The sequence below is a fragment of the Hippoglossus stenolepis genome, chromosome 9 (genome assembly GCF_022539355.2).
Source record: "Hippoglossus stenolepis isolate QCI-W04-F060 chromosome 9, HSTE1.2, whole genome shotgun sequence".
NCBI classification, from domain to species: domain Eukaryota; kingdom Metazoa; phylum Chordata; class Actinopteri; order Pleuronectiformes; family Pleuronectidae; genus Hippoglossus; species Hippoglossus stenolepis.
This window is the reverse complement of record NC_061491.1, coordinates 1,457,827-1,602,005: the sequence shown is the minus strand read 5'-3', so window position 1 is coordinate 1,602,005 and position 144,179 is coordinate 1,457,827. Positions and strand designations below refer to the sequence as shown.

At 40.1% G+C, this 144,179-nt stretch overlaps 3 protein-coding genes across 3 annotated transcripts in view; 1 reads left to right on the top strand and 2 right to left on the bottom strand.

Moving 5' to 3' along the window:
- The first annotated feature begins 58,337 nt into the window (after positions 1 to 58,337).
- On the top strand, positions 58,338 to 98,595 carry adgrd2 (adhesion G protein-coupled receptor D2). The gene is made up of 25 exons (XM_035166931.2): positions 58,338 to 58,815; positions 59,136 to 59,193; positions 59,335 to 59,574; positions 59,675 to 60,304; positions 62,237 to 62,359; positions 64,696 to 64,781; positions 64,928 to 65,218; positions 66,722 to 66,833; positions 69,402 to 69,536; positions 69,909 to 70,017; positions 71,239 to 71,344; positions 71,657 to 71,712; positions 71,866 to 71,992; positions 72,095 to 72,198; positions 72,703 to 72,805; positions 74,037 to 74,190; positions 75,693 to 75,826; positions 77,402 to 77,517; positions 80,585 to 80,705; positions 88,518 to 88,559; positions 88,699 to 88,752; positions 88,974 to 89,121; positions 93,647 to 93,705; positions 93,797 to 93,827; positions 96,991 to 98,595. The coding sequence occupies exons 1-25, from the start codon at positions 58,771 to 58,773 to the stop codon at positions 96,996 to 96,998; spliced, it is 3,192 nt and encodes a 1,063-aa protein (XP_035022822.2). The 5' UTR covers positions 58,338 to 58,770; the 3' UTR covers positions 96,999 to 98,595.
- A 2,967-nt stretch (positions 98,596 to 101,562) lies between these two features.
- LOC118115636 (nuclear receptor subfamily 5 group A member 2) lies at positions 101,563 to 115,746 on the bottom strand. The gene is made up of 7 exons (XM_035166934.1): positions 115,552 to 115,746; positions 113,547 to 113,665; positions 113,160 to 113,301; positions 111,861 to 112,516; positions 105,092 to 105,211; positions 103,734 to 103,881; positions 101,563 to 102,062 (listed from the first exon to the last, which is right to left on the bottom strand). Exons 1-7 carry the CDS (start codon positions 115,571 to 115,573, stop codon positions 101,815 to 101,817), a joined length of 1,455 nt encoding a protein of 484 aa, XP_035022825.1. The 5' UTR covers positions 115,574 to 115,746; the 3' UTR covers positions 101,563 to 101,814.
- Positions 115,747 to 137,928: 22,182 nt separating this feature from the next.
- nr6a1a (nuclear receptor subfamily 6, group A, member 1a) overlaps positions 137,929 to 144,179 on the bottom strand; it is a 14,473-nt gene continuing 8,222 nt past the window's right edge. Inside the window, exon 9 of the mRNA XM_047341238.1 lies at positions 137,929 to 143,182. Coding sequence (XP_047197194.1) covers positions 143,052 to 143,182 — 131 coding nt within the window. The 3' untranslated portion in view covers positions 137,929 to 143,051. The remainder of the gene's footprint in view (positions 143,183 to 144,179) is intronic.

Sequence of the window (144,179 nt, the reverse complement as noted above, 5' to 3'; positions counted from 1 at the left end):
CGACATTGCCCTTGCTTCCAATGAAACAGTCAGGAACTTGGGAGTGATCTTTGATCCCAATTTGTCCTTTAATTCTCACTTAAAACAAATTTCTAGGACCGCCTTCTTTCACTTATGTAACATCTCAAAAGTCAGACATGTCCTGTCTTAAAAAGATGCAGAAAAACTAGTCCACGCCTTTGTTACATCCAGACTTGATTATTGTAATTCCTTATTATCAGGCTCCAGCAGTAAGTCGTTAAAGACTCTGCAGCTTGTCCAAAATGCTGCAGCACGTGTCCTGACAAGAACCAAGAAAAGAGAGCACATTTCTCCAGTATTAGCTTCGCTACGCTGGCTTCCGGTTAAATCTAGAATAGAATTTAAAATTCTCCTCCTCACCTTCAAGGCCCTTAATAATATGACACCATCATACCTCAAAGAGCTGATAGTACCTTATCAACCCACTAGAGCACTGTGCTCCCAGAATTCAGGCTTACTTGTCATCCCTAAAGTCTCTAAAAGTAGAGTAGGAGCCAGAGCTTTCAGCTATCAAGCACCTCTCCTGTGGAATCAGCCCTCTGTACGTTTAAGAGTCAGCTTAAAACCGTCCTTTAGAGTTAGAGCCAGTCCAGGCTTGTCTTAGACCTGCTCTTAGTTATGCTGCTATAGGTCTAGAATGTCGGGGGACACATGACACATGGAGCTTCTCTTTCCAGCTTCTCCTTCCTCTTCTCCCTCTTTAGAATGTATGTTACTGACTCAACTTCTTCCCCGGAGTCCTTGTGTGTTATCGTTTGCATATACAGGACCGCTGCTCCGGCCACATTGTGGACCATGATGGTGGATCGCGAATCAGAGATCGTGATCGTATTGGCAGATCCTGAACGTGGTGGCAGCTGATCGTGGACAAATATTCTCAACAAGACTGCTTAATATACAATATGTCTACTCAAATACTCTACCATTACTGACAATAACTTATCAATTAATTTACTTTACATAATGTTAGAAACTGTTTATTCTAATCAATGTTTTAAATACTCAAGTTTTGCTGATGTTCTCAGTTACATGTGGCATCTATTGCACTTCTGTCCGTCCTGGGAGAGGGATCCTCACATGTGGCTCTCTCTGAGGTTTCTACGTTCTTTTTCCCCTTTTTGGTTATTCTTTTGGTCATTTTTCCTTACCCTTTTTGAGGGTTAAAAGCCCTATGAGACCAACTGTGAAAAATTTGTTTGATTGATTTGATTGATTTTTGGGGAGGTGCAAGGTACAGCATGGGGCTTTGCATTGGGTACACATCTATGCGAAGGTTATAGCTTCGACACAGAAGCCTGAATTGGGCTTTACTCTGGTCTTCTTATCCTAACTAACCAATCACCACTCCTCATACTCAAACCAACCAACCCAACCAACAGGGGCAACAAGTACTAACCAATCAGAGGCAGAGTAAGGTGATGCTTTCACTTTCCTAGGAAAATAAATGGCTTGCACATTACTGAATGATGTGCACCAGAGGTGATTTGGAAGTAGGTATACGCTACACTGATTAAAAACTAAGTGGGTATCCACCATATACCTGTGTATAGCCTGCACAACACTACTCACTACACCACTTGTCAAAGCATGTCCTGTATCACTTCCTGTAAATAAATTACTTTTTTTACAATGTCATTATTAGTAGATTGTTTATAGAAAGTAACCTGGAATAGACTTACTTTTGTTGTTTTGCATTTATTACCCGTTCTTTTACTGCAGATAAGTGTGAGATTTAACCCAGATAATGGTCAAGTGTTGATGGAAGTGGGACTGAGTAAGAGTTTAATTCTGTTAACAGACGGCTCTCTGTACACTGGGCAAGCTGGGCTCAGTAGGGCCTGATTTATGTGCTGACAAGCTGTGGAGGCTTGGTGTGTTCTCTGTGCATTGGAAGACATATCACTGCTGGAAGCTAAATAAAAAATCAATGCGAGTGAGGCTGGTTGGTTAGGGAGAGCGTCCGCTCGGCTGGAGTTTAACAGCGTTTTAACTCTCCGCTGACTGAGGCTAGGGGAACAGCCATCGATTTCACAACCCGCCCACACCCCAGCCCCATCACCCCCTGCTCTCTTTTAATAAATCTGTTTGATGTGTGTGCAAGTGTGTGTGGTATACTTCCATTTCCTTCTGTGTCAAACACACAGGATGTAACTGAGGGTAAAAACACCTGAAACTGAGTTTAGCCACCTTCACTATCATGCAAAGCTTCAATGGGACATCGCACAATCAATATTAACCGTTGAATGAAACTGAAGTAAATAAGGATGTCCATTCCGATTGTGATTAGTTCAAAAGGTTTGTGTTTTGGATTGTTTATTTATTAAATTATTTATCTAATTTACAACATTCCGAATCAACAAAATGTTAATTACACATGTGTTATAGTGTTTAATGTTTACACAAATGTTTTTATACCAAAATAACATTCATTACACTGAATAATTTAAGTGATCTGTCTGCACACATACTGTATCAATCATACATCCTAACATTTTTGAATTTGGGTGGATTATAAATTAGTACATGAAGAGCTGTATGGGACCCAAAATAGCCGACTCTTATTGAGCTGGGCCGAATGATCTGGCTTTTGTAAGGTTTGAGAACATTTTGGTAAATCTCTATGCGTATTATTTCTGAAAAATTCTGAAAATTTAAAAGCCAACAGCTGATGCCTTTAACCAAAGCCTGCTCAAACATAATTGAAACAGAAACTAAGGCTTCTGGCCCCAGAATGTTGTCCCTCGCAGAGAGATTTTGCATTTTGACATACATATCCTGTTTATAGAGATTAGAGATGAAAAGGTCACAAGGTGAAGGCAGACAAAATGGAAGACAGTAGGAACTTCAGCAACAGTGTGGGGATGAACTTCATTAACAATCTTATTTCACAACATTCACTTGTGCTATACCATACCTAGCAAATAACGTTGATTCTGTTGTGATGTGAACACACATCACACATTTGTCACCACACTAAAAGATCTAAAAGTCAAAACCTTCACATATTACACAGCGTTACTTCTCAGGTTTAAAAGTGAAATACAACTGCAGTCCAAATGTAGATTCTAAAGTAATTGAGGAGCCTTCCCGGCAAGCTTGAGTGGAAGGATTCCTCAGAAGCTTCATCTGCTGCCGCCGTAAGTCAGACATGACCTCCAGGTAAAATCTGAAGAATTGGCTACGGAGTTTATCCACAGTTTGCCTTTCACACATGCAGCGGGATGTTCTCTGCACAAACACGTTCACAACAGCAACAAATCCTCCGCATTAATCTGGCGAGAAGCCAGGGGCAGCAGTCAGAGGCAGGAAGTGGCGTATTAACTCTGCTGCGGGGGTTTAGTGATCATGTTTTTACACCAGCCCGAACACCGTCATCAGCTCTGATCACCACATGTATGATGACACTTTTTCACAGGGAGATATTTGTGTTAGAATCAACCCCCCCACTCGCTCATGGTGAATCACACTGGTCTGAAAGCAGCTTATGATTGAGCACAACACTATGCATGTGTGTGCATGTGTGTGTTTGTATGTGTCCGTCTATGTCCCTAATTGTCCTGATGACATTGCACAGAATGACATTCCTCTTTTCAACGTTCACTGTAGTGTTAGCAGATGGACGTCAGACACATGGTTGCTTCAACTAAATATATGTTAGCTGACGGCTGACACCAACTACTTTTAGACATGGTTAGCCATATACAGTTTTATTAAAATGTGGTGTAATAGCTGTACATTAAAATCACATATAAATACCCCCAGAGGCAGTGCTGTTGTTAAACTGTCCAGCAAACCATGTATGAATCGTAGCAGTAATACATTTTTAAGGACTGAGACATTTTTATTTCCGTCTTCTTAAATGAATTTGATCATATATGAAAATACTGCTGACAATAGAGTCAGTGATGAACTGCCAGAGGGTTTGCTGAGCTTGTAAGACCAGGACAATGGTGCACATCGGACCAGCCAGTCGGCCCAGGAGCTGGGAAGTGAGCTGCTGAGAGGTACGCCATGTTTCACCAAGCAGGTGGGTCCTTACATATCCAAGCAAATTTCCAACAGGCACCATTGGGATAAACTGACCACATGTCTGGTTACATTCTCCTCTTTAAAAAAAATATAAAGTGATAAAATAACAGAAAAACTGAAAAACAGATGAAAATAGCTACAGCTTTTTGGTGTGCAATACATTCTGGGACTTTGAGCATCCCAGTCCACATGCGAGTCAGCTGCATGGGTCAGCTCCTGATGCATCTCTGATTAAACATGTATGTATATGATCTGTACTTATATCTAGATACAAACTTGGAATTGGAACAGAGAGGAATGCAGAAAAAAAAGGAAAACATGGCTGAAGCTGATGGGGTTTTAATTTGTTTTGCAACTTGACAGCTCCCCAAAAGTGAAGCCAAATCATCGTCTCACCCTCTTGTTGCTGGCTACAGTATAGGTCAAAAACCCACTCCTCCATGTTAGTGGATGGACCAAACTAAAGTAGCCAAAGTGTGTCGTTTTACTCACAGTTCTAATCACACTGATGTATTTCCAAATGTTTTTTCCCAAGTAAGTTTGGTTTTATTTGGTTATTTGATGCTATACAAATGGTGCAAACCGTCATGACTGACAGCTGATACAGGTTTACAAGATTGGTCGAGCGTGTGCATCCGCGGGACCTTTTTTCTTTTCTTTTTTTGTCAATCCATAAAATAGATTTTGAGAAATTTTAACAAGAAACACGAAAACTGGACTAATTGTACATAGAGAGATAAAATGTCGGATTATTTAAACGATTATCAAACTGAGAGGAACCATCTAAGTAAAACTGATCCTTGTACTAAATTGCATGGAAATACATGCAATGTCGACATTAAGTCAAGCAACTCATCAAACTAAATTGTCTTCATTTACTATTGACAATGTTAGAATGTACAGTGGGACTGGAAGATATTTCTACACCAAAGTGGTGGGACAATCGATGAGCTACAGCCATGACGATAGCATGGCTACAAATATCTCTATAAAACACTATTAACTAGAGTGGCAGTCCCCTAAGAAACAGATTTTTGTCAGTGTGTTTCCCTTTACTGGGGGCATGGAGCTGCAACCAATCAGATCAAAAACCTGTTGCATATTATTAAGTGCTGTTGAGTCAAAAGTGCAGTTGTTGTAGCATCCAGCTGTTGCAATAGTGGATTTAATAGACCTTACTAACTGAATTAATAATATTATTATTATTATTATTATTATTATTATTATTATTATTATTATTATTATTATTATTATTAATAATAATAATAATTCAGGTAGAAAGGTCTATTAAATCCATAACTTTATTTGTATAGCACTTATCTAAACAAGGTAACAAAGTGCTTCACACAAAATCCCAAGCAAAATGAGGAATGAATTATAATAAAAGGCATTCAGTTCACTTCAATTTTAAGAGCCAGATCATAACATAAAAAGGTCAAAACCTTAAATTAGCTTAAATTGCCAATGTAGTTTTATTCTTACCAACCAAACTAACAGTAGATCAGCTCAGGTTCCTGCTGATATTTATTTTCAGTTTATCAGTTCATATTTTATGAAATGATAGAGTGAATGAGAGGCATGAGTATATGCTGTATAAATACGGGAAAATAAGTCTTTGTTAATGAGGTGACTAATGCAGAACATGCAGGGAATCATCCAATGTCTATTTTCAGTTTGAGCAAATCCTGTTTAACATCATTACTGTTGAAAATAAAGTTTTGTAGGAAATATTTCCATGACACACATCTTTAGATAAATAAGTGTGCTGTGTTGTGCACTCTTACCCCAGCTTTAGCCCTCTCTGACTGGCACTCCCTGATCACCCTAATGAGGCGTGGGCACAAACCAGGGCGAGAGGGCACCGCCATTAACTGGTGTCTCCCCCATTAAAATCACCTCCAACAGCCATGACCGTCCAGAACACAGTCATCCTCCACTACAATTAGTGGGTAAAAATTATGCTAATACAAACTAGAGAAGCTGCTGTGAGGATGCAGAACTCACAAGCTTTTACAGGCAGGGAGGTGATATGAAGGGGAAGCACGGAGGCATGTTGTCCAGAGGGCAGCCAGTGATTAGTAGCATCAACTGATCCATCGTCACGGTGATGATGTTGTTTGGGTGGGGACAGAGTGGAGTGACAGAGTGACAGGGATAATTACTTAGGAGAGGTCACCCTGGGGTGGCGGGGGCGGGGGGAGACAGCACTGCTGGGGACCCGACGCCCCCCCATGTAACTGACAGCAACCTACTGAACTCTACATCGCCCTGCTACACAGAGGTCACTGCATGTACACTTTACTACACAACACTGAGTACAGAGGCATAGCTGTATATCACATGTAAATCTGACATTACACACAAACGTCCTTTATTTTTTTTAAAGAACGAAACCGTGAGCCTGTGTGAATGTGTGCTATTCTGTTGTTTTGTCATGGTTATTTTTTCTGTTTTTTTATCTTAAAATATATTGATAATATACTTTGCGGAAAACTTTGGGGGTAGTTTTGATCATTATTAACATACAAATGATCAACTTCAATAATTTGTGTTATACTTAAGATGTTTTCAAAATACGGTGTTGTACGAGATGCACATCTCGTGTGAAGGTATCAGCTTCTGAAGAATGTGGATACCACCTATTAACTGCTACGCATGTGAAAAACTCCAAAGAGAGTAAGTGAGTGGGTGAGCTTAAGAGGCCCACAGAAAGAGTAAGTAATGATCGAATAAAGGATGCACAGCCCATGAGGAAGTTCATTCTGCTACCTTGGACCAGCTCTATGTTATTTTACCTTTAACTCACAGTGAAACCTACATTACAACCGAGTTAGATTTCTCACATCTTCTACTTGGTTTGTAAAATAAATGTTTTTGACCAATCCAGGAAGTGTGACCTTCAGTAGGGGTGTATAGAGGATAGGTGGGTGATTGGGCATAAAGCACAACCTTTTGAAACCGGGAATCGAGTCCTGCTGGCCACCTGTTCCTGGGATTAGGCTACCAGAACTTCATTAATGGTTCTATGCCCTGCAGATTATTACGCTAAACCTAATTAGCTGTATCCACCTCAGAGGGAATTCCTGTCAATTGGGGGAAGGTGCTTCCATCTTCTTACCTTTTTCAAATTCTTAACTTTACATTTCGAGCTATTAACATTCTGGGTGCAATCCCAGTTAGATCATGCAAAGCATTGGCTCATTAGTGAAATTTGAAATCAACAAATATTAACTGGCAACTTTTTGTCCTTTCTTTCTTGTCACTCACACAATGATTAGGATACTGATAATGAGAACACCTTCAAATACACCGGTGTCCTCTGCATTCAGGAAGATGTGGCCTTGGCTTTTCCTCATCTACTGTCAACAGTGGTGCCTGGGATGTACTTAGGGCAATGTGCCTTATATCTGGCTCATGGACTGCACCTGGAGAACAGGAGGTACATCAAAAGAATTTTAACTTTTTCTATTTTATTCACTTTCTATTCAGGATGTGATGCTGAAGGGGGAGGAGACACGCAAAACCCCAAATCTTCAAAATCAGCTTTCAAGTATAGGACCAGCCTGCTCTGACATACAGTGTAAACATATTTTCATGGAGGAAATTATTTCAAATTTTTTGCTTGAAGTTGCTCCATTTAAATTTTTTTTAATTTTGTCTGGGTTAACATTGCATGGGGACTTGACATAAGCATACATTTTTTTTATTTTTGTGTATATTTAATCAAGGTAATTGTCGGTTTCATTTGGTCACCCGTTATTGACATCGTATCCCCTTTTTGCACTTGACACACATAAGGACCAGGAGAAATTAGGAGAAACTGACTGAAATATTGTCAATTGTGGTGAAGACAACTCGTGATCCCATGCCTTGTGGCAGAGGATTACATATTGCATGTTTCTGCAATATGACACTGGAATGGAAATGGGTCAGTGAGGTAAACTTGTCAACTGGGTGAATATGGGAATTTTTGCCCCTTTTGATGGCACAAACACTGTAAACACACCTATCACCTGCCCACCACGGTCCTATTGAACAACAAACAACAACTTCAGCTCATTTTAATGGCCTACACACTTGAATGGTTATTTGCACAATGCTAGCCAAGCTAACTAGCTTCTAGCCATCATGCAGGTTGAGTAAGAGTATGCTGTACTTACTTACTGACTGACTGAATCTCTCTAACATGGAGACTCGGGCACTCACAGCAACGACAAGGGGATGAGAAATGAAAACAGGTTTGGCATATGTTAAGTGCTAATATCTATGGACAGATGAAATTTGATGCTGATTGAGATAATGATCCAGATCAATTTCATTTAAAATATGGTGATAAGGTGGCGATAAGGTGCTCTCCAAGTGCTCTTCTAGTTTAAAAAAATATGCTACCCATTACATTAAACTGTCTTCTCACAATAATTAATAGCTTATTGGTTCACAAATAACATTGATCCGTCATTAATTTCCCAGCCTGTTTGAAAACAGGCTGTTAAGCATGACCACTATCAGTATACTCTCAAACACAGTAATTACTGAAACTATGATGTCAAATATATCACTAATTAATTTTTGTACCTAAGCCTCACTAAACTTCCAACACACAGATCAGTGTTTTGTCCTTAAAGGGCTCATATTTTACACCTTTCTGGGATTTAATGTGAGGTATTGGTCCCCCTAAGATGATATATCAGGGGTTTAAAGTCGAAATAACTGCTGCAATGTGTATTTCCATGTCCTCTCTTCTGCCTCTCTCTGGAGCTGCAGACAGAACGGGCTGTTTTCACCTGCCTCCTGAGCCCCTCCTTTGATTGGCTGACTGCACTTTGAGTGACACACGACCAGGCCTATCACCGGTCTCATTCTGGCGCATTTGACGATCTCTCTGTACAACCATTCAGTCCATCGTTCACACCTATGGTCGATTTAGAGTCTCCAATTCACCTAACCCTTATCTGCACGTCTTTGGACTGCGGGAGGAAGTCAGTTAAACATTATTGAAAATGTTGCCATTGAATTTGGAGGAACTATTTATTATTTTGATGATACCAAGTGTTGATTACCTCTGTTCTCACCACTCAACAGATCACTAATGCAGGCTTGCAAAGTTATTGTTGATGGGAAACCTTTATCCTGCTCCTATCCCTTGAATCCTTGAAACATTGCAGACATGTTACATATCCTCCCTCTAAAATTGCTTCTCACATGGTTATAAGCACAGGAACACACACACAGACAAAGCCTGAGGGGAAGTGACAGAGCCACCAGGAAGAGCTGCAGAGCCTGCTGTGAGTAGAAGAGAGGAGCTCCAGCTCTCTCCGTAGATCAGCTCCACAAAGGACTCCTTCTGTCAGTGGTTTACCTCTCTTCATACGACTTGTCACCACGCTCTTCCTCTTTAGTGCTTCTCTCACTTAGATGAAGCCATGTTAGAGAGAGGGTGGAAGCGAGGCGCTCTAATGCATTCAGAGGAGATTGGTTGTGAAGTCTGGCTCCCCCCATGCTCTTCCTCCGAGGCTGGCCTATTGATTGTTGTGTGTGTTGCTGCTTCCTGAGATCCCCGTCAAGCCTTGTTATGGCGGGAGCATTTGTCTGCCTGGCTTTGGCAGGTAACTACAGAGGTGCAGTTTGGGATATAAACAGCTCTCAAGCTTCATCAGACACATTTGGGCTTATTTAGCTGATTTATATTCCATTGATTCCATCTTTGGCTCGCAATGGTTACTGCTTGTGAGATTTGCCAAAGCACTTGTCAGAGATGCCTTGTCAATGGCGTTATTTTAAATAGTTTTATTAAAATCTTGAGGTTTTGTAGGTGGTGCTCTTTGCTATGTTTGCTCAACCAATCCACTGTAGTCATTGTTATATTTTCCATTAGGAATGTAAACACTGCAGCACTCTTGACAGTGCTGTGTTAAAATGATTTGTGGTCCAGGTGATGATAGCAATAAATATGTGATCTCGGTGTCAAAGAACTGGCTTGTTCGAGGATGAGTCCAGCCAGCACAGAATCGAACACACTTGGTGAATCTGTGTTTTCTGTCTGACTTGATCCCGACTTGGTCCGATGTTATACAAACAGAAGCAGTGATAACTTTGCAAGATCACAGCCGCTGCAATTTGGAGAAAGGCTCTCCACCCACTGCAAGGCCTTTGGGCATGATGGGAAATGTATGCTTGTCATCTGATCTAACAGCTGATTGGTTTGAATGTTGGTTGTAGTGAGTTGGAGATTCTATTACAGTGATTGAACAATATGAAGTCTTATTTTCTGAATACATTTTGTGTAATCTGTGGTGTGTTTATCAGTCAGAGTGGCTGCATATGTTCAGTTCATATTACAGTTATCTGGTCCATCAATGGAAATCTTTTTGTCTTCTGTTTCTTAACTCTCCCTGTGCATTTTCACCATCAAAGTTTTGAATTTGTTTTGTTTTAGAGGGACAAGTCCACCAATGAAGTCTGGGCAGCTGTTTTATACCCACCAGACTGTACACTAGCACATCAAAAATTAATAATAGGTCAAATAATTGTGTAATATGAAAGATAAGTCATAAACAATAACATAGTAATCACAGCTCATCTATGAAGCATTGTAATAGTCTCATATAGGAGAAGACAACCAAAACAGCCACTGGAGACAAACAGAACAGATGGGTTTGATGACATTTTATTAAATCAGGATCAGGTATTATGGTATGCAAGTGTCTGTGTGACTTCCTGGCAAGATGTATTTCATCTTAAATTAGCGCTATGTCTTTCTAACAAACAAAGCATGTCAGAGATGCATAAATCAATCACAGCTACAGTCACGTGTACACTTCCTGGGATTTAGGAGCTGTGCTCTTAAAGGTTATGGTAGGTTCAAATGTCTACAAATTAATTTATAAATTCTTTTGAATGCAGTTTCATTAATCTAGACTAATGTGCAGGCTAAAATAATCCTGTGAAGCTTTAGCTAATTTTATTATATTCTGTTTTGAGTCAAAAGGAGGTAGATGAGATGGTTTGGTGTCATGGCTCCTGGGCACCTTCCATTGGACCTTCCACAGGGTAGACCCAGAACTGGAGAGACTATATACTGTATCTAATCTGGTCTAGGTTCCCTCAATCCCAATCATATACTCAGGTCATTGTAAACCTAAGAGAGACGTCTGCAATGGATAGTAAATGGTAAATGGTCTGTATTTATATAGCTTTTTTCTAGTCTTGCTAACCACTCAAAGCTCTTTACAGTACAATTTTTCCATTCACACACACATTCATACAGTGCATATATGTGCAGCGCTTTCAGTATTTTACCCAAGGACAAATAAGGCATGCAGAAAAGGAATAGTGGGATTGAACCACCGACCTTCTAGAGGACGGCCGCTCTCACCCCTGAGCCACACACGCCCCAATAGTGAATTATGAATTCATTTTTTGTAGTTCACCCTCACTAGTCTTAGTCGTAATTATCCAGCTAACTGTCAAAACATCTGTAGATTGCCGGGTGTAGACTTGTTAACAAGTTGTTGACTCTGACAGTAGTTGCGATGGATTCTAAACCAACTTAGAGGGACCAAAATATCAAATTGACAGTCTAACCTAATCAAGAAACTGGTCAGCACATAGAAACACATAGAAGTCTGTCTCACAAGATAATATGAACTTCATCTGCTCATGTGTACTGCTAGGCTGGGCAAAGTCATTTTCTCCCCATTAAAATTCACATCATGCTGTTGCATTTTAAAGGCAAAAATAAATGAAATTGTATAAAATAATGAATCTGACTGAAATGTTCATTTTTTTCTACACTGGATAAAGATGATTTAAGATTGACTTTTATAAAACCAATATTTGAAAACTTGTTTTTGTTGTGTCTAGTACAAAACTATATTTTTAGGCTCTGAATCACTGGATGGGATTTTAGGAATCTTGTGATGGATATTAACTAATTAGAAAAATATTACACTAAAATAAAATTCTGTCATACTGCACACTAGTATAAAGTTGTTGTAAAATCGCCACTTCACAAGGAATTGGATTAACCAATAAGATTATCAATCCATAACAACATAGACATTTCGTGGACCTTCACACAGATGTAGTTTGGGGCTCACTTGGATTTTCTAATGAAATTCTTAAAATTTTCACTGTAGATCTAGAGATGTAGATATATCAGAAATGTAAGGTTTCTAATGAAAATATATCATTAAAAGATGATATATTGTCTCTGCTAAAGAGAGACCAAATGTTCAAACCACAATTTTGATAAAGCTGGCAGATTTGTGTCTATAATTTAATAATTCTTATATTAAGGTGTACGTAACTCAAGACTTAGTTAAGCTCAGCTTGCACTATGCACTGTTTTTAATGTATGTAATTAGCTCGAACTAACCCAGTGAAAAATGATCATACAGTTGAATTATCACTTCTTTGAAACAGTGTCAGTTAAAAGTCAACATCATAACCTGCATCCGGGCAGAATGAACTGCAGAACTGTTGGATTACACTGCAGTAGATATATAGTAGATGTACCTAATAAACTGCCAACTGAGAGTATAGTGCTTTAACAATACTCCCACAGTAGAACATCAAAAAATTGTGTTAATTGCATGTACTAGATTCACAAAATTCTTCACATTTTATAGATATAAAACTATTCATGTGAAAAAATTATGATTTTTGTGTAAAACCCTATTAGTTCACTGCACAGTGTCTACAAGTGTTGGAGATTTTTGAACACAGCCAGTGTTTCCTTCAGGTATTTTGCAGAACATAAGTAGATTTTAATATTTTCATGGCAGCCACATAGACTGGGAGAATGCTGCGAGTTATTGTTCCATTGACTGCTGCAAATGAGTGTTTTGAGCTCATCATTAGAGCTCTGACTGAATGCACTATTCCCACAGCACACTGGACAAGCCTTGATACTTTGCAGGGAGCTTGTGAGGAGTTAGTCTCAGTAAATATTTTATGCAGGGAGTTTTTGTGTTTGATTATCCAGCTTGCGCCTGTTCACATACAAGCCCTCCCGTCCTGGCCTGGAAGAACAAGGAGGACAAACTCAGCCCTCCCTTTGCCATGCGATGCACTCATCCATGCGGCCTCCGTCCTTCACTCTCTCTCTTGTGCCGTCGCTCTCTGCTCTGCCCATTAGCTTCAATTAATGTGATGGTTCATCAGTGGTGCAGGACTCTGTCACAGGGCCGTACCCCACTACTTATCTGATTACTCTTAATGGGAGAAAATACGATAAACAAATTCAATTATCCCTGACCTATTTCCAATGGTGGGGACACAGGATTATTATTCATGTCATCTCTGAAGTATGAATATGAAGAGATCTAATTACCCTGGTGTCACGTTATGGATGGACAGGGTATGTAAATATATTCCATATTCATAGTGATGAACTGCTCTGCATTGTAAAGGCCAGAGAGGGAATGACTGATACTGAAGATGAACACCCCCTGTTGTGTTCTCCGTGGCCATCAATTCTTCAATGAGAGTGGCCTTCTTCCGCCTGTATTGATGACAGGAGCGCTGGCACCGTGGATTCCTCCAGCTCTTCAAGCAACCACACAAATAAAGAAGACAGATGGATATAGATTTAATTAAATCCAGACCTGACTATATGAAGATTGAAGAAGGTAATTGGAGATGAATGCATGCTATTACTGCTAATCCAACCCCTACTTTGGAACTTCATTCTAAGCATTCCACAGACATGCTTTGAAAACAAATAAAGAGCTGGATGCACATAATACTGGCTTTCAAAAATATTGTCATTTTTTAATTATGTGATGATTGCACATAGTTCTTGCTCAAATATAAACAAAAAAGTACAAAAGAATAAAAGCCATGCATTTATCACTGTATTAGCTGTTTTTGAGGATGCATTGTTCAATATTTTTTCACAGGGATTGTTGATCAAATGGCAATGCACACTGTGAGAGGAGTCACTCAATACAAAGCCATAGAATCAGAAAACATTGGAGTTCCCCTCATCTCTGTACTGTAACCTATTTCTGCTCATTGTTTTGGTTTGCAAATATTTCCATGTGTGGGATCTGTAAAATGTATTATATCTCTTCTTATCTGAAATTAATTTCAGCCACTTTACGAGCCAGCTGATTTCGAACCTCATATAAACCTACTGCATCCCACCTGCCCAGCACCAAACAGCAGACAAAGTCAGCATCTAGCTGGTGTTGTTGAGCCATATATTTCTCTCAGGACGCGGTGAAGACCAAACATGAACTTAAAAGGAGACTGAATATTTAACTTACTTTCAACCAGTGCTCTGATACAGGTGCATTGCACAGCCACAAAACACAATTAATAATTTGTACATAATCATGCAAGCTGCACTGGTGTCTATTCTGCATGTGTGGCTCTCTGAAACTGCTGACACATCTACAGTAAACACACTGGCAGCCTGCTGTAGAAGAAGAAACAGTAAAGGCCAAGCCTGGTGGGTATTTCTTACCACTTTTACAGTGTTACTCGCGACCTTCTGTTTGCTTTTATGATATTCTGGTTTTCATAAAAGTTTTGTTCATCTGATTTTACTGGTGGTTGATTGGTGGTTTTGGGAGGAAGTGGGAAAGGAACTGCTTGGGTTGGGGCGCAGCCACCAAGCCTTGCTGCCATTTTATCTGTCTCCACACATGATATGGCCATGAAAATAATTACCTAGAGCAGGAGGACATTTTCCCTATAGACCCGTCATTATTTAAGAGATGTCTGTAAAATTCTTGTTAGGATTCAAACTGCAAAAAATGTAAGTTATTACTGAATTCATTCATTCATTAAGTTTTTATGATTGAAAAAAAATCCGTAAGCCTAGAAAAGTTATTTTTGAATTTGTTAAGTCCTCATGGTCGAGGGGATGAGCAGGAAAAATGTGTGGATGTTGTTTCTGCAGTATGCAATTTGTTTATGATTACGTTTTCAACAAATGAATGTGTGTAATGTGAAAGGTGTCATAGTGACAAACTTACTTAATTATCACCCTGCATTATTCTAGCTTCTTTTAGCTCACTGTGGTGTTTGTTTGGTTTTCAGCTCAAAGCAGCTCTGATGAATCTACTGTACACTCCCTGCTCAGCACCAAGCAGCAGACAGAGAACGTTATGGACGAGTGAAGAAATTCAAACAGACGCCCCGTGCAACTGTAAAAGGGATGCATTGTAAAACTAAAATGTTTAAGTGTCCCTGGATGAGTTGATAGGTAATTGTTTACTAACACATTTGACATACTGTATATTCTACAAGGTGATAATGTGCCAGTCTTGTTTTTTCCAGCTTTTGCACATCTGGTAAAAAGTCAATGAAAGTGGCTTTGAGTAACATTGTTATAAGTATCTTTCATTATGTTCCTATGAAAAAATCAAGTGATACTGTTCTGAAGATAAAACAAGTAAAATAATAGAACATGAGTAATTATTTTTATTTTTATTTATTTTTATTATTACAAATATTATTAAGACAATGTTCAGACTTTTTGCAGTGTTACGTGACTTGTTCAGACGGGCACTGTATGTGGCTCCCTTCATCATGGCTCCATGTCTGTGGAATAACATGGGCTCCCTCTGTTGGCCGCCGGCCGGCCTGTGCTCGGCTGGTAATGGAAGAGATGTGGGGGCAGCGTGACTGTCACTGGAGATAAATGGGGGTCCAGAAGTGTTAGTGCCACTGTTCCTGCTTCGTTCCAAAAAAAAAAAACATCTTCAGAGATGAAGAAATTCACTTGATTTAACCTCCACTGAGAACCAGGGACTGCTATTCTAGGGCCATGTGCTTCCTTATATTGAGCTGCTGACTGCTGGTGTTTAAACCCTCTTGTGCCTGCCTTTCTCCTTCCCTTTTCTCTTACACACCCTTCCCTCTCCGGCTCTCTGTTTGTGTGTATCTGTGTGTGAGAGAGTGTGTGTGTGTACATTTCTTTCTCTGTCTCTGAATACGCTGGTGTCTCAGAGAGTTCACTGACTCTAAAGGATCGATGAAGGGAGGAGATTCAGAGCCAATTATTTTCAGCTTAATGGTCCCCAGGGTGCAGGGGTGAGCAACAACAAAACGCCTTCAAGAGACATCAATTCTGGACAAGCCAGCTCCTCCATCTCTGTACTGCCACAGTGTGGGCATCAGCTCTCCACTCTCTGGAGGAGAATGAACCACACTCAGCAACACACACTCAGACACACATGCAGTTATGGACAAACACACACACACACACACACACACACACACACACACACACACACACACACACACACACACACACACACACACACACACACACAGCAGTAACAGCAGCTGGAAAATGTAAACTTGGACCATCACCATTGTACAGTAACCAAAGATGCTTCATATAACTATCAGCACTGAACCGGGAAAGCTTCATGATGGCAAACACGTGAAGGAAAGAACAAGAATACAGCCAATGGACCATTGTCAGTGTCTTCTATGTGTATGGCACCACATTCTTTTTGTTGTTTTTTCAAACTGTCCTCTCACATCGGCTTCTTCTGACATTCTAACAACTTTTTACTAGGGGGCTGGCCGGAGAAAGTCCAGAGGCTCTCACTAAGACATTTACGTCCTCAAAAGCAGTCCCTCGGGAGAATGACCGGAGGTTCTCAGTCTTGTTTGTGCCAAGTAGTTATTGGCTGGTACTGGTCTACAGTAATTTCAGCATAGCATGAAAATCCACTTGTCACCTGCCTAAATTTTTATTTTATTTTTATTTGTATAGCGCCAAATCATAATACACATTTTCTCAAGGCACTTTACATAGTGAGGACAAGACCACAAAAATTGTAGAGGAACCAGGATCTGGTTGTTAAAGTACGTAATTCATCACAGTGAACATTTGTTCCACTTTATTTTTTTTTATACAGTATTATCACTGCATTACTTGCAGTTATTTGCAGCTGGGAACAGTTTTGAAAACTTTTGTTGTGTTCATGTACTTGTGGGATACCCTGAAACCTGAGTCTTTTCCACTGTAACTGCAGCCTTCTTAATACAAAGATAACAACATTAATTGTATCTTTTGGAGAAAAGCCATCTGGGGATTTTCCCTTTGCATTTGATAGTGAAAACAATCAAATGCTTAATTGAAATAATACTCGAATGAATAATGAGTTGTTCGTTGCAGCCCTACTTCTATTCAGTAAGAAAGTGTTAACACGATCCCATTCTGCAGCCACATTTTACAATTCAAATTAGTTTAAATGCATCCGAATCCATTGATGTGGAAAACTCATCTAAACAGTTGTAGCTCTCAAGTGTAATGTTACATAGGGATAAAAACGTTGTAACTGCTTGTGGTTACAACAAAGGTAGCCTTGTGATTGGCTTTGGTGGTTGTGAGATAGTGTTCACTAGAGTGAAGACTCCTTAAAGGCAGAGCGTCAGTGGTGGGCAGCAGTCAGGTTGACACCTATGCCCTTGCCAACTCCCTATGAAGTTTTGAAGCACTGAAACAATGACAAGCTACTTCAATTTCACAGAAAAAAACTCATAGGTTTGTTTTGTTCTCACCGCCAAAAGAAACAGATGCTGTTACCTTGTCAAGAATATTGTAACCATTTTCACATATTAGGACTTGATTTGACCAACAACAAAAAACAAACTCATACATATAGAAAATGAGCGAAATACTTTCACCTATTCCTTTGTGGGTTGTCAAAGGTCATTCTGGTGGAAATCACTGACAGCAACGGTCCAGGCAGGTTGAAGGGAAATGTGAACACCAACAAGTAAGTTAAAACCTGTCAATATACTAACACACATGAACACACTGAAATGACAGAGTCAGAAGAATCCCCTCTTGTAAAGCTCTACACAGAATGTCTGTGCATACATCCCCTTCATGTGTACTTCATCTCCATCGTTTGAATGGAATAAAACACGCTTGTCTCTTCTGATAATTACCTTAAAAGATTGGGGAGGTGAAGAACCTGCTGGGCTCAGAAACATCTCCTTTCCCAGGTTGCCGAGCAGCGGGATGCCAGGTTGTTTAAAGCAGTCCCACTGGGCGTCTCTGAGGCGCCGTTCAATGAGGTGCCGCCGGCGACACTTTCCCCCAACAGCTTAGTGCTCATCAACTATTTAGATATGCACTTAACGCTCCTGGGGAAGCTAACGTCTAGCTGCTGGCGGGTGAAGGGAGAGGAAACCCTTGTCAACATAATGGCCAGGAAATACAAGAGGTATGATTCTTTGCAGGTCTTTGCATCACCAAAATTAAGCTTAAATAAAACCTAAATAAAACCTTTGTGGTTGTAGCCAGGGTAGTTTCCTCTGCAGGAGTGTGGGGAGGAGAAGGTGGGGTGGTTTTGGGTGTGTATTCCCAAGGGTCCCCCCCCTACCCACCCTTCCATTCTGCCTGTAAGTCATTCCCCAGGCACAAAGCTATGAGTTTCTTCCTCTTCTATGACGGTGTCCCTTGCCTGTACAGACACATCCCTCTCTGTATGTCTGCTCACATCGCTCTCTCTCTCTCACCCAGGCTCTCAGACACCCCCTCACCCCATCCTCCAACATCCTTACACCCCCACCACACACCTCCTCCACCTCCACACCTCCTCCTCCCCAGTCCTTCCATCTCCATCGTATCCCCAGACTCCCACAAGCAACTCCATGAGGGGTCGCATGATGAATGAGCAGACAGTCAGCAGGACCTCTGTGTGTATGTGTCTGTGTAGGGGGAGAATGCACATTGTGTGTGTGTGTGTGTGTGTGTGTGTGTGTGTGTGTGTGTGTGTGTGTGTGTGTGTGTGTGTGTGTGTGTGTGTGTGTGTGTGTGGTGTGTGTGTGTGTGGCGCGCTGGTCAGAGAGTGATGACCACAACTGCCAGAGTGATCACAGTGGGATTCATTACGGCGACAGACAGGGCCGCCTCTAAAACACTGACCGTGTTAGTGTGTGTGTGTGTTTGTGTGTGTGTGCACATGTCTTGACAGGCCCTCCACTAAAATGGTGCCTGAGGATTACACACTGACTAGGATGGAATAAACATTGCTGTGTGTGTGTGTGTGTGTGTGTGTGTGTGTGTGTGTGTGTGTGTGTGTGTGTGTGTGTGTGTGTTTGTGTGCGTGTAGTTTTGATAAATTATTTACATCATTGAGAAAGCAGCGTCGACACTGTTTATGCCCGCACCTGCTCTTCTCAGTGCTTAAAAGATGATTTATGTGTTATGGTCACATCAGATTTCCACAACTATTGGTCCGGCGTCTTTTGGGACATAAAGTGGTGGTTACAAAGTGCCGCAGGCTCGTTTGGGAGGCTGCACAGCGAGAGTAGAGCAGCATCATATAACTGGACCAAGCAAACTCCTGTCCAGAGAGCTGTTACAGCAGTTTGTTTGCTCTTACACTCAAATGAGTTATGGACACTCTAAGGGAGGGAAGGCTGGCAATGCTCTCCATGAATCTTGCTGTGTAAGAAGCTGTCATCAGGATAGGTTGACACTATTGGAAGTTAAAGCTCTCACAAATGCTCAACTTAGCAAAAGAGAAAAATTAGGTGTGTAGCATAAAAAAAAATCCAACTACACAGGGAGAGAAAGAAGCCACACATGGATATGCTTTTGTCCAGTTATTCCAGTGTGTGTGTGTGTGTGTGTGTGTGTGTGTGTGTGTGTGTGTGTGTGTGTGAGATTATAAGAAGGTATGCCATTCCAGCTTCTAATGTGCAGATTGTTTTTCCTGTTTTTTTGTTTTATGGTAGGTAACTGATGTCTGATATGATCTCAACATTTATAATGCAAGAGCAACATAAAACCTTTTTGCTGAATATTAACGTGCATTAATATATACACTGCTGGTGGTAATGATGGACTTCTCCAGGACGGAATATTCTCGTTTTTTTTAGAAAAGATCAATTAGATAACCTTTTTTCCGACTTTCTTTTTCCTTCTCAAAACCTTGCAGCAATAGTGGCTAACACACCCTAAAGCCTGAAGCGTGCAGCAGAGATGAGGTCTGGTCAGTTCACCCCTCACTAACCCTAACCCTTTTTAACTTTTCACACTTATAGTCGTCAGTCCCAGCCAATGCTGACTCAGGTGATAACAGTTAAGGATATTTATGAGATCTCACACAGCTCCCTCTGAAGTCACTTAAGACGTTACACTAGTGTAAGACCTGTAAAGAGACCTGTTCAAAAATAACAACCTGTAAAAAGACTGTGATGTGTGAAATCAGCTGGGCTTCCCTTAAGGCCAATTTCAATTTTTGTATCAATTAAAAAGATCATATTTTCATAACTTACCTCATGTAGTACATACAGTACCTGGCCATGCACACTATCTTTGTTTGATCTGTACAGGTTTTGAGATCAATCAATCAATCAATCACATTTTTTTGGTATAGCCCATATTCACAAATCACAATTTGTCTCATAGGGCTTTAACAAGGTGTGACATCCTCTGCCTTTAACCCTCAACAAGAGTAAGGAAAAACTACAAAGGAAATTTTTTTAACAGGGTAAAAAGAAGGTAGAAACCTCAGAGAGCCACATGTGAGGATCCCTCTCCCAGGACGGACAGAAGTGCAATAGATGCCACATGTAATGGAGAACATCAGAAAGATAAGAGTATTTACAGCATTGATTACAATAAACACTTTGTAACTTAATGGAATTGATGGATTATTGTCAGTAATGAATGAGTATCTGAGTAGACATATTGTATATCAAGCAGTCTTGTAGTAATCATAGTCCATGGTCAGCAGCCACCACGATCAGGATCCACCATCACGATCAGATGCCACTATAGTCCACAGTCATTATCCACTGCCACCATTAGGATCCACCATCAGCTGCCCCTCGATAGTGGTCCACCACCACTATCAGATGCCAACACGATACAGGATCCGCCATTACGATCACGATCTGCCAGCTAGATACAGGATATTATCACGATCTCTGATACGCGGTCCACAGATCATAATCCACGATGTGGCCGCAGCCGCGGCCCTGGATCTGCAGGCGATAAGGCAAAGGGACTCTGGGGAAGAATTCAAGTCAGTAACATGTATTGATGAGATATTAATTTCTTTGATGTGATAAAGAGGGAGAAGAGGAAGGAGAAGCTGTGAAGAGAAGCTCCATGTGTCATGTGTCCCCCGACATTCTAGACCTATAGCAGCATAACTAAGAGCAGGTCCAAGACAAGCCTGGACCAGCTCTAACTATAAGCTTTATCGTAAAGGTACTTTTAGAGACATTAGGGACGACAAGTAAGCCTGAATTCTGGGAGCGCAGTGCTCTAGTGGGTTGATAAGGTACTATCAGCTCTTTAAGGTATAATGGTGCCATATTATTAAAGGCCTTGAAGGTGAGGAGGAGAATTTTAAATTCTATTCTAGATTTAACCGGAAGCCAGTGTAGCGAAGCTAATACTGGAGAAATGTGGTCTCTTTTCTTGGTTCTTGTCAGGACACGTTCTGCTGCATTTTGGACAAGCTGCAGAGTCTTTAACGACTTACTGCTGGAGCCTGATAATAAGGAATTACAATAATCCAGTCTGGATGTAACAAAGGCGTGGACTAGTTTTTCTGCATCTTTTTAAGAAAGGACATGTCTGATTTTGAGATGTTACATAAGTGAAAGAAGGCGGTCCTAGAAATTAGTTTTAAGTGTGAATTAAAGGATAAATCAGGATCGAACATCACTCCCAAGTTCCTGACTGTTTCATTGGAAGCAAGGGCAATGTCGTCTAGCGCAGCTATATCGTTAGATAATGTATCTCTAAGGTGTTTAGGGCCAAGTATTAGAACCTCTGTTTTATCTGAGTTTAATAAGAGAAAATTGCGGGTCATCCAGGTTTTTATGTCCTTGAGACATGCTTGGAGTTTAGTTAATTGATTACATTGTTCAGGTTTTATTGACAAGTATAACTGGGTGTCATCAGCATAGCAGTGGAAATTTACAGAGAGTGTCCTGATAATGTTTCCTAGTGGAAGCATATATAATGAGAATAAAATTGGGCCGAGCACAGAGCCCTGTGGACCACCGTGGTTAACTTTGTTGCGCACAGATGACTCATCATTCATTTGCACGAATTGGAATCGATCTGAAAAATAGGATTTAAACCAGTTTAGGGCGGTTCCTTTAATGCTAATTAACTGTTCTTGTCTCTGTATTAAAATTTGATGGTCAATTGTGTCGAATGGTGCACTAAGATATATATTCTTAGATATATTTTATTAAAATGTTTTGGATTAAGGGAAATTTAATTTAATTTGTGATACCAACAGCATTAACCACAGACAAAATTGCTTTAATAAGTACAATTTAAGACAAGTGAGGTGTCTTTGTCTTTGTTGTGAAGCTTATTTAAGTGTTCTTGATGCTACAGATGGATTTGCTAGGCACTAACTACGAAAAACACAAAAAACAACAACAACAAAAACAAATCCAAGGGTTAGTCTCTGAAACCACATAATCAGGAATTAAATACCATGGTTTGCTTTTTTTTTTTAAAGACTCAATAATTCCATAGGTTTTTAGCTAACAGGATGAAGTACATTTGTTAGGGACTGTTTTCAACAGTGGATTAATCCATATTTGGTGCTCTTGAGCTAATTCATGGCAGTCGGATAATGTGTGTGACTGTGTCAAAATTAACAAGTGCACCAGTGTGGCTCACTGGCATGTTTGTGAAGGAAAACAATGCAGCTCTATGACAAGATATTTAAGAAATTAGATACACACTCAGTACTGGAGAATTGATACATGCATGGATTTGGTCTTTATGAAATTTGTTATCAGTAAGAAAAATATAGAGTACCCTCCTGGCACATGTATGTTGCAGTTGGCTCAAAGAAAAATAATTTTCTTCCAGTAATATCATATAATATATGATATTTAGTGTTTAAATATAATGTGTGTTATGTAAACCGGATGCTTTCATCAAAGATCCAAATTCAAGTGTAACAACATTTTTTTTTCTACGTGGTCAATTACCTGAACTTTAACAAACATCAATGCATAGCCCATCACAATGCTTTTATTCACGATAATTTGTCTCCAAAGTTGCACTAGCATTGCTCTGCTGTAGAAAGAAGAATGTGAGAAGCAACTTGTCTGGAGCCTCTTAGCTTCAGATTGCATCATTTTCCCCGTAGTATGTCCCAGATATCAGTCTCCTGCTGCAGACAGAGGTGTCACAGCCGGATTTACATACAGCTCCAACAACACAGACACTCAGTAGTACCACAGTGCCACACACCAGCTCAATATTTCATAGCCGTATGAAATATGCCTGAATGTGTGCACAGCATCTGCCATCTTTGGGGCTTTGCAGCCCCCAGGAGGCCCGTTTGATCTGTAATTGGGAAGTGTGCTGAATTAATCAGCAGTTTATCTGCTTTTTAATTGAAATAACACTTTCAAAAAACACAGATAACACAGAGAACAGCACCACTGATCCTTCCCGTGTAGTCTTTCGCCTATTGTCAATTTTTGTCTGTGTACTCACTAATGGCCCACTGAGATTCGGGAAAAAATTACAATGTGACAAAACCAGAAAAAGCTTTAAAAGAACAGAATTATCTGCAGTGTGTAGACAAAACATTGTCTGACTGTTCCATGGAGAATTCATCTGATGTTACTGTTTTTTTCTTTTTCCATTTTATATTTTCAGTGTTCTGGGGGGTGTTGATTTCCCATAATACCCACCTAAAAAGGTTAAAGATTCCATAATAATTAAAATGATACTACTGGATTATATAATCCACAAAGTCTATTTAACATTTTTGCTTAGTGATGCCTGGGGCAGTGAGCTTCTGGCAGCGCTTCCAGCCACAGATTTGACTTGTAACCTCACCACCAGATCTAAGAGCTGACACTTCCTGCCCTAAACCTAACCGACAGCTGTATGTTCTGTAGTTAAGATGCAGTAAGATTTATCCTATGGCCATAAGTGGTTCATGTAAATATACTCAGTTTTACTAAGATATCACTGCTGTAGTGAAATTAATGTTCTACTTGTCAATATGTTTATTAATAATGATCAAATGACAATGAAATGGGTCAAACACTGTGTCAAACTCACAACAATTGTCACTAACTCTGCAGTTCCTCTTGGCTCTAGAAAGCGTTTTAGGCTCTTTTGCATCATTGTTTCCATCTTACACCGAGCTTACATTTAGCTGCAAAACTGAAAATGTCTCCAAAATAGCTTGTCAAGGGCCTTAAAATTATAAAAGTGACCAATGGTCTAATTGGGTATGGAGAAAATTGATTTTCTGTTAAGTGTTAAAAAAATAATAAAATAAATGTTATTTTCTCATACTCACAGGCAGAGATCTGCTCTTCAGTAACATACATACATTTCAGTTTTATTGTTGTATATATTCTCAGGGTTTACACAATGGGGGTTGTTCATTAATTGTCTTTTGTATTTTAGAAATATATAGAAATTACATGTAAAATAAGCAATACAATGCTTATTCCCAGATTCACATTACTCATTGTGTGGGTTCATTTGCTTGTCCTTCTCATTTTGTACAGAATAAAGATAACAAATGAGAAGTTGCATTTATATATGGATGAAAACTGGTGCAAAAATAATAATATATAAAAACGATTTAATATTTTTCAGACCAGAGTGACTATGATCTAGGTCAGTACTACAGTAAATATATTATCAATTAAACTCCCTTTATATCAGAGGCAGGAAACTCTAACTCTAACTTACTGGTGCTATAATATCCACCTGCTCAATAAAGCTGTGTCTATAAGTATAAACTGTATAACATTTATTGTATTGTATTGTATTTTTCACATGCGAATAATACAACACTTTTATAGCTTCACAAATAAATACTAAGATGTATATTATCAATGCAGCAAATTTCTTTCAAATCTGTGTTATTTCCATCTCCCCACTAAAGAGCTTTTTAGCTCATTGATTTGGTTTTCTCTCCCATAATTTCCACAATCAAAATATTTTTTAGTGGCAGAGAAAAGTACGTCCAACACACTGTTTTGTGACATGCTCAGCATTAAAAAAAGCTCATATTAGAAACTAGCTAGTGACGAAAGTGGAACCTGATTAAGAATTGAAGATAGCTATGCTGACATAAGGATGCAAGATTTGTATGATATATTTTACTCAAATTATCTTTCTTTACGATACTGCATATTAGCACTGCATGTCTGCTACTACAACAGCACGCGGTCTCATTGCTGCACAGAGGTCCTCAGTTGCATGTGATATAGCTATATTTAAAGTGATTGCACCATGCGTTAAACAAAAGCATGGAGGTGTCTCCCACCATCCTCCTAGACAGTAGCCATAGCAGAGGTAATATAATATATTGTTGCAGTGGAGATCAATGTCTGTGGGAAGAGGCGAGGGAGAAAAGGAGCGAGTCTCATTGTTCCTTCTCTCTTCGTTTTCGCTCTTTAAGGCAGATCCCCGGCCGCCCATATGACGGATGGCGACCATTCTAGAGTGGCCGTTTGGTACTTGGCATCAAGGTGGACTGGGAGCCTGGGGCCATCAGGTCTGAGACGGCAAATGTCCCCAGCGCTCTCTAGGCAGGGCCCCTAGGGGCTTCCACTCTGCCTAGATGGAAAGGAGGCACTATAAATCAGCCCATCTGGGCGGCTATGCTCTGCCTCGCCATCCATCTCAGCCCGCGGTCCCTGATGGAGAAGACATGGCAAGAGAGGTTGGAAGGATGAGAGTGGAAGAGGTTCACATACCTGGGGAACGGAAGGAGAGGCTGCAGGGAGGCAGGGCAGGGGTCTCTACCATCCCAATGATCCAGTAACCCAGGGGCCAGAAGATGCTGTGAAGAGAGGAACAACCACAGAGGCCACACCAAGAGTGTGCATATTACTGGACTGAAACAGGTCATGTATAGTGCAGAGCACGGCTAATATTTCCTGTTTTTACAAGCAGGTTGTATTTCCATAATTTGGCATAATTCAATCTGTGATTATGATTATTTTAATTGTTAATTGCTTAGATTTCAGTAAACAGTGACAATATTGCTAGTTACTCAACTGACATCTCCACACTGACGTTTATGTACAAAACACTTAAGGACACTAAAAGGGAAGCTCTAATGAGGGCTACATTTTCTTATTGCTTAAATAAATAAATAACCCACTATGCTTCCCAGCTCCACACTAACTTTGTCTATTACCTGTTGTGTGCTTGGCAGGTAAAGGTGCTGTACAGTTGATGCATCTGAGCTTTGTTGCTAACACAGCTGCCTCCTGGTGCAGTAAGTGACACAGATGAAAACGGAGATACTGGGTTAAAACCTGCATAGAAAGATGCACTTGACTGCTCCTCAAAAGTGAAGCCAAGGTGTTTTGATCGCCACCTGATGGATGGCTGCAGTAGATGTAATAAATCCTGCCTGTTCATGGATGGGAAATGGACCAAACTAAAAAGCCAAAGCACACGTCAAATAAAGTTTTCTAAAAAAGGTCTCTGTCATTTTAGGTAGTTCTTATCAAACTGTTATGTCCAAGGGCTTTTTTTCTGATAAGTTTGGTTTTAAGTATTTATTTGAAGCAATAAAAACAGGGGGAATCTCGGCAGTCAATTATGATGACTCACGATTGGTCGAGCAGTTTGATTGGTTGGACCCTTCTACCGTGGCTCCATCCCTCGAGCGCTACTGCCCCTAAATGCTCAAGTTGGTAATGTTTGAGTGAGGGATATTTTGACTTTAATTCTGGATAGTGGGAGCAACTTAATACGCATTGTCTATGGGGGGGTTAGGGTAACCGTAACCCTAACCCCCCCATAACGTATTTTAAGCAATTTGTAACTGGGATGTTCATCATTATCATTTAACCAACAATTAGAATTTTTAAATACTATTAGTTGAACTTCTTCTTCGTCTCAGATTGTTATAATGTATAGTACTGGTATTTAAAGGTATAAGTATGTAATAACTTATATTCAAGAAAATACAGTCATAACAGAAACCTCAGAACGGCTGTAGTTAAATTGCATGCTGGCAGTGTGAGCAACAGGGACACAGCAGAAACACGTTCTGAGGTGCAACTGCAGGAAGTGTGGCCCGGGCATTAGTACCATCTCAACAGGTTTCAAAGTTAACAGACTGCATACAAGGCTAGCCCCACAGCATGTGGACATTGCTATTTGAATAAAACCAGTTGACAAGCTTTCCACTATGCTTAGACGTTGGCCTGTTCTGTTTTAGACAGTTTATAATTTTGTGCCCACTGAACACAAGCACAAAGAAGCAGTGCAGGTGTGTGATGATGTGTGAATCCTCATGTCCTGCTGTTTATGCTGCTGTTTGAACCAGTCAAATTGAGCCACTTGCTGCCCTTCACTGGTTACCTGTAAGTTATAGAATTGATTTTAAGATTTAACTGCTTGTCTTTTAAGCCCTGAATGGCCAGGCTCCAGTCTATATACGTGACTTGCTAACCCCCCAATCAGTCTGAACGGTGCTATGATCCACCAACAGGGCTGTACTAACAGCTCCAAACTCTCAACTGGTCACCAAATGTGACTGGGCCTTCGCTATCCATTCCGCGAAACTTTGGAACTTCCTGCCTACATGGAGATCTCAGGCAGGTGACCTCAGTCTCTTCTTTTAAATCTCTTCTTCCTATCCTATCTTGCTTATTATGGTAACATTTTAATTTTGATTCTTGAAATTCTGTTTTTTAAATAATTTTGCTTTCTGAAAGGTGATATATAATAAAAGATATTATTAATGTTATTATTATTATTTAGTATTCTACAAACAGGCCAGACTGCAACTTAGAATTAAAAGCTCTAACTCAAGGGCAAGACAGCATTAGGTTGTGCCATGTATCCAGATGTCACTGCCATTCCTTAGCATGATTACAAAATGTAACTGTTAGTGATACTACTGTATAGGCAGCTTGTTACTGAGAGGGTGGGAGTCAGAGCATGAGTACATATCAAAGGGTAACAAGAAGAGACTGAGACTGATTTTGATTGTATGAGTGGGAGCTGGTGTGTGAGTATTCATGTATGTCTCTATGTATGTGTGTGTGCCTGTGGCAGTAGCTGGGGTCGAGCAGAGAAGGCTTTCTCTCCATATCTTCAAACAGCGGCATGGTTCTGTGCAGCAGGACCCTGCAGACGGTGGCAGTGCCTGGGGCTGCTGGGGTGGCTGAGAGGAGTCACACTGCTTCAAAGAAACAAGACACAACTGCAGGGCACAGCATCTGATTCAAGCACGTGCCTCCACCCTCAAACCACCACAGCAAGGAGGCGAGGGGGGGCAACTTCTCTATTCGCCGCTGTCTAACTCTCTCTCTACAGCGTGATCGAGAGAGGAGAAGTGAAGAAGCCACCATTACAGCCCGTCATGCAGCTTAAACACCCTGCTCCATCTCCCTCCATCTCGCCTCCTGGGAGTGGAGAACCAGAAAATGTACCAAAAGCTACAGTACTAAATGAGATAAATTTTCTTTTATAAAGTGCTGTTAAATTGAAGTATTTGAAGAAGTAGTATTATTATTTGAAGAAGCAGTAATGGTAATAGCAGAGTTGAAATGATAGCAAAGGTTGGAGTGATCGAAGTGTTGTATTAGGAGCAGAAACAGAAAAACTAGTAATGATGGCAACAGTAGTAAAATTAATACTAGAAGTTGTAATAGCAAAGGAGGCAGGAAAAGGAGCAGTATTATAAAGCCCTTTTTCCACAAGTTCAAAAACCCATGAACACCTAACATCTGGCCTTTGTGTGCAATAAGAATCCATATGATTTCCTATGGAGGTGGGCTTGGTTCGGACACTCGGAGAGAGAATGTGTGGAGCTCACTCAGCAGGAGTAGTAACAGGTGAGTTGAATGTCAAAGCTGCATTGAGTTGTCTAGCCATGTTCTCCTTTAATTGCAGTAGCAGCTGGACTGAGGCGAGGCTTCTGACCGACACACACACACACATTTGTACTAAATGCCTAACCCTTACCCGTAACCTAATCTAAACCTAATTCTAACCCTAACCCTAAAACCAAGTCTTAACCCCCAAACAGTCCATTAAAGGGGGATCACAAAGTGAGGACCGGCAAAAAGGTCCTCACTTTCCCAAAATGTCCTCACTCAGTTGGTTGTAGGCTAAAACTGGTCCTCACAAAGATAGCTGTACAAGAGCACACACACACACACAAACACGAGCACCAACGAATGGGAAAACGTAAATCCACGTTATAGCAGGTGCTTGTAAACATACCACAAGTTTGATTTGACAAGAGAAGCAAGAAACGTATCAAACTACTTCAAATCTTCACAAAGAGTCAGAGCAGAGACAATGTTTGATCCTGACTCAATCATTGCAGCTAAATGTTATTAATGGCTATGATAATTTTCTATTTTTCAAGTGAGAGACAGTTCAGCCTTGTCCTTCTCTGGCCCAACATCCACATCGGCCTCTGATTATCCCATCACAAGCTTACAGTTTGTCACTTCACACCTGACATTAGAATGTGTTTCCAGTGTCCACTTGTGATTGGATCTCTAAGACCAAATGCTGTTTTTAATCAGTCTGACTCTACAGATGGGTGCATAGAGGCGCTGAAGGATCAATTCACTGAGCACAGTTCTACAATGAATACGATTTGACTTAGTATTTATTAGCTTAAAAACTGAGTAGGCTGTTCTTCATTGTGGCCCTGGACAGATTCACATTGACGCATCTTTAAGGAAAGTCCAGACCAGACCATGTGGTCTGAGTGATCGGATCACCTGAGACATACGTTAATACAAGTTCTGAACTCTGTAGCCACACCAGTGGTAGTGGATAATACAGCAGGAGATATTTTAGAGGATTCACTGTGACTGATTGGGCGTATTGACGGTTCTAACATGTATATGGACAAAAAAAATGAAAAAAACTTTGAATGACAATGAGATTTGAGTGAGAATGAGATTGTGGGTGCTAAGAACTGATGGTGTTATCAATGTGAAAAAGCTTTACAAAAACATGTAAAGCTCTGCAGCGGAATTTATATACTATGACCTGTCTCCTTCATGCTGCACCACCGCTCGCCTGAGCGCTTTTGAGAATTTTCTGTTGTGAACGTAACTAACCGCAGAATCTCCTGCTGCGTTCGTAATATGTGAAAGGCAAACTCCAAAGAAAGTCCGGACCCAAATGGCACACCTGTATAGTCAGACTGGCTAAGAACAACATCTGATCTTTGTAATGAGAAATGATACATACTTATGTGCATATAGAGCAGGGAAGTAAGATTTGATTCACAAGGGGTCGCTGGACATGCATTCTAATGTCATGAGTGAACTAATGAATGGATGCAGGTCTGAACTGGGCCTGACAGACACTGTGAGTTCCACTGGAATTAGAGGACTCACGCGGCTTCAAAGAGAAGACAGACAACTGCAGGGCAGAGCATGTGATACAAGAAAGAGTCTCTACCCTTCAACCACCACAACAAGGAGGACACAGCGACTTCTGTGTTTGCTGCTGCGCTACTCTCACCAATGCAAACAAGAAAGAAGAAGTGCAAAAGTCCCGATTACAGCCCATCACACATCTTACCCTGCTCCATCTCCCGCCATCTCTCCTCCTGGGAGTGCAGAACCAGAAAATGTGCCAAAAGCTACAGAATAAATAACAAAGCTGGAGAAGGGGGGTTCTCTTCAAATGAATGCAAATTCACCACCACCACCAACAACTTTGTTCACATATTGATGAGTTCTGCAATCAGCTTCAATGGCACAAGCCATCTTGTGGGAAGAGAGAGGATGATCAAGCCAGGGAACTGGAGAGAGAGAGAGAGAGAGAGAGAAAGTCAGAAAAAGAGGGGGAAAGTGAAATGGGGGTCCCAGATTATTTCTTCACTCGAGCCCTACCACTACTTTCATTAGCCCCCCCATTAATTAGCCTTCTTGAGCTCATTTGCAAGTCAATTGCTGTGGCTGTAGGACCAGCTTCTTTGAGCCGCAGCGCCCCTGTGATCTCTGGGTCCTGCAGCCCCTCCACCCCTCACACACTGGATGCAAGCCTTCCTGACAATTAGTACAAAAGAGATTCATGCTCCGTATAGCCAATACATTATTCATATTTTCTCCTCACTTAAATAAATCATAATGTTCTTGAGGGTTTTACTTAAACAACATGCTGTCTCTCCCTCTCTCCCAGCTACAGCCAGCGTTCTAAGCTAACGCCCTTTTGAAATCGGTTTTCAGTGACCTTGCCCCATATTGAGATCACTTCCTCAACAGTGAGAGACAAGCAGATGCCATTCACCAGTTCAAGATCATCGTCATGGGCCTGAGAAATGAGTACAGTTTATTTACTATACCCTCTCATGTCTAAAAGGACAGATGTAACCCTGCACCTTTTAATCACTAGAGCTGCTTTCAGACATGCACTGAACTCCACAATTCTCCGCACCTTCTCCGGAGGCGGTGCCTGTTGGAAAGCAAATGTCTGACCGAGAGCCTCTGAATGATCTGCGGACATTCTTGGCCTGGTCACCTAGTACAAAGTATGAGTGTCAAGACATTGTGTGAACACAGAAGGGGATCCCTCGCTGGATTCACAGCAAGCGAGTGCTTGTGCATGTGTGTGTGTGAGGTGTATGTGGTGGTGGGGGTGATGACGCTTCTAACACGCAACAATGAAAAAAACAAATATCTCCCGGTGAAAAAGTGAAGTCACACATGACGAAGATGTCAAGAGAGTTTGTGATGATAGGAGCCAACCCCAGTGTCTGTGTGTTGTCAAGGAAATAACGTGATCTATGCATCACTTCCTGTCTCTGCCTGCTCGACCTCTTGCCTGAATGATGTGGAGGATTTGTTGCTGTTGTGAATGCGTCTGTGCAGAGAACCTCCTGCTGTGTTGTGCATGTGTGGAAAGCAAACTGAGGGTAGAGTCCGGAACCTATTCTCCGGACTTTATCCGCTGGTCATGTCTGAAACAGCTTAAGAATTTCACAGTTTCATTCTATGTTTGAAACACAATCAGACTTTCTTTTGCCACAGACGACGAAATAGAAAGTCCTCCTGAGTCTGACTGTTCTGTTAGAAAGCAAGCCGAAGCTTTGTCTGGAGGATCGCAGGCCATGGTGCCTCTTATGTCCTCTGCATTGATCTGTTAGCAGTGTTGTGCTCGACCAGCACGCTCTGGACAGAGCAGAGCAGCTGTCTCAATGATTTAGCAGCCCTTTGTACTATTATTCATCTGACTGGAGGGAGTCAGTGTCCAGCTGAGGGCCTGCATCTTTTATGACCACTTGCAGTCCATTCAGACAAAGGTACTTCCATGGAATACTTTCGGGACCTGCATCACATGTATACTGATGCACATGGCTGCATATTGATCTTGAACATCTTTATTTCATTGTGAAAAGGATAAGGGCTGCTATGCTCAGATATGAATTTCTGCACTTACTGTTTAAATTGTCTCTCTTTCTCTTTCCCTCATGTTGACGGTGATATCATTAGACAGATGCTGTCATATTTCCTGGTGCACCTGTCATGTAAGTTAATCCGTCAACGCCTGTTTGACAGCTGTCTCTTTTAGCCGCTGCTCATTTGGAAAGTTGCATGGAGCATTTCAAGGTACATAATCCTCCACTTTCCCCCTCAGAAGTTCTTCAGCCTCACTTTAGCTGTTGTATATTTGAGTGTTTTACTGCAGCATTGCGTGGTTCGGGAGATCTGAGGCTTCACGTAGACACAGCTAGCCTGTCACTTGAGACTGGGTAGAAACAGGTAGTGCAATTAGCCAGCAGAGAACATGTTTATCTGTCAGCCCAAAGACAGGATGGGATGGTTTTGAGGAGAAGGAGGGGGTGGGGGTCACACTGCCCCTTTTAACTGTGTACAGGCTATTAGACTATTTCACAGAACTCATTTTCAGATACAAAAATGGTGTTCCCCCCACAGCACCCCCCACTTTTGCCCAATTAGGAGAAGAATCCCCCTTCTTCAGCATTTATTACACCTATTCAGTATTCTGGATGCTGCTATCAGTTTGCCATAACTAGGCTGCACAAAGAGCAAACGCTCCATTTGGTGAGATTTGTTGCCCCGCTTGACCACTTCTTTGTCTCGGCCGAGCTGGCTAAGCACTGTGGAATGGGGCACCCCCGCTGTTTTATCAAGTCTGCTGAATCCGTAATGAAATAAGTGAGGGTGACAGTGACAGTGAAAGGGGGGAAGCAGAGGTAAGAGCAACAGACCGCCTTATTTGAATCATTTAAGCAAGATGCAATTACGGCTGCGCCCAGTGCGGGGGAAACAGCCCATTTTAAAGACAACACAAATCAATGAGCACAGCGATGGTGATGTGTTTGACAGAAGTGCCTGTTAGTGGTATACGGCTGCTCTCGAGGATCATTACACACTGTGTAGACAATACATTATCACCAAAAGAGAGGAATGAAAACAAAGAGCAGTGGGATGCGAGGAGGGGCCACTGGGCCATCTGTATTATTGGATTGGACGGCCATTTGGTGAAAAGAAAATGATTCCTTTCACATCTCAAAGAACTCTCATATTCTTCAGGCACTTTTAAAAACTGCAAGATTACCTTTCTTCAAAGTGCTCCATGCATAACAACTTTATGCCACCTTAAGGGTTAAGGACAGAGGATGAAAGTCTGATTTGTGAATGTGGGCAATACAAATAAAATTTGGTTGATTGATTGACCTTAGTGATACAGACTTAACAACAGCGAGGTGTAGGTACTTTTAGATTTCTTTACTGTCCAAACACATGAATAGTGTAAATTCCCCACTGGGACCAAGTTTTTTTTTTTATGAGCCCATTTAGTTAAAATATCAGTTCTAACCCTGATCAGGAATGAATGCACTTCCAGTTCAGTTCACTGGAAGACTGAACCTGGTCTCCCCCTTATTGAATAAGAACCGGATTAATTTCAAATGTGTTTAATATTGATATCGTCTTAAAGCGAATTGGAATATGTTGTATGATTAAGGATTTAAATAAGAGCATACTTTTTATTATCAGAAGTCTCCAGAGATATCAGTAGTGCCAGTGCTTTTCTGATTTCAGACCACATCTCCCATGTTACTTCCCACCCCCCACTCCTCTCGCATGTCTTTGAGGGTATTGAAAACACTCCTCCAGTCTAATGGCACAAAGTAAAATGCATGTCACTGCCAGTCTACAGACTTTTTTTTTTCTATATTCGTGGTAATTATACAAATGTTTCAGAGTCAGGGTGTTATTTCTTGATGTTGAAGGGTCACTTTCCGACCATTGTCCATGTCAAAGTCAATTTATAATAATATGGAGTACTACTTAGCCTCTGTCTTCTGTGGTTCTGGTGGTGCTTTTTAAAGTCTATTGATAAATAGACTGATAAATAACCCTTAATGATGTCATCAGGATAATTTAATCCTCAATGGAAAGCCTGTGTTTCAAAGCGGGGTTGTGGTGTCAGAACTATGTGTGTGTTTTTACCAGGTAAGGAGGGTATAAGGAAAGACAGTGTTATGCTTAATTATGTAAAATGTTTGAGCCATACAAGGAATTCAAATTCAGGGTATATCAGCGTCTTCTGTTTCAATTTATGATTTTTTTTATCTGCCCCACAGTTGCTGACAGTATGGAAGTGCAATATAAATTGTTGGATTAGCTGTTAAATAATGTTTTCAGCCTATTCTAAATCTCTCTGGTAAAATTTACCAAAAAAAAATTTAAGGGTCAGTTTTATTTGATTGATTTCTGACAAGAAGTCCTCATATGTAATGAGGTGAAAGAAGATGGAGAAAATGAAAAAAGGTCACAGAATATGTCAATTTTATGGGATTGAGGCTTTTCCAGTTAGTTAGGCTGAACATTAGATGAGCTCCAGTAGCATCCAGGCCCAGTGTTGGACATAACTTTGACTGAGCCGAGCACCTCTGGGACGTGTCATGCACCAGCGCTTTCTCTCTCTCTCATTCTCTCTTTGTGTGTCTCTCTCGCTCTCTCTGCCTAAGGATGAGGCCATCTGGTGTATGTTGGTGAAGCCAGCAATGCTGACTGGAGTCGGTGTGGGCCAGGCCAGTCTGCATACTGGAACACAACTCACTTTGTATATTGCCTTGTTTTGGCTGCAGAGCCTCATTGATCTCCCTCCACAGAACATTTTACATTTGGAACATTCCTCATTTACACTTGTACAGACGAGCTGCACAGCGGCCGAGCAGTGGCATCATGAATAAAATTATCATATCAAAATATCAGCGGTGAAATTATCCATTTCTGTGTGCGAGTCGGCCTTCTCCTCTCGTATAGGGGGAGGAGGAGGAAATAGACACTGGGGATTGAGAAGCAACTGTGAGAACTTGTCAGAGGAAATTAGAGGGGGTTTCTGGACCATGGACTCACTGACTGGAAAACAGGAATCAGAGGAGAGACCCCCAGACTTCTAGTCTAGTCGTGTGTAAAAGGAAAAGAATCTCTCCTACATCAGCTTTTTTTTTTGTTTGGAGGGGGGGGGCTTTCCCCCGGCTCCTGTGATCTCCAGTCCTGCTGCCCAGTCAGTAAAGCTTGAAACTGTCAAGTCAACACTGTCCTTACCAGCATGTGGCATGGCCTCCTTAAGGTCGAGTTCAATATATGTATGGATTGAAGTTAACCCCTCTAACTTCAGTGTTTCCTGGGCGAACCCTCTCTATACCTGACACCCCCGCCCCCGCGGCTCTCTTTGGAGGACCATGGCTGGCCACCGGAGCTCCATGTAGGCCCACCCCTCATCTATCAGTGACACTTCCAGCTGACAGAGCACTTATTCATACTCACTCATGAATATTCAATTTACTCTTACTTCAAGGGTACAAAAGACATATCTATACACATGAGAGAGAAGCAGCATCTCTCTCTGTTCGCTCTCCTCCTGTATCTTGCGTTATCCCTCTCTTCCCCCACCCTCCGCTTCTTGTTCGTACCGCGTCATATGAATAAAACCTAAACATCGGCAGTAATGTGCAGGACTTAATTTCATGTGCATGTTTCATTAGAGGTGTCGAGCATGAGACATTTTTTTCTCTGACACTTTGAGCAAGCCAACACAATCCTGCACCGTTTGCGCAAAGTAAAAATCCCATTTGTCCTTTGTCAGCACAAACACTTTAATTTGAGGCTTTCACTCCTGAGTAAGCAGCAGATCTCCTCAGAAGCCCGGAGAGACACAGGAAACGCATGTGGGTCCTTCAATCTCTCCCTCATCAGCAGAGGCACACCTCATTCCACATGGCCTCTGTGTTTCCAGGCAGTGGGGGCATGCATAAGTCAAAAGGAGAGGGGAAAGTGCAGGTGTGTCAGAGTATAAATAGCCTACAGGAACAGCGGTCACATGATTGTTGTGAAGACTTAAAATGCTCATTACCAGACGCATTTCTAGTCTGAAAAACAGCCACAAACATAAAAACAACATAACATTTACACCGCAGACCTTAAAATTAAAGACAGTTTTAGTCTGCGCCACCTTTTGTTTGAGTCATTTTGAGTCAAATCCACGTGATCCTCTGAGACATGTTAGGTCCTCAGACTTTGGACCTGGGGTGACAAGGCAAACTACCGGCTGTAAATCAAAGAGCAAACATTAAGACACTGCTACAGTACGGACCCTGAAAACAACGTTGTGACATGGTAAAGGCCAAGATATGCTTCACACAGTGCTTACTGTCACCCCTCTTTCTTACGGTACATTGAGAGGATGTTGTATCAAACCACTTTTGTAAAATTCTATGTCCTACAAGGGGGTTCGGACTTTAATTTCTACTCTTTTCACTTTAAAAGTACTTTGTGCTTAAGCTTGAAAAGTGCTACGTGTATATCCCTGTTTGTGGGATCACTTTCATAGGAACTGAAAAAGAGGTCATAGAAAGATAAGGGGGGGCACTGAGATTCCAACAAGGGGAGGGTATATTACGTTTGTATGACGTTTGTTTTTTCCTTCTGGGAGACAATATATATCAGGTTCAAATACTTTTGTTATTAGAAGAAATTGGATGAAATGTTATACAGCCTGGTCATTCATTCATATGAAGCATACTGAACAGTCTATGCCAGCTGGCAATGGGTTGAAAATACCCGGGAAGGTGATATAAGACTTTTATTTATACGTAATATACATAGTAATGCATACTAATAAACAAATATGTGTATTAAAAGTGTCTCATGGTGGCCTCCAGTATGCATTTCAAGACTCAGTACATGAGGCATTAACAAGGTTGTCAAAGATTTATACCAACACAGCGTAGATGTGATTGTGTATGCTTGCTGTCTTCAGAAATTAGATGTGGCATGTCTTTGGTCTCCTGTCCAAATGTGACCAGATCTCACTCATCTGCACCAAATAACTGTTTTGAAAACCCCTAAAGACAGCAGTTAATAACCACATCCCGACAGATACAGCAGGAACACATCTCTGAAATCCGAAATCTCATATCTACTGTAGACAGTTTTCTTATCATAGCCAACCCCTCTCTGACATCAGTTGACATGGTGTAAATTAACTTTTTCATACATCAGGTGCTGCATCGTCTAACGTGATTTCATACTAATTGACTTCTATTCTACAAAGATCCCTGTACTTTGCTGTCATGTCTTTGACTGATGTTCAATTCTGGTGTCGTCTTTGGACAGAAATAAATACTGAACTAAAATAAAAATGAATTAATCAACAAAAATACATTTTGAAATCAGAATTTGAAAAGTAGCTCTACCCTTTTCAGTGATGAGTAAAGTCCACACATAACATGTACATTGGTCTCCTACAAACTTCACGACGTGGTATAGCCTATATGTGACTAAGAGGCAAATCCCAGCCACGAAGCACTCGCTGCACTACTCACTGCTGTTTTAGGCACATGGCAGTAACTGACAGGGACTTTGGCACCTCATTTGTATAAACTGTCATCTTATCTGGACTGTGCTAGACAGTAAGAGCAATGTTCAGAGTAATTAGAAATTAGATCAATTAGAAAAAGTGATGGGGACAAAAATTTGAACTTGAAAAGAAAGGGCCATTTTAAATCCTTGAGGCAATGTCCACACTAATACATCTAATACCTTCATGAGCTCCCTTTGAAAAATAATCTCCATCCAAACTAACACTCCTGAAAATTCATATCATATCACGTACACTGGACATATGCATGCTGGTGTAAACAGGAAGCACATTGTCTACTCTGCAGGTTTTTTAGTTGCAGTAAAATAATCCAAACAAGAAACAGCAGCGGTGAAATATTACATTTCTTTACTTGGACTGATGACGAGGTGGAACTGTTATTGATACCAACACTTGTATTCATTATCAATGTTGCACTCACTGGTCATTGGAGCTGATGTTTCTTGTTTTCTTCAGGAAAAGAGTCACATGATCAGAACTTGGTGAACTAGAAAGGATAAATTGAAAACACCCAATCAGGAAGCAAGTGTGGGTTTCTGTGTCACTGTTTTCAAAAGTCTCCATCTAATGCAGCCAAAGGGATCTGTTTGAAACTAAAACATATTAGTGTGGATGTAGCCTGCGTATCAGTAGACGCATTAGCTACCCTTAAACTGGCAACCTCAGTTTTCCGACTGATTACAGTTCTACCTACCACAGCTTGGTAAAGCATATTTTAATATAAACTTTCCTTAAAAGTGATCACTGTAATAAAGTGAACTTGGCTTTGCTAAAGCATGTCATGATGAGCAGAGGATTTGACTCTGACACATGTTTATGACGATCAGTGCTTGTAGCTCTCTAGGTGTGATGAAGGCTTAATTAGCTGTTTGTGAATTCGGCTGCTCTGGATTGCATTATGGATTGCAGCGACAGCACTGGGGCAATGAGCGGGCTAAGTGCAAACCTCTGTTCTCGTAATTGCACATCTGTTTCCTGTTGCTTGCTCCTGTAATTGCCTCCTCCTCATCATCTCTACAGAGACCGGCTGCAGGTGACTGCAAGTAAAGCGGGACCAGGAAACCTGTCTGCTCTCTGGTCAGTGGAGACATGCAGGGACAACTGAGAATGATGTTTTGACAGCTTCTGTGGGGCATGCACACAAATATGCACACACAAAGTATGCAGTATGTACATATCTAGTACACTGGTATGTCTTACACCAGAGCACCACCCAGTGGTGGAAGAGGAACCTACAATATAAGTGGGAGTGGCACAGACAAAATAAATGACTATTTGTGCATTGTTGTGATCTCTCTGTGACACACACACCATGTTTTAGATTTAGCATCCATTTCTTTCTGATTATGTCTCTTAATTATTCCTAGACCAAATGTACTAAATTGAACAAATGTAATTAGGTGTGTTTGTGTGTGCATGTTTCACTCAGGCGCATTGATAAGCATTGTGGGGACAGTCTAGTATCAACACAAAAAGTTTTTAATTGCTGGATATCCAGACATCTGCCAGAACTGCTAAGTTGTCAAAAGATAAACAGCTCAAATCACACCAGGAAATTTTGGGGGCACAAGGATTGTTTTGCTGGATACTGCTTCCTTTAAGTGCTCATCATAAGTGATTTTTATGAGATCAAATAGAATAAACTGCAGAGACATGTGACATATCCATAAATACTCAAATTAATCTTGTGTTCCTCTCCACTCAGAAATGAATACATTCCTTATTCTTTGTTACTTTGCTTGAACGTTTGAGCTCCACTGTGCAGAATGACATATGTGCTGAGTCTGTCATTACAAGGCTGTCTTAACATTCACCTGCTGAAGGGTTTAACAAGTGGATGTATGATTGGGATTTTATGACAGTAACTGGTGTGATATGCAAACACTGGAACAAAATATGATCTAGGGAAAGAAGTTTCACAATACAGGCATAATCTACTAATACATAATCAATATGATCTGTTTTATTGTGCTCGTTACCCATCATGGGAAGTAAAAAAAAAACTGTTCCTGTAGGTTATCCACGGATGTACAAGAAAAGTTCATTGTGGTCCGCAGACTGACTGACACGCTGCTCTGCCCCACACTACTACCAGACCGCAAACACTATTTGTCTGTTTATTCAAATTGTATCAATATTGAACGTATCGTGTGTCCAAGTGTGGGAATGTGTGTAAAGCCAATAAGATGAATGGTTTTCAAGAAATGTGATCCACATACATACAGACAGAGGTAAGGAATATGTAGATAGAGAAAATTAAAGTAAAGAGGAAAAATAAATGGAAACATTTTAGAGGAAATTATACAGCAATGTTGACAGTTTTGAACCTAAAGAGGCAAAGGATGAAGGTACTATACATTAGTGCATTTGCCTATGTTAATACATGTGTATGGAATTAGGTTTATTAACAGAAGATTATCTGCTAAATTAAACTAAAATAGTTTAGACAGGTTTAGAAAAATTTGAATAAGTTATATAAGGAATAAGAGCAAAGGCCCTCTGGGAGTCTCTCTATGCAGTGGCCCACCACAACTGATGGTTTGATGTTGAGCTGGAGGAAAGGGTTAGCTGCAGGTGTCATGACTCCATGTAACTGAAGAGCTTCTGGATTTTTGTTGGAACCTTTTTGATTATGGACATTTTTCTTGTGTTTGGATTTGGTTCGATCTGTTTTCCTGTTTTATTTTAAGTTTGTGTGTCTCCAGCTTTATTTCCTGCCTTTGTCCTGTTACCTGCCCCTGTGATCGTCTTCACCTGTTCCTAATGTGTTCAATCGTCCCTGCCTCCCTTGTGTATATAGTCCCTGTGATCCCTTTGTCTTTGTCAGTTCGTCTTCAGGTTTTTGCGTTAAGTTCCTTTGTCTCTTGGTTGCCTACAATAAAGTACATTTTTGTTATTTTCACCAGAATCTGTCTCCTGCGTTTGTGTCCTCCTGCTCTCCATATTGTGACAACAGGTGAAGATGTCCCAGTGAACTGTGTCCTGTAGCTGCACTGAAATAGACGATCTGTTTGTATCTGCTGGACTGCTCAGACGTCACACTGCATTAGCTTTCTTGAGCAGAACAATTCAATTCAACTTTATTTGTATAGCGGCAAATCATAATATACATTAGGGGGAGAGGGGGGAGAGAGAACACAGTCCTCACAAGGCGTAGTTGGTTTTGGTTAGCTTACCACTAGGCTAGGTGGAAGTGATCCTAGTTGGAGCAGGTTAGATAAACTATCTATATTTTAGAAACGTTGCAATCAGTGAGCTCTTATATCCTTGGGATCTTGAGAGTTAAGCATCAAAATGTGGCCTCGAACTAGGTAAAACTGGAGAAAAGTCATGTATATTGGCAAAATCAGTGGAACCCATTCCATGCATGAACTGAGGTTGTTTCCAGAGCAAATGGAGGAATTACCTACTACTAGTTTAGATCTCTGAAAAATATGGATGTAGTTGGTGCCTTGAAATGTGAGGATCTACTCAGAGTTCAGGGAACAAAGAGTGAACTGAGGTATATGTGTTCCAATGGAAAAGCTGTGCAGCATTCTGCCACATGGTGTCAGTGTACCAAAGTGTAATGTTACCACACTGAAAGTCATCTGAGGCCCATGTTAAACTCTATTCAAAAACACTCATCTACAGTTTACCAGTAAATTAGCCCAGCTTTGTCGAATTTACTACCCAATAAGGTTGATTTTATATATGTACACAATGTAAAACATACTCTCATATTACAAATGTTGTTAAACTACAAACTAGTTATCTAATTACCCATCCATTTATCCATTTTCTATACTGCTTACTATTTCTGAGGGTCTCGGGGTCTGGAGTCAATCCCAGCCGACATTGAGGGAGAGGCAGAGTACAGTACACACTAGAAAGGTCACCAGTGTATCGCAGGGCTGACATACAGAAAAACAACCATTCCCTTACCACATAGTAGCTGACAAATAAATGCAGCAAGAAGTAGTCGTAGAAGTAGATCGTTTAAAGACATAATATATTCAAGTCAAGAACAAGTACCTGAGATTGTACATTACTTCTTTAAATATACCATTTTCCACCACCGCACAAAGGGCATTCTTAAGGTTTATTTCATGAAAACATAGAACTGTTAAATAAAAAGGTTGAGAGTTAAGGTAAAACACAGTCCCTGGAGAATATAAAAAACAAAAGAAAAACAAACTAATCGAGATGAGGAAATGTGCCATCAAATCCAGTATGGATAATGATAAGAGAAGTGAGTGCAAAATCCCTATCACATTCATTCACTGTAGTCTCACAGGGCCAATAACTTCATGGTTTACATCCTCCCATATTCCCTTTACAGCTGCCTTTGTCATGTTCAGGTTTCCCTTCGAGTAGGATTTCCTTTTGCTTGCCATTTCCTCTGAGGAAAGACTATAAAGAGACTTACACTGACTCATATCGTATATACAGCCATACAATAGGTCATCTATAAGCAGAGAGGTCACAAAAACAGAGGTACATGAGTAAATCTCAGTCATTTCTCACAGCTTATAGGTTATGTCAACAAACTTATTTTGCTCCAAATTTTTACCAATAAACACTTTAAAACATAGTGAAATCGTTTTTTGTTTTTTTTAAAGAAGTGAACAGATTCCCACTACAGTACATAACAAGAGGTTCTCTTAGCCTCAGTGTATTCAGTAGAACTTGGATAAGAACAAGCTGTTCAAGTAAAAACTAAAGATTCTACAATGTCGAATGGTAGGCAATGCAAAGACACTAATAGACACAAATTTTGCCTCACTCTCGCCGGCCAATGTGAAACCTGCTATTGACACGACGTGATAGATTGAAATATTGTCATAATGCATGAGCATTGGTGATGTGTGTGCCATTTGAGAAGCTCTGTCTTGACCCTCACCCAGTTTACATTTTGTTTCAATATTCAACCAGATAATATCCCAGCTCATAACCAAACATTTTTAGCAAGCTGCAAATCTCACCCCTCAGATCTAAGGATCATGAGTTACAGTTACACTGGCTACCTGCTCCTGCGAGGTTCACGTCTGCTTTCCTTAGCCTCATAGCTCATCTATGCCTTGTGAAGACGGTGCATATCTTAAAATACAATGATTGCTGACCTTAAGGAAGATATCTGCTTTCTGATGAACTGCAGAATAGAATCTCTTGAGCAGCAATATTGATGAGCACAACAAAATACTCAAAGCAGCCATCCCTGACAAAGTTCTCTGGGACACCATCACTTGTCCTCCGCTTTCATCCTGCTCAACTTGAAACCACTAGTTGTCTTGGGCTGTGGTCTCGGTCATAAGAAAGGCTTGGGCGGGGCTGCTTCACCAACTCACCTTAACCTCTCCAACCGTACTCCACCCTTTCTAATGACTCTCTTGTACATCCAGCAGATACTTCTGTGGCACATTGTGTTCAAACCATCGTAAGATGCTGAAAGTGGAAGGGAATCTCTGAGGTCGCTCCTTCATCACATTGCTCACCTTCTTGTTCACCATATCCTCAGTCAGTGGATTCCACACACTGCGTTGAAGCAGATCAGGCTTTTTACTATCATGAGAACTTTTTAGGTGTTTTTTCCTCACCCCTCTTCTACTCAAAAACACTTATAGTGGGTGAAGCCACAATTAGGAAAGTCTGCTTTTCAATGCGGTCACTCATTAATTCTTCAGAACCATGGTCCCTGTCATCCTTGGTAAGCTTCCGTGGCTGCTGCTCTCACTCCCAACCTCCATAAACAAAGTGATAGTTAACGTGGGAACTAATAACACGGCTTGTCCTCCTTTTGCCCACACTGGACCACAGAGTTGGCCAAAAATCTTCAGTCTCCACAGCTGCTGCTCCCACCCCTCCTCAGCTCACTGTCTTGGCTTTGTTGATAATATCTGTTCTGTCTCTTCCCTCTACATAAACGATGTCAACACACTGGGCAGCCGAATGCTGGCGACTAACTTGCAGCAAGTGTTACATTCTGCTGCATGAGACTGTTTACTTCCCACACATCCTCGCATATGGCACCTCAGGTGAAGGTGCTCTCCCAGGAACAGGGGCTGCAGGTGTCAGCCTCTCCGCCGACCTAGGAGTAGGAACCGGAGCAGGGGGCGTGGAAACAGGAGCAGGGGGCATGGAGACAGGTGTGGAGACCGGAGCATTCATCGATGTCACAGTGGAGCTGCGCCCTCCACCAGCCTCAGCGCTGTGGCAGGGTGCGGAATTGGCGACACGACAGCCACTGGATCAGCATCGTCTTCCTCTCCGCCTGCCTCTGGAGTGCCTCCAGCCCCCGTATGCTCTCCGCTATCTGCTCTGTGTAGGGGAAGAGCTCTGTGTGTGGCTGGCCTATCAAGGGATGATGCGGACACAGCTATCCAATGAGGATATTCATTCATCATCAGTACGAAACATTTTACTAGGATGGTACTGGTGCTCGTAAAAGTACATTATCCGTACCGGATGCTCGTTTCATCCGAGTATTTGGCTCAACCCTACTTTGGACTATGTTTTGGTGTTTTTGATGGCAAGGCATTGGTAGCAGTTCTCTTGGTTTCTACTGTTGCTGCAAGGTATTTGAGTACCTGGTTGTGTCTCAACGTATACCTACCTTGGGAGAGACTTATTTTACAACCAGTGAGGATATGCCTGAGGGTAGCTGGAGTTGAGCATAGTGGGCAGGACGGATCTGCGTTCAGCCACTGCTTTAGGTTTTTGGGTGAGGGAAGGACATCATATGTTGCTCTAAGCAGTATCCTGCTTGCTTCCATTCCCCACAGGTCTTTCCTGATGATCTTTCTTTTCTCTTTGCTCCCCATTTCATCCATTGCCCCTGTCTGGCTTGAGTGACAGCCTTCGCACATCTTGCTGCCTCTTCCTGATGCAGGATTTTCAGGACTACCAATTTTCACTGCTCTGAAGGAGTTGCTTTGTTCCCCAGGGCTCTACTCTGACCTAGGCCTAAACCTCCTCTTCCCTGTTGAACATGGCCCACAATGTCAGCGTGCTTGAGTGCTGCTTTTGCTTGTTGAGTTGCATCTTTTGGTGTCGATTTTCGTCCTGTTGTCCATGATGGTCCAAAAGCCCGTATAGATTTGTCTCGGGACTCTGACAGGGTCATCTCCAGTCTTATTTTGGTGCATTTAAACTCCTCTACGAGACTTGAGATAGGCAGCTCAAGAATGCCATGTCCATACAGGTTGATGTTGCTCAGACATCTTGGGACTCCTAACCACTTTCTCACATAGGAGTTCATCGTTCTCTCCAAGTTCTCAACTTTTGTGATAGGAAAGTCAACTACTGTAAGTGGCCACATCAATCGGGGTAATAGTCCAAACTGTAAGCACCAGAGCTTTAGCTTGCCAGGAATCAAGGACTGATCGATGCTCTTAAGAACTCCGTTGACATCCTCCTTCAGTTGCTGGACCTGCATCATATCATTGTCCAAGGATTTTTATTGGTTATTGTCAGACACTGTTGGAATGGGTTCTCCATTAATGTAGAACCTATGGTCTGACCTCTTACCTTTGCTTATTGAGATGATTCTTGATTTTGATGAATTGATTCTCATTCTGGCCGATGTGATATTATCTTCAAGTTTCCCTAGCAATCATCTGGTGCAAGGGGATGATTGTGGCTGAGGGGTAGAGTGGTTGTCCTCCAACCAGAAGGTCGGCGGTTTGATCCTCAGTCTTCCCCATCTGCATGCTGAAGATTCCTTGGGCAAGATACTGAACCCCTCGATTGCCCCTCATCGATCTTGAATGCACTAATTGTAAGTCGCTTTGGATAAAAAGCATCCGCCAACTGACGGGTTGTCATGTTGTCCATTGGTGGTAATCGGGCCCCCAATTTTTGTCGCTCGCCACCTACTACCCATTTTAAAGCTCTAATAATGACCTCCATCGCCATGGTAAACGCTAGTGGGGAGATAGTGCAGCCAGCCATAATGCCCACTTCGAGACGCTGCCATATGGTGCTAAATTCTGGTGTTGGGCAGCAGAATTGCAGATCTTCGAAGTAGGCTTTAATCAATTTGTGATGGGCTCTGGTACCTTGAAGAAGTCGAAAGCATCCCAGATGACACTATGTGGTACTGACCCGATTCCAGTAGCGAGATCAAGGAAGATGACATGTAGATATCTCTTCTCACTCTTGGCTGATTGGATTTGGTGCCAGATCATGCTAGTGTGTTCTAAACATCCAGAGAACCCTGGAGTTCCAGCTTTTTGGATCATTGTATCCACAATACATTGTATCTCCAGATAGTTTGTCAGCCCTTAGGCTATAATGCTAAAGAAGATCTCGCCTTCTATATTGAGGAGACTGGCTGATGTTTCAGGATTCCTCCTCTTTTGGTATCGAGCTCTGTGCCAAGCTTTGGGTATTGTTTGCTTAACCCATGCCACTCTCAATTAATTTCCACAAGAAGCGTAGAACATCAGGAGCATTTTTGTATACCCTGTACGTGACACCGTTCGGGCCTGGTGCTGATGATGCTCTTGCCAGCCATCAATTTTGTGTTCTGAGTAAGGACTTAAGGGCTTTGTAGGTGAGGAATATTCTATCTTAAATTCGATTCTACGCCAGTATAGTAAAGCTATTACAGGAGAAATATGAATACATTTTAAAATGTTAATGCTGAAATTGAAGGCGGACTAACACCTAAGTACATTTCAGACCTTTTGACACCATATGTGCCCGGGCGTAACCTGAGGACCTCAGCGAAGGCCCTACTCACCATTCCACAGTCTTGGCTGAGGACCAAAGGTGACAGAGTGTTTTCTGTCAGGGCTCCCACTCTTTGGAATAATCTTCCAGAGGGTTTCAGTCTAGTAAACTCTTCCTCTTTTAAATCTCTCTTAAAGGTCAAGTGTGTCAGCTTTATGTGAAAGGGATCTATTGGCAGAAATTGAATATAAAATAATCCGAGTGATGTTTTCACTAGTGTTTAATCATCTAAATTGTACAAATTGTTGTTTTTTTTACCCTAGAATGGGCCCTTTATATTGAAATAATTTATATTTACATTGGGAGTGCAGTGCCTCTCTATGGAGGTCGCCATGTTTTTTACAGTAGTCCAAACTGGACAAACTAAACACCTTTTGAGTTTTTATGACAACTGTAGGCTACCACAGGCTTTCTTTCATGTTTGGAAGGGGAGGGTGAGGTGAGGGGTGTTCAGCTGCAACCTGACACTTCACCACTAGATGTCCCTGATTTCTGCACACTGAACCTTTAAAGCTAGATTCCAAACAGCACAGAAATCTCCTAAGTGTTCAGGTGAGGGGTGGCACAGAATGCAGGACGAAGGGTGTGCCAAGACAGAGATCGACATCTGTGCTGTGTGTCTGTGTCTCAGTACGATATAGTAAAACAAAATAATTAAATTATCAAAACGATCCGGAGGGTATTTTTACCAGTGGTTTTACCCAGTTACCGACTGCTGATAGTTTATCCAAATACATTGAAGACAATGTTCAGCTTGGCCCATATTCACGAACTGACTGTTAAGGCATTCTGCTTCCTCCACCACTCAGACGCACACACTGATTGCATTTTTATTATATTTGTATTAATATTTAATGTATAGCATGTCCAAATTGCACTCCCCATGACCCCTAAGAATGCAAATGGAAAGTGTAAAGTTGATTAGATGGTTTGTGAACAGTGAACAGTTGTGAGATATGTTTTCCAAATACAGACAGACAGACGTTTATGGAATTAGTAGGTAGATACCATCTTTTTGCATGCTTGCAATGCAATACGATACAAGCAATTTCACCATATCAGTCTGTGATAAGATCTATAACTGGTGTCTTATGTACAACAAACTATTGTACTTTGTAACAGAAAGAGGCCTGCACATCCCCTTATATGAAAAGAAGAGAGTGGCATTTGCCCCTGTTTATTGAGGTATGAAGGTTACAAAGATTACCAATTTACATTTTTAAATACTGAAATTGTTAAATATGCTGTAAGATATGATGCGCCATCTTCACTGAATCATTTACTGGTTTTCTGTGGTGTCACTGAACTGTTTTAGAGACCAAATTTTAGAGACGGATAAGAGTAATCTTATGGGGGTATGTATTTTGCTGTTAAGTAGCACACTGATACTTGTATTCATATGTAACTATGGTAGGATAGTATTATTTTCCATTATCTTAATCCACAATGTTAATGGGAGGAATGGTTACAGAAAGTCCAAACTGTTTCAGTGATCACAAGGGCACTTGACTACTGTTTCACGACAGACTTGAAAAAAAGTTAACCTATTAAGATGTGTTGAAATAGACAATTAGAGAATGTGGTTTTATGAGCAGCCAGCCTACAGTTTAGAGGTATTTACTGACCATCTGTAAAGTGAGCTGAGCTACACGCAGCACTCCACAACCTATTAATTGCAGTTATTAAAAAGCAGTGGAATTGGGCTTATATTAACTATGTGTTACTAAGTAATGCATTGCAGCCAAAACTGATCACGTTCAACCTGGTCACTAATCAGAAGTGCTATGTGATGATTTATAGTATAGAGAGTCCCTTCATAATGATGCTACTGTTACTGATATGTTTGTACTGGTTAAATCTGACATTTTCTTGTCTTCATAGTCAGGGTTTCTCTCAGAGTTGCATTGTCAAGGGTGTAACAATATCTCAGCACAAATCTACTGAAAGTCAGAGGAAGAAACAAATGCTGATATTTGCAAATCATTCTGTCAGTGTGAACAGTGTTGTTCTGTACTGTATGAACTCTTTCTCCAGAGGGAGAGGCTGACTCAGATCTGTACTGCTTCACTCAAGCTGAAACCCAGTTTTGTCCAAAGAGGACACAGCTAACACTGGCCCATCCCTCCCCGCTGACTTTCTCTTTGTCTCATGCCAACACCCTATATCGTTTATATGGCCGCTTTTAAAAGCAGTCTCCGTGGTGACGGTGTGACCCCTGCTGTTGTCAGCCAAGTCCTCAGCAGCCTGATTGATAGCCAAGAGGTGGCCATAAAGACTATCTGCTGTTGCCAGATTAGGCCAGACAAACATGGCCCATGATTGCTGACCAGCCAGGAATGTTTGTTTACAAGGGAGCATTCCGCCATTTTCTGCCTAAAGATTTACACATATGTAAGCGATATACAATGTATATTTCATATGTATGTTGCAATTTGCTTTTGTACTGAAAATTTCAACTTACTGTACACAGTGGTGCAACCTGTGTATCATCCCTGTGAATTAACCAACTGCTTTTATTTATAAGTATTCAAACTTCAAGAAGCATATGCAGAATTCATCCCCCAAAGCATTTAATTTCTGCTCCATTCATAAATCATGTCACTGCCCTGTGAGATCAAGATGCGATATGTATTCCATGAAGCAGGTTTACATGAGGAGTCAGCGTCATTTCAGGTCTATTCTGCAACGGAGCAGCTGGGTGTGATTAAAATAAGAGTGGGGATTGTCACTGTGTTTCTGTCCCGTCCTCTAATGCTCTGCTGGGCTTGTTCTTCTGGGAAAAGCCTTCATCCTCACTCCACATGTAGGTCACTGGCCTTTTGTGTGCAATGATGCGAGCCCACCAAGTGTTTGACGTTTCCATACCGCTCTTACAATTCCTAGGTTGTCATGGAAATACACTGGGTGGCAGTGGCAGCAATGTTACAGTGGAGGGAAGAGCGAGCAAAGGGAGGAGGTCAATTAGCCCGGCCTCTTTTGTGAGCTTCTGCTGGTTGTGCCCAGTCTGTTGATTAAGAAAGCTCTGACCAAAGGCGTCTGTTGACTTCAGGCAGAAAGCAAGACAGATCACTCAAAAAACCGGGAAAAACCAGAGCTCTGTTTCTCACACAGGAGCCTCCTGCAATTCTTCAATGTGGTCAAAACACATGTGTTAGATTTATATGGCCTCGCTGACCGAGTTGAACCATTCTCCAAAAACCTGAATGTCCTCTCCTCAATGCTTAGTCTGAAGTGAAGTGTGCAGAGTGTCTTGTTGACTTGGAGACAGTAAAACAGCTCTGAACAACTGTTTGCGCACAGAGCTCAGGGCCAATAAAGCAAAGAAACATTCTGTATGCATGCTCACACACACAACTATCTTACTTTCACTCCAGCCTCCATATTTGTTGATATTATGTGATGAGAGAGTAAACATTTCTGCATTTAAGCATGTAAGTGAACACGTGGGTGTCGGAAGACCCAGGATACATTGGGTACATTTAGCCTTTTAATTAATATATAGTTCTCACAACAGAAATCTTCCTCATGTTGACTGTAGTAGGTCAGGGTTGTGTCACTTTGGTGAGGTGATTGTGTTGCTCTGGGATGCATAGGGAAATGCCTTAGCATCTCTTGCCCTGAATTTCCGTTGACTGCCACTGTTTTAATAACCCATTTCACTGGAATGAAGGTGAGTCACTCCAGCACCTGCCTGTTTTCACCAACTGTCCAGTTTACGAGGAGCTTGCTATGCCACAACTTGTTTTGGGTTTCAGGAACATGTTTACAACATGGTTTATTTAGCTCTTATCAAACATGGCATATCAAATTCATTCTTAAAAATGTAATAGCTTTCTGTTATTTGGGCATAGTCTAAATATCAGACTTGACGTTACCAAACCCAATAAATAAAGCAGGAGCTAAGTCCTTACTTCAAGAATGAAATCAGAAACCAACATTATTGAAATCACTAAAAAACATAACCAACAATCTCCATTAAAAAAAATTCCATTCGTTCATTAAAAAATGAAGAATCTTAAAGCTGAATAACCCTCTCAACCAACGAGTTTATTAGTCAAAATTCTAAAAAGTTATCACTGTCAGAAAATATATATAAGTCAGGTTGAATCACAGCAGACATGACAGTATCAGGTTGGTCTGTTGGACTATTGATGCCATATTTTAGTAATATCGAACCCTAAATGTAACCTATTTCAGCCGTCCAATGTGAGTATGTCTATGTTAAACTTTTATTTTATTAACTTGCCCTGCTGTGCTATACTTCAATAAACTGACAATAATAACTATGTCGACAAACCTATTATTAACCAGCAGTTCATGCACCATTATTAAGCTGACCTCCCCAAAAAGAGGGATTTCGATCCTGTTTATCTTATTAAATATGACTATTCCAAATCAACATGTCCTCCAAGATGCAGAACAACCATGCCAGCAGAAGACGCAAATGTCCAGAGAGCATTTCTATACGTACTAGATAACCCAACCCAATGCCTATATCGCCACCGGCATTCCGGACCATGGCGGCTCGCGATTGATGATTCCTTCGTAAAGTAATAATAATAATAATAAACTTTATTTGTTTAGCACCTTTCATACAAGAAATGCAGCTCAAAGTGATTTACATACAATACAGATACAAATAAATCATGTTAATAAAAATAAAAACGTGTTTATAAAATAAAAACATGTTAAAATGTAATTCATATAAGAAAACAGATTGCAAGTAACATAAGGACAGGTTAAAATGACTTAAACTAAAAATGCATAAAAACAGAAAAGAACTAAAGTGATACAAAAAAACAAGAGCGCAGGATTGCGGGCAAGTGCAAGATCTATTTAAAGGCTGAGGTAAAGAGAAGTGTTTTAAGTTTTCTTTTAAAGATGTTCACTGAACTAGCTAGCGGCAGTCTGTTCCACAACTTTGGAGCGTAATTAAAAAAGCTGCATCTTCGATTTTCTTTCGGCTGTTGTTGGGAACCTCGAATGAACTTGCTTCTAGAGGGGACATAGTTAACTAGAGAGTCAGCTATGTAACTCGGTCCTCGCCAATTCAGAGCCTTGTATGTGAGGAGGAGAACTTTAAAGTCAATCCTGTGTGTTACAGGTAACCAGTGGACTAACGTGTTCTCTCCTCTTGGTTCTGGTTAAAAGCTGAGCAGCAGAGTTCTGAATGACCTGGAGTCTCTCTATTGTTTTCTTTTGGAGGCCTGTAAAAAGTGTATTAACAGTCATCCAGTCGCCTAGAAATGAAGGCATGGTAACCAGCAACCAACAATCAAAACACTGCCTTCATGGTGTCCATGTTGTTAAATGGTAAGCGTGCTAACTTAAAAATAATTATCCCCCATCTAGAACAAAAAATGCCTCTGGTGCATGCATGAGCACGTACATGTGCTTGTACAAAAACGTGCAGAACACTTAAGGGTCTCAATTTGGGGACTTGTGGTCACTCTAGTTATGCAGCAACATGTTTTTGTCCACCTGATGAATCTACATCCAATAATCCATCTATATTGCTCAATGTTGGTCTCTTCATGAAATAACATTATAGATACTTTATTCTTCATTATACTCAGCAGCAAATCCGTAACTATATCCTACTGTTTGCTGCTGAGCAGATTGGACAGTGGACAGTGGCTTTTTAGACAAGCACTATGCGATAAGAGTAAATAAAGTGTTACCAGCTGGCTAATTATCAGCTGAAACTTATTTAAAAGCTCCATAAAGCTGAGGACAGTTGCAGATTCAAGTATAATTTACCAAAGGTTAATCTCTACATTGAATAAATTTTACATTTTTCACATTATGGCAACTAGTGTTGTGCCTTTTCTATAAATGCCTGTTTCATGCCCTTTGGTAATGCTCCTACATCAGAATTATTCCATGGCATGTAGTAGGCTACATAATGCTTAATATAATGAAGTTGATTCAGTGACAACCTGCACTGCTTAAACATGGCTGAAATCAGCCACTCGGTTTAACAGTATTTAAGAGAGTCTGAAATGGTTGAAGTGTTCATATTTATATAGCTGGCAGTTAATAATATATGATCACATTTACCATTTTCAGGCATAGACTTTTGGAGTATTCGCACTATGGTGTCAGAACTTTCTCTGGAGATGACCTTTCACATTTGATGTACACAGCAGGAGATTCTCCTGTCAACAACGCAGGAATCTCTTAAGCTTTCAGGTGAGGGATGGTGCAGCATGCTGGAGGCAGAACACAATGTATCTATTCCACTTTGAAAACCATGTGATTCTGTACACAGCACATTGACCCCGCGTAAGCCTGTATCACCAAAAGCTCTTAAATCTCCTTGTCTTTCCAAGTTGACATGTTGGGTGGTGTCTGCTACGTGTATAATTGTATTCTGGGATATCTGTATTCTTTTCAGTCTTTCTCATTTTTGCATTCGTTGGATGTTTGAAACATCATCAAAGCACCAACTAGCTTGCGGTGAATCTCCTGTTGTTTTCTCACATGGTCTGATTCAGACATTACCTGGAGTTTCTACTGAGGGGCTGGCTGGAACAACATTAATTATAAGGAGCGTAGGCAGGAGAAGGTAAAAGCTTTTGTCACTGTCTGACTTTAGATTACAGGCATAAATCCATTTCCTGGAGAACTATGTATTAGTGTAAACAGGATTTGTATAAAACTTGAAAAAATATCATTATAAACAACAAAGCCATTCATTATAGCCAACAATACAGTACGTCGTACATTGTGACTTCATTGAAATCATTAGTGTTTACTCTGTATAACTCAGCCACAATCAGTGAAAACAAGTGGGTGAGGGCCTTTTAAATCAAAATTTAAAATGTTACTAAAAGATTGTTGTTTATCTATTCAAACTATGCATACTATGAAGATATAACACTGATTAAATGTAGGTTTAAAAGTTGCGGCTGGTTGTTTAAACTTCTTTGTGACATAGAACAGACTGTGTGATTGTATTTATCACAAGTAGCATTAACTGCACATGCAAATCAGATCCACCTCTCTGGAACTGGTCATTATGGAACACTGTGATTTCCAACAATAGCGGTTGTATAATTGTGACTATACAGAGTTTACTCACATTTATATCCGTACCTGAGGCAATCAATATAAATAAAGGAGTATTCCAAGAATCCCCAAGCTCAACTGTCAAGCAACTGCCAACCTTTGATTTGCAGCACTGAACTGAAACCTAGAAAATTCCTTTCAATTGTGGTATGAAAAACTTAACTGTAGAATAGATTTGAATTGTAAACATGTCCGATGATTCCTCATCACTATCCATAAAGCACAAGCTGTGTAGGTAAGCTACAACTACAGTGGCTGATGTTGAATTCAGTTGTTTCCATGAAACAGACCTGCCTTTCAGCATACTGACTCAGAAAGCACCAACAGTCTCATGAGTAGTACATCTAGTGTTTCTGTGCAAAATGAGTTTTCAAACGCACACATGCCCTGCCAAATATACTTAAAGAAGTTCAGAGTAGAACAGATCTGGGTCACAAAATCCTGATCAATGCCCATGGTTTTGTAGAGAACTGTGGGTGGAATCAGCCTTTGAGATGTAGTTAGAAGGCAAACTGTTGCAAACTAAATTCCTGAACAATATGGAAATTACTGCAGTGTTAGCTATGACATGTATTTTTTAATCACATGTCAGAAGATATCCCATTCAGCAACTTAATTATTTTTTCTGCTTTGTGAGTCATTCATCATACCCACCAACATGTATCACATGTTGCAAACGAGAGGGACATTTTTAAAAAACTTTTCCGCACTTGAAACTCCAGGGCTTCTTGTACCAGCTACAGAATTGCCCCGGCTTTTCCACCTGCAGGGACCCTTCTTTGACCTTGGCATATTTAAAGGAAGTCAAGAAAAACAATTTATAATATGTTGACAAGTGACTTATCCTGTGAGTTACTAACACAGTTAGATAGTTGGGAATGTATCTTTCTTGATGGTTGAAAATAAGCAGACAAGGTGCCAAAGATGTCTGTGACAAAATCCAATCATCAATAGACCTTCAAAATAACTCAACAAATGATGAGAGTCTGAGACTTGGGTTTCAATTTATATTTGACATTGGCTTTGACATTGTTGTCTCTCTTAAAAGAACCTTTGAATTGTGCTCATGTGCTCCGGATTCAAACTGAGATGTATTTCTAAACTTTTACAATTACTGCAGTGTAACTCTTACCATCTTTAACAATAACTTTATTTGTCAAGTCATATAGCACCAGGAATTTGTGTATGGCATTAAATTATATCCACCCATGGAGCCACTAGACATTGTCCAGTGTAAAGGCCAGCTATCAATGTGGCAGTTAAGTTTTCTATATTAACCTTTATGGGCCTGATCTACGAAGATCCCAAATAAAGAGTGCTAAATTGCATGTGCATTAAAACAGATTGCACGTTTGGATTGGGGGCGTTTTGCGGCTGATCTACTAAAAATTATTGCGCAAATGATAACAGGTGCAAACACCGTAGAGGCAGTAGTATTTAAATGAGTGTTACTGGTTTCCGCCATGGAGCATTACGGAGAGTAGAATGACCGCAAGTGCAAAGTGAAATTTAATGCCATGGAATTGGAGGTGTTAGTGGAAGAGGCAAACAAACATGCTGTTGAGCTACAGCAAAGAAATATTAATATAACTCACAGAAACACGATATGGGAGAGTGTCTGCGAGAAAATGAATGCTGTGGGTAAAACAAAAAGAACAACCGATGAAATTAAGAGAAGATGGCAGGACGTAAGAAGAAGAACAAAAGAAAAAATAGCTGATAATAAAACCTCGGCAAATAAAACAGGTGGGGGGGCCGGTGGAAGAGATGCCTCTGACTAATATTACGCAGCAGCAACAGTTCACTTACTGTGGCACAAGCGTTCAGGCGCAACACTTTATTTCACCATACCAGACTGGTACATGGTGCTGATGGCATGGCAACAACCCTCATTGAATCACATCCTCTGAGCAATTTGTCTTTAAAGTAAAAGTGCAACATTCATTTTGTAAAAATAACTGGAAATCATTCAAAAGTATATACAAGGCACACACGTAAACAGTAATAAAGCAAATTCAGTTTTCATTTTATGAGGATGACTAATGTCAGGTAATAATTCTGAAGTAGCTCCAGAGCATTTACACAGGCCAAGCAAACAGTCCATTCCAAACAGGCAGGTTTAGAACAGTCCCTGTATTAGTTTAGTTATTGTGCAAATCCACTTTTGCAGGAAAAAGGTTGCTGTGATGCTGTGTTAGTTTTTGTCTCTTGATTAATTATGGATGTATTTTGGGCATATCATGGAATAAACCAATCTGAATGTCATCTCCCTTCCCCTTCTGAAGCCAGGAGAGATTGCACTTTGGTGAATTGACATTGTCATGGCCGATTTTCCAGGTAATGAGAATAGATCAAATTTCCTCAGAGAAAACAGTGTGTGTGTTTGTGTGTGTGTGTGTGTGTGTGTGTGTGTGTGTGTGTGTGTGTGTGTGTGTGTGTGTGTGTGTGTGTGTGAGATAAGGAGCATCTACGTGCGTTGTACACCCGCCAATGCAGGTGTATATTACTATTATAATCATGTGTCTTTACAACAATAATGAATTACTGCAGCATGTTTTTAGAGTTTGTGTCAGTCAGTCACACAGCTGCTTGTCAAGAAAGCAATACACCATATAGCACCTGACCAACAAACCCAAGACCAACAGTGCATTTGTTATTTTTAAAAACCACCACAACCAACTCTGACATGACAGAATCTCTCACCTTCTACCATCTCTTCAGCTTTTATTTTCTTTATATACCTGTCAGCCTTATAAATGGAAGCATAAACAACTTAAATGCATTGCAAACCCAATGAAGTACTGTGTGTAAACAGTCAATCACACCATTTTTCTGACTCTTAAAAAAGAGTTTAAACAGAAATGGTACTGTTTTGAAAAAACAGTACCTTCCTTTTATAAGGAAAACTTTGGTTGTGTTGCTGTTCATTGATGTTTTGTAATGCAAATGTTTCTGCCTCAGTACATAACTTAAAACAATTATTTGATAGAAAGAGTTCTAGTGTGGATATTTCAGAGACTCTTTGTAGAAAATAAAACTGATGTGAAATCATTTTAGCAACATTTCATTCAGCTCAATTCTGCCCTTTATTATTCTTTACCTGACTACCTTTATGAGCATGAATCCCTGATTTGTAATTTTCAAATGACATGCTTGTGTTTTCACAGCCCAGTCTAAGCCCTGGAATGAGAGAGTTGTTGAGTTCAGATGAATGGGTGATAAGAGTGGAGGGCACGAGGGTGAGCAATGTCCATGAGCCTCAGCCTGGAGGAGCCTTTGTAACTGCAGGCTCTTGTCCAGTTGTTCACACTGTGAGTGGAAACCTCAGTCTATGCTGAATATCTACGTGGAATACTAATGACCGACTTTGTCTTAATCAGGCTTTGTCTGGAGCCCTGAATTCTCAGGATGTTACTGAGGATGTCACAGTTTTACTCCAGCAGTCTTACCATCCAGTCTCCTGGTTTGTAAAGCCACTCTACATACAATGATGATGTTAAAGGATTATTCTGGCTGTAAAGTTTATTGCTGAGTTATACACAGCAACATCACAGAAAGGAAGTCAGAATTGGTAAGAAAGCAAGCAGCTAGAAGCTCATTTATCTAGTTATCTCAACTGTACTTCATACAATCCATAATATTCAAACAGGGGAACTCTGGAAGGACTGCTATAACCTGCAATTATTTTACAAGCACAACGTATGCATTCCATTTCATCCAAAGCCATTAGGCTGCTCCTCCATAGCTGTCACAGATTGAAACGAAAAAGTACATCCAACGCAAATGCTAGTAACACTCATTTAACAGCCTTAAATACAGAATAACCTTAAATACAGAGCTATTTTACCCCAAAACTGTTATTTTACTTTTGCAGTTTGTGTGTGAAACTGTCAAGCACCTTTATCAAATCCATGGCTCTGAGCAGATCACTAGAACAATGAGGACATTCATTTTGCTACATAAAAATTGTGCTTACAGTTAACTGATTAATTTGTTTTCTCCATTCAACAGAACAAAAACAACAAACCAATGTCAGATGCACGCCTGTCTACAAACCAATCAATGTCAAGTGCAGGGAAGTACGTATGTCATACAAAAGTCTTTTGTGCCCTTCTTAAATTGCGAAACCAAAACTAACAGGATCAAATGTTAAAAATGTAACGAAGACATGAACTTTGATTTGGACTTCCAGGAGTGAAAATAAGTTTTGTATCGCCAACTTTACACAAGAAGCATAACATGATACATTTAAGGTCAAAAGGCATACAGAAGCTTTTCAACCATGCTGCACATAACCAGTAAATGAAAGCCACCCAAACAGGCAGACTGTATTGACTCTATAGATTACTGTACACTGGTTACATTTGTAGAACTAACATTTTATTGACTATGAAGTACAGCAAGAAAACAGAAGTTCTAATTAACTTTAGAGAGTCCAGAGACATAAATAAGTGCTATGTGGTAAAAACGTCCACCACCCTGCTTATCTAGATGAACCCTGTGCCAAATGCTTGACACTGCTTGCGTAAGTGGGGTTCTTTTAAAAAATGACCCAATTTGCATGAGAAAAGCAAATGGCTTCAGGGTGCTAAGGAGGGAGGGGTCTGAAGGGTCTGAAAGGAGGCAGACTGGAACTGTTGGACAGATGCACTGGGATCGCTGGCTGTCTCCCACTCAGGAGACCAGAAAGTCTGCTGGATATGCTGGAAGCTGTGGTTGAAGTCCCGGATGAGGAGTCTGGATCTGTGTCTGATTATGCCACACATATGGAGTTTCTTCCTAGATTACCAGGAGACTTTCTGCTGCTTTGGGAGAAAAATCTACAACTGACTTAAATGCAACAATGAATCAGGACATACTCTGAAAATCTGTTGAAGAGTGAAATACTAAAAATGTATTGCTTTGTTAAGATATGCTCAAAGCTACATTTAGGAAATTATTGGCTTAAATACCCATAATTGAAAGGATTTTGCATTTACTTTTTTCCAACGAGAAGATTATCTGGATACAGAAGTATTGTTTTTTTTGTAAGCTGATTTATTTCAGCTGGAGACTACACTGGTGTAGAGATGACTGGAGCCCTGCATACTGGACTCATTCTCTTCTCCTTCATGGTAACAACCTGTTCATTCTATGCTTAATGACTGCCTTTTCTGAACAACCAACATTCCTTATCTATTTTCAAATGGCACGAATTCCAACTTGCTGGACACTTAGTACTGCATGTGCCCAATAACTTATTGTTCTTTCTACTTATATATATTGTTTTCTACTTATATATATATTGTTGTTTTTATGTCCGATGGACCAACCACACCAAGTCAATTTCCTGGATGTGAAAATATACTTGGCCAATAAAATCATTCTGATTCTGATTCTGCACAGCATTGGTTAAAATGAAAAAAATAAAGTAACTTGACTTTTTCTTCTTTAGGTTGTATGTGAGAGTGAGCCAACACATGCTGGACCAGACAGAGTGGGGGGTTCACATGGTGAGAAACTGTGACTGTTGTGTCAGCCAGTAGTGTCAGTTCATTCTACTGATTGATGCATCACTGGGTTTTTATTCATATTTTTCTTAAATTTTGTATGTCTTGCTTTGTTGTGACTGTTATCTGTGTCTTATTCCCCAGGACAGTCCGAACTGGTCCATCTGACGTCTCACTCAGCCTTCCAGCTGTTCAATGACTCGCTTGCCTTTTCCAGAGCAGAGAGTTTTTGCAGAGGCCAGTTCAGCTCCCTCGCCAACCTGGACCAGACAGAGGACCGGGAAGGGGCCTTAGAGCTGCTACAACAGACTGGACTTACTTTATCTATTTGGGTCAGGGACCCCAGCAAAGTAGCATCCAAGCCTGTGGCCCTAGCCAAGCAGTGTGAGTAGATCAGTGCATGGACCTTACACAGAAAGTAAAGTAATCGAAAAGTAAAATGTACACATTGAATCACTAACTTCTTCTGTTGCTCTAATTTTAGATGTGCAGTTCTCAGCTCTAAACTTCACAAAGGAAACCCGGGAGGGCTTTGCTCGTGTCAACATGTCCTTCCCTGCCCTGTCATCTGTCAGTGTGTGTGTTCGAGTTCAGTGGGACCCAGAGTGGAATGAGGTGTCCACCATCTTCTCCTATGCTGCACCTGTCTTTACCAATGAGTTCCAGCTACGAGGCCAAGCAGACATGCAGGAACGCATCCTCCTGGCGCTCATCATCCACGGGAAGCACCTGCCTTATAAGGCATCCTTCCCCAATGACGGTGCGTGGCATCACATCTGTGTTACATGGCGCCGCAGCATTGGCCAATGGGCTATCTATGTGGACGGTATCAGGAAGGACATGGGATCAGGAACAGACACTTCTAGGGATATCCATGGAGACGGGATACTCATTCTGGGTCAGGACCAAGACTCCTTTGGAGGGAATTTTACAGAGCCTTTTTTTGGAGCTATCACTGACCTGAATGTTTGGAATATGTATCTGGAAACAAGACATGCCAGTGCCCTCAATGCGTGTGCCCTCATGACCCAGGAAGTGCTTTTCAGTTGGAATCTAGACTACCTTACCAGCCACCCAGTGGTCAAAGAGGTGCAGGCCCTTCTGTTTTGCCCAGGTAAGATCACAATGCTTCTGTGTATACCGAGCCACAGTTCAGCAACAGCCTTCCTCAAGTCAGCATTTCCATTTCAAGTTATAAGACTCCATCAATTGAATCTAATAAACACAGTCCTTCTTTGCCTTCTTTTTGAGGACAAACTTTGTGTTTCTGTAATGTTAGAGACAGACCATTCTGAGGAGGTGAATCCTCTCAGTTTGTCTCAGATGGGAAGGAAGTCCAGGGTTACTCTGGTAGTCTTTAGTTCTCTGAAGGTCACAGTTTTTGAGCACCATTGCTTCAGGTTATAATAACGTCTTAGTCACAGTAATGACTGAGATTTGGGAACTTAGTAACAATGTTTCAATCAGGTGAAAAGGAACAAAGGGATTTTTCTGACCTGAGGATGAAGAATCTAGAGTTTCTAGATTAGCCACATTTAGTTGGAAGAACAAATAATGATCTATTCATCAAACTGTCTGTTGAGCATTCCTCACAATTTACAGGCTCACACCCTAGTTCAACTTTGACTAAATTTATTTACCTTAGTATTGTGTGCACAGTTTCACAATTCCCTATAAATTAAACGAATAACTTACAGTTTGACCCCCAATACAAACTGTTGGTCTGTTACAGCCCATGTTTCTTGCTTTATTGGACTTCACTTGCTTTAAGAAATTTACATTTGAAAAAGATCTTAACATCCTTTGAAATAACTGCAATGCATCTGAAGAGAAACAATAGAACAGTCATCTACACTGATTAGAATGTCATCAGTATCTTCTTGGTATGGGATTAAAAGCTTTAACCACCACTAAACACTAAACTTCTGCATTTGAAAGAGATAGCAATCTAACCCTAATCTCAAATTTGTGGGGGTGATATAACTAAATTGCTTTAATAAATTCATACCAATAATGATGCTCATATACTGTGGCTTTGAATAATGCTCATCTAAAATATCATGAACTCTAACTTAAAGGTGTGTTAATTTTGAGTTTGTGTGAGTTTTTGCCAAATTCTTAATGGATGGGAAAACAATAACTAAAAAACTTTGCAGCAAATGCTTTTTTATAAATTAAAGAAGATGGACAGTTTGACTGTGCCCTCGGTCATCACACTTTCAAAATTAAAACCTATTCCCTCATAGGCTACTCTGACCATTTATTCAATATGCTTATTTCACAATTTGTGTGGTCTTTACTAGCTTTCTTTGTGTTTTATTATTCTTCTTACGGTACCTGTATATATTTTAAGCGTTGATATTCATTCATAATATTCTCTATGGGGCAGCCTCCACTCATTTCTTGTTTTGCAGTCTTATCCTTACTATGTGTTCCAACTTGCGTCCTGACATCTGACGTCAGATTAGTAACAGTAAGATTTCTTACCCATTGGTTTCTCGATATGCCTTTGATCTAGTGTCAGAGTCATTCAGTATGAATTTCTCCATAAAGCATCTTGCACATCTAGACAGAGTGACAGTGAACAGTCCAAGACCAGAAACAGGTTAGGATGACTGAGTGAACAGAATGCAGGGGAGTGGGAGTGAAACAGAGAAGCAGGGGGGCTGGATGGAGGGGATTTCCCATAGCTCTGGCAGTGTAGGGGCCGCATGGGGGAGAACAGAAAGCACTGAGCTTCATGTTGAGTTTCATTTATTTCCCTTTTTTTTTACAATAACATGTTGAGTTCAAAGATTTTTTATATGCAGATTCTTTTCATTATTGCAATACTAATTTGAAATAAATTCATGATTCCTCCATTTGCTGTCGACTGTCAAGGACCTCTTGATGTTTCTGAAAGCCGTCAGTCTTTTGAATCCAATTTACCTCCTCCATTAGTTTTAATTTGATACCAGTAAAGACCTGTAAATGTGCTCAAGCTCACTCTTGTCTTGTTGTGTGTCACTTTGTGTATGAATGTGTGATCTTATGAATGTGTGAGAAGCTGTAGACCAGCAGATGGAGCTGCAGGGCTGCAGGACGCTGCAGCGCTGGTCAGATCAGCCCCCACTGTTTGGCTTGACAGACTGCTCGGAACGACTGCCATTCATCTGCAGGAGCAGCAGAGGTGAGCTCTCACAGTGTCCAAAGGAACAGGAGCTGTCTGGGTTTTTTTTAAGGGTTTGTCCTCTAATTGTTAATGTTAATTAGAAAATATGCCCTCTAATTGATATTGATTACAGTAATACACCATGGTGTAGCCTGCATGAAGTGATATCCAAATATAATATATGCAAAATTAAATGAGATTTATCTCTCCCTGACCTAGAAAAGCTCATACAAGCCTTTGTCTTTTCCCGTCTGGACTATTGAATGAACTTTATACATGCCTTAGTCAAACCTCAGTAACTGGTTTGCAGCTTGTCCAAAAAGCTGCTACTCATATTTTAACTAAAACAAACTGTAGGTCTCATATCACGCTATCCTTGCATCCCTTCACTGGTTGTCAATTAAACTCAGGATTGATTTTGAAGTTCTTTTAATAACTTTCAAAGCTCAACATGGGCTGGCCCCTACTCAGATTTCGCAGCACTTGACTCCCTACAATCCTAGTCGCAATCTGAGATCGGCCAGCCTGTCCTAGTTAGCTGTACCTAGGTCAAGGCTGGCTACTCAAGGTGACCGTGCTTTCTCCCTCAGGGCCCCAAGGCTCTGGAAGTCCCTGCCTGACGAGACTAGGCTCAACTCGCTACCTATCCTAAAATCCCTGCTCAAACCATATTTTTTATAGGAAAGCATTTCTAACATGTTATTTGTAATTCTGGTATACTGTGTTGTTTGAAAGGGCCCATATTGTGTAAAATACATGTTCTGGACTTTTACTATCCGTAATGACTTGAAGGGGGTCAGTAGGGACCCTCAGGGTATGAAAACAGTCACTCCGCTGACTTTTTCACTCAGTCCATTCTAAGAAATATGTTATCGAAATGTCTCGTTTCGTACTTCCTCCCCCATATGAGTCATACGGGATCGCACTCGTCTCTCAGCCCCACCCAGCCGGTACCAGTCCAGCCTCCGAACCCACCACCCCTCCTCCCCTCCACACCGAACGCGACACCAAGCAGACTTGTTGCTGAGCTAGCAGCTTGTTAGCTACCACAGGCTAACCACAACAAACAACACTGAAGAAACACTGCAGCGTGGAGGGATGCAAGGAAGAGAATGTGTCCGTGCACATTCCTCCTAATAACGTTACTGTGCGAGACCAGCGGTTACGCTTTATTTCTTCTGACGTGCCGTGTCGGTGTGCTCACTACGGAGTCAAGTCTACGTTACTCCGTATTGAAACTCCGTACTGTAACTCGGGACGTTACTCCTACATTGGCCGACTGTCCTGCTAAAACTTGAACAAACATGAGGACGGTGTAACTTACCGCTCAAAAACATTCTGTTGTAACCGACTGTAAATATGTGACTGGTCTTCTATAGCTGCAAACATAACTTGACAATTAGCTGTGTTTATCTGAGAGAGTGAATGTGCCAGAATGAGACCGGTGATAGGCCTGGTCGTGTGTCACTCAAAGTGCAGTCAGCGAATCAGAGGAGGGGCTGAAGAGGCAGGCGTAAACAGCCTGTTCTGTCTGCAGCTCCAGAGAGCGGCAGAAGAGAGGACATGGAAATACACATTGCAGCAGTTTTTTCGACTTTAAACCACTGATATATCATCTTAGGGGGACCAATACCTCAAATTAAATCCCAGAAAGGTGTAAAATATGGGGCCTTTAACTCCTTTATTCCTTTACTTTTATTGCAACAATATTTATGTAGTTTCTTAAATAGATCAGCTTTTGACTCTGCTGCCTATGAGAGTAGGTATTTAGTTTAGAAAGGCATAGAGGTAATGATGTCCGATCTACTGAGCGGGCCACATGACTTTCAGAATACTGCAATACAAGCCAGTAGCCAGTCAGATTTACCTTTAGCCTCAGCCTCACGTTCGGCTTTTAACGTTATTGCGATAAAGAGGCCGAAATGTCTGATGACGCCAAGGCACAACTAAAGATTATTATTTTCATTATAGCAACCAGTCCGACAGAGCCTAAATGTGATGGTTACACAACTGTTTCTTAAATTCTTGAATTGAGTGAGATGAAATGAGTTCATGACATGGTACATACATGTTGTAAATGTTAAATAAAGGGGGGCCTTTATTTGATTTGATATGTTTCTGTGCTGGTTATTAGAGAGATAACAGGATTAAGTACAACTGTATAATGTGTTTGCCTGCAATAACTTATTTATTATATTTGAACTTTAGGTGAGGGAAAGGTCCGGGGTCAGTTTCTGTTAGTAGTTCAGTGTTTAACTGAAGGAAGCTTCAGTTGTCTGCAGGTTGATGACGAGTTCTCAGAGCAGGGACGCATTCTGCTATCATCCACTGATGTCCTGTTGTTTTTGGCACAGAGCGTTACCTGAAAATGAAGCAGATGAGTGAGTCTCAGCCTTCTGCCTTTATGAACCATCTGATGAAGATTTCCAACAAAACCCAGGTAGACAACCCAGCACTATGACTTCCACTCAAATATTTACATAATGTCAGCTTAATATACGCTTAATACTGTATTATAATAATAGTAAAAACAATAAATGAATAAATACACATTTTATTGAACCCACTGTCTGTCTCTGTTTCCAGCCAGTGCTGGAGCAGCAACCATCAGGGCTGAGCAGCCTGGCCCAAGCATCCGACCTCCTGGAAATCTCTGTCCAGGCCTTGGAGGACAATCAGCAGGAGGGACTGCAGCCAACAGACATGGTGTCCCTCATTCAGCTACTCTCTCTGGCTGCTGACATCCCCTCACAGCCGTCTGCTGCTGCCACCAGCCACAGCCAGGACAGCATCCAGGAGCTCAGCCAGCACTTCATCAGCGTGGCAGACAGCATCATTAATGAAGAAAACGCCCTCAAGTGGCAGGCCATCAGAGAGGTAGCACTTATACCATAGGGGAAGCACTATCACACTTTTTCTATACCACCAGTATAGCTCCTCTCTGTGTGGTAGTTTTAGAGGCCGGATACATGAGGTGTTTGCAGATCTATGCAATGGGTTAGGCTAACCCTACTCTAACCCTAATTCTTATGATATATATCTAGTATTCAGCATATCTTAGATGAAGAAAGGAAATCATTTTGGCCATATCTCAAGGACACTTAAGGAATGTCATAATAATACGTTTTTCACGTATTATGTATTTTTCAGCTTCTATGCAGTCATTGCAAAAAAGGCTTTTCTATTTCATGTTTAGTTTGAGGAGGAATATTAGAGCCTTTAGAAAACCCAATTTAAATCTATATCAAGCAGTATTATTTGAGGTCATCGAGGTACTGGTTATCAGCTGCCATATGAAAATGATGAGTCTCAACATTCTGTCATTTTTTCATAAGTTGATGTTCCACCTGAAAATACTGCCAACCACCCAAGACAATGCACGCCTGTCTGAGTTCTTATATAACATTCAGGAGGTCACTTGTACCTTGACTGGTTTTCATATTTATTTATTTATTTATTTTAGCAAATTCCAGTGTAATACACAGAGTCTTGGTTGTGACTGTGTTGGGGTGAGAAAAGAATTCATGAAATTTGGATTGATGGACAGGCAGACTGGCATTTCAGCTCGTGAGCACTAGAGGGCAGTATGCCTCTGTAGATACAATATTATGGGAGCTCATCATCAGCATCAGAATGATTAAGTTAGCACAAGATTTATTGACAAACACTGTTACAGCCTCTGTTTGTCTTGATTAAGACATATTGCAATCATCCAATTGTCATATTCAGAATTTCTGAACAAAATAATTACTCAGAAAGGAAATAAATATTCAGAAAGGAAATAGTTCTCTAATCCACTTCATTGTTTGGACATTGTGCTCTCCCAAAACTCTATTACCTTTTTTTTAACCTTTTTTTGTCACTTCTGCCTCTGCACTATTGATGTGTGCAGAGTATGGATCCGTATAGAGTCTGCCTTGTGAGTGCTGTGAGTCTCTCAGAAATCTCCACCCCAACCCCCCACACCCCCACCCCCAGGCCTCTCGACACTCCCAAGGCCACCTCAGCCCAGACTCAATGAATGAGCAGCACTCTGAAAAACTGTAGCTGTACTCATCCACAAACCTTCCTCGCTGTACTCCCAGCTCTGTCTCCAAGGCTCAGCTCTTAAATGGGCACACTGAATTCAGAATGCGGGGTTTAAAAACAGACAATGGCAAAATCTATGATTGCACCATGCGTTATAGGCCTATCTCCCACTTCAGCCAAACTGTGCGTAGACTCTGGTAAACAGTTTACAGCACTAAAAGCGTGTGCTTATTGTGTGGCATATGAATGGTCATTTTGAAATGTACCTCTTTAGCTTTGACGACCGTGCGGAGTGGGGCAGAGTGGGTCAGTGTTGCTGCTGCTGAGACATCTGTGCTCTGTGAATTTTAGGTGGTGAATGGCCCCATGGATGTGGTCAAGAGTATTGACCGGATGGTGACCAGCCTGAGCCCTCACTTGATGGCAGAGACTGATCACCTGACCATTCACCGCCCCAATATCAGTAAGTGACACTCTCTCTCTCTCTCACACAAACACACACATATTTGCCCAGTACACACCTGGCAATAACATGCAGTTTCTGTGATCCGATCACAAGTGGACAGCTCTACGTGCATGCATTCACACCTGACATTAAAATGTGGACCTACATGCATCTCGTGATCGGATCTCAGATCGGATCTCACTTCCCTGCCCTATATGCAAATACGTCCATCTTTTAAACTTGCAAAGATGCAATGCATGGTGGGAAGCAGCAAGGAAAGAAATCAAAATAACACAGACAATTCCTTTAAGGCAGAGCAAATCGCTTCTGTTGTTTAAACAGTTTAAACGATGCCTCCGGCACCTGTATGTGTACTTATTTCCACTGACACAGAGGACGTCGGAGGAGAAGGTGGTCCTTTAAGTGGCCAGGGCAACATTCGCATTCACGCTGCTAAAAGAATGTAGACACATGAAGCCCAGACCAACTCTGAACGTGGTCTCGGGCGTGATCGGATCGCTGTCCTATCTGAGTGCATTCACACCTGTACTTAGAGCTGTCCACTTGTGATCAGATCACAAAAAAACACATGTTAATACCAGCTGTGTACAGGCTCACACACAATATTTACTGATAATTAAATGCAGGTTTTACACAATTATTGAATATGGACAGCCTTAGATTCATATTAATTGTAAGCCTGTCAGTGTTGTTCCATCCCTCTCTATTCTTAATCATCAAGGTTGTTACCTTATCAGTGGACACTATCAGCAGGTTTTTTGAACAGGGCTTTGTGAGATGTCCAGAGTGATATACCTCAGACCTAATGCGTGCTAACTACGACAGAAATTTGCAACAGAATTTTTCACGGCACCAAATATCAAATATTCACCATAACATTGCTCATAGTATAAAAATAATAATCTTGAAGCCTGACCTGGCAGAAACAAATGTGACAAAGTTCAAAATTAGCACATCTGTAAGAACTGAACAACCCTTTTTCTACACACACGGTTATTGTTTATTAGGTACACCTATACATTGTAATGCAAAAAGAAATCAGAGGAAAAACGATCTGGCAAAAATTTTTGTGTTAAGTTTCCACTGCTGAGTTTTTGTTGTCACTCAGTTAGTGTGATGGAACAACTCTCATAGACGCACACCGACACATTCCCTCACTTTCGATTCCTCTGCGTTAGCAAACAGGGAATGTTGAACTGTCTTTGCGAGTGATGATCATTGTGAAGACAGGTTCAGGTCATTTCCATTCGGTTCACTGGTTCGAACATTTGATACTATCCTATAACCAAGATAAAGGTTTATAATGGAAGCAGTGGAATATTTGATACCCTAGACGAATTCAGTGATGTTGTCAGAAACAAGGTAACTAAAATTGTGTTTGTCTGATATTTTCAGCCTCCTTTTATCCATCATTTTCATTTATTCAAAAACAAGCACTTACTGTCAATGTGTATTTGTTTTCATTTTAATGTTCGATGTCTTCTTTGCACCCATGAGTTGGCGTAAAATAGTAACCCTTTATCAATGTTAAGCTACCCTCATGTCAAGAATAAACATTCAGCAACACCGGTGCAATAGTCATGGCATATTAATATTACCCATATTTGGCAAGACCACAAGACCCAATACTATAGTGCATGACTCACTTCAGATGACTGTGCAACATCATTGCTCGCTCTTTCACTCATAAAAGGATCTTTACCTCTGCTGGAGACGTAGTCAGTCTGAACCATATCAAAATATATTTTTTAGATTATTTAAGAGGTTATTGTTTCCTATTTTTTTCTTATTTGAACGGTACAATTTGCTCTCTCTTGTGGTTAAATAACTAAATGTATGTAATCAGTTAGCCTGGTGGCCTCCTCAAGGAGGAGTCAGTGGTACTAGTTACTCAAAGCTGGATACTTAGAGCTACCAGCTACTTTACTTTGGTACTAAAGGCGAGCACAGTAAACCTCAACCATCATTCTACACATGGAGCTGCTGTGGCACAACCACTGTCACACAAATAAATATATCGGCTAAATAAATTCCTCTTGAGCCCGTGTTGATGTTATATTGGACAGAATAATAGTGAAAAGCATTGTTTAATCTTACCAGAATTACAAAAAAGTGTTTCATTAAATCCAACATACCACACATTCACCACTTGCATTATGATGATATGTATGTATGTGAACTTCTAAATGCTTAATTCAAGTTTTCTTAAAAGATGCCCAATTTTCCTTACCTCTGCAGTTGACATAATTAGCATGAAAAATCTCAAGTAGACTTTTAAGTTGAAATAAATCACTGACTTCTGGCACACATAAATGTACTAAAGTTGCCATGTTAACTTCTGTCCAGCTCAGGTAGATCAATTTAGATTATTATTAACCCATTATTAATTATGAAACCATAGTCTACAATACAAATCATCTTTGAAAAGTATTCAATCAGAATCAAAATGGATGTAATGATAACAGCTACTTATCTAAAGACACTTCTTAATGATGTAACTGAACTGTCTCCAGATTTTTTATGCAGAGAAATCGAACAGTGATTCTATTGTCCTGCCTTTATTAGAAGTGGAGGTGCAGCAGCAGTCACTGCAGGAAGGATTCAGAGGATCAATCTTCTGTGGGCCTGAGACAGAGAAGCACACCAACCTAGACTGTATTTCAGTCCCACTTCAGAAGATACAGGATCTCCATAACAACGGTAGGGAGATGCTGGAAGACCCTATCCTCTTCCTCCATTTGCACTTACAACAGTCACTTATTCAGAGTAGCTATCACAGTGCTGAGTGATAGCAGAGAGAAGACCATTTTATTAACCGAAGTCTTGCCGATAAATACAGTGGACAATATGCTAACAACAGAGTTGTAAATGTGTAGCATGCATTCACCTACTTACCCTCCCAAGGTCTCACAGTGAAGTGCAGATGGAGGCACATTGTTGGGTTTTGCAACTATTTATCCGAAACGATAAGTGATCCGAAATTAACAACATTTCTCTTAGTACTGTTTTGTTTGGCTGTCAGGTGCAAGCTGAAGGAAAGCTTAAACTTTCTGTTTTGTGCTGAATGTTTAGGCTTCAATAAGCTCACGTTGGTCAATACGTGGTATGGCTCTCTGCGGCCTCTTTTCAGTCCTGAGGAGAACATCACTATGGTTCCTACAGTCACGGATGGCAGCCAGAGGTAACATACAAACACAAACAGATCCTGAAATTATTTCTTTTTAAATATAATTTTCATGGTACCATCATCACAACTGTCACAGTATGGGAGTTTTTTTTTAATCCTGATAGTAAGCAACTTAGTTTCAATGTGGGCTCAAATGCTACTCAACTAAATGTTTAAGTTTTAGAGTTATGGTTAGTTTGGGGGTTAGGTTATTTTATTTTATATGAATTTAGAATTAGGCAGGTGGTGAATAGTGAATCTTAGACTCCAAAAGGTTATCGTGGGATTTAAAACTGCCTTTTTGCAAACGTTTAAGTCACTTGAGCTAAAATATCCATGTCCAAAATGGTGTGAACATACTATTTACCAAGTGATTGAAAGAAAATGTCAATTTTGTAAATAGCATATGTTTTGCTGTAAGTTATTGTTTATGTTCACCTAGGGACTGCAAATGTTAATAGGTAGTTTGGCTAGAGGCTAAATTTGTTACAATTCCTCTTGAGATTGTTAATAATGTGTTTTCACATTGTCTAAATCATCCCAAGGATTGTTTATATGAAAACAGTTTACAGTGGTTAGTACTGTTGTCTCACAGAAAGAAGGAGGTTTGCATGTTCTCCCTGTGTCTGTGTGAGTACTCTGGCTTCCTCCCAGGGGGTTGTGTTGACTGGGCACCTTAAATGACTGTAGGTGTAAATTAAAATTAATTAATTAAAATGTAATTAATTTTTCAAATTCAATTTTTGTTTTCCTTTGTAACCTACACCAACCATACATGGTACAACGAGCAGTGAAAGGCTTTATACAACTCTCCTTGACTTTTAAAGAATAAGAATTTACTATTCAGAGAGAAAAATATAGTGTGAGGAAGGAAGGAAGAAATATATACATGTAAATTATATATATCTGGTAAGGATGGGTGCATAAACAGTAGGCTGCATGGAATCAAGTGCAGAAGTACTACACTTTATGTTAGCCAAAAGCAAAGATTTTGGCCCTGATGCACAGGCAACCTGAATATATATATAAATAAATATATCATTCAGGCTCTAAATGCAACACATAATTCAGTTTTTTGCTGTAAGAAGCAGAATACAACTTGCTAATTTACTTTTGAGTGACACAAAATAACTTTTCTTTCATTTAGACAATCAAACTCTACTAATCTATCATTCTGGTTTGCAGCTTGCTCCTTGTTCTCATTATTAAGATGTATAAATCTGTGTACATAACCAGGTATTTGGGCACCGTCTTGGGCTCCTCTGTCATATCCACCACAGCGCTGGGAGATGACCAGCCGGTGAGCATGGCTGTTCACTTCCAGCTCCGGCACAGAGTACAGGTCAGCAAAATCTCTCAAATCATCTCATCATTATCATTTGGCTGTGGGGGTTGAGCAGTCATCTTCTAACCAGAAGGTTGGTGGTTCAATCCCAGCCTTCCCTATCTGCATACCAAATTGTCCTTGGGCAGAAATACTGAACCCGAAATTGCCCCTCATATCAAAAAAGTGCTGCCCATAGATGCATTGTATGAATGTGTCAAACTAAACTATACTGTAAAGTATGAATGGTCATCAAGACTAGAAATCCACTATATAAATACAGACTCTTTCTTTACATTATTTTTATTATGTGTTCAATATTTCCTCCAGAATCCCACTGGTACTGTGTATGATCCAGTGTGTGCATTCTGGGATTTTGATCTCACGTAAGTACCAACCAACTGTAATACCACAGTTATCTTAGCTGTTTCATTAAAAATGTAATAAATGCAGCAAAACTTTTAGATAGGAAAATATTTTCATTCTTGGCTTTCCTGTGTGTATGTAGATATTTATATGTGCTGTTTGTGCCTGACTAGTCCGGAGGCTGGTGGGTGGTGGAATACCAAAGGCTGTGAGGTAGTGTCCAAAGAATATGGATACACTGTGTGCCATTGCAACCATACCACAAATTTTGCATTGCTGCTGCAGGTTTATGAAGCCCAGGTAACATTCCTCACTTGAATTATTATTGTGTATTTGGTGTAGGCTTTCATCTACAGTATGTGCTGCTATGTATGGCTCACACTCTGTGTGTGTCTGTGTCAGAGGAGCCCAGAGAACGAAAACGCTCTGCAGGTGTTGACGTTCATCGGCTGTGGAGTGTCTCTGTGTGGCCTCCTCTTCACCTTCATCCTCTTCATCGCTGTGGGGTGAGTCACAAACGTTACAGAGTGCACTCTGTAAAGCGCAGAGGGTGAAAAGCATTTCATAAAACTCTGCCAGATTCACATCAATAAAAAAAGACAGAACATTGTGCTCTCTGGATATGTGAACAGCACCACAGTAAAGCATTTTTGGAAGAAAAAAAAGAAAACCCCTGTGAGAGCCTCACTCAGGTATTTTAAGGTGTGTGTGTTTGCATGCATTTATATGTGCATGTGTGGTCTTGGTACCACTCATTCTGTGGGGGCTTAAATCTGTTTACACAGTGACATTATTTGGACAAAACTAAACAAAAACTGTTTCTTTAAAGGCGGGGATGTTTCAACTTTAGGGTAATGTTAGGGTTAGGGTTCGGGTTAGGTTAAGTTAAGGTTAACGGGGCAAGCAGTGTTCATGTTTACGGTTCAAGTAAGTCTCCAGGAAATGAATGTCCATGGAAAGTCAATGTAATGTGTGTGTGTGTGTGTGTGTGTGTGTTCAAATCTTCTCAGTGTCCCTAAATCAGACCGTACCACTGTGCATAAGAACCTGATAGTTTCTCTGGGCATCGCTGAGCTGCTGTTGATGTGCAGTGACTGGGCATCTGCAAATGAGGTGGGAAACTGTATTATGAGGAGTAATAATAATTTAATAATGTTAAAAATAATACTAAATATGATTTCTCTATTCTTCACAAAATACAAATATTCACACAGACAGTAAAATATCTCTGGTCACCTGACCACAGTCTAATTCAGTCACAAGACATTCAAGGGCCCATATTGTGTAAAATACATTTTCTGGGCTTTTACTATCCGTAATGACTTGAAGGGGGTCAGTAGGGACCCTCAAAGTATGAAAACAGTCACTCCGCGGACTTTTTCACTCAGTCCATTCTAAGAAATATGTTATTGAAACATCTCGTTTCGTTCTTCCTCCCCGTATGATGTCATTCGGGATCGCACTCGTCTCTCAGCCCCACCCAGCCAGTACCAGTCCAGCCTCTGAACCCACCACCCCCGCTCCCCACCACCACCCCTCCACACCGAACACGACAAAAAGCAGACATGTTGCTGAGCTAGCAGCTTGTTAGCTACCACGTAGACGTTACTCCGTATTGAAACTCCGTTGTGAAACTCCGTACTGTAACTCGGGACATTACTCCTACATTGGCCGACTGTCCTGCTAAAACTTGAACAAACGTGAGGACGGTGTAACTTACCGCTCAGAAACATTCTGTTGTAACCGACTGTGAATATGTGACTGGTCTTCTGTAGCTGCAAACATAACAATATGACTTTCAGCTGTGTTTACCATCGTCAATGCGCCAGAATGAGACCCGTGATAGGCCTGGTCGTGTGTCACTCAAAGTGCAGTCAGCGAATCAGAGGAGGGGCTCAGGAGGCAGGTGAAAACAGCCTGTTCTGTCTACAGCTCCAGAGAGAGGCAGAAGAGAGGACATACAACATTGCAGCAGTTTGTTCGACTTTAAACCACTGATATATCATCTTAGGGGGACCAATACCTCAAATTAAATCCCAGAAAGCTGTAAAATATGGGCCCTTTAAGTAGTTGCTCACAACTGCTGTTCACTAGCTGGACGACGGCTTTATATTGAATGGCATCTTTGATAGCAGCATTCGGAGATGATTAATGAAAGTATGCTAGTCATCTCATGTGTTGAGAACAGGCATCATGTGTTGGGTATCAAGTAAAAATCACTATTTCTATATTAACAATTGCTCAAATGACTGATCATTAATGAGATGGCTATATAAATACAGTCCATTTACCATTCCCAATAAAGAGCTCAGTCAGTGTATACTGTATATTTTTTATCCTGAAGGCAGCGTGCTTCATGGTGACTGCACTCCTTCACCTCTTCTTCATGGCGTCCTTCTCCTGGATGCTAGTGGAGGGCCTGCTGCTCTGGAGCAAAGTAGTGTCAGTCAACATCAGTGAGGACCGCAGGATGAAGCTCTACTACATCATTGGCTGGGGTAAACTCTCACCTCTCTTCACTGGCTCGTCACATTTCTGAATGATTTATGACCTGGATAACTCTTTGTTTTATTGTACTTCATTGTTTTTAATTTATAACTCTATTAGTCTGTCAACTCAAATATCTGTCATCTACCAACTAATTCCACGTCTGTCTGTCTGTATGTGGAACGCATAAAGGGAATGTGAACCATTTATCTTATCGGCTTCATACTTGCCATGTGTATTCTTAGTGGTCCAGGGAAGTGAAGTTTGGACATGCAATATGATCAACATTTTTAGAATTTGAATAAACAGACTTCTACGTCCCCGGATAAACTACAGCAGGGGTCACAATTTAATCTCCCGTGGGTCAAAACTGTCCTGTCACCAATAATATCTGCCCTGCTAGATCAATTTAGTAATTTTTTTAACCAAATCAGACTGACATCACAGGACTCACGGGTGCTGATCTCCATCATGGCAACATACAAAGAATCACTTCCTCTCTGGCAATTTGTCTTCAAAGTAAATGCACAACATTCATTTTGTTGCTGCAATGCTTCATATCGACCTGAATTAAAGAGATTATATTTAAAAGAGTTGTGAACATGCAGCGTATGAACACATAAGTAAAGTTAAGCAAATGTTTCCAACTCGTTCCCAATAAGCCAGGTTTTCAATGGGCACTGCATTAGTCATTACTATGTGTAAAGTTATTTTGGTCTACAATCTGGTTAACCACAGGTGGTGACATCAAATAAAAATCTTGATGCTCTCACATAATCTAGGGATCCTTCACACAATCATCCTGCATCATAACACCATCACACCCGTTCTTCCATGTAGTGAATTTTATTTATTAAACCAGAATCCTTATCTCAGAATGTCAAGATAATTGTAATCTCAATAAACACCATGACTTTAATTGTAACTTTCCTTAGAAAAAGCTACCAAATTTGCTTTAATGTTAATTAACATTTGGTAAACATGTTTTTATTCCTGTTTTTCCACTTATTTAGTAGTCATCTAAATGTTTTCTCTATCTATAGAGATAATACATTGACAGCTGAATCCTAGAGCACCTGATTGTTGTGGGGTTGTTTAGTGACTGGATTGTGACTTGCTTGTTTGTGCTAACTATTCCCAATATATCATAGTTATTGTAAGTATTAAATGTTTAATATGAAGGTAATCAACATACTATACTTCAACCTTAACCCAGTTTGAAATAAAGAAAACTACGCCTGCAGCTGCTATTGTTCATGTTCCCAAATCCAGCCGTATGTGTTGTGTCACAAACTGAGCTGAGGACAGTGTGTGAATATGGTGTCCCTCTCAGCCATCTGTGCAGATGTGATCAATGTTCCCCTTTAGACTAAATAAACCAAGAGAAGAGAACAGACTAAATATTCTGCGCAATACATGGCAGAAGTCACTGTTCCATAAATATCTTAAGACATCTTTTTTTGTTGTCACAACATGCCCACATTTCATTTTCTTTTATTGAATTGTTTTTCAGGACTGCCTGTTCTAATAGTTGGTGTAACACTGGCAGTATCAGTGGACAAATACAAGGCAGATGATCACTGCTGGCTCAATGTGAAGACTGACACCATCTGGGCCTTTGTGGGACCTGTAATATTTGTCTTGGCGGTATGTAAATGTTGTGTGTGTGTGTGTGTGTGTGTGTGTGTGTGTGTGTGTGTGTGTGTGTGCGTGTTTGAGTGTGAGTGGTATATGAACTCTAGTCTTAAGAACCTGTCTTCTCATACCTCTCCTCTCTCCCCCATTTTTCTCCACTCGCCCCAATCGGAGGCAGGTGGCCGCCCATATTGAGTCTGGTTCTGCGAGTTAAGAGGGAAATTTATCTCTACACTTAATTTTGGAAGGTCTCAACCTCAAGTGCCTTGAGATAATGTATGTTGTGATTTGATGCTATACAAATAAAAAAAAAGAATTGAAATCGAATTATCTTGCGCAAGAACACTGTCATATTTAGACTGGAGGAGATGGGGATCGAACCACCATCCTTCTGACAAGCTAGACACCATCAATAACGTCTTCTGGTAACTTATAAATGCTCAAAGTCCCAATTGTCTTGACCCTGATTGGGGCTGTGGCTGAGGGGCAAGATACTGAACCCCAATTATCCCTCATAAAAAAGTGCTGCCCATAGATGCACTGTATGAATGGGTGAATGGCAATAACCTGTACTGTAAAGCGCTTTGAGTAGCCATCAAGACTAGAAAAGCGCTACATAAATACAGACCATTTACCATTTCATACAGAGAAGCCCATTGCAGGGCACCCACTAGGTGACCTGATAGCACTGGTGCCCCGCATATGGAGATTTGAGCCTTCCTATAGTGGCCACAGGATTGTTGCTAACCCGGCCCGTTGCTAGGTGTCTTCCCTGCTCTCTTTTTCCATTTCATACTAACAGTCTCTTAAAACCCAAAAAGCCTGCAATATTTAACACAACCATGGTACGCAATAAAACAACAAATACAATACACAATACACAATACAACCAAGTAAAGAAATGCCTACAACAAAAGTGTTTCCAGAGGACAGAAAAAAATTGATGAATACAGCTCGGACATGCTCTTTCCAAAATGAGTTACTTCAAGATAATGAAGTGTTGTAGAATCAGCTTAAATGTAAGTGACCCATCTGAATTGATCACTTTGTCTATTCATTTTAGATCTGTATGTTTGCAGTGTTGTCAAACTGGAGATGGTCTTTTCTTGACTTACTTGTGTTTTATTTATTTGCATGTTTCCTTGTGTTACAGTGCATTGACCTAATAGGGCCGCTATAACAGGGTCCCCTATGATTTTGCATCTCACACAGACAGAAACAGACATACCAGCACTTGCATAGGAATTAACTTTATATTGATGTTACTCCACAGACCCAGAATTGGTTATGTAAGCATACCAGGGAACACAGGGAAAATAGCAGTAAAAGTTAGAGAAGAATGTAAACAACTGTCTCCACTGTGTTTACCCTCTTTCTCTTTATTTTATTTTGGTTCCACCTCAGAAAACCAGGGAGCAAGAAAAAATAAAATAATGTCTTGTGCATGTGTGAAAATAGTTTTCTGTGATGTGATTCCCTGCGTGAATGTCCCTTGCTCTGCATGTAAGCAGGAGGCCAAGTGGATCTGCAGCGGCACATCTCGTGTTTTCTGGAGGCCATGTTGATCCTGTTGTCCTCTGCCTGCAGGTCAATGCAGTTGTGCTGTGTCGGGTTGTCATGGTGACGGTTTCCAGTGCTCATCGTCGTGCTAAGATGCTCAGTCCAAGCTCAGCATCAAAGTTGCAGACCTTTGACCTCACCTGGTGAGATACAATGGTTTCTCTCTCTCTCTCTCTCTCTCTCCCCTACTCTCTTTCGTCAGGCTTTGCCTCTTATGCGCCCACGCTCTCTCGCATACACTCTCTCACAAATACACAGTTGCTTTCTGGTCTAGGCAGCACAATAGTCATTAGAGACAGTGTGAGAGAATGGGAGTTAGGCTCAGGATCCTGCTGTGGGAGCTGTCTGGGCTTATCAGTTTAACACCTGGTCCCAAATCTGTGTGCGTGTGAGTGTGTGTGTGTGTGTGTGTGTGTGTGTGTGTGTGTGTGTGTGTGTGTGTGTGTGTGTGTGTGTGTGTGTGTGTGTGTGTGTGTGTGTGTGTGTGTGTGTGTGTGTGTGTGTGTGCCTGCATGTGTACATACAGTGAATTCTGCCACATAAAGAGTTTTTAAAATAAAAAAAATAGTTTTTCCGTCTTATCCAAACCAGCAGTGCTTAGTCTTTTAGACCTTTTACAATGTGATCAGTGTCTAAAACATTAGTTGTGAGAGCAACAAGTAAAAATACTAACTTTAACTTTTCTGCCACTCACTAACCACTAAAGACTGAAGTGTTCCGGGTAATTCAAAACTCAGCATTTTCAACCATGAATACAGAAAAAAAACTTCCTCAGCATACTTAATAAACAGTATCTCCACTTTGCCATGACTTGGCCTCTATGCACATTCTATATGCTGTTCATAACCTACTGTACCTGTGATGCGTATATATGTATATGTGTATATATATATATATATATATATATACACACTGAGTAGCAAACATTACTTCCTCTTTCCCTTTGTCAGGTCTGTTTATGTTGACTATGGTGGCAGGATGATAGAACAAACATTTCTAGTAATCCTGTTTGCCTGGTGATAAAATATATTGTGGTGGCGCAGTTTTGCTTTTGTTTTATTTGGGGGGGGCTAGCAAATTAAAGCCAGACTCAACAAAAACAACACAACACACGATATGCCAATCCTGTAGCCTTCATCAAGCTGCTGAGCAATGCTAAACTGCCACAAAAATGTAGCCTCAATGTGTCTAAGTGACTGTGGCAACTTTCATGGCGTTTGCTTTTTTAAGAGAGATGTTTAAGGTCTCGTACCCCCGTCGTTGTCCACAGTACCTCCGTGCCGGCACTTTGAAACAGCAAACAGAAAAACAATAAAAGACATTACTTACACCACATCCAGTTAGTCAACTCTGTTTCTCATAACAAGAGCAGGTGAAGCCCGGGTGCAAGCTCATCCTCATCAATTGCTGCTGAATCTGTAAATCACGTCGGTCCGGACCAAGCTCCTTTACCCTATTTGTTTCTTGTTGCAATGTTTTTTGGAAAGAAATGATCAGATTTGCAGAGTTCCCCTTGAAGTCTCCATATCTTTGCCGGTCAGCTCAGGGCAGAAGTAACTCAGTGACAGTGGATGTACCTGAGACGCATCGTGAGTCGTCCAATCACATGAGATAAAAAAAACGTAAATCAATACCTATTTGCTGTAAATGGAAAATCTGCAAGAACTAATTAGAGGGCAGCCCCAGATCCTGTGGTTGCCAAAAGTTTAAGCACCGCCATTCACTTCCAACGTCCTTTGCCACAGGCAGAAATTAACCAAATACAATTTGAAAACTTATATTGAATGCTCACAGGCGCTTAAGGTCTACCAGGAGCATTGTATGAGTAAACTATTATTATCTAATTAAATTATGTTTAACATTTGTATACAGGCTTTTTTGTCTCAGGGTGTTGGAGGGCTGTATTTACCAGCCACCACTGCCTGTTTTAGTATTCTTAGTAAAGCCAAAGATGCTTGGACCTTACTGTGAGCAGTTTCTGTGGAATAAATAATCCGAATGAAAACGGTTGATAGAAAGGTCTGTGGAGTAGCCAGACCAGTGTGAACACTTAGATGCTGATGTGATTTTATTCATGTATTGTTTCAACCCTGTGTGCATACAACTGAAAGCCTATCCACTTGGGTGGGTGGCAGAATTGTCAGGGAGAGATATTTTTCAAAATCTGTAACGAGATACCACATGAGGGAAGTTAGAATTTAAGAAAACCTTCCTTTTAATGTATTGAACTGTGATTAGGTGATTTACCTGTACAATACATGTGCAGCATAACATTATCTAAATCTCCCTCATGTTGTAAGGATTGTAAAGTAAATGGATTATAAGACGTCAATGTGCCATTTGTATTAGGGACATTATTCTGTCAGTACTGTGCTCTTTCAGAGGTTATTACACAGGTTAGTACACTAGAATTGGTAGATGTTACTAATATATCTTATGGCTGAGGAGAGACTACGATCTCTTTTCATATTCAGGTTTCTAAAAAAGTCCTTCAACCCAACATGCAGCAGCTCTCTTCCATCCAGAATTTCTTTTCACACATTTGTCTTAGAGTGATGAAAATTCCACAATGCCATTCCCCCTCTCACTATGTCTCTTCATTCCCTCACAAACAGACTGAAAGTAGATGTCTGTGCCAGCTCAAGAGTGTTATGTGAATTCAGGAGATTAGAGGGAAAAACGACTTTCAAAAATAAAAGGGAAGAGCGTTCTCTTCCCTTTTATTTTGAGTGCCGGCTTTGTCCTTGCACAGACACAGTGCAGTATGAAAATTCAATCTCTCTACCCAGGTGCAGCAGTGTGACAACAATAGTGGTTTGAACAAAGGCAACCTTTTCTGCCTTGCCCCATGAAATGGTTATGGGCCATATAAGCACCAGGATCATTGAAAGCATGATTGCAAAGGAACAGGAGTATGACTGTGGTAGGCGGTAAAATCTATCGCTGTGAAGAGATGTTTGATGTGAATTCAATGAAGAAATATTCTATAAATGTCATCAAAATACCTTGAAAACTCCACTTTGCTGAGTCCTTCTGTCTGCCTATACTCATGTGTAGTTCCCAGTTCTCACAACAGTGTGGAGTTTTGTTTCAGTAGCCTGGTAGATGTCATTCTTATGCATCTCCATTTTAGAATTCATGTGTTGAATTCATACGCATACTACATGTGCATTTATGATTTTTGTGCGTGCATTCTGTGTATGTTTGCAGGGCTGTGACACGTCCAGTGCTCATCCTGCTGCCCGTGCTGGGGCTGACCTGGCTGTGTGGGGTGCTGGTCCATCTGTCTGTTGTAGTCGCCTATGTCTTCATCGCTCTTAATGCCTTCCAGGTAAACAAACACATGCGATATCTGCAGAATCTTTTATTTATCAAAATGTTTCTGTTTCAAATCAAATACCTTTTACATTTTGGATAACGGTTCAAATTTAGGGGTTACCTAAAGCAGTCATGCTTGGTTTTTAACTTGGTCAGAATCTATATTTGTGTTAATAACAAGGTGAAAACAATGTGACAATGGAAAATATGTCCTCATTGTGAGTTTCAGCTCATCGTTAAAATCTGGCAGCTGTTTTCCGTAGGCTAAAACATAACTCACAAAATATATTGTTGCTCTGTAACTGCTTCATGTGTAAATAAGTAGTTTGCAAATATTTTACCACATCGTCTAAACAGGTGACATGTCAGTGTTGTGGTCTACCATGTTTCTGCTACCCACAAGTGACCAAGACAACAAAAGAGTTATTGCATCTGTCATTATGACACAAGAATAATTAAAGTTGCAGTGTGTAGAATTTGGTGACATCTAGTAGTGAAGTGTCATGTTGCAGCTGAATACCCCTCACCTCACCCTCCCCTTCCAAACATGAAAGAGAACCTGTGCTAACCTTTATTTGTCATAAAAACTCAAAGGGTGTTTAGACTGTAAAAAACATGGCAGCTCCGAAGAGAGAACCGGCTCCCAATGTAAATATCAAGTATTTAAATACATAGGGCCCATTCTAGGCTAAAGAAAACAACAATTCATACAATGTAAATGATTACACACTATTTAAGTTTCTGCCAATAGATCCCTTTCAGCTAAATCTTAAACACTGAACCTTTAAAGTGCTGAATGATGACCAGCAATGCACAGCATAAACCAGCTGAAGAAGACGGTTGTACACATTGTACAAATAGAGCTTTTCCATCAATCATGCATTCAATCATACAATCTGGGGTTCAGACCCCCGACACCTGATTCATGATCGACCCCCTCTACCTCCAGAGTTATAGCTGCCCACTTATGCTGGAACTTTACAATTCATTCAGTTAAAGTTAAAATGAATATCCTCTGATCAGACATTTTAATGATTGTACACAGATAAAATCAGAACATGCATAAAGCTGTAATACAGACTTCCACAGTCTCGTCTGGTGATACAGGAAGACATAGCTGCTATATCCAACCCCTCGCCACTGCTGCAGGTGCAGCCTCATTTTTTTAGCTAATGTGACAAAACCAATTTTTTATTTCATTTCACTATTAAATGAATATGAAATTATTATTCTATTCTATTTAAAGATCGATAATTGGCCTAAGAAAGCATTGCACTCAAGTCAGCAGTGTGCCTCAGTCATATAGCGTAGTGATGTTGTATATTATATTCTTAAAGCATTGGTGAGCCAGGGAATTAATGCTTTTTCAACTAATTGCAGACAATAAAGTGTATAGTACAGTACAGTAATCCAGAGGGGTTGAAACTGAGGAATGAATTACTTTTGAGGTCAAAAGCAGAAAGACATTTTTAGATTTTAGCGATAAAAACCTGACTGTTTAACCCATTACCACAGTTCCCATCTTAATCAGTTTTTAAAGGTAAACATGTTGAAGTGTTTAGTTAGGGTTCATAACAGAAAACAATGGACTGGATGTATGTCACTGATTGACCATATGGTGTGTGTGTGTGTGTGTGTGTGTGTGTGTGTGTGTGTGTGTGTGTGTGTGTGTGTGTGTGTGTGTGTGTGTGTGTGTGTGTGTGTGTGTGTGTGTGTGTGTGTGTGTGTGTGTGTGTGTGTTGCGGATACCACTGGGAGACAAGTCATACCGGATCAACCTCCTTTATTCCTCCCCTGATAACACAGCACTCACTTCCTCTCTCTCACACCCTTCACTTACTGCACACTATATCCACACCCTGGTTCTGTTATGCTTATACCTTCTATCCATTTTGTGCATCTCCACATGTCTGTTCCTACGCCACCCACCCCTCCATGCTCTTCCGCAGTCTTTAATTAATCAAAATGAACTAGCCCCTGGGTGACCCCCAGAGAGCTGCTTGTTAATTTAGATTTACTGCCAGTGTCCAGCTGAGGGCAGATAACACTACAGTAGGAGTTCCTCATGCAGTTATGAGGGTGATGCTGGGCCAGCCCGTTTTCTTCTTATTACCCCCAAAAAATCTTTTTTTAATTGGCTGCTTCAACAGACTATAAAAGCAAGTATTATGGAGAGCCTGTGGGTCACGAAAGCAGAAAACAAGCACTAGTAGGACAAGACTAGGTTGAATAATAACATCCAGCAGAGGTTTTAGTTTAGAGGTTTAACTAAACCCTTAGCTAAAGTGTGGTGGTCTCAGCATGTGATTTTATCTGTCACCAAACCACTCCTGTCTTTCACATGTCAGTAGTAACCAGTAATCAGCATATGTACCTGTGTGAGACTACAAAGGACCTACTGCATTTGTGATTGTGCAACAATATATTCATAATCATATTCAAATGACTGAAAAGTTGAAAGAATTTTAATTAGTATTGATAAATAAGTCTTTGAGCTTGATGATATGAATTAAACTTTGTGGCTGGTGAGGTGCTGCATGTGCACCCTCTGCTGACCGGCAGCCACTGGTCTCAACAAAGAATAATTTGGTCAGTGATTTTTGTATGGTATTGAGCATAGTGCACATAGCATTAGTTCAGGCATGTCACAATGTAAAGCTCATCCACAATACTTAAGCTGACAGCAGCAGATCTCTATACCAGCTCACATCAGAGGATGGCTCAGCTGATCCCCTCCATATGTTTTCAAATGGCAAAGTTCATATTGCGTGTTCTATTAAAGCTGCTTTAGCTTCCAACTAGTAACGTGTGCCTACTTTTGCAATAGGCATTGATTATACCACCTTCAGTTGCTGTTTACATGCACATGATCATAAGAACCAGCATTTCAATTAAAAGCACTTCAAATATTTGCACTCTCCACACTAGAACCTATTTAGGAATGTTGTTTTTTCAATGCTACAAGTTAGGGAGTTTGTTAAAATGTTGCAACTATACCATTTAAATTACAGTTAAATAACTTAATTAATGCAGAGCAAGCTTAAACCTGTGTCTTCTTCAGCATCAGCAAAGCAGAGATTTAAAAATGTTGTTTTTGTAGAGAAAGACACAACACTTGATCAACAGTCACTATAGAAGCAGAGGAAGTTTGTCTGTAGCCCATAAAACATGTATAAACATAAAACCAATGAAAAGTCAGTTTGAGGCTTAGTCTGATTAATGTGTCTTAAAATGTTCTTCAATAATATTTGACCATGCTTACACTTCTGTTTATGAACATAATGGGCTCCGCCCTGCTCACATCACAGACTTATGTACATTATAATTTAGATGTATATGTAGTGTGTATATTTTTCCCCCAGTAGAAAAATGAAAACATTAATAATTTTTTTGTGTGAAGGACTCCCTAAGAGGAAAAGATGGAGGTAGTGTTATACAGAGACTAATATACTCTTAAGAGGAGGTCAGGGTGGATTGTTGGGAGCAAAATTAGCACTGACTTTAACACGGGCGATAGCAGTTTTTATCCTAAGTCACCAACTGCCAAATTTGGTTTCTTATTAACGATGACCATGATTTTCCTCCATTACATTAACTCTACCAAGGCCTTATATGCCATCAGATCAGAAAACACTCAATGAATCGTTCTTTCAACTGTCACGTATTTTGTTTTGGAAGTCCCTGATAATGTCAGGGTTAATGCTAAATTGGTTGACTTCTTATTAGGCTAAATCCCCATGGTACTTCTGCTGAATTGCTAACCTGTTCCAGAACAGGTTAAGTAGGTAACAAATCAAACCCTGTCAACGTGCTACGTTCAATGGAGATTCGGGCACAGAATGCAGGACAGACTCGAGGATGCAGTTTAACAGATTATTGAAATGGAGAATAATGGTGGGACTCACGGGGAGGCAGGCGGTGGAGTGGCAGTGAGGGATCCAGTGGCTTCAGCAGGCAACAGAGGGGAATAGTGAAGACGGCTGGCGGCGGACATGTTAGCAGGTGGTGTTGATCAGGAGCTGGCAGTCTGGGATGGTTCTGAACACAAGGAAACAAGAAGTTGGTCATGAGCACAGGCAAGGTAAGATAGAGCTAATGTCAGACGTAGCTCCACAGTAGTGGACGGAACGATCTGGCAAAGAGGTTGAAGTACTGCAGGAGGTGATGAGGGGATGAGCATTAGGTGTACCAGCTGCCAGAGCTCAGGAGCAGGAAGCCACCTCCACACACAAACACACACACACACACACACACAGAGGCAGGGTGGGACACAGAGAGGGGTTGGAGGAGAGGTGGAGATCATGACAGTATCCCCCCTCTAATGGGAGCCTCCAGGTGACCCACCCGGCTTCTCCGGATGTTTCTGATGGAACTCCCTGACCATGGTTAGATCCAGGATGAAGGAGTGGGGGAACCCAGGAACGTAGTATGTGTCACATACTGCTCATGTGACACCACATGAGCAGTATGGAGGCATGTTAATTTTTTTCTGTTGTTTTATTACATCTGAAGAAGGACTCTGCATTGACTTAAATTGTATTCTGCTCTAACACTGTTTACCCCTGAGACTCCTAAAGTGTTTTGTGGACTCAAACAGTTCACCCACCCTTCCATCGGTATCGTGGTGAGTAGATAATGAGTGAATCTTTCTTTCTGGGTGAACTATCCCTTTTTTGAGCTTTGCCAATAAACGTGTGGAAGGGAATCAGCTGAGCCATCAGTCCCATATGTACACCGATGACTACTGATGACGTATCTGGTTCCCTCAAGGACTACTAATGACATAACAGCTCCCTGAAGTGCAGTCCCAATTCGTAGGGGAGGTTTTCAACCACTACCCTTGTGACTCCGTTTCAAGGGGCAAGATAACCCTCGAAAACAAGGGGTAGGGGTAAGATGTGATTGGGCCTTAGAGTGCTTTAGGAATACAGGGAAGTGGTGAGAGTGAATCGTTACTTCGGCTATAGTAAGGTTGTGCAAAGGATCAAACATTGAGTGTGTGAAGTGAACTCACCACCCCTAAGAAACATAAATTCTGTGAGGAAGACACAGCAGGTCTGTATAAGGACCGCTGTCAATGTGTGATTAATTTTGAAGGAGTGGATTAAGCAAAGCTAGATCACATGTAACTAGCGGCGGCGAGCACATATGTTTGCAGTGTTTTAAAATATCTATGTGTAGGCAGAGCCGGCCCTAGTCTTTATGGGGCCCTAAGCAAAGTTTTATTGGCCCCCACCCCCTGGGTGCCGGCAATATTATTGACCATTGGCAATGCTTCATCATTCACACTGTAAATCTAACATACTCATTGTCAATTTTATTAGTTGTTGCTGTGTTGCTTATACGAATGCCAGCCTTTATGCTTCTATCATTTTTTTTATCTTAATAAGCTCACACTCATGGACACACATGACTTCTATCAGACAGATGGCAAAAAGAAATGGTGTCGATCAAAAATGACCAAATCAGCATTTTATTACTTTAATGGTACAAGTAATTAATCTCGCTCTACCCACAGACATAAAAACATAAAAGTAGATTTAATAAAAATTTGTCCCTTTAATAAGATCCAATGGCGATGCTTGAAGATAGTGCTTTGGTTCACTGATGTTAAGTGAAAACAGTGAACTGGTGGAGACATTTGAATAATTGCGGCAGGAAAGCAGATGTGAGGAGGAGTCAGGCTTTTGTGGTAAGTGCACAAATAACATGCTTCAATCAATCCACGACTCTGCCTTAGGAAATATGATTAATAATGGTGTAACCCAGGATATTTTATGTAGTTTACCCACTTACAGATGATCCTTATATGCTTCACCTTCTCCTGAAGGGCGGTCTGGCTCTGTGTGTAGCAGCAAACATGCTTCAGACCTCTAAAGTTATAGACTGAAGAATGTGCGGTGCATTAATCAGACAGGATTTTACTTTTCCCCCAAAAAGTATGCACATAAAGAGGTGTTAGCCTGTTTAATTTAATCAATGCCTGAGGAGGAAGATTGCCGGTTTAGCTTCGAAAGAATGAACTTGTTGAGGACACTGAACCGGACTCTAGGGCTTGGATTCTGGAATTCATGCTGAATAAGGCTGAATGGATGGGTTGTCCTCTAGGTCTGCGGAGTCGCTGCTGTGGCTGGGACTCATGATCGTTTGGCCGGCGGAGCAGTGGCCAGAGCTGGAACTGCAGCGGAGTTGCGGCTTGAGTGTTTCCTTTTCTCAGCGGCTTTCTTGGGAACATAAGAATTGGATGCATATGTTTTCCATGAACAGTGCAAAAGGTTCCTAATGCGAGGCTCCTGCACTATGGACTTTTTTCAAATCTGTTAAAGGGCAAAGTCACAGCATTGGATCAAAGATGAAACCTAATGCAAAGAGCAAAATCAATAAAACTTTTTGGCTTTTGACCAAAATTGGTACATGGGGACTGAGATAGACAATTATTTTATAAATTATTTAGACGTTTAAAAAAAAATGGAAAAACTAAACAAAACATGAAAACTATTAACAATAATATATTTTTAAAGGGCTTTGTCATTCTTGGCTATGATTCTTAAAGAATGTATCAAATCATCATAAATCTTGACAGATATCTTCTGCCTATGTGGGGGAATGAGCCAAACAAAAATTTCAGCCAAAACCATAGGGGGCACCATAAATACCCAAAAAGTGTGCCACAAAACCCAGGGGTCAAAATTCGGTAGGCATGCTCTGGAGGCAAATATAAACCAAATCCAGTATATCAAGTGTTTCAAGTGGGCAAATATCCGTATAAATCAAGATTCTCTTAAGCAATCCTGATTAAGTGTGGGAATTTACTTTGTATGAGATTGTACCATATCATTTCTTTGCACTGTATGGGGTACAATCATCTTTCTGTGTAACAGCCTGCCTGATGATGTGAAGGGCAGTAGCTCCCTCACCACTTTGAAAACAAACTCACAAGATCTGCTAGCTACTCACTGGCTAACCTTAATAGTCTATTTCATGGTCTTGATGACTTGCTTTTGTTTGACAAGCATGTATTTGTGTTGTGCTATTGTGTGTAGCTTTGTTGCTTCTCCTGTGCGTTTCCTCTTGTATAATTTTGTATGCCACTTTATTGTGTTGTTTTTTGCTGTGACATGCCAAGAGACAACCGATGTAAATTAGATTGTAGCACAATCGAAAAATGGTCTGTATTTATATCGCGCTTTTCTTGTTTTGATGACCACTTTGTTGACTGTGGTAAAGCGTAAATGGTGTCATTAAGGTACGAGTTGTTCACTGTCACTTTTAAATAAGATAAAACACAAGATGCCTTCCATTGTAGCAAACTACAAACGTTTTACTTTGAAGCACAAACCAGGGGAGGTAATTAATTTGGTACTGCTGCAGTAGAGCACTGGTGGTTGGGTGCAGGAATCCTATTTTTATCGTACCCCCCACTTCCTCAATGCATCACTATGGGAGGTCTACAAGCTGCAACGTTAGAGAAAACTCATTTTGTCCAAATTACATTTCTGAAACAGATTTTCCCCAGTCCAGTTTGGATTCAGTTCAGTTGAGATTTAAGTGCCACACCCTGCTGAATGTAACTGAAGTTTGTGCCAAAGGGGAGTAGATACACACAGATAGAGTGCCTGTAGAGGTATTTTAAAATATCTTCTTTTCCTTTTGATAGTCAAGAGGAAAACATCGTTAGAATAAGATGACAGAGTGCAGCACTGAATGGACTTGATGAAGATTCGTAATGTCAATAAAAGCTGTACTGTATGAATGGAGTTTATTCTCTTCCATTTCTCCACATCTTTCACATGTGCTTTCTAATATGTGTCTCTCCCCTCTGCAGGGCCTGTACATCTTCTTAGTGTATGCTGTTTACAACAGTGAGGTAAGAAGGCATTCACTCCATTGTCAGTGCCACTGTCTGTCGCCGCTGCGGCAGAATATCAGAATGTATCTTTGTACGGTATGTGAGGCTTCCAGCCTTTTGGACAAATCAGTGGGTGTAAAACTTGCTTCTCATTTAGGTGAGGAATGCCATAAAGAGGATCAAAGAAAAGAGAAAGGCCTTATCTTTCACGGTGAGTGAGTAAGAAGCACACAGCAGTGGTCAGGTCCATCAGTACAGGGCAGAAAATAAATTCCCTCTCCACACATCTAACCCTAACCCAAACTCAGACTTTGCTTTTTTGTGTGTAGTTTCTAAGGATATAAGTAGTTTGATAGACTACTATGCATACTATACTTCATTATAAAAACATACAGCTGTGGCACTTCTGATTCGGTTGTGCTGTATTTTCAGAACTGTTCCCAGCCAACCAGCTTCCTGCCATCCCAAAGGGCCCCAATTACCTCCTGGTGCCGCAGTCAACCAGCCCCCTCCAGTCCTGAGACCAGTGAGACCTCTGGACCCCCCAGTTCCACATCCACATCATTGGTCATCAAGAATGGTAGGTTGCATTACCAACATTGTCTCACTAAAGAACCACCTAAAGAAATCATTCAAAATAGCGTCAACTGAGAGTAAGCTGTTTGTCCTTGTTTGATCTTGAAGATGGCCTAGTGGCCGGCAACTCACTGTCATACGCTACATTAGGTAACCGATATTAGTTTAGCTAACTGATCAGTTTCATCTGCTCAGTTTCATCTGGCACAATCATAAACGTGTATCTTAGACATATTAACAATCTCTTGATGATCTCCTCTCCTAGTACCTCGAACACCCTAACATTCCTAACTAGCACCTTCTATGAGCACTGTGCTTATTGTGCTTACTTGGATTAGACAGAGTGGTTCTGCTCAAACATAGTTTGGAAATGGTAACTGAATTTCTGAGCTTCGTCAGGGTGTAGTACAGTAGAGCAGAGAGACACCTGTAACCATGGTAACTGTGCACAAAGATTGTGACAGCTGTCCCCTCACAATGCACTGAAGACATCTATGATGAAAACTAGTCACTGACACAAACCAGACTAAAATTGATAATAGTGATTATGGATTTGGATCTTGGTGGCAGCTGATCGTGGATTATGATTACAACTAGATTGCTTGGATATACCATATTCCCATTCACATATACAACCATCATTGGCAATACCTCTATCATTACAATTGTCAGAATTGCTCCCTTCATCTCTGTTGGACATTTTCTTAAATACTTTAAACATTGATAGAACTCTAATTTATGTATTTGTTCATGAATGTTGTAAAGATTGTTATTTTCTTGATTTGCTCTTATGATGTGATTCCTCACATGTGGCTCTCTCTGAAGTCTCTATCTAAGGATATAGAGTTCTTGACAGTGTAGAGGTAGGCAAAATTCACAGTTATGCAACATTCATTAAAACAACATTTGTGAAAGAAAAACATTTATTATGAAGATAATAAAGTATAAAAACACAAATTACTAAAGATGTACTTATTATATAAAGATGTGTATGTGAGAGTGTGAGTGAGTGTGCTTTCAAAATGGCGGCAGGCCACTATTTAGATAATGGGAACCCCCGTTAGAAGGTTTACGACATGTGGCGGGGGTCTGAGAGATGTGTGGGGAGATATGCGTGTGTGTGTGTGTGTGTGTTGGTGCCACGTTAGAGAAAGTAGCTAGTTGCATGCAAAGAAAGACTGTGAAGAGCATAACTAACATTAACTTTCAAATAACTTATAACCAAAATTACACAGCAACACAAATCAAACTTATAAACATCACATGGATCGAATAAAACAGTCTTTGCTTAGTCTAGTATAATTATTAAGCCCAGTTGTGTTACCCATCCATGCAAAGGGAGCTTGGATTGGGAGGAGATTTCCTTGGTGAGGTGAGCTGCAAGCTGCACCTCTCCTCCATTGAGAGTTGAGTAGAAAGAGATAGAAGAGAGAGAATAGAGGGGGGACTTTGCTTATATTGGCCTGGTGACCTCCTGGGTCATGGGGCCCAGAGTGACCAATAGTGGTTGAAACTTGTGTCCCCGGTCGGTTTTCACACCTCTGTGTGAAGTTGAAGCACCCTGGGAGACTGAGTTCTGGCTGCTATTAAATTATCCTGCTGACCAATTGTTTCCAGAGTGAGTCATGACAGAGTCACGGCATCAAGCGATGAGAAGTGGAAGTGAAACTTTCTGACACTGACATCGAAGTGTTTATCAGTGAGGTGGAGGTGAAGAGCGATTTTATTTGACAGCAGTGATGTCACTAATAAAAAAAATACACTGCTGCTGCTGATGATGATAACACAATGAGTGAGAGTCAGGACGATAGAAAGAATGGAGCCTGTAATAAAAAATAATCTAATTCAAATGTGGAGGAAAAGAAATTATTGCTTCACAGTGAATGTGAGGGAACTTGTTGTATCACCTGTTCGTTTTTTATCATCCAAAACGGCAGGATTATTAAATTCAGAGCAGCTGTGATGTCCTCAGTCTATAAAATTTTACAGAATTATTATTATATACTTGTGTTTGTACTGGGATGGTTCGGTTCGATCTGTTTAAAACTGGATTCAGTTCAGCACAAAGATCACAGATCACAGATCTCTAGAATCTATATCATCATGGGATAAAAACTCTTTCTGATCGCGAAACCCTTGTTTCCTCCTCATCCTTCCATTTGCGTGCATCCATCACGCAGCATTACACACGAGTGTCACCACAGTATTTACATATTTAGAGCAATCGGACAGATTACTTCACACATCAGTGGATCCTAACCTCCACTCTGGGATATTATTTGGAAATAGAAGTTCGAAAGTGAATAGTTTTTATTTATTTTTAGTGAGTGATCTCCAGTGTGCTCTGTGCGCCTGATGGCACAGTCACGTTCACTGCAGAGATGTTACACACACTCGTCCTGGATGATACACGCACAGTGTCAGAAGATATTGTTAAAAACTATTAATGACTCAGCTCTGCAACTCTGCTGTTTAATGGTATCTGAACATAATTTGCTGTAAATTGTTTTATATCTTTTTCAATTGAAGTTTTGTATGGAACAGTTATGTCACGCTAGCACGTAGCGCTCTTGGTTTTAATGTTCATGATGAAGTGGATCAACAATCTGACTTCAGTTCACCACCTCACGTCTGCATCGTCATTTTCTCGTCTCCAAAACATTCGTACGCATGGTTCAGATTTAGCGTGGAAGTGCGCACATTCTCCCTTCAAGTTTGTTTTTATAAATTTGCAACGTTTGCGTGAGAAGTCGCGTACGCATCTTTCAGGCCCAGTTTTGTGCGAACACAACGGTTATAAATGAGGCCCTTGGGTGAGATGAATCAATTAGCAGTAGGCTGGCTGCTGGGTGTGGCTGGGTCTGAAATGACAGCACGGCTAGGAGCAGAACTGATGACAAACTATACTGAATGAATGAATCAAATAAACAAAGACACTTGAGGAATGACAGTACGAGGGACTAAACTTGATAAAAACATGAGAAATTCCAGAGCACAGGCCAGGAACATGGGACACTATATAAAGTAGAATTGGCTGTGTTTTTCAGATTGGGTGTGTAAGACAAGGAACAAGGCTGATTAATACATTAAGATCGATTTTAGGTTGATTAATAGTCAAAAAATGGTTGCATTTCTTCTTCCTCAGCTGATACCACAAGGCATATGGTTAGAGGTGGAAAAATACTTACACTGGTTTCCAGTAGCCTCATTTATAAAACAGTGGATAGGATTCATACTAAAAGTATACTTGCGCACAAAGGCCGAAAATGGCGTATACCAAAATATATTCCGATTTATAAAACCTTGCGCACGCACACCTGAAGGCAATGTTCCAACTCCACCTCCACTCCACCTTGAAATGTGCGTATGTGAATGAATGTTTTACTCACCCAGTTCTATAGAAAACTGCAAACAGCCAGTTCTTACCCAGTTACTCTCTCTCTCTCTCACAAACGCACACACACACACACAAACACACACACACACACAGGTGTGCAGATACAATATTCTTTAGAAAGGAGTTTTTCTATGATACATTTTGCTTTATCATTACCCTTTCAAAACCTGAGTAACAAGGTGCTTCACAGGAGCACAAAAAATATAATATCAGAAAATAGAAGGAATTTCAGGGAGTGGTCAGAGTTCAAGAAACATAACAAAATCCAAAAGAACAACATCAAACGACTGGAATAGACATAAGTTTATGAAAATGATATACAGTGTCAGTGTAAAAGCTTTAAAAGTTGTGTCCTCGGCTGTTCTATAAAGTTAGATGTGACAGAAACATGACAAGATCTTCGGTCATGGCTCCAAAACACTGCTCCTACATTTCACGGTGAGAGAGGTTCAGAGGAGCACTGTGTGTTGCCATCATAGACACAGTGACTTATGGTAGGCTAGTTGTAGTTCTCTGGGTTCAGTGTGTCACAGTATTAAATCTCATTTTGACAATTCATAGTGAGAGCATTGTTGAAGCATTCCTTCATTTCTTACACATTTTTCTTTTAATTGCCTTCACATACAAATGTTGGATGGACAAACAACATTTAATTCAACTAAATCAACAGAAAGTTTAGAATATACAGGTCACAGAGCGTCATTGACTATCAGTTATCATCACCAATGTCCCGTTATGTGCACCACAGCTGTGAAGCAAACTCTCCTGCACTTTCACTGTTCTTTGTGACTGGAATAAGTGAATACTGAGTGGGGCAGAAAGCCGACTGCTGATGATGATTTCTTCTCTTGGTTTTTCCCATCAGTAGAAGTCTGTCCTGCAAACGCAAGACTGATGACTATACAACGTTAATTCATCATGAATAGAAGGATAAATACAAGAAATATGCAAACAGAAAGAACATAAAGATGCTACTAAGAACTCAACTAATTAGTCCTGTTTGTTTTTTGTCATTTTATGACACTTTCTTTTGTACATTATATTTACTTCATGTTGTGGCCTTGCATAAACAAATCTATTGTTCCTGGAAGACAAATGCAAACTTTAAATACAAATACTTTTTGTCTTTCAGAGAGTTTCAGAACTGACAGCTTTGTGAGTTTCTCTCTAAAACCAACATCAGGAAACCAAGTAAGTAACACCTATAGTGTACAATATGTAGTCATGTATCACAGAGAATGAACAGGACTAAATGTTGGATTTGTCTTTTTGATTCTAACAGGTGGTCCAGCTGACTGCATTCAAACCATCAGGTACAACGCTTACATCTCTAACTACTGGAGTTTGCAATATTTGAAACAATACCATACAATTTTTACTAGAATATTATATACATTGTATACACAGTAACTTTATAGTGTAAATAGAATCAGAAAATCTTTTTTGATCCCTGCAGGGAAATTGCTTGTTACAGTTATACAACACACAAGACAAAGGAAAATAAGTAAAGAAGTAAAAACTATAAAAATGACTTTGATCAATAAGTGAAAAGAAGAATGTACAAATCAAAATGTGCAAAAAGTAAAGAAGAAAAGAGAGGGGTCACACGCACAGGGAATGACATCACACATGCAGGAGGATGTAAACACTATCCAAGATGCTCTCTGAATGTGAACTATGGCTGTAGCACCTCACCTAAGTGTTCACTGTCTGGGCAGCACAACAATTCCATTCTGAAATCTCTGAAAACCGTCAAAGGCAGCAAGGAGATTTGGAGTAACTCCGTGTAGCCGTGTCTCTGTGAAAATCCTGAACACTAAACTCATGGAAATCACTGTCATTCCTCTATCTTACTGTCCACTTACCTCACATTGTCCACGATGATAGAAGAGAGATAGGGCTTACATCTCCTCCATCAATCAATCAATCAATCAATCAATCAATCAATCAAATTTTTTTTGTATAGCCCATATTCACAAATCACAATTTGTCTCATAGGGCTTTAACAAGGTGTGACATCCTCTGCCCTTAACCCTCAACAAGAGTAAGGACAAACTACTAAAAAACCTTTTAACAGGGTAAAAAGAAGGTAGAAACCTCAGAGAGCCACATGTGAGGATCCCTCTCCCAGGACGGACAGAAGTGCAATAGATGTCAAGTGTAAAGGAGAACATCAAGATAAGGGTTTTAGCAGCATTGATAAGGGTAAACATTTTGAAGCATAACTGAAGGTCAGTGAATTGATGGATTAATGTCATTAATGGTCGAGTATCTGAGGAGAAATACTGTATATCAAGCAGTCCTGCTGCAATCATAGTCTATGGTCAGCTGCCAGCAAGATCATGATCCACCATCAAGATCGGACGCCACTATAGTCCACAGTCATTGTCCACTGCCGCCCCATTAGGATCCATCATCAGCTGCCACCTCGATCGTGGTCCACCACCACTATTTGATGCCAACATCAGTCTCTGTTGTCTTGACCCAGCTCTCTTCCCTCGTCTCTTTGTACCGCCTCTTCAACTTCCTCCTCCAGATTTCTGCAGGGATGTCAGGGTTCTGGTCTTCATGTCGACTAGTTTCAGTGTGATCAAAGAAGTAAAATATTAGATCTCTGTCATGTTTTGAAAGGAAACACCTTAAATAAGTTACTATTAAGAATTTAAACAAGTAAGACAAAAGAGTAAAGTTTACAAAATAAGATAACAATGAGCAGCAACAAATGCAACTAACTGATAATTTTGTCACAAATAAAGAAAGGACACAAAGATGTTGCAATAAATAATTGATGGAATGGTGTGAATATGTCTTGTGCGTTCACTGAGCAGTAGTGGTGTGGAATGCAGTAACTGAAGTTTTAACACTGAGAACAAAGCCTGTGACCTCCCACAATGGGTAGTAGTGTAGGGAGTGGAATTATTGTTTTAGTCTGCTGAAAACAATGGTGATTGATGAACCACAGCCTGGCCCCTGGTCCTTTTGGTGCATCTCTCTCTCTCTCTCCCTTGTCTTGCTGTGGTCTGTACCATCACTATCTAGTGCTGAACTCAACTGGGTTTCATTTGTGATACGACAGCAAAATGCACCGTCAGCCAGAGACTTGTACTGCTTTTGTACTGTGTTGGGTATTTTGACAGTTCCTCAATAAAAAAGTATGTGAAACATAAAAAACACTCCCTGAAATGGAATACTGAAGAGGCCTGTAATCAAACACAGGGCCAAGACTTAGTGTGACTAAGAATATGAATAAAAGGAATCAACTGTCACACAAAACCTCAACAAGTCACATGCTATGAGGATCCTGAAGACGTTACCTTTACTGATTTTTAAAATGTGAATGCTGAACCCTGTGTGTGGGTCATATGGTGGCATCTCCACACTGAGGGAGGTGTGTGAAGCTGCACTAGGCTATGATGTATTTGTCATTAAATGTATTCATGCAGTCTTAAATGAACTCGGTCAATGCCATCACCTACACATGACAGCCTGCGTGTTTCACAGCCCAGCAACCATCTGTGGCCTGTGTACCTTCACTTACTCCATGCTAGGAATGCATTAGGTCCACCTGCTTTCTCTTTTGCTCATTTAAAAATATATATATATATTTGCATGCTTACACATTTAAATTCCAGATTTAAGTTGACTGATATTTCAATTTATATTATGATTATTATTAGTAGTGCACCTTCACTGAGATGGTGTTAAAACATGGTCTGATGGTCTATTTTTAGTCCTGTTATGTTTTTATTTTCACAGGAGAAAAAGAACATTATACTTGTAATCTTTTCTGTCATGGAAATCATTCTTAAAGGTTTCAAAGGTTTGGAGAAAACATCTATTGATGGCTTCAGTCTAAACAATAAGAGCTTCCTAAAACCCTCATGCTCAGTGTGTGTGTGTGAGAAATGAATGGGTTAGAGCACAGCCATCGATAAATGATACAATTGACTGACCTGAGGAGAAAGAGCAAAAGCAACGTTAATTCTCTTAGATTTACCTGCACAGAGTGCAGCGTTAGGCCTGTGTGAAAAACTGCCCCCGTGTCTTTTGTTGATTTGAATGGGCAGGCGTGCACCACAGATGGTCCCCATATTTCCATAGGGTTAAGTCACTGTCATTGGCTCTAAATTGCCTGGCGTTAGGGAGAGGGAAGTTCTTAACAGATTCATTAAATGTTTGGCCGTCTGCGAGGAACGCCTGATGATGGTGTTTAGAGTGCTGCTGGGTGATCATTGTTGACTGTCGAGACAAAGGGGAAGTTCATTCCCTTAATCAGGAACAGACAGTGCCGGCTATTCATGCTATCAGCCATTAACCACTCCAACACCTGCTCTCTCTCACTCTGCCTTTCATTTCCCTCCCTTCTTGTTTTCTTCTTTGTGCACAAACACACTCACACTCCTGTAATGCAAAAACATTACACATCAGTTTAAGCCTGGAGTCGAAGCTAATGCGTTTCACTTTATTTCTCTGCAGGTTGTTGAACTGCAAATGGAGTGGACCCTGATACTCACTTAACATCAACATGCATCATCCTGAAAGAAGGGGAGAGTGGACCCACACATCCACAGACACCACCTGATGAAGAGCACGGCCGACACACACACACTGGAGGGTGTGAGAGAGAACCAGCATGAAGCAGAGATACACCTCACTGCTCTGAGGTCAGATCAATATTCTGATCTGACCACTTCTTTATCTGTCACTGTTTTGTAAAAGAAACTCTAATCCCTGAGGAAAGTTTACAGTGATTCAGCAAACTTAAAAATACAGTTCGCTCAAATCCAAAGTCAGTTTTGAGAATACTATTTTATTCTCCACAAACATCGTTGTGAACAGACTTTATAGGATATAATATAGTAATTAAAACTGTAGACAGTAGTTTTTCATAATCATGTTACAGACACGTTGCTGTTGTTGTTCACTTCTACTGTGGTGGAAGCACAGCTACCTGAAAACTTAACTAAATCAAACTAAGCCACTGTATCTGCTTGACTACATAGTGTATTTTTCACTATTATTCATTAAATGTTATTTAGAATAGTTCTGGCTCGCCTGCTCCCACAGGCCCACTAAAATGTACCTCATCAACTTGTACCACTCATTTAACACTGGGCCTCATTCTTCTGTCTTTCTGCTTTCAAACCTGGGGCCCAACATAATCTCCTATAGTATAGTCCTATAAATTTTTGTTTTTCCTTGCTGTAAAGTGTGTTTTCAGTCTTACTGTACTGTAAATAGAAGATATAATAAAGTTTTAGATTGTATCCTTACAGCTCAACAGGCTTTGGGCTGTAAAAAACAACCAGATAGTGAGAGTTCGACACAGATGTTTGCAAGAACATCCCAGAGATGTTCAAAAGACGTGAGAAACAGAGAAACTGCTTTTTCTATATTATGAAAAGCAGCAGCCATCTTGACTTTGCTCTCTCGTCCGTACAGCAGAGATCACTGTACGCTGAGAAAGTCTGTGGATATCCCAGAGGTGTGTGTGCGTGTGCTTGTTTGTGTGTCTGTATATGTAAAAAAAAAAACAGAAGATGTTTGTTGTTATACATGATGATTTTTGATGATAATGTTTTGAAGTCAGACAAGGCTAAACAACAGCCACATAGTAGCCTCTTTTACACTGTTCAATTCAGGAATGTTGGACCTTTTTTTCTGCCTCGCTGGTCCGTATAAATGATACTGACATGGAATGGGGGGGGTGTTGTTCCACCTTGGTGCTGGAGGTAGAGGTACTTCACAGCTGGAGTGATGTCTGTTTATAAGTAGTGGGACTGACATAGTGGGACAGGACGCTGTACATCTTCCATCACATAGTGGCTTTGTTTGGTTCATTGTAAAAAAAGCCAAGGCAGCACAACGAGGGGTCTTCTTAGCACTGACGTGTTGGGACCTCTGTATGAAAGGGGCCAGTGACTGAATATAATATCATCTTGTACACAGTATGAGCTCTGTATCATTTGTGCACAACATGATGAATGTCATGCAATGATAGTCGACACAAGTGGAGCTTTTCTTCATTGAATTTTATTTTATTGTTATGATGCTATTACAATAAAATATATTTAAAGAAAACAAAATGTTTAGGTCACTTTCTCTTCACTTCAGTTAAAGATGGGACAGACTGTGAACTCACAGGAAGGAAAGAAGTGATCAAAAACAAAGGCAATATCAAGAGAATCAGTTCCACCACGGTAGCATTTTGACCTCGACATAAAGCGGAGAACTTTTTGTGTTGAAATGTATCTTCATCTTGCAGTAGATATTCACTTCACAACATAAATATACTGTACAGAGTGATTACACAGCTCTCTCAACTGGAAAAAACCTGGTGTGTGTGTATCTTAGACATTAAGTTAAGGCAGGTGGAGTGATTGTCTACGACACCTTGAAATGTGCCACGGCGATGGATGAGCACAGAATGTTTCTAAATGTCCACAGTGAGAAAGTTTAGCTGCACAATCTTACAAACACTGGGTGAGCGGTGTCTTTGTTTCTCAGGTGGTGCTGGTTACACTGACAGTCATTATCGGTTACATTGTCATCATCGCTGACAGACATGCTTTCAAACAGGGTTTAACACATCTGGGGACAAAATACATCTGCTTCTTTTCAACACAGATGAACACTGACTGCTACAGATACACTGTACAGTGTTCTAGGGTCAGTAAGGCCGGAGATGTTGTCCACCAATTGCCCGATAGGATATTCTGTTGAAAATCTATACATTATGCAGGAATATGTCAGTGACTGTTCCTATCAGTGGCCAATGATGATCACCCTGACAAGAACAAAATTCTGGATGGAGCACTTTACTTTTTAAAAATAGAACATGATGTGTATTAAATACTGTCTCCTCAACTGGATCACAGTGTTCATCTTTCATCTCTGTAATGATTCAAATAGCTTGGCTGTTGTGCTCAGTGACAACTGCAACATGCACGAGAAACAAAAAAATGGTGACAAATGTGGATGAGATTGGATCAGTGGTACAAGTTAGTAAAAAAAAAAGAAATACGAAAAACTGGCACATTTCGATGTAAATGTTCTGCTCCTGGCAAACGCTACTTCCACATGAAGTAATAATGGTGTCATCAGGACGGATGTGTCGCTCACTACTATTAAACCAACCCCCTCTTTCTTACAGAAATGGACACAACTTCACTTAATGACTGAATGAAGGAATATATGCAGTGTCCTACAGAGTTAAGTTTATATTGCAACAGCACATACATTTGGAATGAAATACCACCAGAATTATGGGTTTAATTAACATAAGAATGAACAATCTTTTAAATAAAATATTCATATTAAATATATCAGCAAAACACATTGTCAACATTTTTTTTTTTTTTTTCCTACAATATTTGCTTTTGGCAACCAAACATGATTAATGACTTTGTGGTTCTGGTTAGGACTCTCACAGCACAGCTGCAGGGACAGATCTTGGGTTGAATATTGAGAAAGTCAAGAAGAAGAGAGAGATGGGATATGTTTAACGTCTTTGTATTAAATCATAATCCTGATTTCCCCTAAACTTGACCAAAGAGATTTAGTAACCTGAAGTTAACCAGCATCCTTTGCTTTGTATAGACCCAGTTGTTTGGAGACCAAGCAGAACAAAATGACTGTCATTCACTGCTAACATGCAGCGAGTTGCTGCCGTCAACATTTACTATAATGCCAACATTGAAAAGGGAAATTACAAATAGTGCCCAACAAGTGACATTTGATCAGCTGTTTCAGGAAAGGACTGAGCTTTTTAAAATTGAAGCTATATATTAGTGACAGGTTTCTAATGGTTTATGTCTTCAGCAGGAACCAGTGGACTTGGCTGAGAGTCAAACACAGGGCAGGGAAGATTTGATGACAACAAGGATATATTAGCACATTAGCATTAATTACAGAAAGTATATGTTCAGAAAATTTGATATTTTTCATTATGTTCTCCAACAACCGTCTCAGTAACAGCACCAATGATCAGTCAATTGTGAGTCAGTGTGTTGAAAAGTGACACAAACGTAACCTTTCTTTTTTGAGGGCCTGTTGTTTTCTTGAGATATGGACTAAATAAATTACATTTTGAAAAGACACTTGAAACCAAATGTTGCCAGATGCATCTTTTCCCTCCCTGTGTCATCTTTGCTGAAGGGCAAACACTCACAGATGCTTCCTTTTGCTTTCACACGTTTTCTGTTTTAGAAAAATGCTGTCATTTTCATTCATCTCTTTCTTACCATTAGCACACCGATGTGTCTTTTCTCCCTCCCCTCCCTGCTCGGACTTCCTTTTATTTTTTCACCCACAAAGCACATTGTATACTGTGTACAGTTTCTCTATTTACCTTCTCCTTTCTCTGCCTGTGTCCCTCTCTCTCACTTTTTCAGAGTTCGATGAATAATTATATTTGTCTTAACATGTCTCCGGCTTTGATATACCAATTTATTAACATTTAAATAGATTAAAGTAAAACTATACTGAACCCCATCATTTTTTTTTTTTTGTAAGGTTGGTCTAATATAGTCTGACAAGACCACAGTGTTTAAAACCCTGAAGTCTGTATGCATCTAAATAATAATCTAATAATAATAATAATCTGGGAACAACATTGCTGATCTTGGAATCAATCTGACATTTAGATCAAAAGAGATTAATTTAGACCCTCAAATCGGATTGCTGAAAAAAGGCTACAAAATCTGCCTCAAAAAGTGCACGTTAGCTCACCCAACCATCAGATGTTTCGTACAAATAGTCCCATCTTGTTTCGTGACGGATGAACATCAGCTCACCCAGCACCCAACCTCACAATAAACATCCTATCAGTATCACTGGAAACTGGTTTCATTTTCTACATGTGGATGTCACTATATGATCCAGGTAGCAGCTATGGACAGACACCATGATGTGATGGCTGTTCAGCACTGGTGCAAGCTGCGCCCTCTTCCTCTGAGTTTACATGTTTGCTGGGCAGCTGTGGGACGTAGGAAATCTTGTTGGTGCCATTGGATTTGTGTTATATTTGGTCAAAGAGAATTGAATGGAGCTCTCAAGGATATAAAAACATTAACAATCAAAATAGCCAAACTGCCTTGAGTACAGATGGAACTTTATAACTCCAAACTCAAAAGAACATTTTCTCCTCTCCAACTCAACTCAACTCACTAAGATGACTCAGTACGAACCTGTGTATCTCCTTAGATTTTTTTCACCTCTCTCACACTCTCTCTTACACACTCAGACTCACTTAAACAAACAGCACATGACGGTGGAGCCTTCTGCGCACATCCCTCACACTCACGCTCGTTTGGCATGCAGCATCTCAATGAGCAGGTTGTTGCAGGGCACCTCTCCGCTCAGATGCATGTAGCACAGGTAGTCCTCGGCCTGCGTGCTGAGGGAGCGCAGCTCTGGCAGCCGCATCACCAGCTGGCTGAACTTCTCCTGGAACTGAGGGTAGGTGGACAGGGTGTACTCCAGCAGAGCCGCATTCACCTGCTCCTGGACGCCCTCCACAAATGCCTGGTTCTCCAGCAGCTTCACATCTGCACACACACGATGATACATAAAACATCTTTAATATTTTTATTCGATCTCTTAAGGCAGCCATAAAATCCCTGATAGTATACAACATATAGCTATCATGAATAGAAGATTCATTGAGGGAGATGTTAAATAAGATAATTTTCCAGGACTTAAAGGTAATTAAGGGGAGATAAATATTGTTATGTATGTATTGTGCATTTTAATGGGATTTTAAGCTTCATGATATAAAATATAAAGCAGGACAAGAAGATTCATCTGGTTTTATTTTGCTTTTCCAGTAACCTGCTGTAATACATATTTGGAATTCACATTTTATATTGAATTTAGAGTTTGGCCCATATAAAGAACATAATTCATCCCATAAACTGAAAATCAAGCCTTTTAATAATGTGATTTTGTTGAAATATATAAAAATGTAACCTTATTTGAATGACAACTAGTTAGTGCCAATATTGAGTTTGCCATTTTGATTCAGAGAAATTCCTTTAATTTGTTCCAGTGTGTTAGTATTACACTTACTATATATATTAAAAGGCTATTTCAGAATAACAGAGAGAAGAAACCAATCAGTTTGATAAAAAACACTCATTTATGTTAGCTACTGGGTTGCATATATACAGTATATAGATAGAGCTTGTATATATATATATATATATAAGCTGTATCTATACTTTGTGGAGTGTGGGTGGCTGTGTGTTAGTGTTCGTGTTTCTGTGTACGTATGAGACAATAGCCAAGCCCTTGGGTGGACCGGCATTCAGCATCAGCTGAGCCCATCCTGGAGAATCCTTTCAGACAGTAATTAAATGTTTTGAATCAATGTTCTGAATCATCTTTTCAAACTGCTTAAGGGCAATTAAATTACCCCCAACAGACCTGACTCTGAAGATGAGGGAGAGCGAGAGGGAGAGCGAGAGCGAGAGCGAGAGCGCAAGCAAAGGAGCTGCCGGCAAAGACAGCAAATATTTTCTGCCTATGACAAGTGCTCTCACCATTCAAAAGCTCTTTGTTCCCCGCTTTGCCAGCGCTAAACAGCAAACACTTCTGGGAATCTGGGCAAGCCGCATCTATGCTCTCTCCATCTGCACAAGCCGCTACATGAATGTTGGTCCTACCATCGAATGATAGAGCCATCCATTACGCTTCTTTTGAATGCCATTAGTGGACAATGGTGGAGGATGTCTTTGTTAATATTGGCTTTTGTCAACCCTAGAAATTTAATTAAGTGAATTTATTGGAGGGAGAAAGGCCAGTTTGGAAAATACTATATAGATAAATAGGTACTGCAGATAAGCTGCAGCGGTGACAGATTTTCATTAAAATGTCACTGTTGCTATTCAAATAGAGCCAAGAGACAGCATCAATATGTCAGCGCCACAAACATGATTGATTTTTGCATCAAAACTGGCTATTCTTCTGCAAGTACACAATCTACACGTTACACATGTATAACCTCAGGACTTTCAAAACACATTTTGTTTTGATTCAAGGATGAATCAGTCTCAATAAATATTGGAAAATCTGTACGTGAAATATTAATTATGTTTAGCCTATTTGAATGTTGTTAGTCTGACAACCCTGATTTCATCTTATAATGAGATAGATATAAGATGACAACATGCCTCTTCATCCCATCCCAGTGATGGATTACAAACATGAGGGTGACTCACTGGGGTTGAACAGGAGGAGGAATTTCAGGCAGGCGATCTCTCTGCGGTCAACCTGCAGCACCCGCAACCTCGCCGCCAGCTCCTGACCTCTCTGCACCAAACCGGACAGAGTGACCTCAGCTTGGGACAGGATGGATGACAGCTCCACCTGCAAACACGGGCTACTGGTTATTTTCTAAGCCCCTTAGTCATGAGACTTAAGTGCAAGGACTCTTTTTAAGTGAAGCGTGTGAAAAGTTGATCCCCATTTGCAGGGTTTTTGTGATGTTTTCTTTCCTTCTGTATTTTAATCAAACAGAAGAAAACAGAGTTTGTCCCTCAACATCAGTGGAACAACATAGAGAATAAGGTGTGTTCAAAAACATGAGCTGAGCCACCTACTGTGGTAACAATAATTGCAAAATGATCTGTACTCCTTCACTTCACAACTAAACTGCTCACATTCATATTAACAGTCATAGAGGAAAGTCATGAATATACTCCAACATTAAGCATGTGGCTATTCTGTGTTCTAAACACAGAAAAACAACACCAAATCAATATTGTTTAAATTCATTTTCAATTACTGAATAAATGTTATAATTCAGACAGACAACAAATGATGATTGCTAATATTTTTCACCCTCAGCCCCACATTCCATCCACCCTCTTTTCAATATGTGCTGTGTGGTCATTTAGAAATGTGCAACATAGAGGTGATGATATTTTATTACACCAGGATTGTTAAGATTCATTTCATGTCAGGTGATCATGTGCTTCAGTGTTGCATATTCCCACACTAATTAATTAAATTAGCAAAAACAAGCAAATGCAGTTTGTGGAGCTCTCAGAGCTGACTGGTACACATCGTTGTGTCAATTAGGTCATCAGCAAAATCTCCTTGAAGTAACCATTCAATGATACCTTATATAACTTTAAATTATGACAAACATCACATGATTAAATGATACTCCAGGAAAAAAAATAGTTTCCAGCCCATTTTATCAGCTCTTTAGAGGCAGCCACAGCTCAAGACCCACATTCTGATATATGGTGTTTTATCATGTGGTACTGAGCAGGTGTTGGTCAAATGTTTTTCCTTTCATCTGTTTCATTACACATCTACATGTCGTCTTTAACCGGACAAATTTAAAGATATTTTGCACTGTAAATATGGATCAGTGGCCTTTTTATAAAATATATAAAAAATATCAGCACTGCTAAACCTGCTCCTTTGATAGATCAAACAAAGACAAGAGACACTGGGACTGCAGTCAGAAGATTTGGAAACAAGCCCTTCTTTTGATTCAGCTGAGGTGTTAGTGAATGAAGCAGACTGTGCATTGTGTTGAGGGGAAGTTGTAGGTGGGAGTTGTTACCTCCTGGCCGGTCACCAGCAGGATACTGTCTTCCTTTCCATGTTGCACTTGTCTGAAAATGTGATCCAGGACCAGAAGTTCCGACCAGCAGTTATGGAGCAGCTTCATTTGATCTCCCACCTTCGGACAGACAGACAGACGGATGAAGAGGCAGATGAACGAAGAGAGCAGAGACAAAGACATCTTCTTCTTATGGCAGGTCAACAATCTGAGGTTAATCCTGTTCATACATTCACATCTCATGGCTTTTTTCTTTTCCTTCTCTTTGTTGACGTTACACTGAAAATCCTGATCGATAGACTTTCAGAAATGTAAATAGTTGGGATTATTCATCTTTTAATGTCTCTCACAGATTCTACACTCACCTTGGATGGAGGAAATCAATAACCTCCTTTTCAAATGTATTTTCTACCATTTTGTGTTGTTGTACAACATATAAAATGGTCTATGGAAGCCTCTGACTTTTCCTTCTTCACTGTGTAAATTTTAAAATGGTGTATGCTGCCTTGCAGACAAATCTCACTAAATTATGTGACAAAAACAGAGATGAAAAAAAGAGAAGAGAAATGAGATGATGCTTGGTGGTATGTGTATGTCAGTATGTGTGTTTCTTCTGTGAATGTGTCCTATGTTGTGTATTTATGAGCATCGTCTGAGACCTGTTCACCTCTCCCTAACCTTCCATCTGCTCCGCTCTGGGGGATGGACGTGCAATATTGTCTACACAGTGAAGGACACAGCAGTCAGTAATTTTCCAGCCGCAGCTGCTAATAGGCCCAAACACACATTCGTCTGACACGGAGCTGACAGAATTACTGTCTATGTGAATTAAACTATATATCAGTGGATGAGGGGAGGGTCCAATCTTGTTGGCCACAAACCCATCTGAACTGCTGCAGTGGTGGGGTCCTGGCTGTACAATGATAAAGGAAGGGGTTAAGGAAGTAAGAGGTCTCAGCGACCTCCTGCGCTTCCTCTTCGGGAGGAGTTGTACACTGAGCTGCAGCCAAAAAATCAGGGGAAAAGGGCTTTATTTTATTCTCAGTGTTACTGCCTGCCCCAAGGACTGGGTTACACTGATATACAGTATCAGGTTATAAAGCTGTCATACGTAATGTTTTAGCTGTGAGAGCCACATTGTATCTCACAGGCATGAAGTACAAATCTCCAGGATTGTCACAGAAAATAAAAAGCATACATCCTCAGCTATGTGTGAAACATCGGGTTATGCCATGTTCATGAAATCTTTTTTCAGGAGTTGTTTAGAGCACAGTGCAGATCATGAGCACCTTGTTTGAAAATGTACAGTGTTTTTTCTTTCAGCTTTTCCCTGTTAAGTGAACAAATATGACTATAGACCACATTTGACCCTTCAAACACCATTAATCCTTTGATTTGTATTTCTTTTTTATTACATTATCAATAAATACTGAATAACTGGACCCTATATAGATACTGAACCATGAATTGCCCGTCATAGAAAAAAGTGTGTGTGTGAATGGGTGAATGGCAATAGCCTGTACTGTAAAGATTAGAAAAGTGTGTTTTACGGCCATTTCAGATTTTTGAGAAAACGTTGGGTCACAAAACAACAGCAGTTTTATCCGTTTTATGTTGAAGATAACAAACACAGCTAGTTTAATCTTATGTAGAGAGAATCACTAAGATTTCAAAACCTCCATATGCCCTGTGCTTGGCCCTATTCGACCAGCTTACTGTGCTTGGTGCTTTGCTTAAAGTGGGTAAATATGACATCGAGATGAACTGCAGATGTTCACATTATGGTTCCTTTGAAGGCTGTTACTGACAGTTCAAATCCACCATCTCCCTGGTGGTTAGTGAAAGTAATCTTGAGCAGGAGAGGCTAATGGTGTTACGGCCTTTTCAAATCAGCAGTCAGGCAGTCAATGATTGGCAATGCCAGCTCTGGCACAAATATATATTGGCATCACACTATCAAACCGTAACGTAGCAACCCTGACTACAACACCAGGAAGAGCAATATAAATCCAACATGTCTGGATTCAGCCTGCTTTGAGAGGGATGACAGTGTCGGACACACACTCCTCAAGTCTGCCCATTCATTCTATTTTGCTGAATTAAGAGTTGAGGCTACATGTGTCGTTGAATGTGTTCTGCAGTGGTGTGACAGTGTTTAGACAATGCAAGTGTCTTCTGTGTTGTCAGTGGGAATCATGTCGAGTGTGCTGCAGTGCAGCTGTGAAGAAGCAGTGGACACAATGTTCAGTAAGTAGCAGCAGATACTGTACAGCAACACTATTGGCAAATGAAAAAGCTGCATTTCCACTTACTTTGGAAACATATAGACTGAACATAAACTTAAACCTGTGCTGCACCTCATCAACAAACCTGCTGCTGTTAACAGCAGTCACAATATGAGAATGTTACTGGAAAAAGATTAAATCTAATGTTGGAAAAATAAGTTTAATATTTAAAAAGATTGAATATACAATATCCCTCACTGACGTTTGTTATGTGACACAGAGACACAGAGGGAATATATGAATATTTGATAATATTAATATTTAGTGTCTTAAAAGGTCTTGTCTTTCTGAAAATGGCTTCCTCAAATTTCAAGTATTGTGTATATAACTTTGTTGCTCAGAGTAAATCTTTATTGCATTCAATTTTTGAGCAGAACTCTTTGAAATCTTCCTGGACATGTTACTGTGTCACTACACTGGCTCCAGTAGCAGCACATTCATGATGATCAGTATGTGCACGTCCTCAGCAACAATGTAGACGAGCGCAGCACAGAGCTGCAGTGGAGAGCTGACATTCCCCCGTTATCGCCTACATGGAATGTAATAATCCAGCCCAGGGAAACAGCTCTTTCTGCCGGAGGCTATCTTGGCAAAAAATGCTCAGCTTTATTCTCACTGTCCATGCTGGTCGTCCACTGAACGTAAAACTGCTCTGACTGTCAACAGAAACACATCAGATGAATTAAGCATGAAGCTCTGAGAAGTGTTAAAGTGCAGATGTGAACATTTTTCACATTTTGCTCCTTTCCTGCCTCTGTTTTCCATTTATTTTATAGAATTCATTATTTATGTAAATCAAAAGATCTCTTTTTTTTAAATATGCTGATGTTGCTGATATACCATAACATTTTTAGAACACTATCTCTTCATGATTTATAGATATTTATTTTCTGGCCCCTACAAATGACAACTACCTTCTCTCAAGCTAATACGTAATTTTACATTCACCTATGTTTCCGTCTTTACTTTTAATTACATCACATAATTCACAATGCACAGGGAAATTGTCAGTCCGTCCGAACTGAAACTACAGTTTTAAATGTTTACAGAGAGTAGAGAGACAGAGAGACACACATTCTTATTTCTAATCATTTCTTATTTCTTATTTTTTAAATTCTAATTAAATTATATTTACAGTAGCCTACTAATACAAACAGGAAATAGCAAGATGGGGAAACTTTTGAAATTAATGTCTCTGCTCTTCCTAAAATTACTTCATTTAGGCTATCCACTTCTGCAAAACAATGTCACAGCAGCTGCACTATGGTTCAACATCATGAGGAGGAAGCAAAGGATGATGGTCTTAATTTAATATAGGAAAAGTTTGTAGCTACTTGAATTCAGCTGTTGAAATCTTCTCAGAAAAGACACAGGAAATGAAAGGTGAATTCTTGTCTTGTGCCTATGACATAATAAAAGACCTCAACAACCATGAAGGAAATAGTGTTTATAATATTTTCTCTCCAAGCAAATATCTTAATTGTACAGGGTATAAAAAAAACAGTGATGTCACTGATTATCCTAATTACCACTACACATGCATGTGTTGAAGGGACACACTGGGACTACGTATGAATGAGACTCAGATTAGAGTTCCACGCTCCCACTCATGAATCCTGCAAATATAGTGCGACAAAAGGCGGAAAACATGACTGAATATGTGAGCAAGTCTGCAGTGTGCAACACAAATGTGAAACAGGTATCCCATTGCGCAGTGCTGCAGGCGTTTCTGACAGAAAATGTTAATTAAAGTAAATTTGAATCTGCATATTTTAGGGAGGATTCAATTGTAATATGTTAAGACATTTTCGTGTCTACTCCACGGTGATGACATGTGAGCAGCATCTGTGCTTCTCTCCTTTATCAGTTATGGAAAGAAACGTTGTTGTTAGTCTGAGAGGATACAACAAATCACACCTTCAACACAATGTGGTCTTTGTTTCTGAGACGAGGATGGCATAAAAGAATCAAATCCTTCCTGATGTTCTCAACCATCATATTTAGTCCTTTTCATACGACATATTTCCATTTGCATCTCTACTGATATGAATCAAGAATCTGAAAAATCCATCTCTCACGTTTCTATATAACATGTACCTTGAACAACCAACCTGTGTTATATACTGTATTTTGAATGACCTCATACTGTTGCCATCATCTGTTAGCAGCCCTAAACATGGCTGAATGCATGCACGTATGCATGTGTGTAGTGCCTTTTTACAGGAAGCCATGCTGCTGTCTATGCAAAGACGCAGCTGCTTTTGGGGCAAGCAAAGAATATAATCAGAGAGAAACTAGACAAAGACCCAGCTCTGTTCATCCAGCTCTGCTTACTTCTACTTGGCTTAGGTGATTTCAAGCACAACAGACACCTCTTGTGTTAATAGTCCTGGCAAAATATGGTTAAAATGAGTTCATGTAAATGGTTCACTTAGTGACCAGGGGACTGTTTCACATATGAATGACAGGAGCAGACGTGCTTCATCTGTTTATATTAAATTTAAATACAGTGTATTACATCTGATCAAAAAACAGGCCAACGGCCTCAACCCAACTTCTGTTGCTACAGGCAGATTATAGATATCATATCATCATTTATAGCAGAATTTGTTCCTCACAGTTGTGTACCAAGCATGATTTGCCAGAAAAGAATTCTGATCCTACATTTTGCATTTTTACTTTGATCAGTGGGTGTATTCAGCCATACAGCAAAACAGTTAACCGCAACAACAGTATTGATTTCTACAGCATGACACGTCAAGTTTGACTGTGACAGCAAATGATATACATGTTTGTGTTACAGTGTGTTATAGTGTGTGTTATAGCAGCTCACAAAGACAATCAGTGCTGGAGATGATGGACTGGGACACTGATGTAATTATCCTCAGAGGTGTGTGTGTGTGTGTGTGTGTGTGTGTGTGTGTGTGTGTGTGTGTGTGTGTGTGTGTGTGTGTGTGTGTGTGTGTGTGTGTGTGGAGTTTTTGGTGTAGTCCGATCATCTAAATGCATGACATGACAAAAAGACTCCAGCGTCATGATTAGATCACACATCAAGCTACAGTTGACCAGAAATAAAATATAAATAAATAGATCAAAACAGAGGAGAAGGTTCTTTTTTAATATTAGTGTTAAACATTATTGTTTGTGCGTATGCGTTAATATGGAAAACCAGAGCAAAAAACCTTGATAAAGCACACGTAAAGATGCAATGTAAGTGAATAATGTGTAACAGTAATTTCATGAAGCTCTTGCTTCTGTCCCTGCAGAGCAAAATCACCCAAGCATGTTTTACACATGTTTTAGTTGAAATCTTGTATACTCATACATTCCATGCTTTTTTTTACCCGTGTGATCTCCAGTCATTATACAATGAGGCATGAAGCCCCTCTTGCAAAGAACTGAAGTGTATTTTCACAACGTATAAAAATCCACTGTTGCCTAACGTGGGTTTCAGGCAGTGCATTGTGGTTGTATGAGTCAAATTTGGATGTATTTGAGGTTTTTTATACTGAAAATGAATATAAGGCTGTGAACTCTATTGCCTCAGATCTAAAACAAGCCAGCTGATCGTAAAACACCCTTTTCCCTCTGATTTCTTAGAGCAAAGCAAATGTTATGCAACTGCGTTCCTATTTTTTTTAGTAACACATTGCATTGTTAGACAAAAAGGGACAAATAGAAAATAGGAAAACTGCAAAAAGAAAGAGAAGAGTAATGTGACATGTCCTTGCTAACGCTTGTAATTATCAATGGGTTTTACTTTTTAGATGCATCTGCACTAGCAAACCGATCCTCTCTTCAAAAACTGCTGTAAATGATCATCAACATATCTTAGCTGTTCCTAAATATCATCACATGTTTTAGTTATGCTAGATTCATCAATGATAATATGAAGGGTTTTTCCATATGTTTAAACGACAGGGCCATTGTGAGAAGGGTTCTGTACTGAAAGTGGACTCTTGTGGCTTCTAGTCTTTCTGATTGTCAAATTTAAGTTTATATTTATATTACTAAAAACAGAGACATACATTAGAGTTTTCCCACTAACCTCAGCTTTGATACAGACATTAGGAAAGTTCATAAAGGTAGGAAATATAATGTGGCATTCATGGATTGTGAGCTCTTGTTTTCTGATTTCTCATTTTTTGAAATGTGAAGTTTATAACTGAAAATCTGAGGCATTGATGGAGGAAATGGAAAAAATTACAAATTAAAAACAGAAAGAAAAAAATCAAAATACCAATGTTTTTGCTTTTGTATATGGAACATTTCATTTGTGGTATTTGTAGTATTTATCATACCTCTTTTTGTGAAATACAGCATAGAGTTAGAATTCAGATAGAGATTTTAGACTGTCCTGTTCAAAGGCTGGAGTTTAACATAAAATGAAATCTGGAGTGCAGCTGTAAAATGTGACCTTTGAACTGTTCAGAGTAGACATGCCTGTGTGAACATGAGGACGGGCCAGAGAGCTTGGTACTCACCCTGAGCTCCTTGAAGAAGATGCAGCTTCGAGCCCACTCCACTATGGAGAAGAGAGTCTGGTCTGCCATGCGACACATTAGACTGAAGGTGCTGGGCTTGTCCAGCCGGCCCCGGCCACTCTGCTCCTGCTGCAGATGAGCCACAATCTTATTCTGCACCACCAGTTCATCTGGATCACAGCGCAGCAGCTCCAGCACCAGCGGTGGCAGGCTGGGCGGCTGTGGCGAGGCTGAGGGGTACATGTCTGGGTAGGGGTATCCTGTCAGAGACTCAGGTGAGCTGGTGTAGTCAGGACACTCAGCTTTAATTGCCCTGCCAGGGAAGGCTGTGTACTGGTACTGGCTAGTGATTGGCATGTGGGACTGCATGGCCATGCCTAAGGATGGGGGTCCATAGAGGTTGGCCTCGTAGTCTGTCGGGGTGATAGAGCTTGGGGTGGAGGGGAGCAAATTTTTGGAAATGGTGGGCAGCGTGTGCAGGGTGCCGGTGAAGCCATAGTCAGTCTGCAGCGGAGAGGCTGGTGGAGGAGCTGCGCTCTCCAGCTTGAACCCATTGGATCGTATCAAAGCCTTCTTCTGTTGCTTCAAGGCCCTGTCTCTCTTGTACATGGGGCCAAATTTATTCCTCCCCCCACGCATGCGGTCTGCTCGCACCGCTGTCATACAAGGGACAAGAGGCAAAAAACAGATTTACTATTAAAACACCAACTCTACTGAGTTCTGCTGCACTGTCATCCCAATAAACTGAACTCAGACTCTGTGCTCATAGACCATGAGCTGCATTTCAGCAGCAACTATTCATACAGAGTAAATAACAGACATGTTGGTCATTTTTGCTTCCCTTTTTAGGGCTGAGAAGAATCCCCAGAGTCTGTGCAGCTCCACTCCTTCTTGTAGCCTAAATAGAGCTTTTGATTTAAAACAGGGGAGTCTCCGGGGTTTTATCAGTAAGTCAAGAATGTGTCCTTTTTCTGCTACGGAAGCAGGTGCTTTCCTGCATTGCTGTCTGGGAATTAATCTCATCCCATGTGCATATGAAACAAGAGAGCCACCAGCACCAAAAAAAATATTTATAGGTGTTTTCTTCAGAAAAAATGATGAACTTGTAAACATTTAAATAGGAACAGCTAGTTTGTGGAATTATTATTAGAATTATACCATACAAACTGCAATAATGAATGTGTAACAATTTTAAGTCTCTAGATGTTCCCCTCCCAAGTAATAACTCACTGACCCACGAGTAAATGTCGTCTGCAGATCGGATCCATTTAAATTTGGGCTGTGCACAGTGACGTTTACCTTCTAGCCGCATCCCGACGTTGAGGCATTTCTGGAAGCGACAGAAAGGACATCTCTTCCTCTGGGTCTTGTCTATTTTACACTCTTGGTTTTCCGCACATGTGTACCTCTTGTTATTCTGCACCGTCCTCTTAAAGAAGCCCTGAAACACGCACCACACATGGAGTTTTTAATCATCCAAACTTGTGTCTTTAAAATAAAACGACATTATTTAATCCGCTGAGGATAAAGGCTTTAGGTCTATATCTGAGGCTACATATTATCATATATTAATTCATATACACATCAGGGTATAACAGTGTTTGATATTTTGGGACATGAGAAATAGAAATAAAAAGCTTTAGTCTATTGTTTGAATGTTTTTTGTGTGTTTTTCTGCATCTTTACCTTGCAGCTCTCACAGGTGAGCAGACCGTAGTGGTATCCAGACACTTTGTCTCCACACACAGGACACAGCTCTTCAAGGTCATCATCATATGTGTATTCCATAACCTTCAAAGTCACACCTTCACACCCAAACACACACACACACACACACACACACACACACACACACACAGGACAAGTTAGCGCACTGTTGAAACATCCACATTTTCTCTCGATGATTAATAACAGAAAATAAAAGCGTATCCTCCTTTATTTTTACAATAGTCTAGTTAGAATAAGACGATTTGATTTAATGGTTTTTCAGATGTCTGGCACTTTGAAACACGTTATATTTCTTAAATTAAAAAAAAAAACATAATATTTTTATTCAAATTAGCCTATGTTTGTTGTTGTTATCCCTGTGAAATAAATAATATTGTTCTTGTTAATCAGCATGGCCGAATTGTTGTTCCTTCACATTTAAAGAAATTTAATCTTACATTTATAGAACTATAAGGCTATAAGAACACAATTTATTTGAAACTACCCCAATTATTTAATGAAAATTAATTTTGTGCGCATTTTGAGCTGAATAATAGGTATGTATATTATACACGATAGCCTACTGGTTATTTTAGAATAGATATTGTTCTTTATTCTTTATTAAAGCTCTTTTGCCAAAAATTCATTTTTAAGACATGAATTCCAATTTATCGAACAGTCAATTTATTGAATAGTTGAACAGATCAACAAATGATCTGTGTTGATATAAAAAACGGTCGTTAACGAATGTCGGAAATACTGAGACATGATTTAACAGGATACCTAATTACCTACATGAGTTTATATATATCCTATATATATATAAATAGTTGTTTTCCTCGCTTTTTACAGTTATAATGACTGTTGTGATTTAGCGCTATATATGTACGTATTATTTTATAAATAACCGAAATGTGAATTTTAAGACCCCGCTCTCCATGCACTTTCTTTTCACTGTGAATTTATGACATAATAATATACGGTACAAATCTGTGAATTTTAATGAATCCACCCCATCCACCCCACACATGACTTTTATTTCCCACTGTGTGTGTTTTGTATTCGAGGTTGAAATCCTCTACCTGCCAGGGGACATGAGGAAGCTTCATCCCTGAGTTCACAGTGTAACTCATCACAGGCTGTAGCGCTCGGCCCGTTAGACGGAGCGGTGAAACACTGCTCGGCCGCCGTGAGGAATCGAACAGCCGGTTACTCTGCGGCCGTTGAGCCGCCACGTTGGGACAGAAGCAGTCGCAGTGACGAACGGGGACGATGTGAGGAATCAGCGCGAGACGTGGAGGCCATGAAACCGACGTGTCACGCGCCCGGTGAAGCGGTCCAGAGGACACGCGGACAGTCGGAGGATGTACGAGAGTTGCCGCGCGACGTTTGTATGAAACAAATCAAATGATTATAAGTTATTTTGTTGTTTTGTTATTATTATTATTATTATTATTATTATTATTATTATTATTATTATTATTATTATTATTATTGTACGATCGTTGTTTGACATGCCCAAATCATCAACACATTAAAATAGGTCGTTATATCAGACTATTAGTTTTCTAAAGATTATATTGTCGACAGAATTTTAACGCTATAAATTGAATAACTTAGCAACTAATTATTACAAAGGCCTATTTTATTCTTTTGTATTCTTTGTTTTTTTTCTAAATGTTTACTTAATTTCACAATTGTTGGTCTCGTGTTATTTTAGTTTTTAAAGAGACCAACTTGTATTTTTTTTAATTTCCATTGTCGTTCAATAAAAGGGGAAGCACAAATTTATCGGTTTTGCCAAAAATAAAAACATTGCTGTATTTGCCTGTCAGACAACGTATCGTGTATCTTAATGAGACAACAGGCTGTGGATCTGTGACGCTGAGGATTGACTTTGTGCAGGTTTAGTTCCACAGAGCATTTAAACATGTACCTGCAGGCTGTAATGCAGACACAGACTGATGACCGAGGAGAGACTTACCGTGAGCCTTGTCTCCCAACATCTGAACCGCAGCCAGTCAGTGGTGATTGTCTGATGAGTACAAGCTGATGGAGGAGTAGCTGCAGCCTCACATTGGCTGCTGAGCAGAGCAAAATCAAAAAGGACACAAATCCGGATGGACACGGTCTATTTTAACACTGCTTTAAGAACCAGTGAGGCCACAACTGCAGCTCGGAGTGAAACTCCTTCTGTCCGCTCGCTCTTTACTGTGCATCCCTTATCAGTAAAGTTCGGCTAGCGAGCTGCTATTGGTGGACCCGGAGTCACGTGACGGACGCTCGCTGCCTCCCCAGTGAAAATGCCTGGACAGAGGAGCAGAGCGGTGCTGATGAGGAGTCACACCTTCTACACACACTCAGGAACCGGCTCGATCAGCTCGATTTGTTCAAGCCCGTTTAGCAAAAAGCCTGCGAAAGAGCAGCTTTCACAGCTGTAGTTACAGAGAATATGTTCATACTTTTGTTATTCAATTACATATGTTCTGAAATTTACTTTTGATGAGACTTTGGAGAGGGAACTTTTGAATACACACGCGACCTAACAGATTATAAAACACTCAAGTTCTCAAAATCTCTATTCTGACATGATTACTGTTGTATGGTTACATCAACAATACTAATACTACCGATAATAATAATAATAATAATAATAATAATAATAATAATAATAATAATAATAATAATAATAACAATAATATTAATAATAATAATAATGTGGCACTATTAGTATTTAGTATATTAGTATATGTTATAATGAGTTGTATTTATTAGTGCATTTATTAGGTTTATATTAGACTAATTAGGTATTTGCCATTTCATCAGCTTTCATTTCTATATAGCTTTAGCAGAGTAATCGTACAGATTTACTGATTGTTAAGTTTATTTTTAAACCGGCTTGTTATTCATTGTTGGCTGTTTCATTCTGGATATTTCTATATTTATCTCCACATATACATGCATGCACAGTTGTTCCAACCCATGTTGGCATTAATATCAATTGACTCTGTTCGGGCATTTTGCTTGGTAAGCACTGTGAGACGTCAAACTGTCTATTGTTAGCTGATGACACAGGAAGCAGTGGGTGGCTGCTGAGGCTCCGTCAGGATTCTGAGGGTCATTGTGTGGAAACGCAAACAAAGCTGAGGGTCCTCAACTGTTGGCCGTCACACAGTTTTAAAGACAGGAAACACTAACGATACTGACGTTGATACAAAGCCCATATCCATTTGTTGAAATTGATTACCATCCCTTTCTGGACTGTTAGATGGGCTCAGTCTCTGCCATACAGTGAGGGGCTCTCTGGCTACACACATCTCTTCCTCATGGTCACCCTTGGTGAAACTTTTCAGACCACTGACTGTCCCTTGAGGAGACAGAGTCCTATAACTGCTCATTTAGCATTCTTAAAATACAGTTTAGCAATTAACTTCTTAGCGTTACTGGACACATATCTCTTTCACAATCAAATGCCGCTATAATCACATCTTTCGCGAGCAAGTCAAAATCATCTGTATGTCTTCAATCACTCACACAGGGGTTAATCCTGGTTGTTATTCTAAGAGCAGGTTTTGGAGAACAAATTGCTCAACAAACTCTCACACCAACATTATGATTATAGTTTGATGATGTCGAATTACCAGTGGGAGGATAAAGATATATCAACAGAATTTATGGTAAAATAAGCTGCTTTGTTAATTTGTTAATGTTAGGGGATGGATTGACAGTTGATAGACAGCACCCTGACTTCCACTCACATTGCTCATCTGCTTGACAGTGAATCTGAAGAGTTTGGAAGCAACTGATGGTAAAATGGTTTGTATTTAGTCTTGATGGCCACTCAAACCGCTTTGCAGTACAGTTTATTGCCATTTAACCCATTCACACACACATGCATACAGTGTATCTATGGGCAGCACTCTTTCTATTAGGGGCAATTCAGGCTTCAGTATCTGGCACTTGGGCATGCAGATGGGGAAGACTGGGATCGAACCGCCGCCCTTGATGATGGGGAAGGTAAGTTCATGGCACTGAGGTGTTGTCTGAAGACAATTAGTCAAGTATCAAATTACACAAATCGGAGTGATTTATGTAACATTTTAAATGTTGCACCCCATTGGTGACCTGGGGACAACAAATCACAAAGATGTAGAATTACATAATCCATTCTACAGATTCTACAGATGATTCTTAGCCATCCATAATGGAAAATTCAAAATTCAAACAGTCCTGCAAGAAGTCCCCCTTCATTGAGGTTCCGATGGTCACTTTTTATTATCTCCACCTATATTTGCATCGTTGTTTATCTATCTGTTTTTCATCAGGATTGGGCAAAAACTACTGTGGTTTTTGTTTTTTCAACTTGGTGGAGGGGTTGGGCCAGGGAAGAACCCATTCACTTTCGAGCAGATTCGATCGACGAGGCAGATCCAGGATTTTTTTTATCACTATCTTTAACTGTGGCATTTTTATGAATTTCTCAAGAAATAATACAGAGATATTTATGAAAAAATCTGCCATATGTAGAGTGCGTATATCTATTTACAGGCCCACTTTGGTGGTGATCATGTTGATAATGTATGATGTCTGAGCTCATTAAATGTTCATGCAATATGGTGAAAAAAGTGCCAGTCAGCCTTGACATGCACATCTGAAACTGTTTCAGGTGTTGACTGAACTGCATGATCTTTGTGGAGGATATAATTCGTGCTGCTGCTAAAATGTTTTGCATCATACACAGAATTGTGTTTGTTATTGGTGTGGACAAAATAAGACTGACACTTGAAACACCAACTGAGTGCACACTAACTCAAGTGAATAGTAAAATACAATGTATATTTATATAGTAACAAATGCAAATGTAAGATTTTTAAATATGGTGTGAAACATGATTCTGTTATGTTTCAGTTTTGGTCAGCTATGTAAGAGTCATGTAGCGTTATTACCTATAATCATGGATATATAGTTATATATATATATATATAACTATATATCTGGGTAAAGAAAGATACTGACTCTACATTTGATCTATAACTTTTATTGATGACAATATAAATCAATTTAAAATGCAGATGTGAATCTCTGAGCAGGAAGTCACATGTGGGAAATTATAATAATAATAATGTTCATTCAAGTCTCCACTTTTCCTAGTTCATAACTTTTCATGATATGTTTTGGTAGTAAATGATGGTAGTTGCAGAAAGTTTACAGCAGCTTAATGCTAAGAATATCAAGCAGAGTGAACTCATGGCCTGTCCCTTTCTAAGCTGAAAAACTTGCACAGCACATCTGAGTCATTAGACTGTTTGCTCAGCAGGAGGTGCATACAGGGAGATAGGTTCTATCGATCAATCTGTTTCACCCCTGACCTCCCAGAGTCACAGCAAGGTCCTCGATTAGCCTATATCTGCTCATCCAACTATTAGGGAGCACCGACCAGAAAACAAGCTAGGCTGGCTGGGGGAGGGGGCCCCCACTGAGTCGGGCCCTCTGTCACTGGGGCCAAGAAATATGGCCTATCTGCTGTTTTTTCTCTGGCCCGATTTTGTTTTGCAAGTGTGCTGTGGCTACAGGTCAGCGGAGCCCCAGCATCAGACAAGCTCTGTCTCTGTCTCCCAGATATATTTGTACAATAAATAAAGGGGAAGGACTAGGGCCTGGCTTGTGTTTTGACTTCATCATTTATATTTTGTTCATTTTGTGCCCTCCCACCCAAAACCATTTTCTGCCGGGATGGCAGGATCTTTATTGATAAAAGGAGATAGCCCTGCAATCACTCTGGGTGAAAGCTACAGGAGCATGAGCTTCTATGTTGTACACAGAATTCAAAGATAATTTGTACGATTTCAGATTGTGAGCTTGTTGATCCGGTGTTGATCAGCTGCCTTCTTCTCTTCTGTCACAAATGCAGCAATGTTACATGTGTTGGTTTCCTGGTAAATAAAAAAAAAAAAATCTATTGAAACCACATATTGAATATCACACTTACTTACTCTGAAGGGCAATACAGCTTCCAGCACAATGTCAGATAAGTGAAATTAGATTCTCTAAGGGCAGAAATATTCATCTGGTGATAACTGTTGTATGGTGCTACACTGAATCCCTCTGAGACAAACAGCCTTGTATGATTTCAAATGGTTGATAGTGCAGATATCTTAAAGAACAACTCTTTCCAGCCTTGCTCATTGTTTTAGGTTTTGCTCGACTCATACCTGCTGACAATATGAAATGATTTACATCTGGTTGAGATGATGATCTTACAACTCTTAGTAACCAACCTCCCAATATTTTCGTCTTTTCCAAATAACATTTCTGACAGCTCAACTTACACTGCACCCCTAACCCCTGAAATAATTATTATATCTCTTCATACAGTATGTCCAATACCATTCTGTATTTGTAAAGGTTTTTTTCATAATTGCACTAATTATTAGTACACTAATTGCACTAATAATTAATAAAAAATCCTCAGATTTCTTTTATGTCCTCCCAGAGAATAGGTCTCAGTGTATAAATACTATCTGAAGTACAAATAGATACATACTGTACATGTTCAGTTCACATCCCCCATAGAGTTGTTTTTGAATGAACCACTATGCCACTCTTCAACCTTCCATAGGTTTCAGAAAAATTATTCTTTCTCAAAAGGAAAAAGGAATGAATGAATTTCTCTGGGCACCACAGAAACACAGCTGTATAATGCAGCTCTATTTACTGTACATATTATGTACGTATCAAACTCATTGACATGTACTTTACTTGACTTGACTCAAAAGCTAAAAAGAAAGTATAACTATGATTTATAAAACCTAGAGTAAAATATTGTTGGCCACAAGATAATGAATGTTGTGCTGCTGCATTGAAAATGATGTCATTATGTAGACCTTCTCTCCCACAACTCTAAAACAAATATGACTTATTTTAAATGTCATTAGGCAATGCTCATATCCATATTTACTACCTGGTCTTCTTACTTGCCTTGTTTGATAGATTTATGTTTGTTGGCACTTTTCTGCCACCTACTGTTTACTATGGATTGTTGTGAAACCAATGGCAGCATGTGAACAGTGTTTCGCACATGCCCGCACAGCTCAATGAGTTTTTTTCTCTTGTGCACCTGCACAATACAAAAAGACAGGGAGCCAAAACATTGCTCCATAGCTGGCATTAGAGAAAACTACTACGAGTAACTTTGTACCTTTATTCAACTGTGGAAAGGAAAAAAATATATGTGAGGTAATTAGAGAAATGTATCTATTAAATAAAAAAAAATGTATAATGCTTGATTTGAAATTAAACAGGGTTACATTAATTTGCTCTAAACATGGACAGAATTGTGAGTTCATTAGAAAAATAAAGTTTGCAGATTCAAGTGCTTTATAAATGCAGACCATTTGCCATTTCATGAAGCTTTAAGCAAAAGGTCTACTTGACTACGGTTTAGGAAAAATCCAGGTTTTCATTAAAACAGTAAAATGTTGTTAAATGACACAAGCTGGCGTCTGAAACTGTTTCAGTGAAACAGCATTTTAAAATGGGAAAAAATGAATCGATCGCTTTAGCTCTATTGCTGATATAATCTCTATCTATACAAACACACGCATCACATCACATGTGATGTCACATGACCATATACATACAGAGGACATGTGTATACCACTGTAAACAGGAAGCAGATTGTCTACTCTTCAGTTGGTTGCCTAGTTGCAGAAACTAAGGAGAAACTAAGTAAAGTAAAAGTAAAAGCAGAAATTTATTTTCTTGGAAATGTAACTGACAGTTAATGTCTGAACCATTTTTCCAAAAGTCAATAACTAAAGCAGTGCAAGCAGGATTTCTGAAAATCACCATTTTCAAAAGCTTCTAAACTGACAACTGCCAATTAAACCCTAAATGCATTTAAGGGTTTTATTGTATTTAAACATGGGACTTATATTAAAACCTGTGCACTGTCAAATATTGACATAAATATTAATTTAAGTTTAAATGTGTGTGTTTATGTTTTGTCATACTCAATAACTTTGACATCAATAATCGTACATATTGGTCACCTCATATCAATATGAACATTATAAAATACCACAGATATCATCATCCGCTTGAGCAATTAAAATATTTTTAAATCTTCAAGAGTAGTCTGTCTTTTACCAAGGATACACAGTCACCACCTTCAACAAATTGGTTAATCTATACCACACCTCTGTGGTATAGATTAACCAATTTGTTAAATAGCAGTGTGAACAGGTGAGAGTTCCAGGGCTTTCATAAAAATTTTTTAAAAAAAGGAATTAAGTGAGATTTTGTGCTAAACAGCCGGCATTCTGTGTCCTCATGTCTGTCCTTGACCAAGCCAGGGCACAACCACAACAAACCACTTAGAAAAGGGAAATTAAATAGAACAACCACAATAGCACTGAGAGAAAGCAGACATGGCAGGGGGTTTCCTTAGTGTCATCCTACAAGGTCAAAACTAAAATAACCCTAATATTTCTGATCCCTATAACACACAATGTCTTTATAAATTCTCAAGAAATTAATTCAGTCTATCAACTGACCTTCATCAGCATTGCACTGAGGGGTGGATTGATTGCAGATCAACAATAAATCATTGCCATTGACTTGATTGACTCATGCCCCCTGCTGGTACATTGTAATCACTCACTGACTGACACACCATGTGTCTATATTTTTTTACTTTTCGTCACCAAACAACAACTTTGGCCCATTTATCATCTGCAGAATGCAAACAATTTAACAATTATGATAGTAACCACATATTAATATTAAACTGTCCTCCATAAAAAGAATCCAGAGCAGACAATGAGTTAAGAAATGAATATTATCAGAAAACCGCAAATTTCCCATTAGAGCCCCTCATACATAACTACAACTACCTGCAATTTGAGACAATCTAAAATGACAAAAACAAAAAATATGTGTATACTTTACACATTACACCAATATCTCAAAATCTCATTTAAATCCTTAAATCTGCAGTTTGGATTTTTTTCCCATTCAGCTACAAGAGCATCTGTGAGGTCCACCACTGATGTTGGGTCAAAGTACCGGTTCATGTTCCTGTTTATCCCAAAGGCCCCAGATTGGCATGATGCTCATCATCAGTAAAATCAATGTGACAATAAGCAGTAAGCTGATTGGACCTGAACACCTGAACATCACTGATGCTTTGGAGAGTGCAGAAAATCAAGTAGTTTCGAATTCAAGAGCATTTGTCCTTGTAACTTGAACAGTTTAGCTGCATGTTTCCAGCTATGATGATGCTGAGATTTGACTGTTTTATTACTGCGACCATGTCCCCTCAAACTAGGAAGTCTGTCTTTTCTTCATTGTTTGGAAACTTTTCTTGGAAAGTGCAACATTATGCATCTACTTCACTCGATCTCTGCCATATTGCTTGTCAGTGATGACACGCAACAGCTATGTGTTCGTTTCCTTCAACCTGACCATGACCTGATAGGCAAAAGGGATCAGAATCACAGAAAACATTTCTATCATTAGAATTTTTCATACCAGAGTTGCTTTTTCTATTTATGAATTGTCTCATATGTGGCATATCGTGTCTGACTTAAAGTACCACAAGCCTTATTTGGGTATATACTAAAGTCAGCTTTAATGAGAATTATATCAGAATGATTAACATGGTTGACTAGTTGGAGTCTGTTGCCATGGACAATCCAAATTATATATGATGTAAATGGAAATATTTAAAAGTGATATTAGTTTTCGAAGACATGTAGATTAGGGCAGCACCACCAAAGTAGCCCAGGCAGATATAGCATCGGTAATCTCATGTGAGTAAGCTTCATTGATGGTGTTGGTGAAGCGTGACAGGATCAGTGCAGGTGGTCGGTGCTACATGAATCATACATCAATCAAATTTTATTTGTATAGCCCATATTCAATTCATTTCATTTCAATGTCATTTGTATAGCGCCAAATCATAATATACATTATCTCACGTGCACTGTACATAGAAGGTCAAGCTCTTAAAAAGGATAGACAAACCCAACAGTTCCCACAATGAGCAAGCCTTTGGTGACTGTGGAGAGGAAAAACTCTGAAGGAAACCTCTGGCAGTGTGGGTGGCCATCTTCACAAATCATATTGAATAAGGTGTCCCATCCTCTGCCCTCAACCCTCAACAAGTTTAAGGAAAATCTACCAAAAAACGTAGAAACCTCAGAAAGAGCCACATGTGAGCGATCCCTCCCCCAGGACGGACAGAAGTGCTGTTTTTGACCATCAGGGCTACAATTTGGCACCTACTTAGGTCAGGACAGTCCATGACTCATGCATGCTCTGCCACAGCCTGCACAGGAGTTGAATCTACCCGCCTGGGCACTTCCTCACAGACAGAGGGTACCCTCAATGTCCCCTATCATCACTCCCTACAGGAGGCCAGTACAAGGTGTTGGAGCTAAGTGCACCAATGGTGATCATTTCAGGTTATGCTATGTGACACCTCCCTGCAAAAACTGGACATGTGCCACAACTTTGTACCTCATGTAAGCTGTTTTTAAACATCCACTGAACTCCAAAGAATCTCTCCAGAGGAGCTGTATGTGAAAAGGCAAATGTCTGAATGAGATCCTGCTAGACCCCTGGTTTCAACTCCTAGGAATGTTCGAATGAGTCAATGTGAGAACAAAGCAGGAGATCCGGATTCACCATGAGCGACTGGGGCGTGTTGATGACATTTTCTAACGTGCGATAGACACATTTATGGGAAAAAAAGACAAGAAATCCTACCTGCCTGCTGCACCACCCCTTGCCTGAATGTTCCAGAGAATTCTGTGTTGTAAACAGTATAGCAAGTCAACACGTTTGACCTTTGTGTGTGGGAAAAGCAAACTCTGGAGAAAGCCCGACCAAATTCTGCAGACATTCTCTGGAGTTCACATCTGAAAACATCAATAAGTCATCACTCAATGGGATTTGAGTGATGACTGTGAAGAATAAATCAAAAAGGACGAATTTCCTTTTTTCCAGGAGGTCATATCATTTTATTATTTTAGGTCATAACAGCATTTGCCACCCTTCATAATACCTGTCTTTGGACGTGGTTGAATGGTAGCCAGGATGACCCTGAGCTGATTGAGACGGAGCATGGTTCGAGGCATTACCAGCTGTCTGGAGAGGTGTCCATGCTGCTCAGCTGAACTAAATACTGTTCACATAAACACTGATATATACATATTTATGATGAATACGTTTTTAAGGACCTACAAACACCCCATTATTAAAGTTCTTGTGAATTTGATGTTGTAAATAGTAGTAAAGTATTGCAAAAGAAATGAATAATCATATAATTAAATAAAATATTTTATCAATCAATTTATTAAATGGAGAGAATGAGCCTGTCTATCATTTCTCCTCTTTTTTGTGCTCTAACCTCCTCTGGCTCTTTGTCTTCTTTTAATGTCTGAAGAATTCCATCCGCTCTCTTCTACCTTTCTTTCCTCTGTCATTCTTCCTCCTCCTCCTCCCGATCATCCACTGCTGCACTTGATGATCTGTTCTCCGGGATGGAGGCAGTTAGGACAGGCAGGGTTGAATGCCTCTGTTAGACAGTAGTCTTCCCACTCACTTTTCCTGAGCCTGTACACTTGCGATCCTAAGGCAGAGGAATTAAATCATGGCAGTTAATAACAACACATCTCAGCTAAAGCAGGGCAATGTTTCTAATTTGTCCTCATCAGCGAAAATACAGAAGAGCAGTGACAGAGCAACAAAAACACAACACGTAAAAAGGGCCTTCTGCTGGTTGTCTTATAATTATGGGCTTTTTATAGGATGAGGGTGAATTTGACTGTAATTGTCAAGAGGAATCTGACAACAAGAGAGAGGAGAGAGAGACCAGCAACAGTTGTGTACCATCATGTTTCAGCTCTGACAGACTAGATGTTATAATGAAAACAATAAGAGTGATAATTATGAACGTTAAGGTTAATGAAAGCAGCAACAGTTCATGTAATAATAATAGTAATAATAATAATAATAATAATAATAATAATAATAATAATAGTAGTTGTTATTGTCATCTGAATCCTGCAGCTATGGAGTCAGAGATACCTGCAGAGAGAGAGAAAGAGAAAGCGAAAGAGAGAGAGAAAATATTATACATAATATTAAACTTAGCCTTCTTATTTTAACAACATTTTGATAGCTTCTCCCTTAACTGTGCCTATCCTCCCTAGCTTCAGAATCACCTTGTAGCCTGCTTGTGATGCTCAGCCTGCTCCCTCAGCGTTCCCCCAGACTCGCTCATTCATTCTCTCTCTGACCTGCTCCCCTGGATTCCCTCACAGCGGATTCTCTGCCACCTCTGGACACTTTCCCCTTTGCCCCCATGTTAACTATTTTCCCCACAGGTTTGGTAGTTTTTGGGTATGTAGCATTACTCACCTTATTTGCATATTATCTTACATTCACAGTTTATTTTTGGAATAAATATTACTTTTCACTATTTCATGTGTCAGAGAACCTTGCACATTTAGCATGAAATGAATGTTAGGATACAAGGAATCCACCTGTTTGATCCTTCACGTCCTGGGAAAAGAAGGACATAAATATCGGCCGCATATATTTTAATTCTATTAATTTTCAATATTTGAATATGTAAAATGTAATATAGTATTTTTTAAATATTTTCCTGTGAGAAAGTCATTGTCAGGACAGTGAATGACAAACATCATCTTAACAGCATACACACTGAAGCACAGCACTATGAGATGTAAAGCACTGATGTAGAGGTTGGGGCTTGATGTTCTGTGTGTGTGTGTGTGTGTGTGTGTGTGTGTGTGTGTGTGTGTGTGTGTGTGTGTGTGTGTGTGTGTTTTTCCATGTGTGTGTGTGTGTGTGTGTTTGTTCGTGTGTGTGTGTGTGTGTGTGTGTGTTTAGGGCGTGGGGGGTGGTAAATAAATTACCACCACTTCTTGCCCTTGACAAGGTTCCTGATTTTGAGCAGCTCCTATTCTTGACAGTGTTCCTTTCAGACTGTGGGTTTTGTGTTCACCTAACAATAGGAGAACAGTGTTATTTAAGGCCAAACTCAATTTCAACCTTGCTGACTCTTAAATATATTTCCTGTGTAGTCATCCATCACGGTTTGCATTAATTCCCATAAAGAACAGTCAGTGAGTCTGGTGCTTTTGAACATTCTGTTTATTTCAGACACAAAATTCTGTATTCTGTTTATTCACAGTGACTAAACTAAACATCTGGCAGCTGCTGAACCAGCTAAAGTACATGACTGCATAACGCAGAATTTGCACTAATTACTAGTCAGTTCCATGCTATGGGTTTTCACTGCACCTAATTCCGAATTATTATCATCATTAGCCTGTCAGTTACTGGAACATTATTGTGCAGCTGAGGGCTGTTAGCTGTGAGATCCTCTGGTACTAAAGGCAGCAGCAGAGCTTCTGAGGAGGGTCACATGGTGAGCGACATGACAGAGCAGAGCTGCAGAAACTGCTGGCACTTTAAATTGTATTCTTGTGAGTTTGTTTGATTTAATAAATATATTCTGAAAAGCAGCATGTTTGTCACTGGCTGTGTGGGAGACCCCGGTGGCATCGGACATTGGCACAATTTTATTCTTGAATGCTCCCAAATGAGACTTCCTCAAAAAGAAATTTACTTTTATACAATTATTTATACAATCATTAATCATTTATCTGCTTATGTGAATTTCATATAAGCAAAGCCAGAGGAATAAGTAATAAAATGTGGTTCGAAATCATATAAATCAAATGTATGATGAAGGAGATAATACATTTAAGAACAGTCACAAAACATACAATGATTCAGTTAATGAGCTTTAGATCTATTTTGACCTCACTCAGACTGTCACCATGGTATTCACATTGAATGATGCCATCCTTCCACCCATCGTCCAGACCTTATATCAAGAGGCTTGGCTCGTCATATAAAAGCATCTGGGTTTGCAGGCCTCTTACTCTTTGCCTTACTAGTCACATCCAAGGCCGATATATTCGGGACTCCACCACAGTCAATCCGTTACTTCGGTGAAGGCACCTTGTATCCATGAGGATTGTCGCGTGTATTTATGACAGTGGTTTTGTTTGTTAACCCTTTCTTCTCTTTTAGGTGACTAATTGTTTGGAAAGATGATTAAGCAGGTATAGTTACTTCTCTTTTCCATAGCTTGGTAAGTGCTGCAATTTTCTAATTTTCTATTTCATGACAGGAAAAATAAAATAAATCTGATCTGCTGATTTCCTCAGTGGCTCATTGTTCAGAGTGAGTGGTGTTTTTTGGGGTTTCAACCTCCTCTTGTGCGTTGGTGCTCATTGAGTGGGATTTTTCTTTTAATTGTTCATGCAAAAGTCGCTAGTAGCAGCTAGTACATTTTGCTGATAATACATTTTTTGCATTTTAAAAAAGAGAGCTATTTATTTTGTATAGTTTACCAGCCTTGTGTGGGTTGGTTGAATATTTCCTGGTAGGATAAACCATTTACTTTTATTTGCGTTGGCCTTATCCCGTGTTCGCAGCAGGTGGCCCCATCTTTGTGCCCAGAGCGTGTGTCTGCAAACCCACATTGTCAAGTTAAAGAATGCAGCAAGACTGAACGCTTGGTATACTGCACCTTCCATACCGTTGCTAGAGTAGCTCGGCCAGGCACAGGAAATGCTTTGGCAATTTCCTTAGTGGCTATTGAAAAGGCCCTAACCCTGATGACTGAAATGCCATGAGTCTAATTGACCCAGCCCTGGTGACTCATTTGGCTCTCAGAAAAATATGAAATATGAATATTACAAATATTAATATTAAATAATAACTTAAATTGATATTAAAGCTACCTACCACCGTTCAAAGGAAAGAAAGATAGCCAATTTAGTGATTAAGTCTCATGAAATTACTGACTACAAATTTAGAACTTTTATCAATAATTAAATTAATAACTTTAAACAAAATTACCACATCATTAACTAGCAAAGATGAAGGATATGGAGTTATTGACAGTATAGAGGTTGGCAAATTTCACACTTACGCAACATTAATGAAGACAACATTTTTTCATTTATTCTGAAAATAATAAAAGTATAGACACACAAACTAACCAAAGGTGTACTTACTATATACAGATGTGCAGATGTGTATGCGAGTATGCGTGTGTGCATGCGTGCGTGTGCGTGTGTGTGTGTGTGTGGGCGTGTGCGTGTGTGCGTGTGTGTGTGTGTGTTTGTGTGTGTAAGTTGTGTGTGTAAGTGAGTAAGTGAGTAAGTGAGTAAGTTTTAAAATGGCTGCTGATAGATCCCAGGTGGTTTCTAGCCCTCCTCCGACTGAACCACAGTCAATTGTGGCCCCTAGCGCTCAAGGCAGACATCCTTTCTCAGGCAGTTGGTCAGATTTACCATAAAAAAATGCAACTCTGCAGCTGTGGGCATGGCCGCTTCACAGCCCCTCCCTCAAGTCTTAGATGAGGCAGTCATACATACTATAAACAACACTAATGCCTTCCACACAGGCCAGCTCCAACCAGGAATGGTGGGTGTTGTCTGAATGGTGTCGCAGTAGGCACCTTTAACAAGCCATATGCTTTGTCCACATGGTTTCCATTTCTTTCTTTCATGAGGCGATTGGCAGGTGTCAGTGAAGGGAACATACTCCAACATGGGATCTGCCCTTGGTGTTAAGGTCTCTGATTGAGGTAAATGGTCTGTATTTATATAGCTCTTTTCTAGTCTTGATGACCACTCAAGGCGTTTTACAGTACAGTACTGGCTCCTCACCCAACGGTCCGGGAGAGTCTTGGTGTGTGAGAGAGACCAACCGACCCAACAATTGGGCATAATTACGGTGGGCATAACGATACATACACATGGGCAATAACTTATTCACACACACATACAGTTCAAGTTGTAACTACATATGCAACGGATGTCACACTGCACATTCAACTGTATATAGTTTTAGTATTGTATTGTATTTTACTTTTTTATAGTAAGCTCTTTCTACCTTGCTTTTTTCTCAAATTTAATTATTGCACAGCTGAACTGACTTGTTTCTTCTCGTCCAACTTCTTTCATTGTACTGTTGACCCTGTGTTAACTTGCACATGACAAATAAAACTTGAATTTGAAAACCTTCCTGTCTCTGATAATCTGGTAGCACACTCTACTAGAAGTATGATTACTCCCTGGGCTGCATTGAGGGGAGTACTACTGGCAGAGATCTGTGCAGCAGCAACATGGAATGCTTCATAGGATTTTTCTCATTTTTATGGAGTCTAAGTGGCAGCTACAGTACCACTGGGTCTGGCTGTCCTCTCAGCTGCTGGACGGGAAGAGGTGACATTGATTCCTCTGTTCCTTGCAATTCTGACTGGAAGAGTCATCCAAGGTAAAGACCATGGTGACATTCTGAGTGAGGTCAAAATAGGTCGTAAGTTATGACTATAACTATGGATCTATGAGACCAAACACTGACCCTCACCATCTCTCTTGGCTCAGAACAGGGCTGAGGCGCTCCAGGCAAGAGGAAAAGGCATGGTCACCCAGTTGATGTAAAGTCTCGACGATAGGAGATAAGAAGGATGGCATTACTGAAGATGAAGACTGTGGTGACGGTCATTGCTTGGTCTTATAGATCCATAGTTATTGTCAGAACTTACATTATACAGGACCTTAATACACACAATGCAGCTCTATGCCCTTAATAATTCACCAGTCAACAATAACACAGATTTAAAGCCAAAAACAGACACAGAGAGTTTATGTATGTTCATATAAAACTTAACTAACAATAAAATGGCATCAACACACATAATTCTATTCACAAAACTGCATTATTCAGTTTCTAAAAAGTGTAGTATTTAAAGGAAGACTGTTCCATTCAATGGGGATAGTGTCTAAAAGCACCATCAGGTTTTTGTGGCAACCTTGGAAATTGTTCAAAGTGCAGCTGTGGAGGATCTTAGGTTTCGTGAAGGATCATTGAATGACAGGCTGCAATATAAGACAGGCTTGGTGCTTAAAGAATTAAGAGAAAACCTGTGGATAAAACAGGAGGTATATGATTTCTCTTTTTAGTTTTGTTAAAACCCTACCAACAGTTCTAAATAGTCTGTATTTTTGCAGTTGCAGCTTTTGGTAAGCCAGTATACACTATTGAGACCAGAAACAAAAGAAACAACACACTTTCATTATCTTGTTGGCTTTGTAGAGGTCTTACTTTCACAATATTGCAAAAATATTAAAATGCAGTTTTGGTCAAAGAACTGGAATGGGTTGTAATTCTGAGGTCAGAATCTAAAATGACAAAAAGGTTTTCTACTTGTAGTCTTGTTTGCAAGGATAAGATGAAAAATTATGAAGATTTGTAACATAATATAAAATTAAACAAACTGTATATGTTATTTATAGTTGGAACAGCTTGCCACCAATTGAAAAAGAATGGATCTAAAGTGTTTACAGTGTTTCTGACATCGTCAAAATGTGATCCTACAATAGACTTGATTTATATAAAGAAGGATGAAAAGTCTCCACTTCCTCCTATTATATCCAGTAGTAAAGCCAAAATATCCCTGAAACGAATGCTGGCATCTTGCGCAGGTTATGTCATTTGGAGCCAGAGTATGAGCAGTAATGATTGAGAGATGTAGCCGTGATATAAAGGTCCCACAGATACACGTACCTGACCAATCATGAGTCACCAAACTCACTGGAACAAGTTCTGTCTCCTGGCAGCCACCAAGAGGCAATCAGGACGCTTTGGCTTCACGTTTGCAGAGCCATCATGTCATCCATCTTTACAGAATCTACAGTCTATGGCTCATAATGACAAGGGTGCCATCCAAAGTGCTGGGATTTTTCCCAAATGCCCAGTCAATTATTTGGGCTGATGTGGTGGTATCAGGACTCCAGACTCTAGTTTACACAAGGAAACAATGAGGAACAAAAAAATGTTTTATTTCATGTTGTTACCGCTTAATTTATAGTTTCCTTTTTAAAAGGGATGAGACCTTTTTTTTTTGGCAAATGTCACTTAGATGAGTTCAGTGCAATCCATTTGTTTCACACACACTTCTTTCAGCACCTGCCTTCACTAATATATACTGTCAGAAAAAGGCAGGTTTGCAGACATCTTAAAGCTCACATTTTGCCACAAACCATGTCAGACACTCTATCCAAAGTCAACTCAAAAGATCCTTGACCCACGTGCCCCTCTGAGAATTTGGAGAGAGATCTTAAATGTTTTTGCATACGTTTCATAACAACTGAAAATGGAGAATAAAACGCACTCCTTTTGATTTCTTTAAATCTCTTTTCCTCACCAGATAATTACCAGTCTTATCACTATTTGTGCTGAACATGAATTTATTGCATTACGAACATGGTGCTGAGAGATTTTATTATCGGGACACCAGATGTTCAAGTGTAGATTTATGCCAGAATCACATTCATTTTCAAGGCCACTGCAGGCTGGTTGGTAATTAGTTGTCAGAAAAGAGGCCTTTAGAAAACCACAGACATCAGACTGAAGAACCACCAAAACACTGAGAGAACGGCAATTCTGAATGCATTTACTTACAAAACACAGTGGCACAAATGTCAACTCAATTAAAATCAATTGGGTCTCTTTTCTTGTCTTTTCCAATTCATATTGAATTATCAATCCATGCAGAATAAATAGTACAGTCACAGGGCATGTATTGGTCCAGTTGCCCCCATTTATTGTGCTGTCAGTGAATACATGCAGACGATTTCTTCGGATATATCACAAATATCAGATACATCACATTGTTAGCAAAGAGACCCATGTTTAACTCAGGTCTTCTGAATATGTGATGGATTTACAGTATGTGATTGTAAAATATCATATGTACAGTAAGTTCCAAAACAGTTATATTTCAATAACTGTTTTAATTTTTCTCATTTTGGTTGGTTAAATGTTCCAAAATGTCATGTTGCATGATGATGGTTAATGCTCACTGAATACGTGTTGTTCTGAGAGGGTGTGAGGCTTCCCTGACAGAGGATATGGTGGCCCATAGATTTCCCTTTGATTCCTTTCATTACTATTCTTTCCTACATTTATGAATGTTTCACTTTACATATCATACTTTAGGTCAAGCTCAATAACAATTTCCACATCCAGACACAAAAGACCTTTTGAAACTGTTTTTTATTTTTATGAACATGTTTATATTTTCATCTATATCGTATGTAAAGCACTTTGAGCTGCATTTCTTGTATGAAAGGTGATATACAAATACAGTACAAATACATAGCCCGTTTGGCTATTCCTGGTTATAGCCTGAAGACCAATAGGGTCACATGGCCTTTAATGTCAGAGCAAGGTTATGCTTTCTTTCATTATTACTTTAGCTGTTTTATAAGCTATTTCACTTTTTGTCTGTGATTTTGAATGTTGTGGTATTTTTTCATTTGTCTCTGATTGGGATTGTTTAGTTTTTTTCTTATTTTTTCCCTCTGTGTGAAGTAAATTGGGGCCCCACAGGGCCAACAGAGACAAACAACCCTTCACGTTCATATTCACACCTACAGTCAATCTAGAGTCTCAAATAAACCTAAAGCCAGTCTGCATGTGTTTGGACTTCGGGAGGAAGTCAGAGTATCTGAAGAAAACCCATTCAGGCATGGGGAGAACATGCAAACTCCACACAGACAGACCTGAACTGGGAACCCTATTGCTCTGACGCAACACTGCTAATCACTGTACCATTGTGCTGCCCACATAATAATAGAAATAATAATAATAATAATAATAATAATAATAATAATAATAATAATAATAATAATAATATTAATAATTATGATGATGCTCCCTATATTTGTATAAACCAAATAATTCATGAAAAAGCAGATAGAAGGCTGGATAGGCAAGATCACTGTTGACTTTTGATAATTGCAAAGGGGTCATTGATTTGTGGTTATGCCATGAATTGGTCATTAAAAGTGTTTGGAAGGAGCCGTTAATAGGAAGAGAGACAGAACACTTTCAGGAGCACAGAGGAAATGACAGCAGAGGCATCAGAGAAATGTTAGGGAACAAGGTTATCCCTCTCTGGAAGTGTGTCAGTTGGCAAGGGGTGAGGAATGGCGGGGCTGTTGTTTCATTATCAGCGTCTAGGTCGCACTGTGTCAGGGTCAAGGGGAACAAGATGAGAGGGAGAGGGGAGGGGGCAGGAGGGGAGGAGGCTGGGGGTATGCACAGGGAGGAGGACCACACCTGGTGTAGCCACGCTTCAGGAACGTGGTGAAGCGCACGCTCTGCTAACACGAGCCAGGAGAAGACAAAGTGGAAGAGTTGAGGCAGAGCTGCACAGCCAGTTCCAGCCTTGACATGTGTCCTGACTGACGTAACTACTGTGGGTCAAAACCAGACTAATGTGTGTGTACGGCAGGGAGGGAGCTCGATCCTCAATGTTACATCTGCAGTCTGGACACAGCTACTCTTTATTATTTGAGTTAATACACACACATGGCCATATAGAAGCTGCCAGACTGAATCAGCAGTACCAAGCAGGTCATAATGTGGTAGACAATTCACCATGACTGTTTATACAAAAACATTTCAAGGTTAACATTCTTAGGATTCATGAATCAAAACCAATTGAACTGGTACAGGCCTTCAAAATCCCATTCAGCTTTACCAAAGTAAAACAAATAAGACACTGCATCTTTTATAACCAGCACATTGTGGTGTCTTTCATTATGCAGAACAAAATATTCTTCAACAACTTAATCGCCTAAATCAACTGTGTGTGTTTGGACAATTCACAGATTTGATGTCAGAGCTGCTCACTGACTGAGACACAAGTGACGCGGTACACTTGCTTAACTGAGACAAGGTCATTAGTTTCAATAACAAGGAATAGTATTTACACTGCGGTTCTACAGAAAATGAACACACAACTTTGTAGTGGAAACCTCATGAAGGTAGCACATGGCTGTCCTGTATCACAGTCATATAACATTTGACCATTGTTTTTAATTATATTGTTGTTTTAATTATTGTTTCTGTACTATTTAGAAAATGTCATTCACAGTCGTATGGTGCTGGGTGTTGAAAAACCTCTTTACTTAATTGATAATCATGTGCCAAAGAGCATTAGCGTCACAAGCTCCATTGTTATCAAATCAGATCCTGAGGACAAATATTTCATATCTAAGATTTGTTGAAGTTTTAAATAAAGGATGTCAACTGCCACCTGAAACCTGAAATACAGCGAAAATGTCCTCATTGATATTAATATGGCACTGGAGACACAGTCCTTGACTAGTTTAACCTTCTGGCAAATACAAGTCATCTTATATGTCTGTATTTTAAGCAGCTTTCTCCTTGCCATTGGATATTGGGAATAAAAGCAATGTAACAGCATGCCAATCAGTTTGTTAAATAAACAGGCTGCCCATCTGCTCATCAGTAACAATCATATGAATCAGCTTGTAAAGGAACACGCCCACATCATTAGTGCAGCAGATTATTGCCACCAAGAGTTAGGTGTATTTTGCCAATTTCATTAGATTTATTGAGTATTTATCTTTGTCTGTAACCATGATGACAATGGCCTCGAGCGAGAGTAGGGACAAAGGACTGATGTAGATATTTAGGTTGTAAGACATGCTATAGCAGCAGCAACGTGAGTAAGCATCATCACTAGCTTGAACTGAATAAAATGGGTGGATGCTGTGGTGATGTGTGGCGTGGTACCTCTTGTTATGTATTAATAGCCATGTAGCATAAATAGCATTAGATGTATAAAGCTCACTCGTTCATCACTCTGGGAGATCGGCTGATGTGGTGGCTTCAACTTCATGAGCCTGAGACTAAACTCTACAGCTCAAGTAATCCAACAACACTGGCACAGTTTAGACAGCAAAAGACGGCAGTGACTGATTACCTACCTACGCCCTGTCTGCAAGCTGATTGTCATGCACGGGACTGAAGTGAACCTACTGACTTCTGCTAGTAAGACCAACATGAACACTCACTGTATGCTTTAAGAAAGAAAGAAAGAAAGAAAGAAAGAAAGAAACATAATATAAAACACAGGCAATCGGTACCCAATAATGCCTGGTATACATTCAAATTGTGGAATTGCTATTATTATTGTGGTTGATGCAAAACCTGGGCAGTTGTGTTGTTAGTTGACATGCTACTGCATAAGCCCACATTCAGGACTCCCCTGGTTTTGCTCAGTCATAGGGTGTGTGGTCCCCTTCTGTTTGCTCAATATTATCACTTTGTGTGAAACATCTACGTGTTTTATCAAAGAGAAAGAGGATGTTGGACATTTGGTACAGATAACACAATCGCAGTGGTTAGCATTTGTGAAGGGCAGTGTCCGATGCTGCATGCCAAGGTGAGACCAGAAACACCAACACATCAGGCAAATAAACACCCTTCACACTGATAATAAAATGTCTCTTCTCCAGCGAGATGTGATCCCCCAGCAGATAGTGAAGCTCAGGTCCTGCACTCTGTACGAAATCCATCCTCTGAGCCCCCCCAGCCCCAGCCCGGCCCTTCAGCTGTGTTGTTGTGCCCAGGGGGATCCGCAGCCTTGACTGGTTCTGATCTGATTACAGCCTTTTTTTTAAGGGGGGTTAGGACGGCCTGTCAAAAGCCACTCAGTCAACCTTGAGGAGATAAAGTGATGCCTCCTGGATCTTTGGCCTGGTCTGCACTCATGATGCAATCAGCAGCCGCTGACAACCATCACTCACTGACAAAATAATCTAGGTGTGTGTGTGTGTATGGTGGAAATTTAGGCAGAGCCCCCACACACACACACACACACACACACACACACACACACACACACACACACACACACACACACACACACACACACACACACACACACACACACACACACACACACACACACACACACACACACACGTTATTGAATGAACCCTGCCTGCTAGAAATCACATATATACATGACTATTTAAAATTTTCTGCTGCCTGCTAATGTTCACAGGCAAAATTTCTTCGCGCTAATAAAGCAGAATATACATGTACAGCTCCGGTGGTGTACAGCGGAGATCGTAGTGGATGGTGGGCTTGTTGAGCTTAGATCTGTGATATCTCATCCACAGTCCCAGCTTGTGGTTAACTTTAGAAAATAGAAGCACTTTTGTTAAGGCATCAGAAGAAGTCTGTGTCAGCCACAGAGCTTTAGAATCTGTCTGAATCACGCTAGGACTGGTCTGTCTATGAACAATGGTCCTACTTAATGTGTCACCACACAAATAGGAATTTAAGAAAAAATCAACAAACAGAAACATCAAAGATCTGATTGTTAAAGGTGATATGTGATTTTTTGAAATGACAGCAGCCATACTAGTGGACTGTACATAAAACAGTTTCTGGGCATTGACCAATCAAGATGAAAACAACTTGTGTTGCCATGACTTGCTGTAAATGAGTAGACTTAAAACAGGCGGAAACACGCTTTTTTGTGCTTATTTTAATGATAGTATCTCCCTGTGAAAAACACATTGGTGTGCGCTGAGCAGCAGGTCAGGGACGAGTACATCCAAACTCCATTCCACACGGCTTTCAGCTCTATACCCTCTGCCTTGTTAGCCCTTAATAAGCTCAGTATCACTCAGTGAATAGAATAGATCCCTAACCTAACCCTTTGAAAGAAACTGCACTCATGTATAAATTTGTCTTAAAACATGGTCAGATCTTCATGAACAAACACAATGAATTTGAACTAATAAACACACAAATCATTGTATTGTTCTTGTCCACATTGAATACATCATTCAAACATTCACAGTGTCGGTTGGAAAGAGTAAGTGAACATCTCGGCTAACGACATGAACATAAGCCAATTAGAGTCCAAAGTTTGCACAATGTCATTATAATCAGATAGGAGGTGTGTGTTAGGAGCTAATTAGGCTTTCACAAAAAAACATTCACAAATTCTGATGAACATTTTGTTATTCAGAAAAATCTCCCACTGATATGAGCCGTGCCTAAAAAGAGGATCTCAGAAGACTTTGGGTTAAGAATTAATTATTTCTAAAGAGATGTAAAGGTTTACAAAGTCATTTCAAAGAGTTTAGATATTCATCCGACCAAAGTCAGAGAGATTCTATAGATGGATGATTTGGATTTGTATCTATATAAGTGTTCGTCCAGCCAATCTGGACCTGTTAAGCTCCACCGAGGGGAAAATGCATTACCAAGTATGTGTCAGGGTGATCTTGATCATCAAAATTTATCTAATATAGAACAACTCTAAACAGAGAGAGAACATGCCTGAGCAGCTCTGGAGGAACAGTGGTCCAGTGTTACTCCGTCAAAGAAAATGTAGAACAGTGTGTACACTTGCATAACGTTCACATTTATTTGGTTTCAAGTCCTAACATATTCTAAACATGCTTTTAACACGTAATGGATCACATTCTTCACAGGTAGTTAAAGTAACAAGAGCAGACAAGAGATTTCTGGAGAGAAAAACATAAAGGCGTTTCAATTGTCTGATCACAGGTGATGACATGTGTAAATCTATTTCTTCCCTGAGATATGTCAAGATTTGTATTCACTTCCTCCAAACTCTTCTCATTATCATCATGTGCTCCTGAACAACAGAGTTATCACAGTGCTACAGCACGAGGGTTCAACACGTTTGTGTTGTTTGCCTGTACTGGCTTTTAATAGTTGTTCCTCCCTGACCACAGCTGCAAAAAAATAAAACTGTGCAAAATCTGGCTTTACCTTTCCTTTCTATACGTTTTTAATGGCTATTCCTACAGTTAATGTGACATTGACTATCCAGTGGCAGCGCCTTTAGACTATTGATAACACTGCACTGCACTGTCTGTCGCCGCGGGCCGCTGCATCAGGGTGACATGAGCAAGTGAGAGCATGTAAACAGGAGATGTCAGTTTGACCACAGTTACATTCTCCGATTGATAATTGATCACGAGCAGCATTAACAAAGTCACAGCTGATAGCAGTCCCATTGTTATCACTCCATGTTACCTTGAAAGGCCTTGTCAATGAACAACAATCATAGGACTACAGAAAAAACCCAGACACACTGTAATATCATGATGTGGTGAATATAGTGTAAACAACAAACAGCCATTCACAAGATAACAAGACGTACTTCAAAAAGGTCAGCACGGGAAAATAAAGCACTAGTTAACTGCAGTAAGAATGCATCACGTGAACGCTTAATCAGTACGCGGACACTGTCACTGACATTCTTTCATCTTTGGTATGGATAACAGGGCAGGAGTGAAATAAAAGATGACTCTAATTTAACGTGGAAAAAAGTCAAAGATCAGAGAAAATAAAAGCTGCTGGCAGCAGACGAGTCTGAGTTAGAAAGGGAAATGAGGCAACGTGTTTACGCATTAGAAAAATGAGAAAGAAAACAGGCATCAGCACGTGTTCTAAAGCTGAGAGGTCACTGAGTGAAATAAGAGACACAAAATAACAGAACATTGGTGCAATGAAACCAATAAATAAGACAAAAAATCACCTATTTGAAAGTAACATGATGACAAATAAAGAGGTAGTTTCAGTACAGAAATTGCAAATGACATCCCTTGTCTGCAAAAAAAAAATACAAATACAAATACAGAAAATAAAAAGAACACTTTCATCAGCATATGTGTATCAAAATATGCCAGTTAGGAAGTCAGAGCAGTGGCAGTAAGGTAGCTGTGGATATTTTTATTTAAACTTTGATTAGCATTTGCTGCTACATTAAAGGAAAAATCCCACTTCAGATCCTCTTCCACCGTCAGATCTCAGCAGTCTGTGATGTTCACTACATTCCTGGAGTTACTCTGACATGAGGGGACTTTGTTCTTTGCCACCCTGAAAATTTCCTTGGGTACTCCTGCGACACAGTTAGCAGGGTTCTATGTTTCCCTGACTGTTTCTGTACAGATTGGCTAGACTGTTGAACATCAATGCAAAAATGGCAGTCCTTGGTCTTTCCATTCTCACACCAAACTTGACAGATAACACTTGTATTTCAAATCTTTGGAATTTCTGTCATTAAACTCTATTGTTAAGCATTTCAGGGGGATTTTTCCTTTAACATGATCCATCATATCACTCAGATTTCTGTTACATTAAAAAATCTATCCCTGAGAACATGTGGATTAAAGGGTCAGATCATAAAATTTGCATAAACACATTTTCTCACCTGGCACCGTATATAGTTCTGGTTGTATATGCCCAGGTTTTGAAATATCCACGTGGTGCTTACAGAACTGACGAAAGTACATTATAAATATATTTTTTTAAGTCTCTGCGCACTATACACACTGCTGCTGGTTTCATATTGACTATTTCTTTGATAGAAAGTAGTTCCAATGAAAACCCAATTACAGTTAGGACTACAGTACTGATTTTTGCAGAAAGACATGTTTTTTTTAAAAATGTAATTTTCTAATAATGTGAGCACCACAAACTAAACTCTTTCCGCTCCCATTGTATAGGGGTGAAAGAGAGATATCTCAAAACTGCAGCTGATAAAATCAAAACCACCTCCAAGGCGACATATCCCTCGGGGTGAGTGAGAACATTTTCTAGTAGGTTTATTATAATTTAACTAAAATAACCCTTTAACCTTAGAAATCTGTGTGATGAATGATGTCTATTTTACTGTAAGGACACAGATCATATTGTCTATGCACCTGACGCAGCTGCTCTGAGAACAATGGTAGTAGAAAATTTGGGTAATTCAAGTTTGAAACCAACATTGCTCCAAAACATCACATTGTAAAATAAATCAAATAATGCATAAAAAACTGTCAACATTGTCAATATAAAATGTAGCTGACATCGCCTGAGTAATACTTTTTTTTTCATAAACCACTGTGGACAAGGGAAAGAGTAATTATTAATGTCAAAAAACGTCAAGAATCTGTTGAAAATTTTGAAAATGATAGAGCCTTCTCTTCACTCTGCAAAAAACTGAAAAACAACAAAAACCCCAAAACATTCACAATAACTACAAAGGTACATGAAAATGTATAAAAATCAAAAGATGAAAAGAGGCTAACTGAAACATTTGAAAGATAATCACTGCATTGGACTGGTGGTAGAGTTAAGGCTGCACACAGAGTGGTCGATAGAAACTGGCAAGAGAAGCCATGACATTCTGATGATGCCACAGACTCTCGCTCCATCCATCATCACTGCCAAAAGAAAAATCCACACTGCATGTCTCACCTTAAAACCACATCCACTTTCACCGAATGAGGGGGAGTGGGGACCTTGGGGGAAATAAAGTGGAAAAGAAAAACACTTTTTCTACAGAGGACCTACAATGTCCTGGAACCTACATCTACTAATACTACAAGTACATCAGCATGGTCACTGAGGAACTCCTGAATGCAATACATAACACTCACTTTACCCTGTTTAAATCCAGGTCGGCAGGGACCTGAGAGAGAGGAACACGCTGGGTGGGCAGTGGCCGAGAGTCAAGGTCTCCACACCTCACCGTCGTGTGCAAAAAAGAGAGTCGTTGCAAGAACTGCATTGTGTCTGCATTTCAAAATTGTTCATACGTCATGAAACGGCTAAAAACTTGAAGAAACCAAGAAGAAACTTCAAGTTGTTTGAAATGATCATCTCATACTTCAAAAATAAAGACCATTTTCTATGGCTTTTTTTTTTTGTAACAATGTGCATATCTGTCACAGAGGGTATATGAAAGCCAGAGGTCACCTAAATTCTCTAAAACTAGCCTAGAATCATTAAGACATGGCCCAGATCAATCACACTGAATCCCCTTTTGTCTGGGTTAAAGTGACAATCCGCAAGTTCTTTGCTGTTGATAAACTTAAAATTTACCGTGTTGATTTTTGGAACAACCTTTAAACCCTGAAGACCTGACCTGAACCAGGTCACACTTATTAGTCCCCTTTAGATTGGAGTCAGGTCTAACTTAAACTACAACTGGTCTTAGGTCTGTGCAAAATTTTGATTGGACCGGGTAAGACCTGAGAACAGTCTTAAGTTCCCGGCCAACAGAACTTTTGAATGGACCAGTTGGTTTTTAATTTGGGGTATTCCCAAATGGTTTGAAGCTGGAAAAGCTAACAGAGGCTAGCACTCTGCGCCAGCTTAAAATGAACTAAAGGCAATGACCGCCGACTGTTAATCACTTCTCATGGACTTGGGTTCATTTGACTTCTATGATTTTAATCCAGTTGTTGTTGGTTCTAGTTTGGTTCTGCTAGGTCAAGTATACATCAACTGACCTGTGAAGATCTCTCGCTATTTAGAACACCAAGAGTTATGTTTCATGATTTTGGTGTGTTCTGAATGAATTGAAGAGCTCAGCATTACACGGACTACCACTTTAACCCACAACACAACAGTATTGTGGACCTTAGATTTAGGTATGTTGAAAAAGCACCAAGTTCCTGGCACTACAGGCAAAAGAGCCCAAATAATGAGCCGTCTCATGAGAAGCAAAGGGAGAAGCAAAGACTGGGAATCACGTCTCCTCTATGCATATAGTATGTGTGCATAAGAATGTGCGCATGTTTAGTAGCATTTAGAATGAAATCCGGCAACATACTCATCTGTCCAGCAAAGGGTTCTCCCCTCTGACACAGATTGATTCATTTCTTATCTTGATCCTTCATTGATAAGAAACCTTTTTTCTTTGTGAAGCTATCAGCTCCCCACCATTCAATGGGTGTTTGAAAAAAGCATTGCATAACACTTTGGTCAAAAAAGGAAAACAATAAAAACTAAAACAGCAAACCTACATATCCTCGTCTTCCTCTGCATTAAAGCCTTACATCCCCAGTCTATGATTGTAAAAAATACCCGTATGCTCCTTTTTTAACGAAGATCCCACAGAACCAACAACTGTCACTTAACTCATGGAATGTTAAATTGACAAGATAACCTCTCATTAGCAGAATATCTGAGAGTCCATGCAGATAAAAAAGCTCAGTTTTTCTAACTAACTTAGCATTTTCAGTGTAACTAAAGACTGGATTTCAATCTTTGATTTATGCAGCTCCTTTGAACATTCAGTCTCTGATTGAGTTGCCAAAGCATCCACAGGAATTTGGTTTTAGACCGGGCCTCTCTTCATTTAACAGCAAAAAAAGGTACCTGAAAATACATAACATCATAACATCTTCCTGAGGTAGTCTCAAAACACTCATCACGTGTCTATCCGCCCCTGTCTGAATAAAATAAACTCTCTTAAAGTCTAGTTCTAACAATGGCAACACCGACACATTGAGCAAACTGGATACACACTTGTAAACTCCAAAGACCAATGCATCTACGAGCATTTGTTTTGTACAGAAGCATGTGCACAGTGTAAATCAGCATACATTCAGCTCTGTCATGTAATAAATATATAAAGAAAAAAGTTACAAAAAACAAACTAGCTGCTTGTCACATTCACAAGAGGGGAGACCAATCCCTCGACTCTGTGGGTCGGGGGGTCTAGTTTCCGGCGGAGGTGGTCACGCAGGGCAACGGGCCGGTCCTGTAGCTGGTCAGGCTGGATTTGCAGGAGTGCAAGACTGCTTTGAACAAGAGCGGGAGCTGCTCCAGAGGGACATTCACCAGCTTCCCTGTAAACAAAAACAACTTGATTTATATTGAGCTAAGCTTAGGCTAGTTACCCCTGAAACTCCAGCAGTGTGTTGTGGACTCAAACACTTCACCCACCCCTCCATCGGCATACTGGTGAGTAGATAATGAGTGAATTCGAATTTTTCGGTAACACAGGACAAAAAAAATGAAAATTGGGAAAACTGTTTTTTGATATGGGAGAAAGTCAGAGTAACAAAGTCAAGAGCAGAATGAACTGATTGAATCAGTGCTGTGGAAATATACAGTATTCTGAATTTATGGAAAATTATATATTTTTTTTTTCTTAAAATGAGTGCAAATAGGGGAATTAAAGATCCAGGGCTGTCTCTAATATGAATCTGTTTCAAAAACCGCTGTAATTCACCTTTTGAAAATTGTTTTATCAAGCTGCCATATAAGTTTTCACAGGCTGGCAGCGATATATGAAGGTTGTTATAAGTGCTCAGTTATATTCTTCAATCACGAGACACAAAGTCCACTTTTAATGTGTTAATCCACCATTTGTTGAGCCAAATATCTGACATTTCAACTACCAAGTAATAATGAACCGAAACCCTCTAAAAGTTCAAGTGGAGCGAGAATATATATATATATTTCTGAAGTTACCAGCGTGTTCACAACATTGATCGCAGAAAAGAATATGGAGCCATTATATTCCACACAACCTTTGTACTAGACAGCTCTCAGGCTCTGTTCGGACCTCGTGTCTCTGCAGCTCTACATACAGGTGTGAACCCAGCAGGATCACATCGGGAGATGGTCCAAGAAACATGTGGCCACATTCTTTAATTGTGTGAATGTGTCTTGGGCCACATTGAAGGACCGTCTACCCGCTGACGTCCTTTGTGTAAGCTGAAGTATATACTCATATCATCTAAGCTGACTTTGTCCATGACGTCTGAGAAATTCAAAAAGCCCTTTGAGATGTAATTCATACTTCTTGGGTGATTTGGTTTGACCAAAACAAACCCAGTC

Bases quoted from the DNA above. Each gene is read 5' to 3' on its own strand.
- adgrd2 (XM_035166931.2), top strand. From the start codon at position 58,771: ATGACTGGAGCCCTGCATACTGGACTCATTCTCTTCTCCTTCATG. The intron at 70,018-71,238 runs GTAACATACAAA...GTACATAACCAG, and splicing joins GTCACGGATGGCAGCCAGAG to GTATTTGGGCACCGTCTTGG. The intron at 88,560-88,698 runs GTAAGAAGGCAT...CTTCTCATTTAG, and splicing joins ATGCTGTTTACAACAGTGAG to GTGAGGAATGCCATAAAGAG.
- LOC118115636 (XM_035166934.1), bottom strand. From the start codon at position 115,573: ATGTTGGGAGACAAGGCTCACG. The intron at 113,666-115,551 runs GTAAGTCTCTCC...TTGGGTGTGAAG, and splicing joins GTTGGGAGACAAGGCTCACG to GTGTGACTTTGAAGGTTATG. The intron at 105,212-111,860 runs GTGAGTACCAAG...GTCTGTCCGAAG, and splicing joins TCTTCTTCAAGGAGCTCAGG to GTGGGAGATCAAATGAAGCT.